This window comes from Microcebus murinus, chromosome 2, assembly GCF_040939455.1.
Source record: "Microcebus murinus isolate Inina chromosome 2, M.murinus_Inina_mat1.0, whole genome shotgun sequence".
Taxonomy (NCBI): domain Eukaryota; kingdom Metazoa; phylum Chordata; class Mammalia; order Primates; family Cheirogaleidae; genus Microcebus; species Microcebus murinus.
The window spans coordinates 16,085,512-16,225,943 of NC_134105.1; the positions used below are offsets into that span (position 1 = coordinate 16,085,512).

A 140,432-nucleotide genomic window follows, 5' to 3' on the forward strand; every position below is an offset into this window, starting at 1 on the left:
TGTCCTTTCATCAGCTGGCAGTGGTCCAACGTAAAACTGTCACCGTCTCTCTGGGTAGCCATCTGGTCAACGGCATTTCCTATGTGGGCAGGGCCCACATCAAGTTTGTCATCGCCAATGCCTAGCCTGTTCCTGGAGTGACATAAGTACTCATTGACTAAGTTCTGACCTGTATCCCTAAAGGGAAGGTCAGGGCACCCTCACTGGCCTCTATTCTTGCCATGGAGCTAGTCTGTTGAATGGCCTATGTGAACTTTTGACTTAGTAATTCCCCTTCTAGAATGTATCCTAACAAATTTTTCAGAAAGATAATAGGCACAGATTTATATGCAAGGATGTTCATCCAAGCTTTATTTATAAGTGAAAAATTGGAAACTATTCCTAGCAATATGGAAATGATACATAATTATAAGATAGACAAACACTAATATGGGGTTTTGGAATGCTTTTTTGGTGATGTGAAAAAATTCTTATGATGCAATGACATATGAAAAACTCAGAATGTAAAGTTATATGTAGGGTTTCTCAACTCTATTAAGACTAGCAGGAAATACACCAAGCATGTTAGCAAGTGGTGTGTGAATTGGGAATGCTCTTAGCTCCAAGGAACAGAAAACCTGGCTTACAGTGGCTTCAGCGTAGAGGGGTTTATTTTTCTGTCCTGTGTAGTCTGGAGGTGGGAGGCTGAGGGCCTGGTGGCAGCAGCATGGTGGCATCAGGGCTGGTATCTGTGTGATTCTCTTTTCTTTAAGGTCATGAGATGGCTGTCCCAGCTCCAGGAAGCATGTCTACACTTGGGTCAGGAAGAAGGACGGGAAGTCGCATGGTACCTGCAGTGTCTGTCCTTTTGATCAGAGCACCAAGAGCCTATCAAGGTGCCCAGCAGGTGTCTGCTTGTTTCTCTTTGACCAGAACTGTGTCCTGTGGCTACCCCCAGCTGCAAGGGAGCCTGGGAAAGTGAGTATTTAACTTCTGAGTGTCTGGACTGGAGGCAGCGATGGGGAACAAACAGGCGGTAATATCTGTTAGTTAGTTAATAACAGCGACTTCCACTGTGCTGCTTTCTGGTTGGTGGACTTAGGGTTTTTTTGTTTTGAGACAGAGTCTCGATTTGTTGCCCAGGCTAGAGTGAGTGCCATGGTGTCAGCCTAGCTCACAGCAACCTCAAACTCCTGGGCTCAAACAATCCTCCTGCCTCAGCCTCCCAAGTAGCTGGGACTACAGGCATGCGCCACCATGCCCGGCTAATTTTTTCTATATATTTTTAGTTGTCCAACTAATTTCTTTCTAATTTTAGTAGAGACGGCGTCTTACTCTTGCTCAGGCTGGTTTCAAACTCCTGACCTTGAGCGATCCTCCCACCTTGGCCTTCCAGAGTGCTAGGATTACAGGTGTGAGCCACCACGCCCCGAGATTTATGGGTGTGTTTTATTTTGCTTCTTTATTCTTTTCTGGTCTTGTCAAATTTTTTTACAGCAAACATTTGTAATTTCTATCATGGAAAAAATGCAACAGCTACAGCTTTAAAAATCCCTGTGAGGTTGTGGGCTCCCATTTCTGGAAGTGTTCATATTATTATCAGTCAAAATTGTGCAGAAGGAAGGAATTGTTGAATTCTGTAGGAGTTAGATTGACACCTCTATGTTCCCCAGGTAAACTGTGACAGCCCCAGGGAATGGGTTGGTGAGGGAAATCTATCATTTGTTTAGCTGCTGTCAGGCACCGTGTTAGTTACTTGGGAAGCATTGTCTCATCTAATTCCCCACAGACTTCCTTTATGGGTGAGAGGCAGATAGGTTAAATAACTTAGTCAGTCATACATCTCGCTTGGGTAAAGCAAAGCTGATCTCAGAATATGGCACCAGGCTTTAATTTTGCGTGTTCCTGTCACATAGTAAGCTTAGAAAGATTGTGTGGAATGAATGAGGAGTTGATGAATCATTTGAATGTTTTTTAAAAAATTGCAGCCATTACTTGATAATTATTTCTTATAGAGCATCCATTCATTTTAATTAGCGCAATTGAAAAATAACAGGCTCTATAAATTGCCTGCAGGAGGGGAACTCCGTGCTCAGTCTCCTGTATGTAATTTCCGTGACTAATTAGCCGGATAAGAAGAAATAATATGACTCTGGATGAAAAGACGGCTGAGGATTTGTCTCCCACGGGGTCTTTAAAAATTTTCACTGTGCAAAAACTTCAAGCATATACAAAAGTAGAGAAAATGGTAGTAGGAACCCCCAGGTAACCATCACCCAGCTTCAAGAATCATAACTATTTTGCCAACTTTTCCACTTATCTCCCCTTCTCCCATTTTGTTAGACTATTTTAAAGCAAACTCAAAGGCTCATTTCACCATGAACATTTCTATAATTGGAACGAAATGGCTTTTGTGTGGCCCTGCGTTTTCTTTCTTTAGATCTGCTAGAGCAGGAAGTGATGGTATAAAAATCAGCCTAGGGTGTGTGGATTTCTGGGAGGCCCAGGGGAGGAGGGGCACATTCCTCACACCCCATGCAACTTGTTTTGCTCTTAACCTCACTTTTTCACAGACGCTGCTCTGGTCTCAGCAGCTATACTTTTCTCCAGTGCTGAAAATCAAACATCTGGCTTCCCCTAGCTAGAGACATCCTGGGGAGTGTTGCTTCTGAAACTATTTGTGGCATGAAAATGTCACTCAAGTTGCTAGAAGCTATTTGGAATTTTTCAAGTATTGAAAACATCTGACTAGCGCCCGGGCTGAGGCTGAGTGGGCAGACTTGATTATTGCACCGGCCAGTCACTTCCCAGCAGAGTTCTTGCTCCCCGCGCCCTTCCTGTTTAATGTTTTTAATGCATTAGGCCAAAGGTTTCGTCCCAGTTGGGCTGGGAGAGGTGGCACAGCAGGTGTGGGGGAGGAGTGGCCATGCTGGGAGATCCATGGAGGTTCCCCCAGGGCATTCTGGGACTGTGTGTGTCTTGGTCTGTGTTGTGCTGCTATCAGGGGAATACCACAGATGCCATCATTTATAAAGAGGAGAAGTTTACTTCTTACAGTTCTGGGGGCTGGGAAGTCCAAGGTCAAGGGGCCCACATGCGGTGGGAGCCTTCTTGCTGCATCATAACGTGGTAGAGGACACCACATGGCAAGACAGCGTGTGAGGAAATGAGAGGAAAAGGGCACTGCATTCATCTTTTTATCAGGAACCCACAATAACTCACCCACTTCCCAGATAATGACATTGATCCAGAGCCCTCGTGACCTCATCACCTCCAGACACTGTTGCATCAGGGATTAAGCTGGGCGCTCAGTGTGGACAAGTCTGAGACATGAAAACTCCAGGGGACCCCGTCAGCAACCCCCCCCCCCAGCTTCTATGTGTTTTATCTCCAGAAGCTGGAGCAAGTTCTCACAGTGAAGGTCAGAGGAAAACCCTCTCTGGCTTCTAGCAGGGGGAGGATAAAAAAAATCATTATGAAATACACCAGGGCATTCTATTCTTCTTAACAAAGCCTGACCTCAGGAGAAACTATTTTGTCAGAGCCTAATCTGATGGGGTTAGACCAAAGTCTAACCTACCCTGGGGAAGGAAAATGGCCCAACTCCAGGGTCCTAGTCATCCTGTCCCACCTAAAGGGGTGAAAAAAGGAAAAAACCTGAGAAGCACTTGTGAAGTTCAGAGTCTGGGGCACAGGCTCATATAAGACGGAGACCTAATCACAGACTATAGAACATTCCCTTCCCCCAACACTCACCACCACACCCGTAAAGGCCTATTTGCTGCAGTTCCCTTACCTGGTATGCTATGTCTGCCTTTTTTTTTTTTTTTTTTTGAGACAGAATCTCACTCTGTTGCCCAGGCTAGAGTGCCATGGCGTCAGCCTAGCTCACAGCAACCTCAAACTCCTGGGCTCCTGCCTTAGCCTCCCAAGTAGCTGGGGCTACAGGCATGTGCCACCATGTCCGGATAATTTTTTCTCTCTCTATATATTTTTTTAGTTGGTCAATTAATTTCTATTTTTAGTAGAGACGAGGTCTCGCTCTTGCTCAGGCTGGTTTCAAACTCCTGACCTTGAGCGATCCTCCCACCTCGGCCTTCCAGAGTGCTAGGATTACAGGCGTGAGCCACCACGCCTGGCCTTATGTCTGCCTTTTAACAGTAAATTACAAGGCACACTAAAAGGAAAAACACAGTTTGAAGAGATAGAGCAAGCATCAGATCCAGACTCAGATATGCGAGGATATTGGAATTATCAGACCATGAACTAAAGACACACCTAGGAATAATGTGCTGAGGACTCTAATCCAGCAGAGCTCCTGCTCCTGCTCCCAAACTGGTTGCCACCAGTCACAAAGATCACAGCATCCCCAGCCCCAAGATGTGCTGCTTGTAGCTTCTTCTTAGAGCGTAAGTGCAATCTTCACCAACAGGGGGCGCCCACACCACGTTCCCTCAGAGCCAACAGGCTTTTCCGTTTTCACTGAAAGTTGTTACATTTTCATTGACACATGAAACCAGCCAAGACTTTCTTCTGAGACTGGCAGTATGAGAGTGGGAGAGTGGGCTAGGATGGATTCTTTTTATTTACTGCATATCCATGGGAAGAGAAAAGCAAGGGAGAATGGAGTTCTGGGAAGTCATAAAAAAACTTAAGTTTTACCTGTGCATGCCTCACCAAAAAAACAAACAACAACAACAAAAAAACAATTAAAAAAAAAATCTTCGGCGTCAGCTGGAAGGGCCCTCAAAATGATCTTTCAGCTTTCTGGTTTTACAGATGGGAAACTGAGGCCCAGAGAAAGGGGAAGTATTGTGTAAGATCACACAGAGAGCGGGTGGCAGACAGGGACATTCACCTCCAAGACCTGCACGGTTGCCCAAACTCTAGTCGGGAGTCGTACTGACCCCCTGGCCTGGCTGCACCACGCAGCCTGGGACACGAGCAACCCGGGGCAGCACGCCTGGCTGCAGGCGGAGGTGGTAGATGCAGGAGTGACTCATATTATCCTTCCGGTCAGCAGTCATTTTAGAAATCAGAGGCAGTTATTACCTGGTGTTGGGAGTATAGATGACTTTTATTTTCTCCTTTATAATTGCCAGGGTTTTCCAAAATTTTACAATAAGCATCTAAAATTTTATAATCCCTTCCCATTGTATTTTTAAAAAGAAGGTAACTGGAGGGCAGAGACATGTCCAGCTCTGTACTGAGATCCATCGGGCCAGGCCAACCAGTAGCTGTCACGCCAGGCGGAGGCCTGGGCTGAAGAAGCCCTGCAGCTAATCAACTCCAAGCCTGGCGGCCCCCACGGCTACCCAGGCAGCCTCGCCCTCCTCCCTGCCTTTGCCACCATCTACTCTGCTCCTGGAATGTCCTCCTCCCACGACACTGCCAAATCCCACTCACTCCTCAGGGCCCAGCAGCAGTTCTGCCAGTTGCGTGAAGGTGTCTCAAAGCCCTGCTTCTCCCTATTGGGACCACTCTCTGTCTCCCTCCTCTGACCCCTGGTGGCACTTCACTTGACCTGTTGCACAATCTTTATCGTCTGCTGCCTTGTCCTGGAGCCACTTGCACCCAGGGCTGTCTCTCCCGCTGCACTGAGACCTCCGCGTGGGCAGGGCCTGCGTGCTATTCACCGTTGTGTTCCCAGTGCCGGCCTCGGCCTGGCCCATGCTAGACTTCGAATGAATGTCTGCTGAGCTTATGTGAACTGAAACTGTAGCACCCTAAAAGAGGGGTGCTCTGTATCAGTTTACGGCAGGGCTCATCAACCTCAGCACCGCGGACATCTGGGACCAGGTAATCCCACGTGGAGGGGAGTGACAGTGTTTAGCAGCTTACGTGGCCCCTACCCCACCAGGTGCCTGCAGACACCCCAGCACATCTAGGTCCCCTATTCCAAATCCAATGCTTATCCTGCTCTCCTGGAGGCCTCTCAGGACCCCATCAAGACCTTTCTTCTCCACTTTGGTGTGTCCACCCCACCCGCACCCTCACATCCTGGGTTGCCCCTGTCCCCTCCCTCTGCCCTGCCCCCGTGGCCTGTGCCAGGCTGTGGCCCACTGGGTGGCCCCGCCGGTCCACGGAGACCAGCCCTCGGGCCGCGCCTGGACACACGCCGTTACATCGCCTTCAGCTCCTTCGGCTCGTCCCCGTGCTTGAACACGCTGATGGTGACCTGGCCCGTCTCGGAGCCATACTTGTTCTTGACGAAGACGCCGTAGCGCCCGCTGTCCTCGCTGCTGACCCTCTGAATAGTGATGGTGACCTCCGTCCCCCTCACCTCCATGTGGTAGCGGTCGAGGAAGGTGACAGGCTGGTCATTCTTCAGCCAAGAGATTTCAGGGGTGGGGTCTCCCGAGATGACGCAGGTGAGGCACAGGGTCTGTTTCAACGGACAGGAAGGGAACAGTCTCACCTCCTTGTCACCTGAACTTGGCATTCACCTCCACACCCCCAGGGGGCTCCCAGCACAGGTTGTTCCTTGTGATAAATTACTATGTGTGTTTAGTTATAACCCATAAAGGGGAGAGACATTTCACCTTAACCCCACGTCCTTCTTCCTCAGCCTGTCGACAGGAATACTTAGGAGTTAGACTTTTGCGTCATTATTACTCTAGCGATTATCTGCCCCAGAACGGCCTGCACTCCGCTTTATTGCCTTTTGTGGTGTGTATCATTATGATTTTACCATGCAAGTAAGATTATGTTGCTTTAATACAAACATTGAAGAATTGAGTTTGCAAATTCTAGGATGAGCTCTAACACGAAACAGTATAGTGTGATGATTAGACACGTGGGCCCTGGAGTTGGGCTGCCTGGCAGGGAATCAATCTCAGCTCTGCCCCTTCAAGTGGTGTGACCTTAGGTGAGTCCCTGACCCACTCTGGACCTCGGTTTCCTCAGCTATAAAGTGTAACTGGTAATAAATAATACCTTATTCCATGTGGTTGCCTTACTGGTCAAATAAGCTAAACTATGGAACAGCGCCTGGCACAAAGTAGGCACCATGAAAATGTAAGCTGTCATTTTGGAGAATGTCAGACTTGCATAATTTCAGCCCTAGATGGGCTTTTAGGGATCATCTGATAGAACTCCTTACGGAAACTGAAATTCAGAGACAGAAGTCCGTGACACCCAGGCCTGTCTAGACAGGTGGGGTAGAGCTGAGGGGCTGAGCACCCGGACCTGACACCAGGTGCAGCACGTGCGATCAGGTAGGTGGGTCACTTGGCCAAACCCTGGCAGATCCCGTCCCTTTGGCCAAGCAGCCATTCTGTGGCTCTGGAATCCACAGTGCTACGTTGTTTCATGATCTGTGATGGATGCTGTGACGGATGGGGGACACAGCGTGGGGCTGCCGGCCATGGGCCAGGGGGTCCGTACCTTGTCCTCCATGATCGTGGCCACATCCGGCAGACCCCTCACCACTTTGGCACGATCTGGAAGGGAAATAGGAAACCCCAGCAGTCAATGTTTTCCTGCCAGCTGCCTCCCAGAAACAGGTTTTTGCAGAATTGAGATTTATTTTTGAGCAAGGCTTTTTTTTTTCCCTATTTTCATCATTTTGGATAGAAATCTTTAAGATCATATTGCACGCTTCCCTGTACTCAGCAATAGGAGATATAGGACTAATGTGTTTCTGCCACTGATTTGAGGTCACTGTTATGATTGGCGGGACCTGGAGGTGGCTGTGAGAGGCCCCTGCCCTCCAGAACCCGGAAAGCAGGTAAGTGCGTTGCTCTGAGACTTAAACTGGCAAAATCCACACAACAGGTGGGACCAACCACTAAGGGCATGAAGCAAGAGGTGGTCAGGAAAAATGGGACCGAAACTCCTGGAACTCTTTGACTCTGGTCAAGCGAGGGACTTGGTGGCCATTGGGGGTGGGTGGCAAGAGAGTGAGGTTGTAAACCCTTGAGCAGAAATCCCGTGAGTCCTTGATGCTGCGGTGAGGCTGTGGGAATGGAAGGGGTGGCCTAGACCTTGGACCTTGGACCAGAGAAGAGCATACAGCCTGACATCGTGGCATCTGCCCAGTGCGTGAAAGGGGAGTGGGACCCCAAACTGGGCAGGGAAGCCCCACAGATGGATACTGTTGTGGGCAGGAATTTTCACCACCCTCCAGGACGGGAGGGAATGTTCTTGTTGGGCAGATGATTTGAGGGGTGGCATGAGAGCCTCTTCCTGGCCCGAGCAGACCGAGGCTGGTCTCAGGCTGTGCTCTCTCTGCCAGGTCCCCCCTTCCACCCCCCAGCAAGGGCTTCTCACTGCGCGGCCACTGAGACCTCCTGATTGCCCCTTCCAGACTACAGTTATGAACTCGAGTCCCGCACTTCTTGTCAAGTGGGGATATTCGGGGACATTGATGCCATGCAGGGCGAATTATGCCCTCCCACAAATGGCCCCAAGCTGGCGGCGTGTTGGTTCTCTCGTCGGTCTCTCAGAGTTGTCCAGTCTCCTGGTGGCCAGGCTGGCAGGGGCTACGGGGCTCCGCTGCATGTCTTCCCCTCACTGAAACCCCCACTTCTCATCTGCTGGGCCAGAGAGGCTGGACAGCCAGGCCTCCATCCCTGCGCCCTTTAGACCTGGGCGGGGGCCTGGCGACTGGGACAAACCTGGGCTGTTGGCTGGTTCTGGCTCCCCAGGCAGCCCAGGGGCCAGCTATGTCCCTCTGGGTTTGGGCTTCGTCCCGGATTCGATGTGGCCCCAATACCCTGATGGCCTCAGCTTTAGCCACCCCCTGCCCACAGCTCGCTCGGGAAGGCCGCCCAGCCTCGTTCCTCTCTGTCCCCTGTCTTTCGGGTCCCACCGATGGTGCCCGTGTGCCCCTGCTGGGCACCTCCACACCCTCGATCCCAGGTACCCTCACACTCCTCATCTGTCCTGCCCAGGTCTCCCCGGCAGCCGTGAGAGCCCAGAGCCCCACAGCGCCCCGGGAACGGGGGTTCAGCAGCCTGCCCGGAGGCTGGAGCTCCGGGAAGTCCACCCCACACTCGGAAACAAACAGCGGAAATGGCAGCGGACTCACTCTTCTCGATGATGGCCAGGGCTCTGAAAAACAGAGATGGGAACAAGGTGTGACGCTTCATGTGTTAAAGGACAGTCCTGCCGGGTGAGGGGAGGGGGTGTGGAGGGAAACGTGGAGCCGGCCGGGGCTCCGGGCAAGGGGCACAATTCGTGCTACACCCCAGAGGGGCCTGTGGTTCACAGGGAGAAACGCAGAGGAAACTTACTTCAGTCTCTGGTGTTCAGCCAGGGCGTCGTCAAAAGCTGCAAGAAGGACAAAGGGGGAGGGAACATCAGGTCTCTGCCACATGACCCCAGGGGCAGGGTGGCCCCAGAGGCAGGGTGACCCCAGGGGCAGGGTGACCCCAGGGGCAGGGTGACCCCAGAGGCAGGGTGACCCCAGGGGCGGGACTTACCCCTGACTGTCTTCCACTCTCCTCCTCATTCTGTTGTCCACCTGGGGCAGTGCCAGGTTTGGTGGGGAGACAGGAGCCCCCCCAAAAGACCATGGGACTCTGCAAACAGGCCATCAGCTCACCTTGCCCTGAGAGATCTGTAGAGAGCTGCCGGACTTCCTTCCCGGCAGCAATTTCCAGAGTGTATTTGCCCTTGTCCGAGTCTTTGGGGTCCAGGATGTGAAGCCAGATGTCATCCAGGGTGGTGCCTGCCCTTATGCGGTCACCGCTCTCTAGGCGCTTGTCTCTGAGCACAGGGCGGAGAAGTGGTTAAGCCCGGCTGTGTGCCGTGGACAGACACCCCTGTCCCAGACTCCCCTCCTGGGGTTTTGTTTCCAGCTCTGTGGGCTGAGGGTGGTGGCCACCCACGAGACCCTCGATGAATACCTGTCACTCCCATTCGTCATTCAATCCTCCATTCATTCACTTGTTCAGCAAATCTTGTGGCGCAACAGCTATGTGCTGGCGCTGAGCCTGCGTTGGTGACATGTCCTGCAGGCTGGGATCCCGAGGAAACGGTGCTCCAGGGTCAGTGACCGCCACATCCCCCACCCTCAGGAGCCACTCCCTCACCTCTTCATTCTTCTCGTCTTATTTATTTATTTTTTTTGGAGACAGAGTCTCACTCTGTTGCCCAGGCTAGAGTGAGTGCCGTGGCATCACCCTAGCTCACAGCAACCTCAGATTCCTGGGCTCAAGCCATCCTCCTGCCTCAGCCTCCCGAGTAGCTGGGACTACAGGCACGCGCCACTGCGCCCGGCTAAGTTTTTCTATATATTTTTAGTAGACCAGCTAATTTCTTTCTATTTTTAGTAGAGACGGGGTCTTGCTCTTGCTCAGGCTGGTCTTGAACTCCTGAGCTCAAACGATCCTCCAGCCTCGGCCTCCCAGAGTGCTAGGATTACAGGCGTGAGCCACTGCGTCCGGCACATTCTTCTCATCTTAACCCCCCCCCCAGGGTTTCCTCCTGTAATCACGCTCCCCTATCCTTTAGAAACCACAGTCAGTTGCCAGGTCCCTCTGCCTGCCCCTTTCCCCTGGGCCCGGCTGCCTGGGTTAGCTAGGGCTGCAGAGGCCCACAAGGGCACTGTGGGCAAGCGGACTGTCTGCTTCTTCACTCCCGCGGCCCTCCCGCCACCCGTTCCCAGGTGCTGCTCTGAGACTACGATGCTGCTGTGGCCATAGAGATTCTGGAAAAACAGTCCTCCCACCAAGGTTCCCACCTTCCCCGGGAGATCTCGGCAAAGCCCTCCTACTCCTCCAAGGGCTGATCCCTCTCCCGACTCTCGTGGACAGAGGGACAGTGGAGACTCTCGTCTCTGCCACCCCTCGCCCTGGACTGGGCTCTGCTGGGGGGACAGGGTGGGGGAGGAGGGGAGCCCCGTGGGCAGGCGCCGGACGCCCTCCAGCCTGGCTGGGCTCCGGGCAAGGTGGACCTACTTGTGGAACCAGGTGGTTTTCATGTACTCCACGTTGTAGTACTTGACCTTGCTGAAGATCCGGATGCCTTCCTCGGTGCCCTGGATTTTCAGCGGGGTCGCAGAGAGGGCTGGGGAGACAGAGGAGGAGGGTGGGTCTTTCCCGAAAACCACGGGGGCGGGGGCGCCGTGCTGTGGGGAAGCAGGAGCTTCTCTCCAGTCTCTGAGGTTGGACACTAAACCCACCCCTGGTACCAAGGCCAGTGGGAGGCCCCTTGGCGGCTCTCTGGCAGGAGGGCAGGGCTGGCTTACCCCCAATCCTGCCCAGCTCGGCGAAGACGGCATCCAGGGCTGGAGGAGACAAAGAGAATGGTCAGCAGGTGTGGGGCTTCCCCAGGGATGCCCAGGATGGGGGCGGCCTTGGAAAGGGCTGGGCACAGGGAGCTCTGCAGGATGACCCCCACGGCTCAGGCAATCAGCGATGGGTGGAGGACAGGTGGGCCAACCTGCCAGTTCTCTTGCGGGTTGAGCCAAGCAGCCCCCTGCAGTGCCTGGGCCCACCGTGGGCAGAGAGGTGAACTCAGGCTTTGGGGCTCCAAGCGTGGGCTCACTGTGGCAGACTGCAGTTGACACGGTGTCAAGGGTCACACAGACCAGGCCCCTGTCACTAACTAGCTGTGCAGCTGTGGGCAAGTCACTTAACCTCTCTGTGCCTCTATTTCCCCAAGTGACATGGGGATCTCGTAAATCTTACCCTGCAGGTCGCATCTATAGCCCTCCTGGCCCATCTCACCACCGCCAGCTCCTACCTTCACCCGTAAGGTCCAGTATGGTGTCGTCCTCCCCGCGATCGTCAGAAACCACAGCTCTATAAACCCCCTTGTCCTCTTTGGACAGCTGCAAGGAAGGATGAGAGGGGGCAGTGTCAGCATGCGTTCCGGGGAGTGGTGGGCAGCCGATTAGGAGGCCCCGGCCCAGGCCTGCCCCCAACTCTCTGAATGACCTCAGGCAAGGCCCTTCTCCTCCCTGGGCCTGGTTTACTGCTCTGGGCTGGGGGACGTCTAAGGCTCCTTCCAGCGCCAGAGCCCTTTGATTCCTAGCTCGGGGCCTGTCTGGGCTGGGCAAGGGGTGGGGTGGGGGAATTGAGGGCAGAAACAAGCAGCCGTCCCCCTGACTTGGATTCATGACAGCTGCTCTGAGCACGACACAGAGTCCTCCTTGCAGAGCTCGTCTGAGCCTGGCACACCCTTCACTCCCCCGGGGGCCCTGGATGGAGGGGCACTCCTGCCTGGCACACGCCCCCAGGACAAGAGGGTCCTTCCTGACACACATTTGTCAGTCCCTGATTAAACCTGAACTAATACTCAACAAAGCAAGAACGTGGGCTATGCTTTTAAAGCAAGGCCCGGAGATGGACAGTGACCTCTCATTACCCGGCCCCTCCTTCAGGCCTGGGAGTAACACTGATACCTGCCTTCTCCACAGAGCGGGTTTGGGGTAGGATCCAAGGCAGAGGCAGCTCTTAACTGGGGATTGGAACAGTCCTCTCCTATGTCCCCCTCCCCCCATACGATGAAGCTCCAAAGTCCCAGCCGAACCCAGGGCAGGTGATCACAGTGGCTTCTGACCCCACTTGCCAGGCTTGTGTCTTTGCACTGAAACCCGCTGAGCCTCAGTATACTCATCTGTAAAACAGCGGCGCAACCCTTGCCCTGCCCACGTGCTACAGCTGCTGTGAGGTTCAAGAGAGGTAACCCCCTTGGAAGCCAGAAAGTTTGCACCGATGGTATGGATGATTAGAATATGATAAAACCCCATAAGTATTTTTGTTAAAATTTTTTTTTTTACCCTTTCCACATTTTCCATGCTTCAGTTAAGGCCAGAAACCCCACAACTATTAAGCACCTACTTATTGCTACGCCCTGTTCATGGAGCTTGCAGCATGGTGACAAAGGCCGACTTGGCATCATCCTGGCCAGGACTTGGGAGAAGACCCGTGTTTGCTGCCGTCTCCCTGACACCCAGCGAGGCCACAGACACCAGCAGTGGGGCAGGGAAATACTCGCTCTATGAGCAAGCCTTGTGTTTCTCTCTTAACCAGGCCACGTTGCTCTGAAGGCCGTAGGGGGACTTGGGTGGCAGAACTGAGCTTCAGGCCTGCTTCGTTCTGCCCAGACCTGCCTCACACAGACGCATCCCTCCCGTCCTAAATCCCAGACTGTCGGGGCAGGAAGGAGGCGTGGGGAAAACTTCTCTTCCCACCCACCCAGGCTACGGATGAAAGCTGAGGTCCGAGAGGGACAGTGACTAGCCCAAGCCTGCCCAGTCATTGGTAGGGCCAGGACTGCAGCCCAAGCAACAAGAAAAATCAATAACACTGATTTCATTTCTATTGAAAATCTTGCTATTTTTTTCAGGGTCTTTTTTTGCATTAATTTTGATTTTTTAAAATATTGCATAAATATTATTAATTCGATGACTGAGTTTTTTGGTGCCCCTTCCATGTTGGGCCCTGGGGCTGGGCCACACTCTAGTCTTGGCCCTGCTCCCGACTCCCGGCCCAGTGCTCTTGGCCCAGCCGGCTTGCAGCTGGCGGAGAGTGGGAGCCTGGAGCTGGGGCTGCACTTGCCTCTTCGATGCAGAGAAGTCCTTGTCCCGTCTGCGGGTCGTACTGAGCTTCCGGCACCTCCATCCTCTGGAAGAACCACTGAAAGCGAGTCTCGTTCTTGGTGTTGGTCACCTGAGGAAGGTGGGGCATGAGGAGACTGTCTTAGGCTTTCTTTCTTTCTAAGTAAGAACATACACAAATGTGCACCCTCCTTCCTCACTTCGTATGTCCCCTCTGCTGGCTTCTGGACCCTGAACGTTTGCTAATAGTGTTTCCACTGCCTCTTGTTCCCTGCCCTACCCGATTTTCCTTGTAAATGCCTACACTTCTTAACCACTCGGTTAAATGTCACCGCCTCCAGGAAGCCTTCCTTGCAGCACCCCAGTGTGCTCCCCTATCCTGATTAATCAATTTCCTGCATGTATCTGGATCAAGCATGAAGCAGGCTATTTTTAGTGATCCTGCCTTGGACCACCGGCTCTCAGAGGCCCATGAGACCACTTTGCTTCTGTATGCCTGGTGCCTCACAGAGAGTCTGGTGCATAGTAGTTGCTTTGTGTTTGCTGAAGGAACGTGCTTCTGGGGGAGCACCCCCCATCCCTCCCCAGTTATCTAAAGGGGCTGGAGGGTGCGAGAAGGACCTTGGGCTTTGAGGCTGGACAGGTGTGGTTAATACCTGGTAGTCCCTCCTGCTGTGGGGTCTTGAGCTCTTTCTCCCACTTGTTTTCTCACCCACAAAGTGGGGATAATAGTGCCTGTCTCACAGATGAGTGTGAGGCAGATGAATAAAATAATGCGCAGTGTCAGGCATGGCTAATGATAAATATAGGGACACCCCCCAAGATATAGACCCTCGGTAGCTCCCAGACCCTCCAGACCCTCGGAGCCCCTTCTGGGGCCACTGGGATCTAGCTCAAGGCTGATCCAACTCACACTAATCCTGGCCTGGCACCTGGGCTCTGCGAGGGTGCGCTTGCTTTTCAGATTAAACATAGTCTCCCTGGGGCCACTTTGCACTTGTGGGGTCATCCAAGCGCAGGGGATGGAATTTGGGGGGGTGAGTGGGTAGGGACAGCCACTGGTCTTGGGGACAAGCCACAGGCCCCACACCCCTGGGCCTGGAGCAGGGTGGAGGCAGGGCAGGGACTTGCCTTGCATGTTAGCAGCACTTGGCAGTCCTCGGTGACCCTCCACTGCAAAGGCTCCTCGAAATAGGGACCTGCAAGTGCAAACCCGCGCACCATCGGGCCTGGCCAGGGCGCCCCCTGGTGGCCAGACTGGGGAGCCAGGCAGGCAGGTGGCAGCCAACTGCCACTGGCACCTCCTACTCTGTCCCCCCCCAGGGCAGGGACTGGGCGAGGCAAGGGAGGGGCTCCGGGTGCGACATTTAAGGAGCCTGTCGCTCTCAGGGTCTGGCACGTGCTGCTTTGTTCTGGTGCTGGGACAGAACTGCACCCAAGTGCAGCGGACCTCCCTCTGGGGCCCAGGAGGGCAGGGGTCCCCTGAACCCCCCGCCCAGCCGTTCTCCAGCACTGGCCGGTGGCCCAGGCTCTGGACTGAACTTCACCTCACAGCCCTTACCCTGCTTTCTCTTCCAGTCTCTTCTCTTAGCGTCCGCCTTCCTCAGAAGTTTGTCAAAATCTGTGAGCACAGAGGGAGGAAGAGGGGTGAGCTGGGGGGCGCAAGCCCAGAGGGGGGACATTGGACAACAGGGGACAAGCGGGGTGCTCGGCAGGCCGCGGAGCTGACAGCTGGGCCAGGCGGGGCAGATGGGCGCACTGGGTGGCGGGGCGGGCTGACCGTCATCCACGAGAGTCAGGGTGATCTGGTTTTTGGCTTTTCCGTCTTGCAGCTGAGCTGTGTACGACCCTTTGTCATCCTCTGTCAAGTTCTCGATGATCACTTCCACCAGGCCCTTCTCCCGGTCAAAGTTGATTTTGCGGTTCTGAGGAGAACAAGCCCACAGAGTCCTTTTCGCACTTTCCCTGTTGTGGGAGCTTTGTTTCCGGACACACGTCAGGGTGTAGGTTGACTTAGGGGTGTGTGAGCAGGGTTATGAGCCTTCTGAGGCTGGGGTGCCCTGACGCCCAGTCCCTGGGGACACACCCCTTGGAGTCTTACATTGGTTACAATTTAATAAGTGTGCAATAATAACTGTGCCACAGTTTTTGCTATTTTCTACTTCTTTTAAAATTTAATAGGGAAAACCCCCATAAACACATATAAAGGATAATATTAAAAATACCTGTGTACTTGTTACCCAGAATTCACACTCATTTGCATTTGCCCCATTCTAACTGCTTTAAGAGTTTTATTTTCCACATTTAGATCCTTACTCCCTCTGGCTTTATTTGTGCATATGATTTGAGGGAGGAGTCTAATTTTATTATTGTACAGGGACAACTGCTTGTTCCACTGCTGTACAGACTTTGTAACACTTCCTCTACCACGTGGCAAGGTCACTGTGTAATCTTTATGCAGAACTTTCAAATCTGTTTTCTCATTTGCTCCTCTTGTTCCTGAGATGACAAGCCCATTGTACAGTCGCAGAAACTGAGGCACAGACGGGTGAAGAGACCTGCTCGAGGTCATAACGCTCTTCCTGCCGAGCTATTTCCGCTGCGTTAGGTATTTTCTTTCTTTCTTTCTTTCTTTCTTTCTTTCTTTCTTTCTTTCTTTCTTTCTTTCTTTCTTTCTTTCTTTCTTTCTTTCTTTCTTTCTTCTTTCTTTCTTTCTTTCTTTCGTCATAGGACCTTCGGTATATGTAACACATATTTTCTGATGGCTGCTTTGCCATATGGTGACGAAACTCACAGATAACATGAGATTGAATTATGACTTTGTCTCTCATGAGCTTGAAATTGCCATGTTTGCAGGTAAAAAAAAACAGTTGAATATCAACAAATCATATGGTTCAATCTAATACAACCTGTCTATATATATGATTAAAAAATGTAATACTCGAATTGTAATATAAAGAAGAAATAAAAGTCACTAAAATAAAATAATATGCATTTCAATAGGTAGATGCTTGGATATAACCTTGATTATGTTGCAGTGACTTATAATGAATTGGTTTGAATTTAAGAGAAGAAAAGTGAAAAGATCAGAAGCTATTCTGTACAAAAACAGGAGAATGAATGAATGAACATAGGTAAAGTAGCTGACGGAATAGAAACTCTCCATTCAGTGCATATTGAGATTGCCCCAAAATATTTTGTATTTAGATCCAAAACAGAGTTAGGGTCTAGATACAATTAAAAGCATGAATGTAGGTTTTTTTATCTTAAGAATGTCTGGTAGGACAATCAAAAGTTGTGGGGGTGCAGGAAAGTCTTTGTATGTGGGAGTGTCCCTTGCATTGGCCAGCATCTAGTGTCCCTGCCACCTCCCCCACTATGTACCAAAAGCCAGGTGCCCCACCCCCCATCACTGGACCCCCAAAGTGCACAGTCATTCCTGAAATGCCAACTAGGGGGAGGTGCCTTCGGGGAACCCCTGCCTGGTGAGGCCGCCTCCTGGGCAGGGGAGCCTGAGTTGGGGACCGTGAGCGCCCAATTACCGGCGAGCTGAAGATCTCCTTCTGGTTGAAGATTAGATGCAGCTCAGCGGCCGGGGATAACTTTTCCACTTCCAGCCAAAGCCGCACCTCGCCTCGATCGAGGACGTCAACATTCCAGCCGGAGATCAGTTTGATCACTGGGAGGCACAGGACAGGAAGGGGGTGGGTGGCCCCTTCTCCCTTCCCCGTGCCCGGCCAGCCCACCTTGAGTGTGCAGTTGGCATTTGACACGCAGGACGCTTGGAGAGCCTGCAGGAATTGCGTCTAGGGTAGGGGCTCTCCGCACGCTCATTCTAGATTTAATTAGTCTCAGGGAAGCATTTCCTCTTGTAAGAGCCCTGAGGCTGTGGTTCTCAGCCTGGTTGGGCATCAGATCCCCAAGGGCTTCCAAAAACACCAGCATCTGGGAGACTCGGATTGTCTGGGGTATCATCTGGGCATCAGGATTTTGAAAAGCTCTCAGGATGACTCTAATGAGTAGCCAAGCCAAGTTTGTGACTCTCTGCTCCAGGCAGTGCAGATGCCACCCCAGCCAAGGGAGGGAAGCAGAGGTTATATGATCCCAAATCCAAATGACTCGAGAGCCAGTCACGATTATTATCAGAAGAAGAAACCACCCGTATTTCCCTCCCTCGCAGCCCCTCTGCTCCCTGCCGGCTGCAATTCTGCTTTCATGAGCTCCTGTGGTTCCTGGCCTCCCAGCCCTATGACTCCCCCGTCCTCTACCCCCCAGGTTATTTTCTGGCTCTTGGTGTGACTTGGCTTTGCTCAGGACACGCCGGTGGCCCCAGCGGGAGCTGCACAGCACTGGCAGCTGGGACTGCTCACCTGGGTTCCTGATCTCATGACTCAGCTTCTTCAGCTTCTCCAGCTCTGCGACAGGGAGGAGCAAGAAGAAACCAGAGAGAATGAGCCGTCCAGGCAAGCGGGCCCACGGGAGCCATCCTAGGGGCCCGTGCTGGGTGAAAGTCCCAGGAGACACCCACCCAACTTGGGTCACTTGGCTCTGTAGAGGTTGATGGTGTGCACTGTGGGCCTATGTCCTGGGGCACCAAGGGAGGTGCTGGGGCCACTGCTGGCCACCCTGAGATTGTGTCTTCTCCCTGTCCCCCAGGCCTAGGTCAAGTCTCACCCCAGAGAAGCACCTACTATGTGCCAAGCCCAGCATTTCTGTCAGTGCTCACATGATGCTGTGGGCTGAGTGTCACTGTCCACCTCCAGGCCACTCCAGGCCCACTGCTAACCCACTGTAATGTGCTGTCCTAGTGTCTGAGGGTCTGTGCCACACACTAGGCACTTCAGTCCAGAAGTTTCCAGGGCTGTTTTACAGAGTGCTGCCTCATCTGCTGACTGCTTCTTTGTGTTAGGTTTCTCTCTCCTGCTAAGGTGAGCTCTGAACCTACATGAGTGTCTGGCACACAGTAGGTGCTCAATAAATTATATCCTGTGGGTGAATTGGCAGGAGCAGAGCCCATGCCTCATTTTCCCTTGTGAGCCCCAGAGTCCTTAGTGTGGTGAGTACAGACTCATGGTGAGCACATGGACAAAAAACAAAAAGACCGCATCACTTTTGTGGATGGCTTTAGTTTATATAGAATCATCTAACTATATCTGCATAACAACATTATTTTCAACGGAGGCAGCCAGGGATTATAATCTCCCTTTGCAGTTGAGGAAACTGAGGCCTGTTTGTCCGAGGTCAAACAGCCAACAATTATGGAACTGGACTTAGAACCCAGGTCTCTCTGGCTTCTGCTTCTTAACAAAATCAAAGGGCCTCATGTGTAAAGAACAGGGAAGACATGGGAAGGGGCTGTCCCAGTTGCTATGGAGACAGAAGAGGGTATGTCTCATCAGTCACGAGCCCGGGTTTGGGTTTAGTTTGATTTAGACTTGGTATTCACTCTCTGGTTGGCCATAGTCCCCACCACTCCCTACTGTCAGCTTCATTTCTCAGACCAACTGCTGCTTGCAATTTATCATCACATTTGCATTATTGTTTTTCTTAAGCTATAGAAGGAAGCAAAATAATTCTTATATCTTTGCCATTACCAAAAGTAAGAAAATGAAAGAAAGACAAGAAGGATGTGAATTCCATCCTGCAGGGATTGTTGCCTGTCAAGTTCACTGATGTAACCCAGGGCATAGGACCCTTGGTCTGGGACTGTCCCTCTGGGAAGGTGGCTGGAGGTGGGGGCAGGGGCATTACCTTCCTCGGTCAGCGTGTGGCTTGCTGAGATGTCTTCGTCAGCATCTGCGACTACCACTGAGTAGGTGCCCAAATCCTCCAGGCCAGGCTCTTTCAGGATGACCTTGGACCTGGCAGAGAGAGGAGAGTAGAAGTTCTGGAGGGAGCTCCTCAGCCTTGTGTGTTAGGGACCTGGGGGCTGGGAGGTCTTTGCTGCCTCCGGTGGCCCTGTACCCCATGCTAGAACCTAGCTCCCCACAACGAAGGCTCCAAAGTCCAGAGTGGAGAAAGCCGAGTCCAGAGAACTTGCAAGAGCAAGTGGCCAGTACTCAGGCTAGAAACCAAGTCCTGAGTGTCTCCTTGGAGCTACACGCAATTCCTTGCAGAAAAGGAGTCCTCCAAGGAATGGTGCCATTTCAGACCCTTAGATGCACTGCTAAGTGGCATTGGCATCCTCCGCGAAGGAGCAGGCGGCGCCCCTCACCATTACCTATGAGTCCCGCCCTCTGGTCTTGCTCATGAGTTCTGCCAGCTCCTCTGGCAGTAGGTGCCCCGTGGCTATTTCTCCTCTTCCCCCTCACTTACTTGTTAGCTTTGTCCTCGATCTTGACCCTCTGGGGGTCTGGCGGACCCTTGTAGTCTTTGGACCACTGAAACTCTGAGGAGTCGGGGGCTTCAGGGGCTTCGAAAGCTAAGTAGATAAAGCCCTCTTCATCCACACCAACCTCGATCTCCCGGGCATCTAGGGGCAAGATCCGGCAGAGGGCACCAATGTTTATAAACAATAAGCCAGGCCATGCCCTCCCCTGCTTAAACCTCCTGGTGCCTGCCCACCACACTCGGATAAGATAATAAACTGGCCTTGCATGATCTGGCTCCTTCTCAGCTCAGGTGTCACCTCCTCTGAGAAGCCCTCCCTGACTGCCCTGGACAAGTAACCCCACCCCACGCTACAGCCTGTGTTATTTCCTTTACAACACTCCTCACTATCCTAACTCACCTTCCTCCTGCGATCATTCATTCGTTCACTGTCTATCTGCCCCCACCTGTCCCACGCACTAGAGTGGTGATCTTGCCTTCTCATTCACTCCTGTGTCCCACCAAGTATTTGTTGAATAATACGGAATGAAAAGAATGCAAAGGGAATGTGCTTTATAGCTAGGAGCGCTGAGCGGTTCTGTCACGTACTAGTTGCGTGCCCTGATCGTTTAACTTCTCTGAGCTATAACCAAATCAGCTGTAAAGTGGGGACCATGACCCTTCCCTCGGGGGCTTGTTGGAGGACCAGGAAGTGTGGGCACCCAGCACGGCATCGGGCTTCCCCCCGGCTCCCCTGGGGCTCCGCCTGTCCTGGATGTCACAGCTTGGCAGTGGTGCGATGACACCCTCCGGCCACACCTACCTGGCTTGTCCCCCAGGAGCACAGGGTCGGTGGGCATGGACGGTTGCCCCAGACCGGCTGAGTTCACAGCCTGCACCCGGAACATGTAGCTCTTTCCTGGCTGCAAGTCGGAAACCTGGGGGGGGGGGGTGGCGGGGAAGAGCCAGCAATGAGGACAGCAGCAACTTCGTCTTCCCAAAACCCTGGCCTCGGGGTGCAGGGAACCACTCAATGGTGGACCCCTGAGGAGGGCGATGGCCGTCTTGGGGGTGGGGGCAGGCAAGGAGCACATCCCTCTCTTGAGTTCCAGGCCTGGTTCCAAGTTTTTCACCGGCCTCTCCACTCGGATTGGCCCCCAGGCTCGTGGCACCCAGAACTCCACCCCCACCCCTGAAGTTGAATAATTCATTTGCCTCCCAATGAGAAAACTTCTCTCTTCCTGTGTCCCCATTTCTCCCTAGATATGGCCACCCACCTGACACCCCGAGAGGCCCGGGCTCATCTCTAACAACCTTTCCTCGAGCCCTCCCCATCGACCACCGGTTCCCCCCATTTTGTTTTCTTTGCGCTTCTTGAACGTCCCCTCCAGGTCCCAGCCACGACCTTGACCGAGGCTTTATTTCTCCCCACCCGAACCCGTCCAGCAGTTCCCCAAATGGCATCTCTGCCCCCGATGCTTCTTCAGGGTCAAGTTCCAGTTTCGAGGTTCAATACCTAAAGCCCCCTGGCCCGGCCTGGCCTGAGCCTGCCGTCCCCTCGCTGCCGCGTCAGCCCCTTTCTCCACGCTCCTTCAGGGTCCCCACGCTCCTCATGTCACTCCATGTCCCTGCCTTTTTTGACCTTGCTGAGCCTCTGCCCGGAGGGCCCTCCCTCGTCTAGCTGACTCCAACCTGCCCTTCACCGCCCCGCTAGCAGGTGCAAGGTTCCCGCCAGCCAGCGTCTCTGGCCTTCCTCCCTGAGCTCCCAGAATTCCTCGGACCCCCCTCAAGTGTGGCGTCTATCACACAGTATTGTGACTGCTGCCACCCAACCACTGTGGCTTATCCGCTTTTCATGTCTCGGACCTAGTTCTGCCCTGGCACCGAGTAGATGCCAGGAAGTGTTCAGTGAGCGGCCGAGTGAACGATGGCCAGCCACCTGCAGGCAGACGCCGGCGCCGCGTCACCCAGGCTGTCCTGCCCTGGCCTGGGTCACCCACGTGCCGAGGGGGGGACCTTCCAGGTAGCGGAAGGCTCTGCGGAATCTCAGAGGATTCGGTCTCGTCCTCCCTGGCTTAGGTGGCCGTAATTCCACTTTTACAAAATTAAAGCATTTTTATTTTTTTCTAGTTGTAAAAGAAACACAGGCTTGTTGTGAAAAATTTAAAGCAATCGAGAGGAATGTAAAACGAAGGATTAAAGCTCCCCTGGCAGTCCCACCCTCAGAAATGACCAGAATGAACTATTTGGAACAATCCTTTTAGGCTTTCAGATGCACACAAGCCACACAGAAGCACGGCGTGTGCCGTAGTCTAGCTGCTAGCATCTCCCTCTTTCCGCGTCGTGCTGAGCCTGCCTTCTTCCCTGGTGCTCACCGAGGGGATGGATGAGTGGCCTTGACCGCTGCATCCCCTCCTGCCCGCTGGGGAAAATGGGCTGCAGGAAAAGTCCCTCTCTCCCTAGAGCGGCAGAAAATGAACCTAATCCACGTCACAGAACTGTCCTTACGAACCTTCCTCAAATCAGAGGCCCGTGAGACACGCTCCAGGTGTGGAGGTGTGGCCTGCGAACGTGGTCTTCCGTGGCCTGGACGTCTGAAGTTCTGACGGATGGTGTGAGTTAGTAGTTTGTGTCTGCTAATAATGCTTCAAGTGGCGTCTTTGTTTTCTGACACATATAAGTATCTGTTACACTAGGAGCGGATTGTCTATGTTCTCCTTCCTCCTCCGTGTGTGGAAGTTCAACAGCCACCACTACAGGAGGATAAGATCAATGATTCTGCCAGATTTCTTAATTATCCTAAGACTTTAGAGTTTGTTTCTCGTGTAAATTCAGAAACGTGTATCTGCGTATAAGTATTTATATATATACAATAATGTAACATGATATATGTAATTGTACTATCTATCATAAAAATATCCTACTCTGTATCCTGCTTTGTTTTTATTTTTTTTTTTTTCTTCTTTCTTTCCATTTTGCAGATGAATATTTTTTTTTTTTGAGACAGAGTCTCACTCTGTTGCCCAGGTTACAGTGAGTGCCGTGGCATTGGCCTAGCTCACAGCAACCTCAATCTCCTGGGCTCAAGCAATCCTGCTGCCTCAGCCTCCCGAGTAGCTGGGACTTACAGGCATGCGCCACCATGCCCGGCTAATTGTTTTTATATATATTAGTTGGCCAATTAATTTCTTTCTATTTATAGTAGAGACGGGGTCTTGCTCTTGCTCAGGCTGGTTTCGAACTCCTGACCTCGAGCAATCCGCCCGCCTTGGCCTCCCAGAGTGCTAGGATTACAGGCGTGAGCCACTGCGCCTGGCCTTTGTTTTTCTTAGCCACGTATGATGGATACATTTTTATGTCAACATATACATATAGTTCCATCTTATTATTATTTTTTTGTTTTTAGAGCTAGGATCTTGCTCTGTTGCCCAGGCTGGAGTGCAGTGGTACGATCATAGCTCACTGCAGCCTTGAACTGGGCTCAAATGATCCTCCTGTCTCAGCCCCCTAAGTAGCTAAGACTATAGGCATGTGCACCACCATGCCCAGCTACTCTTTCTATTTTTTTGTAGAGTTAGGGCCTCACTATGTTGCTCAGGTTGGTCTTGAACTTCTGGCCTGATCCTCCTGCCTCGGCCTCCCAAAGTGCTGGGATGGCAGGCGTGAGCCACTCCACACCCGACCCTACCTCATTCTTCATACTGCTGCCACCCCTTACATTATGTCCCTCCTTTAACTGCCTTATTCTTTCTGCCACCTGACACAGGATTCCACTTGAAAGATAAACTATGATTACTTTAAGCAAACCTCCTACTGTTGGACATTTAGGTTGTTTCCGACTTTTGCCATTATGACCATTGCTACAATGAGCGTCATTGTCCTTAGGTCTTTGCATATTTGCCTGATTATTTATCTATAATCCAATTCTAGAACCCTGGGTTACAGGATATGCATATGCAAATGCTGACATACCTGGCTGACTACCAAGTGAGTTTTTAGGGAGGAGTCTGCCTGGCATGGAGCAGGTTAAGGCCACCAGCCAGCCAGACCTGTTGCCAACTCGCTGTGTGACCCTAGGTAAGTCACTCTCCCTCTCTGGTCCTCTGCTGCCATTACCTGAGGACTGTAATCTCTGGGGGTCACTCGAGCTCTGGTGTTCTGTGGCTCTGCTATGTTTCGTGGCAGGCAAGGCTCAGGGCCGGCCAGAAGACAATGGGGCAGGAACTCACCCTCAGGTGGGTGCCGGAGATGGGGTCCGGGGTGACCGGCTTCCACTGCTCAGAGCCTTCCTCCTGGAAACTGAGGTGGTAACCCGTGACCGGGCCCGCCCCCGTGTAGAGCGGGGGCTCCCACTGCAGCATCAGGGAGGTGGCCCGCACCTCGGTTGCCCGCATGTCGTACGGGGGGCCTGTGTGAGACGAGGGATGGGCACAGATGTGGCAGCCGGCAGCCAGGCAACCAAGCAGACCGCCAGCTGGCCAGCCGGACAGACGGCAGCCAGCCAGGTGGTCAGCTAGCAAGCTTGTCAACCTGTCTGTCATAGCCAGCCCTGGAAGTGCCTGCTCTGGGTGTAGTGGGGACCTGTCTGGCCTCGTCTTCGTGAAAACCTTGGCTCTTCTGGTTGGTTGGGTTTGGGGAGGGAGGGCAGCAGGCACCGGACTTCAGGCCACTAGGCCCCTCACCTGGCTGGGGCATCGTCCACTCCTTGCACTCAAACAGGCTGCTGGGCGCCGACAGCTCGCCAACACCTGCCCAGTTTACAGCCCGGGCACGGAACTCGTAGAAGTGGCCTTCTCGAAGGTCACTGACCTTGAAGAGCAGACACACGGACTGTGAGACCGAGGTGGGGAGCGAGGGGTGGGGCAGCAGTGGGGGGAGAATCCACTGGGGGTCTGGGGGGCTTCAGACAGGACTGTCCATGGTGGGGCTGCCCTGGAGGGCGAGCTGGAGGACCAAGGTGGGGACCTCGAGGTCCCTTGCAGACTCAGCCTCAAACAGTCCCGCAGGTCTCCCCGCGCAGGTCATGTCTGGGGGCGGGGGACGCAGGGCCCGTTCCAGCCTTGCCTTGCAGACTTGGGTGGGGACGGGCTGCTGGTTGACCGCGTGCCAGTCCAGCTCCTCGGAGTCGTGCTGGTCCAGGAAGTAGCCCAGGATCTTGCCACCTCCACGACGCTTGGGGGACTTCCACCCAATGACCATTTCATTCTTCCCGCAGTTCAGGAGGGCAAAACCGTACGGGGCGGACGGGGTAGCTATGGGGAGGCAGGGAGGTGAGGACAGCTGTCCCCTGGGGGTGCTGGATTGGGCAGTGGGGCCTGAGAAAGCCAACAAGCCTCTCCCAGTGGGTGCCCACCCTGCTCCAACTGGGGCTCCCTGAGCCAGCAGCATCTGCACCCCTGTTAGGCACTGGGCCCCCAGGTTTCTGGGCTAGAAGAAACCCCACCCCCAGAGCCAATCAGGCCCCACCCCATGGCCTTAAGCCATTGTTCCTTCTTCCCCAGAGGAAAGGGTGGTTGGCCCCAGCTCCAGTTTCCCTCCAAGGACTTATGTCCCATTGGCCGCTGGGATTGGACCCTCCGGAATGTGGTCATGAGCCCCCGGCTCCCCGCCCAGCCGGGCTGCCCCCAGAGGCCTGCAGGCCGGACCTGCGCCCCACTTACCCAGAGCCTGCTTCACCCGGATGGGTTCGGTGGGGGCTGAGCTCTCACCTACCCCGGCCTCGCTGACTGACCTGACACAAAACTCGTACTCCTTCCCCGTCCTCAGCCCAGGAACCGTAAACCTGGGAGAGAAATGTGCAGCCTTCAGGGATGGCCAAACTGCCCGGAGACATTGCTGAACTTGCTAGAACAACCTTGTGGGAAAGTGGCCACCAGTGTGGTAGGATTTGAGGGTTCTGGGCCAGTTCTTTTTTTTTTTTTTTTTTTTTTTTTTTTTGAGACAGTGTCTCGCTTTGTTGCCTAGGCTAGAGTGAGTGCCGTGGCGTCAGCCTAGCTCACAGCAACCTCAAACTCCTGGGCTCAAACAATCCTTCTGCCTCAGCCTCCCAAGTAGCTGGGACTACAGGCATGTGCCACCATGCCCGGCTAATTTTTTCTATATATATCAGTTGGCCAATTAATTTCTTTCTATTTATAGTAGAGACGGGGTCTCGCTCTTGCTCAGGCTGGTTTTGAACTCCTGACCTTGAGCAATCCGCCCGCCTCGGCCTCCCAGAGAGCTAGGATTACAGGCGTGAGCCACCGCGCCCGGCCCTCTGGGCCAGTTCTGACCTAAAAATATTGGCCCTGATCCCACAGGGATGCCTGAAACGGCACCAGTCGGGACGTGGTCCTTATGATTTTAAAGGTTTTGCTCTTCTGGGCCCACCATTACAATGGAAATATGCTGGGAAAAGTATGAATTTAAGGCAAAGGCAGCCAAGCCCCCAGTGCTACATGGGACATTCTCAGGACTTTGGGGTTTGTCCCTAAAAAAGAACAAATGGCTGTGATTCAAAAACACAAAGTCCTTTTAAAGGCCCCCAAAGAGAATTGTCATCCAGAGGAATACAAGGACGCTCTGACTTAGAGAAAATGTCCTTCTCATCCTGTCCTTTCTTTTTTTTTTTTTTTTTTTTGAGACAGAGTCTTACTTTGTTGCCCAGGCTAGAGTGAGTGCCGTGGCGTCAGCCTGGCTCACAGCAACCTCAATCTCCGGGGCTCAGCGATCCTACTGCCTCAGCCTCCCGAGTAGCTGGGACTACAGGCATGCGCCACCATGCCCGGCTAATTTTTTGTATATATATTTTTAGTTGGTCAATTAATTTATTTCTATTTTTTGGTAGAGACGGGGTCTCGCTCAGGCTGGTTTCGAACTCCTGACCTTGAGCAATCCGCCCGCCTCGGCCTCCCAAAGTGCTAGGATTACAGGCGTGAGCCACCACGCCCGGCCGGTCCTTTCTTGATAAAACCCAAGTTGCGGACCCTTTTCTCCCTTTTCGCTGATAGTATTTTCCTGTAGCAAATCTTGGCATGACTTAGGTCCTCGGGAGCTCCTTGTGACCTTGGCCCCTGAGGGGCTCCGAGGACTTAAATCACCCCAAGTGCTGAAGGCTGGCAGTGCCAAGCCCGCTGGGGACTCACGCATCTAAAGGGGAACATGGCTTTGTGAGGGCATAAAGGCCAGGCAGCACCTGACCAGGTGAGGCTGGGATGCCTCCCACACTGGACCCTGTTGACAGCAGATGGCGGCGATGACAATGACCATAGCAGCGCACTGTCGTCTAGCACTCACTGTTCATGTCAGCCAGGTACGCGTCACAACACCCTCGAAGGAAGGTACTGTTACCTATCCCTCCTCTGGGGATGAGGTCAGAGTCCTGAATGCTGGAGTACTGGAGGGCCCTTACGGATCAAACTTCATGTCACGGGCAGGGACAGGGGGAGAGGCCTGCCAGCAGCCCACAGCTGAGCAGGGGCACAGCCCTGCCCCAGCCAGGTCTCCTGAGCTCCAGGGCAGCCCTGCCCGCTAGCTATGGGAGCTTTGGCCAGTTACTTAACCTCTCTGTAAAATGATAATAAAAACACCAGTCCTAAGTGTGTAGGAGGTAGTTAGAACTAGACGACCTGACAGATGAAGGATGCTTAGACCAGCGCCTGGCCAGGACAAATGCTGTGACGTGCTGGGCTTCATCTTATCGGGGTACTTCCTTTGAGCATGCCCCGGTGCAGGAGGGGGCGTGCAGACTTACTTGTTGTCCTGGATGGGTTTGTTGTTAACTGTGTGCCACTCGGACGACCCTGCCTCTCGGGAGTAGATGTAGTAGCCCAGCAGCTCCGGGCCGCCATCCACAGGGTCCCAGGTCAGGGAGACAGAGGTCTGCGTGTCCCGGAGAGCCTGGACTTGAGCTGGCGGAGGGAGGGTGGCTGAAACACAGAATGGTGTGCTGAGTCAGGACGCTGGGTGACGTGGCTCTGGCAGGCCGGGGCAGGGGAGAACGTGAGGAGAGGCCGGAAGAGTCCCCACAGCCATCAGGGCAGGTACATGAACTTCACACATGCCGGGGCTGTGGGTATCTCCTTCCCAGGCCCACAGCGTGCCCTAGACTCCACTATCCTAAGCGTTCTCTCACCTCTGAGCATCTCTGCTTCCTTGCTAACGCGCCTCAACCCTCACTCACCCATCCTTACGTGCTCTCTCTCTCTCTCTCTCTTACTCAGAAGTCACCAAATCTGACAGATTTTCTTGGTCCTTCTCTTCAATCTCAAGAAAACTTGATTATCTTTCCTTGAAACTTCTCTATTGATTTTCATGGCTCCTTGAGACTAAAATCCTTGAGTTAGGGGCTACCATGATTTGTTAAATGGACAGATGAATAGTTGGTTGGGTGAATTCATGGAAGGATGGATGCATGGATGGATAGATGGATGATGGATAGACGCATGGATGGATAGATGCATAGATGGATAGATGCATGAGTAGATGGATGCATGGATGGATAGACAGATGGATGCATAGATGCATGGATGGATGGATGCATGGATGGACAGATGGATGGATGGATGGATAGATGCATGGGTGGATAGATGCATGGATGGATAGACAGATGGATGGATGGATGCCTGGATGGCTAGACGGATGGGTGGATGGATGCATGGAAGGATGGATGCATGGATGGATAGACGGATGGATGCATGGATGGATGGATAGACGGATGGATGGATGGATGGATGCATGAATGGATGGATGGATACAGGGGTAGGTGAACAGGTGAATGGACAGACGGATGGATGAATGGATGGATGAATGGAAGGTACATGATGTTCTTAGTTTCCTCTTTACTTTTCACACTCCTTACACATCCTTTGGTGTCTCCCCATCTTCCTTTTGCCTCAAATGTGGGGCTCCTCCAAGTTTCTCTTCCTTGACTTGCTCCATTTTTCTCCTCTCCTCTTACTCCTGAGGGTCCTGCCTATCTCAGGCCTTCAACCCTCATCTCTCTGCAGGCCTCACCTCTAGCACTGCCCTCTCTCCTGAATTCCAGAGCCTCATCTTCCATTTCTCCCTGCACACCTCTCCTTGTTCTCTGGTGGTGCCCCGAAGTCAACAGGAAAGTCTGACCTCAGCATCTACTCAACACAAATCCAGTATTTTTCGAGTGCCTACTCTGAACCAGGCACTACTCCAGCCTGGGGCAGGTACTGTGAAACAGGCCCTGGGCTCAGGAAGGTCTGGTCAGCAACTTCAGCTTCTGGGATTGAAGGGAGAATGGCAGGGGGTGCAGGCTGGTGGAGGGGTGAGGCTGGAAAGGGACCACTTAGGGACCCCATGTGCTGAAGAGCCCTGCTTCTACTCAAGGGCAGGAACTTGAACTGAGGGTATCATGGTATGGAGTTGTCCTCAGACACTAAAATCATGATTCCAAGGATTTCGTGACCTGAGAAAATGTTTGTGGTATAATGTTAATTTTAATTTTGAGACAGATTCTCACTCTGTCGCCCTGGGTAAAGTGCAGTGGTGTCATCGTAGCTCACTGCAGCCTCAAACTCTTGGGTTCAAAAGATCATCCTGGCTCAGCCTCTTGAGTAGCTGGGACTACAGGCACATGCCACCACGTCTGGCTAATTTTTATATTTTCTGTAGAGATGGGGTCTCCGTCTTGCCCAGGCTGGTCTTGAACTCCTGAGCTCAAGTGATTCTCCCACCTTGGCCTCCCAAAGTGGCAGGATTACAGGCATGAGTCACTATGCCTGGCCCAATGTTAATTTTTAGAAGTAGAATGCAAAGCTCTACCCACGGTCTGATCACACTTTCAAAGAGAAGCATCAATGTGCATGTTGTCAAGAGGCCAGACACTGGGACACCCAGATGCTCACAGTGGTTACCTCTGGGTGGTGGGATCATTGGGGGGAGGGAGGACCAGTCTTTTCCAGTTTCTTTCCCTCCTTCTTCCATTTTTCCCTCCCTCCTTTTCTCCCTTCCTCCCTATGTTTATCTTTTGCTTGTTTGATATTTTCTCATTTTTGTATAGTAAGTTTACTTTTATAATACAAGTAAATGCTTTTCCTACCCCCCACCCTCACCCCTTTTCTGAATTGGACCAGAGCCTTGCCTAAGTCTGGCTTACAGTCCAGAAACTATTCATATCTGATCACAAACCACTCACTGGCCAGGGCCCAAATCAAACCCAAATGTTAACCAGATCAGAGGTAAAGAAAAACATCTTTGCTCACCAACCCGTTCGTACTTGCCAGGAATGGGTGTGTGTATATACATGTATATATTTCCCCTAAACTACTGAAGCAGAGCTAATCTAGGACTAAGACTTCAAAATCTTCCCTAAATGGGACCTCCAGCAAACCAGGCATTTCTTGGACAGGTGGCACTGAGCTTGGCTCCTTAAAGGAATATTTGGTGATGGCAGCTGCAGGGGACCTTCTGATCTGATCTGATCTGATCAAAGAGCAAAGAACCCCAGAACTTGGAGGCCTCCGAGGATGGAGCTGTTGGGAGACTCAGGGGGAGTAACCAGGACCTTCAGAACGATGGGCTTGGCAGGTGAGGACAGCAAGGTGTGCAGCTTGGAAATGACTTGCCCAGGCTCTCGCTGTGCTGCAGGTGAGCCAGGGCTCAGGTGGGGCTGCTCAGCCCCGACCAGGGAGCAAGCAGGAGCCTGCTCAGGAAGTCACTCCTGGCTGCATGGGCAGGATCCAAGGAGCAGGCAGAGACTTTTAGAACCGGGGGGCCACTTGCTCACACTCGGCTCCTGTGCTGGACCTGGCTGGACTCTATAACCTGTGAATTGTTGATCAGGAAAAGACATCCATCCCTCCATGAGCCTCCTGCCCAGAGAAATGTGTTTTCTGATGTCTTAAAACTTTCCAGTCCAGAGACCACATTGCTTTTCAGTTTTGTGATAGGTGGAAGGGGTCAGGGAAGGGGACATGGGCAGGGCTGTGTCTCTGCAGCCTTGGTCCTGAGTCCTGAGGCTGGCGGCCTGGACTGCCGCCTGCCACCCCACCCCCTGCATCCTGCGGGCACCTGGCCTGCCCACCTGGCTTGCCCTTCAGGGCGATGGGCTCACTGGGCTCCGAGGGATCGCTCAGCCCATACTGGTTCATCGCTCGCACCCTGAAGACGTAAGACTTCCCTCTCTCCAGGTCCAGAAGGGCGAATCTCGGGGACTTCACAGGGCTTTCTGAGAGGATGGCCTCCCAGGTGCCACTGCCTATGACTGACTGGAGAGAAAGAGGAACTCGAGTTGGCTGAGTGGCCGCCAGGGCCTCTCATGAACTTCCGTTTCCAGCCCAGCTGCCCCCGAGCACCTGGACGCCTGCCGGGACGTCACACTCCCCAAGCCAGGACTCACTCCGCCACTTCTCCACCTGTGCCAACCGCCCACAGCTCCTCGGTGGTTCCCGCCCTCCAGGTGCTGGGCCCAAAGCCCTGGAGCCATCCTGCTCCCTCCCTCTCTCCCACACACCCCAGATGGGCACCCAGTTGGCTGTCCCTCCCAAGGGCACCCAGAACCCAGCCGTGCTTTCCCTCCTCGTGCTCCCGCCGAGACCTCGGCAGGCCACCGGCACCTCTTGCCTGAGTTGTCTGAATAGCTTTGACTGGTCTCCCCGTTTCTGCCTGCACCCCCTTCAGTCTCCCCTCTAATGGCCGTCGGAGGGCCCGGTACAGCACAGGTCAGGTCCCGTGTGCTCGAGCCCCGTCTCCTCAAGGCAAGAGCTTCCCACCACCCGAGCCCGCTCCTGTCTGGCCTCGAGCCCCTCCCCTCTGTGTCTCCGTCGTGCCTCTCTGCTGACCCACCGCAGCCCCAGTCCCACCCCTGGGCCTTTGCACTTGCTGCTCCCTCAGCCTGGAATGTTCCTTCCCCAGAAATCTCTTCGCTGGCTCCTCATTTCCTGTGGGCCTTTTTCAGGGACACCCTCCCCCGCCCCCACTCTATCTAAAATGCCCCCAACAGCCCCTCCCACGCCCCACATTCCCCTCCCTAGCTCACGCTAGCTGCTGTGGTAGCATTTCACTGATTTACCTTGTTTCTCATTGTTTAGCATTGGTATTCCCAGCCCCACCCCCACCCCCACTGCTGTGTTCCCAGGGCCAGGAATACTACTGGCACATAGGAGGTGCTCCGTCTGTTTCCAGGACAAATAAATGAATAAATGGGTGAATTCTCACAATAACGCTGTAAGGAAGGTGTTCATTTCCCCACCAATGAGGAAACTCAGGTTCAGAGAGGTTTGATAATTTGGCCAAAAGTCATGCATCTAATAACGGGGATGTGGCATTTGAACTTAGGTGTGTGTGGCCCCAAACTTGTTCACGCTCCACGCACCAGGGACTCACAAAGCAGCCATAAAGCCTGAGGCTCTGGGCAGAAGGGGTGATGCGGTGAGTGAGAGACCATTTCTGCTGAGTGTGGGCCTGGGAGTCACGACCCAGAGGTGCCAGGGGGACCCCAGCTCACTCCAGCCTTGGTGGCCTTTCCCCTCCTAAGGCCCACCTGGCTGTCAGTGGCCAAGAACCCAGCTAGGCCAAGAAATCGCCCCAAAAAACAGTGAATATTGCTGAACACCTACTGTGCGCCAGGCTCTAAGTCTGTGCATGTTTTAATTAATTAGACCTGCCCGTTAGCCCTGTAAGTTACATATGATCATTATCGCCATTTTATGGAAGGGGAAACTGAGGCACAAAGAGACTGAGTAACTCGCCGAAGGTCACACAGCTAGTAAGTAGCGGAGACAGAGTTGAGCCGCCTGACTCCAGGGCTATCACTGTGACACTCCAGGGCCTCACAAAACAGAGCCTCCGTTATCTGCAGCTTCCTATCTGGGAGAAATAGGATCACTTGCAAGTGTGAAGAGAGAGGCCCTTTCGGATACCCAGGGCCAGAGATTTCTCCCTGGAACATTTTCATTCATTTACCACCAAGCCTTTACTGTGTACCTACTATGTGCCAGGCACCGTGCTAGGCCAGCGGGTAAGGAGATAAACTTGGCCTCTGACCGCAGGTAGGCCGGAGTCCAGGCCACCTCCTTGGGAAGCGTTTACGGACCCTGGGCTGCGGCCCTGGCTGAGGGCTGTGTTTTCTTTCACCCTCACAGGGCGGGTTCTCTATGCTGGAGGAAACTGCGGCTCAGGGAAGTTAGGAGACTGACTCAGGATCACACAGCAGAAACCAGGATTTGAACCTATCTTAACGCCCTGCTGTCTTCTGCTCTGCCAGGCCGCCTCCCCTCCACGGTGACGTCTACTCCACAGGAGCTGGCCTGTCCCCAGTGTGGTCTCCCCTGCCCCCTACTCTGTCCCCAGTGAGAACCACTTCCTAGTGCTAGCCCCTCCCCAGGCCCTGCAGGCGCTGCTGGTCCATGCCTTTGGTTGGAGGTGCCAGCCTAGCTTGCCTCCCAAGGCGGCCCTGCCAAGAAGGGGTGCTCGGCCCCAACATATAACCCGATGCCAGCCGTGGGGACGGGGAGGTACCCAGGAAGTGGTGGCTCTTGCTGTTGTTTTTGTTGTCTGTGCCTCCTAATTTTGTGTATTTCTGTCAATGGCCTCAGGAATTGCCACCAGTGCCTGGCCTCTCAGGGCTGGGGGTGACCTGCCAAGGCTATGCAACCCTTCCCCTGCCTCTCTGTGGGGCTGGGCTCTGTGGCCCTTCCAGCCAGGGGATTCACTTCTGTTCTCTGAGGCCTCCCCAGGGGACACTGCCTGGGTCTCAGCAGTCCCTGCACGTTCCACACCCTGTCCCGCAGCATACCCACTTCTCAGACTGGCCTGGGCTGGGCCCTTGGGGTCTCGTACCTTCTCCAGGGAGTAAGTCAGCGGGGCTTTGCCCCGGGGTCTTGGCTCCTCCCAGGCCAGAACCGCGTAGGCCTCTCGGATCTCGCTGGCGTGGACGTTGGTTGGGGGTGAGGGAATGATCACAGTGTCTGGAATCAGAGTCATGGGGGCGGAGAGGGGTGGGCCCTCAGAGACCCCTCACCTCAGCCCCTCGTTCCCCAGAGGAGGGAGCTGGGGCCGAGAGGGGGCAGGGATTTGCTACAGGTCCACTGGCGAGGTTGGGCAGAGCCGGGGTCGGAACCCAGGTCCCCTGATGTCCTGCCCGGGACTTTCCCAACATGCCACCTCCTCCACCAGGCCATAGCCAGATGGGCCACGTGCCCTGAGCACCCGGCCTCCTCCAACCAGACCCGCCCAGCTTTGCACCCCCCGCCCGCACATGGACAGCTTCGGCCTCTTTGCCAGTTTGTGTCCCGGCATTTCCTGAGCTATGCGGGAGGCTGGCATCTGGAGGCCAAGTGTTCGGGAGGGTCCCAAGTACCTTCAAAATCGTCTGTGCTGACCGTGATCTTGTTTCCCATATCAAAGGGGATCTCTAGGATGAGAATGGAGCAAGGGATGGGGAGGAGGAGTCAGGCCGGGGCCCGCCCCACTCAGGGTCCTGGCCTTGCACACCTCAGCCCTCACTGTGTGACTTTGGGCAGGTGCAGCCCCTGGGCAGGGCTCCTGAGGGCAAGGCTATTTTCTCCTTGAGATTAAGGACATCTGAAAAAGGTGCTGTGGTCCTCCCTCAGATTAGTGTCTCCTCTATCGGATTCGCTGTATCTTCCACCTCAGGCTAGGGGTTCCTGAGGGCTATGCTGTGTCTCCTCCATCAGACTAGGGGTTCCTGAGGACTATGCTGTGTCTCCTCCATCAGACTAGGGGCTCCTGAGAGCTGGCTGTGTCTCCTCCATCAGACTAAGGGCTCCTGAGGACTATGCTGTGTCTCCTCCATCAGACTAGGGGTTCCTGAGGGCTGGCTGTGTCTCCTCCATCAGACTAGGGGTTCCTGAGGGCTGGCTGTGTCTCCTCCATCAGACTAGGGGCTCCTGAGGGCTGGCTGTGTCTCCTCCATCAGACTAGGGGTTCCTGAGGGCTGGCTGTGTCTCCTCCATCAGACTAGGGGCTCCTGAGGGCTGGCTGTGTCTCCTCCACCAGACTAGGGGCTCCTGAGGACTATGCCGTGTCTCCATCAGACTAGGGGTTCCTGAGGACTATGCTGTGTCTCCTCCATCAGACTAGGGGTTCCTGAGGGCTGGCTGTGTCTCCTCCATCAGACTAGGGGTTCCTGAGGGCTGGCTGTGTCTCCTCCATCAGACTAGGGGTTCCTGAGGGCTGGCTGTGTCTCCTCCATCAGACTAGGGGCTCCTGAGGGCTGGCTGTGTCTCCTCCACCAGACTAGGGGCTCCTGAGGACTATGCCGTGTCTCCATCAGACTAGGGGTTCCTGAGGACTATGCTGTGTCTCCTCCATCAGACTAGGGGTTCCTAAGGGCTGGCTGTGTCACCTCCATCAGACTAGGGGTTCCTTAGGGCTGGCTGTGTCTCCTCCATCAGACTAGGGGCTCCTGAGGGCTGGCTGTGTCTCCTCCATCAGACTAGGGGCTCCTGAGGACTATGCTGTGTCTCCTCCATCAGACTAGGGGTTCCTGAGGGCTGCCTGTGTCTCCTCCATCAGACTAGGGGCTCCTGAGGACTATGCTGTGTCTCCTCCATCAGACTAGGGGCTCCTGAGGGCTATGCTGTGTCTCCTCCATCAGACTAGGGGCTCCTGAGGGCTATGCTGTGTCTCCTCCATCAGACTAGGGGTTCCTGAGGACTATGCTGTGTCTCCTCCATCAGACTAGGGGTTCCTGAGGGCTATGCTGTGTCTCCTCCATCAGACTAGGGGTTCCTGAGGACTATGCTGTGTCTCCTCCATCAGACTAGGGGCTCCTGAGGACTATGCCGTGTCTCCTCCATCAGACTAGGGGCTCCTGAGGACTATGCTGTGTCTCCTCCATCAGACTAGGGGCTCCTGAGGGCTGGGCGGTCTCCTGTGTGAGGCAGTCCTGTGGGTGCCCTACTGATGCTCTAGAATGTGTCTTAGGGCCGCTGTTCCCACCTGTCTTCCTCCGGGGTGCATCACGGTCACTCATGACAACGGCTTCCGAGGCCTTGGAGGGGAGGCTGCTGCCCGCCTTGTTGATGGCTCTCACCCGGAACCGATAGCTCTGGCCTTCCACAAGGCCTTGGATTGGGCACCTACAGGTCCCCCCGGGGGCCACATGGCAGGGCACCCATTCCTTGGAGTCACCCTGGCACCTGTGGGAGACAGGCCCTGGCTTTCAGCCCCTGCCCACGACGTACGCCTTCCCAGTTAGAGCCTCTCCAAGGGCCACTCCCCGACTCGGGCTCAGCCCATCTCTGCCAGTTAAAGTCCTTCCCCCCACCCAGAGGGCTCCAGCCTCAGGCCCCCAGGAGGCCTTTTCTCCATCATCCACCCTGAGGCCGACGAGCACAGCCAGTGTCCTTCCTGGAGGGGGCCGTGCCGTGCCGTGCGCTCCACACCCAGGCCCGTCTCCGCTCCCTCAGCCCTAGGAGTCAGGTGTGGCCACCGACCTGCTACATGCGGGGGTCCACGGCTCAGAGAGGGAGAGGACGTGCCCAAGGTCACATGCCAAGGTAGAGCTGGGATGTCACCCGAGGGCTGCCCACTCCCTGTGTCTGTGCATTCCAGATTGACCCTCCACGCCTGGGCACTCTGTGCCCTCTGAGGGGTACCATGGCATGTGATACAGTTAGTGGCTGGATGGGGCAGTGGTCACGTGTGTGTCCAACTCCTGTCTCCACCACTAATGACAAATGTGACTTAGGGCAAAGTCACCACCCCCGTTATATAGGGTTGTCACAAGGATGAGAAGAGATGAGGCATGCCCTTAGCACAGCCCGGTGCACAAGGCGTGAGCCGGTTGCTGTGGGATTAGGTATTGTCTCTCGCTGGCTTCGGAGCCGCCAGAGTGGGATGGCAGCGGGAGGTTCTGGCCCCCTGCCCCTCTCTTCCTGGTGTGCCTCCTCTCCCCGGGTCAGGGCTGTTCCATCTCGGTCATTCAGCAAGGAAAACAGCCAACAAATGCACATGTGCTCAGGTTTCAAGCACTTAACCCCTCTGAGTCAGCTCGTACAGTAGGGGGTGCAGGGGCCGCGGCTGACTCCGGGCATCAGTGTGATTCGGAGCATGGACGCCCTTCTACTGTTCTTAAATTACACAGCACGGTCTCCCTCCTGCCCTGTTCCGAGTAGTGGTGTTGGGGGGCCATCCCGGAGGCCGGGCCTGGGCCCCCCTGCTGTGGCCACGCACCCAGGCAGAGTTCTGCCACTCTAGAGAGGACTCACCGCTCGATGGAGTAGGCCGTGATGGGGCTGCCCCGGGTGTCGCTGGGCGGGGCCCAAGCCAGGATGAGGCAGTCTCTGTTCACGTCCAGGCACTGGACATTCAGCGGGGCACCTGGGGCCCCCGGCTTCTCAGGTGCAGCGTCTGCAACCCGGGTGCGAGGAGGAGGCTCTGCCAGTCAGTGGCCATTTGGCAACAAGCTCCCTCCCACCCCTGCCCAACGCCTTCTTCTCCTTAACCCTCCAGGGCTCAGTTTTGCTCTTGGGGAGCAGGGTCTGCACACCAGCCCCCACAGTCCCTGGACAGCAGCAGGAGGGGGCTGCAGCAGGAGGACCATTTAGTAGGGACCCATTTTCCACCATGCATCTGAACAATTAATTGGCATAATTAATCTCCGAGCCCAGAGAAGCCCCCCACTTTATAGATGGGGAAGCTGAGTCTTGCAGAGGTAAGTGACTGACCTGCCCGAGGTCACCTCATTAGGGAAGTGACAAAGCCAGGATTCAAACCCAGATCGAGTGCAGAGACCAGGAGCCGGAGCTCAGCCAGTGGCCAGAGCCACCCAGCCTCACACCTCCCTCCCACGCTCCCAGCCAGTCTGACTCTCGGACCATGTCCTTTGGAGGGTCACACAATGCCACAGAGATTCTTAGAGAGACTAACCCAATGCCCTGGTTTTATGGCAGAGAAACTGAGGCCCCTAGAGAGGAGGGGCCTTGCCCGAGGTCGCGCAGCAAACCAAGCAGAGCCCTGGTCTCGGCTCCGCCGCCCCCGCCCCAGCCCTCACCTCTCACAAGCACATAGGCGCTCTGCTCCTGGGGCCCGAGGGGCGAGGACACCCGGATCGTGTAGAGCCCCTCATCCTCCTTGTAGGCGCAGGACACCTTCAGGGACGCCTGGCAGTCTGCGTAGAGGACCTGCCGGCGTCCTGAGGACCTCAGCAGCCTCCCTGCGGAGGGGAAGGAGGTGGAGGGTGAGTTCATGGGGGCCCCTGGCCTCAGCTGGGAGCCCAGAGAAGCTCTGGGGGTCCGCAGGCCCTGGCCAGGCAGAGGGCGGGGCTGGGGTGGCCACAGCCTGAGGCTCAGCTAGGGGCAGGGTTGGGACGGCAGCCGCCAGGGCTTTGCCAAGGTAGGTGGCAGCTGAACTCTGCTCTGCAGAAGGCTGGGTGGGGGCGGGGGGCAGGTCGGGGCCCAGTGGGTGGCTGGAGGTTCTGGGAGGAAGGGGGAGCAGGAGAGATGGGTCCTCTATGGGGCTGAGGGTCTCAAAGAAGGGGAGCTTGTCGAGGTGGGTGGGGGCTCCGAGAAGGGGCAGGGGTCTCATTGGGAGAGTGGGGTGAGGAGGGGGCTTGTTATCGGGGAGCTTAGTGAGGTGGAGGAACTTAAGAAGGGCCTCCGGGGCTCAGGGAGTGGGCCTGCGCCCAGGCCATGCCATTGGGCCATCTCTTCCATTTGTCCCCCACGAAGGCTCCTCCCTCCTGTCAGCACCTCTATTCTGAAAGACCTGGAAGAAGGTCTAGGAAAACATCTCAGCCTTGGGGAAACTGCAGCTGTTTCTCAGGGCTCCTCCAGCCCCCTGTACCCCCCAGGTGTGGCTCCCCTGGGCTCGGGGCGGGGGAGCTGGAGGGCGCTGTGCTCCTTGTCCCTTGGCTGCAGCAGGTCCAGCCGGCCTTCTCCCCTCTTCCTGCCTTAGCTGACCGGCCTTCTCCAGCCCGTCCCGTGACACCCCCAGAGTTCTCCCGGCCCAGGCCCATGAGCTGGCAGTTGTTTAACCTGCACCCCCATCCCCGACTCTGAAAAGCCCCATGCAACTGTCACAACCTGTCCTGAGCACTCATGGTGCCCTCCTGTCTCCTGGCCTTGGCCTCTGTTCCTGTGGCTTCAAATGCCACACTCACCCCTAGGGTGGCAGTGACGTGGCCCAAGGGCCTGGCCGGCGCTGACCCTCCTCCCTCCTGCCAGACAGACGGCTCCCTGCACTCACGTGTGTCTGCACCCACGCTGCGCCTCAGCCCCAGCACGGGACCTGGCACCCCACAGATGCATGGTGGCCATTTGTGGGGTGACGTGGCTGACCCCACATGGCTGTGTTCCCACTCTCCTCTGCCTGTTTAGCACCCTGTGGGGTGACAGAGGCGCACAGTCCCTGTCCACTGGGGGTCCTCAGGGTTGTGGATGGAACCAGGACTCTAGTCGTGCTCTGGCTTCTGGCCTCTCTGGCTCTGAGTTGAGCCGCAGAGGAGGCTGCCCCTGGAGGCCGGGGGCCAGGACTGGGGGTCCTCACCGTCTCGGAACCACTGGATGTTCTCAGCGTCTAACACATCTTCCGAAAATAAGCAGGACAGGGAGAAGGGTTCCTTCTCACGGGCGAAGATTGGCTTCAGCATTGATGTGAATTCCACTCTGGGGCCAAACATCGACCCTGGGGGGAGGGGGACAGAAATCTGGGGCAGAAGCTTTTTGAGACAGCCAGCCTGGCTGGGGGCTTAGATGGGAGGACCCTTCTGGGGTGTCCCCTCTCCTCTTGGCCTTGAATGGGAGAGGAGGGCCAGGCCCTTAGCGGGGAGGTGGAGGGGAAGAGACTTATCTAGGTGGGGCCCAGAGAAGCCGGAACAGCAAATATCTGAAGGCCAAGTGCATTTGGGATTTGCCCTTCTAACCCTGTTTTGGTCAGAGGACAGCTCAGCAGTCAGGGCTGCCCTGAGTAGCTTGGGACCCTGCGAAGCTGGCTTGCAGTTACTACCAGCTCCAACACAAACCCCAAGTGGGCATCCTTTTCATGGCTGCATTCTAAAACGGGACTGTGGGGGGGGGCAAAGCCTGAGCAAGGAGTCCCCAACAGCCCCCACTCCCGAAGGCCCATCCCCACACCAGCCTACTTACGTTTAAAGATCTCGGAGTCGAAGCCAGCCTCCTTCCCCAGGTAAGCTGAAAACCCAAGTCGAACGGAGTTGGAGAAGGTTCAGACCCCACATCCTACTATATTTGGGGGACATGGGCTTTGGGTGTGGGTTCGAGTCCTGGTCTATCAGTGGTTCCCTTGCAGCTTTGGGAAAGTTCCTTTATCTCTCCATGCCTCAGTTTCTTCATTGGTAAAATGGGGACAGTAATTCCCACCTGGTGGTGATGTGGTTATGAATGAATTAGGTCACAGTGGGCGGATAGTGTATGGCACGGGTGAGGCGGGAGCCCCCGGCCAGGGCCGGACATACAGTAGGTACTCAGTAAATGCTGGTTTCCTTCTACTCAAACTTGCAGCCAGGATCATGCACTGTCTTCATAGGGGTGGAGCCTGGTGGGAGACTCTGGATTTCTGGTGGGTGGGGGGCTGTCATGGGGGAGGGGCAGCACTGAGAGAGCAGCCTGGTGGGGCTGGGTGGAAGGATGACATCCAAGGTCACACTGACACAGATCATCTGAGAATAAGAATAGCTGCCACTCACAACGTGCTTACCACATGTCACACATGGACTCGTTTCATCCTCACAACAGCCCTGTCTGTTGGTACCGTCTCATACAGATGGGGAAACTGAGGCAGAGTCACCCAGCTAACGCCCCCTGGGAGTCTGAAGCCATGATGCTACAGTGGTCCCTGGGAAGCCCCTTCCTGAGTGGGGTCCAGAGAGGGGCAGGAGGCTGCCCAAGGTCACACAGAGAGTAAGTAGAAGACTCAGGATTGGAACCCAGGGCTCCTGCCTCCTGGCCCAGGGCCTTCCACCAAGACCACTGGCGTTGCTATGGAGGGAGAGCAGAGACAGTGGTGGTGGTGGTGAGTGGATACCCTCAGCAGGAAATTGCTGGAATCTGGAGGCAAGAACAAGCCCAGGGGGGCCCGGAGTTGCCGGGCTGGTGGAGGGAGGGCAGGGGTCTGGATGGTGTGGTGCGAAGGATGGGTGGATGGAGGGAGGCAGGGCTCCGATGCCTGACCTTGGGCTTGACTCTGGTCACAGCCTATGGGGACAGCTCAGGTTTCCACAGAGAGCCTGGCCTGGCGGAGGGGCCAGCTGCCTCCTGAGAGCTATTTGGGGAAGAGGGCAGAGGGTGGAGGGCTGTGCAGGGCAGTTTAACGGGGTCTGATGAGCGGGAGGAGGGTGGGCTGGACCCACCTGTCTGCAGCCCAGGACGGCAGCCTGGGAGCGTGTGCGGGTGCGAGCGTGTGTCGGGGGGAGGGCTCCCCTCTCCCAGGGGCCCTGGGTGCAGGCACGGCATTCTCCTGGGCCCACAGGTGTGGCCCCCTGGGCAGTGCTCTGCCCCGTCATGGCTGGGGTAAGTCACTGTTTCCCAGGAGCCTATCACATGCCAAGCTTTATCTGCAGCATCTGATCAACGCGAGCATGTGAGGAGGTGGCAGGGGTCCCCCCCTCACAGATGAGGAAACGGAGGCTCGGAGAAGTGAAGTGGCTTCCCAGGTTTGCACAATCAGTGAGTGGCAGAGCCAGGATGTGAACCTGGGTCCGGCTGACTCGTCAGTGTCTCCTCTGCTGCTGTGATTTCAAATGCCCACAGGGTGATCTCCAGGAGGGGCCTGAGCCCACTGGGAAATATGCACCAGAACCCAACTGGGGCAGGGAAGGTCAGATGGGGAGTTGCTGGGGCTTGGACTTTGACCCTGAGAACCCCAGCAGGGTGGACAGGGCCAGATCATCTTCCCAGAAGCTCTGAGCTGGATCCAGACCTAAGTCCAACCGGGTAGGACAAGCATGCTCTTTGGCATGGCAGGCAGGCAGGGCTGCCTTGAATAGTTGTATATAGGTTGTGCACTGCACAAAGGTGTCCTCTGAGAGGGTAAGTGGAGGCTGAAATCCAGTCTGTTTTCCACTTGCCAAGCCATGTGCCTGGGCTGCTCCTGCCTGGAGGAAGGGTGCTCCTTTTCCTGATTCATCCACCCAGTTCACACGAAGGTGCCATCCATGCAGACAGAGCTGAGTTTAGTCCCAGTCCTGTCACCAGCTAACTCAGGACAGAATCAGGTACTATTAAGTGTGCTTGGCATGTAATGAGAGCTCGGGAAAGGTCAGTTCCCTTCCCCTCTCCTCCTAATTGCTCTTGGCACCCCCCCATGGGGGCAAGATGATCCTGCCTCGCCCGTGCCCCACACCGTCCGCCCGCAGCGCTGGGACTGCCGCCCAGGCCACGGCTACCCCGTCACCAACGTCAGGCTAAACACCTGTGTTAGGGGGCCTTCCTCGGGTCTGACACAGACCCACGTCCTCATCCTCCACGTGGGTTGCTGTGGCCCAGCCTGCTGGGGATGGGGGACTTACTGCGGACGAGGACTTTGGCGAAGGAGGAGGCCTGGCCGTAGGCATTCTTCACCATCACGGTGTAGGTGGCCGAGTCCTCCATGGTACATCTGAAAGGGAGACAGGGAGAAGTTGCCCCCCGAGACTGCTGGGCTCCATGGCAACACAAGTCCCCATCCGTGGGTGGGAAAGGCTGGGGTTGGAGGGAAGCCTCGTGGTGCCAGGGGGAGACTTTGGGCGCCATCCCGGAGATGCTGTGTGTCTTTGGGCTGGCCATGGCACCTCTCCATGCTTTGCTGTCCTCTGAAAAACTGGGGACATAACACCACCTAAACCACCTCAGGGGAAGGTGCTTTGAAAATAATGATGTGCCACATTGCATTGCTATTGCTGACTCTGGAGGATCAGAGAGGTTAAGTGACTTGCCCGGAGTCACACGGCAACTGGAATTCAATCCAGCTTCAAACCAGAATCCTGGAGCGGGAGCCTCCTCCTTTCACACAGAGCGGCAGGCAGACTCGGCCAAGGCAGACTGCCAATCTGTGCAGACCTGGGCCAGATGCCCACATGTTCCCAGTCCAGGCCTGGGTCTCACCACCAGACAGGCCAAGCCATCATGTTCCCAGTGGAAGCTTGGGCCAGCTCCACTTCAGGGGCACCTTGGCAGCAGAGAGTAGGTGGTAGCAGCATGTGGCACCTCTGGCCCCATCAGCAAGCACAGAGGCCCCTTGCTGGCTCAGGGCGGGAATCCCTCTGGCTTCGGGGGCCAGTCTAGCCTGCTCACCTCGCCCAGGTTCCTCGCCCTGCACACCTTCCTGACTGTGCAGCCCATGGGCACCTCCCTGTTGCAAGCTCAGGCATTTACGTCCCTGCAGCCCCACTTTGCTGCTGCAGGGTGGGGGCAATGTCCTGCTCATCTTGGTGTCTTTGAAGCCCCAGTTGGTTGAGGCAGAGGGTTTGGTATTCGGAAAACAGCCCTGATGGAGAAAATTGGCTCAAACCCAGGCCCTGCCCTGTGCTAGCTGTGCAAGACCCTCAGCTTTTTGAGCCTGTCTCCTCGCCGTAACGTGGTGACACTCTTCCCTGGGAGGATGGCAGTGAGGGTCACCCATCACGTGTGTAGAGCACCGAGCACAGGGCTTGGCACCTGGGAGGAACCCAACACATGGCAGCTCACATGAATCGTATATACTTTTGGGGGGATTATGCTTTTATATTCCCACATACTCCCTCCTGGCAGCCTGCCTCTTCCTTCCAAATCATGCTTAAGACTCACCATCTCCTGAAAGGCCCAGCTCTCTCCCCTCTAACTGCTTTCCCTCGCGTGTGTGTGCACGCACATGCGTGTGTATGTGAGCATGTATGTATGCGCTTGTGCGCGTGTGTGTTTTCTGTCCCCTAGCAAGGAGCGTTCCCAGCCGAGCACGCAGTCCCGCAGGTCTAGGGTGCATTCCAAGGCACTGGCATTATGTAGGGCGAGTGCGTGATAAATGCTGATTCCTGGGCCCCCCCCTCCAGCCCGACTCAATCTGAATCTCGGAGGCGGGCAGGGGCCATCCCGGAATCCGTATTTTAACGAGCACCCCAGGTACTTCTGAAGGTGAGGTGAGCTGAGGACACAGCTCCCAGGAAGGGCTTGGGATCCCGCTCCAGCCTCGGTGGTGTGGAGTGTGGGGGTCGTAGGTCCCTCCGGGTTCACAGTCTCACCTCCTAATCTCCAGGGTCAGCAGCCCGTAGTTGTTGGTGATTCGGTATTTTCCGGCGGGAAAGAGGCGAGGATCGATTCGCATGTCATTTTTGTACCTGCGGGAGACAGCGGCAGGCAGCGTGGTTCTAAGTGGGAGGGGTTGGAGCCCTCAGCCGGGGACTCCAAGCTCAGTTGTGCGTGCTGCTCACTTGCCTAAGTGAGCCAGGGCGGCACTTTCACGGAACCGAACCTCCCGTGTCCTCCCCGTGGAACGGGAGCACGATAGCTCCGGGCTGCTATGACAATTAAATGGGCAAGGGCACCTGAAGTCTTTCTCTTGCGCCCCCTCCCCCACTGTAGATGTTCTGGGGTTCATTCCCCTTCTGGGGGCAGAGAACAGGGAGTCCGCAGCAGCCCCCACCCCAGGGGTACCCCAGGCCCCAGCTTTTTCCTCCTCTCTGAGGGAGCTTGCCAGGGACAGTCCCTCCGGTCCCTGCCTGCCTTGCCAACCGCCCTTGATGGCTGTTCTTTATTTTGGCTCCTGTTACAATCACCCTAGGAGCTTTAAAAAAATCTTTGTGCCCGGTTTCTGAACATAAGCCTTCAGGAATCTGCATCAGAAACTGCTAATTGTTCTCCAATAGCCATTTTTGGGGGCGAATAGAATTGTCCCCTGGGCCACCCAATATATGACTTGTTTTCTTGCCCCTCTTTCTGCTAGGTGTGGCCATATGAGTTAGGATTGTCAACAGCAAGTGAGGACGAGTGTCACGTGGCTGCTCCCCATGGCAGCCTTTGCCCTTTCACGTCGTCTTCCCCCGTCCTGCGGCAGGAACAGGGCGTGATGGCTGCTATGTCGTACCCCAAGCCCAGGGCCACCCCTTCTGCAGTGATCTGGAGGAATTGGAGTCCCTGCCCACTCCAGGGAGCAGAGTTGCACAGTGGCCTTATGCTGACATTAGGTGGAATGAAAATAACCTTCTGTCTTATCTAAGCCACTAAAAAAACCAAACAAAACTCCACGCCCTGGCTGCATCCCAAATCAGAATTTCTGGAGCAGGGACTCTGGTGACTCCCAAGAGTGGCCAAGTAGGTCACCCTGCCCTGCCCTGGGTACAGCCTTGTTTTCTGGGGTCTCGTTTTCCCTGCTGTGTGGCCTAGATGGCAGGGGGCCTGGGGGTCTGGAGGCCTAAGGAGTCGGGACTGGGGAGTGAGCGTCAGTGACAGGAGGCCTGGGTCCTTGATGCAGCTTGCTGTGTGACCTCAGGCAGCTCTGTCTCCCTCTCTGGGCCTCTGTGTCACCAAGGCTGCCAAATGGACAGTCTCACATGGTGAACGCCCCAGGGGTGGTGGCTGAGGTTGGAGACGAGGCCTTACCGAGAGAGGGTGCCCTAGCCTCAGTGTGCTGCCATCCTTGGACCTGGCCCCCCACACCCTGTTTGTCTCCATGGCAACCAAACAGAGCCCCACCCACGTCCCGTCCCACCATGCAGCCCTTAGCTGGGCCCAACTAAGCCTCCCTGGGGAGGGAGGGCGGTGCCTATCTTTCCAGCTGTCCCAGGTCTGGATGCCAGGGTCAGACCCCCACCCACACCTGCCGGGAACATTCCAGACACGTCAGCCTGGCCAGCTCTGCGTCTCCTGGGAAAAGTAGCTGCTGCTGCTCCGGCACGGCCTAGACGGCCGGAGACCTCAGCAGTCACCCTGCCCTGTCTCTGGGCCTCAGTCTCCGGCCTCACGGTCAGTGCAGTGAGGCTGTGTGTGAGAGTCTTCTCACTACCCCGGCATTCAGGGAGTGCTCAATAATTGCTGAGTGCATAGACTCCCCTGACAAGCCGGGTGACTTCCTCCCGACCCAGTGCTGAGCCTCCACCAGTGCCTGGACAGGACAGGTCCTTCCTGGGACAGTGTGTGGCCGTGCCCCAGGGCACCGATGAGGGAACACCAGACCTCCAAAGCCGGGAGCACCGGGGCCACCGAGTCGCTGGGGCAGGAGGTGGGCCTGGCCTTGGCTCCCGCCGTGTGTCAGGAATGCTCAGCTCCCTGTTGTGGCAACCTTGTTGGCAGGGAAGGAAACAAGTCCCGTCCCGAGGCCCCAAGAATGCCTCCCACGTGGGCCTCTGTGTCAGGGCCGGGCAGGGCTGGGCTTCGGGGCCAGGACAGCTGAGGCGCTGACCTCCACTTAGCCCAGCCAGTGCTGGCAGCATCCTCAGACTGCGACCGCCTCGGTCCCCTCAGTGTCCCAGTGCCCGGCAAGACGCTTGCCGTACTTCCGTGAATAAATGCCCCAGTGCCGATTCCCTCAAGACGCCTTTCTGGATTGCTCCTGGCCAGAGTGCTTTCTATTTCTCTGCCTTCTGGAGCATTGCGGTGCTTTATGGAAAACGGCAGCTGTAAAGATCACCTTCCTACTCTCTAGGCCAGTTGGAAGAGTTACGGGCTTGAGGCAGGAGACCTGAGTTTAAATCCTGCTTCACACTGGCTGTGTGATCTTAGGTAAGCCACACTACCTCTCTGAGCCTCGACAGCCCCACCTGTGCCATGGGGGAAATAACAGTCCCTGCCTCATGAGTGGCCTTGACGCTCAAATGAAAGCGAGGGGCTGGGTGGGCGGAAAGGCGGCTCGCTAAGATGCTGCTGTTTCCCCCTGGCGTCCTGGGCTGTGTCCCTTGTCAGCCCCAGGCCTGCTCGCCCTCCAGGCCTGGCCCGAGCACCACCTGTCTGAGCAACCCTCGCGGGTCCTCCAGGCCGAGGCAGCCACTTCCTCCTCTTCGCCCCCATTTTTTGATCTCAAACATCTCCCATAAATGCACGTCTGCGTGTGCTGCTGTTTCCCTCCTGGACTGAGAGTTCCCTGAGGGTGAGATTGTGTCTGGTCCATCTCTGCACCCAGTGGCCCGGTCAGGTCCTGGGACTGATGACGCTCTCGGAAAATATTTGTCGAAACCTTTTCCTCATCCCTCAAGGTGCCTGGCTGTGGGCCTTGGACCCGGGACAGTGGCTCAGCTGTGGGGGTGACACGCCTGCCTCCTCCTGCAGAGAAACTGAGACCGGGGCGTGGCAATGCTGTGCAGCGGCCCCCCCCCTCCCCCAGCGAGCCCAGCCTGGGGGGCTCTGCTGTGGCTGCCCCCAGGAATGGCATCTCCTGCTTTCTCGGCCCTTTCCAAGTTCTGGGGGCTTCCATGTTGTTGTGGCATTAAACCCACACCGCATGCAAACTGCACAGGAGGTCTCCAACCCATTCTACAGAACAGGAAACTGAGGCAGGACTAGAAAGGTTAAGAGATATGGCTTCGAGGGCACACTGAGTCCATAGAGGGAGGGAAAGCCAGGCCTGAGCACAGGCCCGAGCTCCTTCCTGCTGCAGGCCCTGCCCTCTCCACCTCCTCTCCTGCTCCTGGCCCCCCCTGCCTCCCACCTTCATCCTGCAGCCCTGGAGACGCCCAGCTGGGAGCAGCTGCCTTCTCATGCGGCCACAGTCTTACTTTTACGAGGGCTGGCTCCTGGGGGGGGAAAGGGTGGGCCCAGACTTTCGGCCCCAGCATGGCTGGCGGGCGGCTAAGAATAACCGGGCAGAGTCCCCACAGCTGCTGCCCTATTTGAGGGGTGGGCAGAGCCTGGGCCGTGGCGCTGCGGCTTCGCTAAGGCAGCAAGAACTCCGGGCGCAGGTGCTGGGCCTTAAGGAACTCGCACCCGCGTGACCCAGAGGCCCCGAGCACGGAGGTGGGGCGAGGACCCCCTCCCGCCCCAGTGGCTTACCAGGTGACCTGGGGCGGTGGCGAGGCATGGACGGTGCAGGTGAGCAGGACGCTGGCGTGCTCCCAGACAGCGTGGGAGCGGAGGGGGATCCAGAACCAGGGCCCCCGGCCGGAGCACAGCTCCCGCAGCTCCTTGGCCTCCCGGACCTTCTCCTCCAACTGGAGCAGGAGAGCAGGTGACTCCCATGGGCCAGGGACCCCTCTCCTCCCACTCTGCCATCCCCTTCCCCGGACGCCCCGACCCTGGAGGCAGAGTCCTCAGCACCAGCTGGGGCAGGTGGCCCAGCGGGAAGGGCGTGGGCTTTGGGGCCAGCTGGCCTGGGGTCAAGGCCCGACCCTTCTGCTTTCTGGCTGTGGGGCCACAGGCAGGTCCTGTGTTCTTATCTGTGAAATGGGGATGGTGATAGTATCTCCCCACCCTCTGTGGGCACTGAGAAAGCCCACGCAAGTGTCACCTGGGGAGGGGTGCAGAGAGGGGCTCAGGCCCCGGACTCGTGCCAGGGCTGGCATTTCCTGAGGCTCCCCTGCACCCTCAGCACTGGCAAAGTCACCTCACAAACCCAGCCTCACTTAAGTCCCGCTTCAGCACTCAGAGTGCCGCACGCAGAGCACTGAGGCTCAGGAAGGGCGACTCGCTCGCCCCTGGTCGCACAGCCGGCAGGTGGGGGCACAGGTTCAAACCCGGGGCGCAGAGTCTGTCCTGGGCCCAGGGGCTCCCCGGGGCCCCCTCACCCGCAGCCTCAGCGCCTTCCGGTCACGCCTGTGGCGCAGCAGCCGGTGTGTGTGCAGGAGGGCAGTCTCAGTCCTCTCCAAGTCGTTGCCGAAGCCCACGCGCTTCTGCCCGCGCTCCTCCAGCTCCACGGCGGAGGTCTGGCGCCTCAGCTGGGCTTCCCTGCGGGGACGGAGGCCACCGGGCTCAGGCAGGGCCCGAAGGGCCCGGGGCATCCTGGCCGGCTCCGTCCCTACGCCCAGCAGTGCCGGCTGCACGTGAAGCTTTCCGGGGCAAGTGTGGCTTTGCACCCTCTCTTGCCTCCAAAACACCCTGAAGGGGCCCTGCTTACAGTCGGTGCTTAATAAACACCCGACTGTTGTTACAGTTTGTGGGGCTCTTTCTAAAACCTTGGTGCCTCCCGTTTTCACTATAGCCGAGTGGGCGGGCATTGGTCCCCCTGTTCTGCCTCACGGACTGGCTTCCAACCGGCCAGGACCGCAACCCAGCCCAGGGCCCTCGCCGCTGCCACGCTCAGGGCCTTCCCTGCCTCTGGGCTCACGTGCGAAACTGGGGCTGGTTCGCTTGCTCCTTCCCTCCCATGCCCAGCTCCTCCCCAACCACCTGAAGCTCGGGGGTGAAGTGGCTCCCCCGCCCTCTCCTTTGGGGACGGTCCCTCACTGCGGTGCAGACCCTCTGGAGGGCGGTGAGTGGGCTCTGCGGGCACAGCCCGCGGTTACGCTCCTGTCCAGAGCCCTATTCCAGATGTGAAAGTCTGGGCCGGTTCTCTAAGCTCAGGGTGCGAGCCCGGCGGGGAGGCGGGGGACTGGACAGGACGGCCCCTCCTCAGCCAGGGCTCCCCAGGGAGGTCGCCGGACTTACCAAGACAACTCGGAGGAGGCCGTCAGAGCCAGCGCAGCTGCGAGGGCGTAGTCTGCGGCGCTGAACTGGTAGTCTTCCTCACTGCTCGGGGAGGAAGGGGTCAGTGGCTCCTGCAGGGTGGGCTGGGGTCTGGCCGGGCTCCCTGAGACGAGGGCTGCACCCACCCCACGCCCCCCCCAGCACGCAGGGCTGTGCCTCCCCTCCCACATGGGGCCCTCCAGTGGGCAGGGCCGTGTCCCCCTCAGACTGGGGCCCTGGGGGCAGGGCGGTGGCGGGCGGGGACGGGGCTCCCACCTGCTGCGGAAGGTCCTCCTCCGCACCGAGGAGCCCATGCGCAGGCTGTGCTGCCGCTGCTCCTTCTGCTCCTCCTCGTGCCGGCGCTCCAGCCTGTGGACCTCCACGGCCTGGCGGGGCCCGGGGTCCCCCGCGCTTTGGGGGTTATGGGGCAGAGTCATGGCTCCGAGAGCAACCACCTGTGAAGGCCAAGGTCCACCGTCACTCCGGCAGGCGTCTGCTCGTCCCTTCCCGCGCAGTCCCCCGGCCCCCTGGGAGGGAGGCTGGTGGGTGTGGGGTTCTGTCTTGAGCAGGCAGACAGGGGAGGGGAGGCACCTGCCCAGGGTGACAGGGGCAGGCTTCGGCTCTGAGCCTGGCTTCTCCCCACCCCACGTGCCCCCCAGCTGAGTGAGCAGAGCCCCGAGACGGCGAGCAGGGCCCTGGCTCCCGGGGCTTCAGCTGCAGCCCTGCCCTCGGCTGGCTGCGCGATCTGGGGTGAGCCTTTCCTTCCCTGGGCCTCGGCTGCCCAGACAGTGAGTGGTTGAAACTGTGACAGCCATGGCTGTATCTGTGACTCAGGAGGGGCAGGTGTCCTCACTGTCCCTGCACGGGCCACACTTGGTCCTGCATCTGAGCCTTTGTGAATTCTGGTTTCCTCTCCTGGAGTGCACCTCCCTTCCCCGCAACCGCTTAACTCTAGTGATGCTTCCACCGCCAAGCTGAGAACGCTCTAGGTGGCGCGGGGGCTACGCGTGCAGGCTCTGGGTCCAGCTTGCTGGGCGTGATCCCAGCTCTGCACTCCAGCTTGCGAGCATGTGACCTTGGGTAAGACTCTCTGACTTTGTTTCCTCGTCTGTAAAATGGGTCTACTGACCTCCCAGAGTAGTCGTAAAGGTTAGATGAGTGCCTGATGCTTAGCAAGCACTACAAAGGTGTCAGAAGTCAGCTTTATTTTTCTAAGAAGCCCTGCTGAAAAACTGTAGGCCATCTAGAACTTTCCCTTCCTAGTCCTTTTTGGACTTTTAATCTGTGCTACACAGTTTAGCTCTGATTCAGAAAATGCCTCCTCTCGCTATTTAGTTATTTTGTAACTGTGCACCTTGACTCTTCAACAAGATTGCAGGTGAATTAAAGGTAACAATAGTGAGCGCTGCCTGTGTGCCAGGCCCCACGTTAGGAGTTTCGCATGTATTGTCCCCAGTCCCTGCAATAACCCAAATGATGACGGCACCGTTACTGCCCCGTGTTACTGATGAGGCGGAGCACTTGCCCAGGGTCACCCGGCTAGTAGGTGGTGGGGCCATGGCTGGCAGCCAGGTCTGTCTGACTCCTGGACCTCCTGACCTCTGTGCCACATGTCTACTCCAGGCCTTGGCTGAGGCTGGGACACAGTGGACCACAGGCCAGATCCTCCTCTGTGTTCCTGAGGCTCAGGCCTAGGCCCCAGATGGCGCTCAGGAGGCTTGATCAAATCCATCTGGACGAGGCTCCGGGATCGGGGAGCCAGTCCATGGGTATGGAGAGGCACGTGAGGTGCTTTGGGGTTTTTGTACTAAGTTCTGTCTCAGATCTGGGCTCAAGTGTCTTTGCTGGGCCTCTGGGGCCCATCTGATGCTAAAGCCCTAGAACCCTCGGCCGAATCCCTGGAGTGGCTGTCACACCTCCAGGTGGTGATCCTGGTCGGCAGGTCTCTGACCTGGGAGGGTCCCTAGGAGGGAAACAGAGAGACCTCCACGTCCCTCAGCCCTCTCCTGTCAGCTCTGCCCACCCCACCTCTCCCGAGGGGCCTGCTGCAGGTGACAGAGTGTGTGTGTGTGCGCGAGCATGTGTGTGTGTGTGTGTGTGTGTGTGTGTGTGTGGTGTGTGTCTACAGACTGCCTTCTGCCCTGGGTGTGAACGCAGAGCCCGGGTGACCATTTCTCTAAGTCCGCGATGTGGGGGCTGAGCCCTCTGGCCCATCAGAGGTCCCCTGGCCTGGGAGGGACTGCTGGGGGAGTTGCAGGCTCAGGCTGCCGGGGGCCAGTCTTACAGCCATTTACTCTTTCTAGTTCCTAAAAGTTTGCTGCCTTTGTGTGTCCGCAGTTGTGGGCACCAGGAAAGGCTTACTGCAGTGTGAGCCGGGGCCAAGGGCTTCCCCTAAAGCTCCCTGGGTTCCTGCTGACAGTCCCAGCTGAACGTAACGGGACAGTCATCCCCTTCAGCTTCCTATATGGCCCCTCCCGATGGATGGTCTCTCTGCACCCAGAGAAGCGGCCAGCCCTGCCCAGCCTGCCCTTTGCCCAGGAGGACAGCTGCTGGGTACCACCCTGGGTGCAGCGAGGCTCCCCCACCCCCCAGCTTTCCTGGGACACTGTGGCCCTGGCCCCAGCAGCTGGGGGTTAACATTCCCTGGCGCCGGCCGCTGGCTCCCTTCCCCTGGATGCTCTGTCCCCGATTAGCACAGTGGCCAGGGCTGGCGCACATCCCTGACCTCGGGGCCTCCAGCAACCAGCCCCCTGGCCTTAGCGGGTGAGCCAACAATTCTTTTTAAAGCACTGACTGATGCGTGGGATTAAGCAGGGACAAGTTTGCAGCCTCCCCTGCCCTTTCCCCACGGGACCAGGGTGCCCTCGTCCTGGAGCACTCTGTGTGCCTGCCGGGCAGGGGTCGGCGGGGTGTGGCCCTGGAGGGGAAACTGCCACCTCTGCCCTTTTCTGGGGGTGCAAGAGCCTGGGCCAGCAGCCCCACCTCATCCTGTCCCAACCCCTCCACTTTGTACCCAAGCCTCAATCTGCTTCCCAGCCCTGCTACACAACACGACTAGGGCATCCCCAGGGGGCCCCTCCCCTTCCCAAGAGGGGAAGAGAAATGCACAGAGGTTGAGTGACTCGCCCACCCAGATCCCTGCGCAAACTGACAGCACAGGGGCTGCGTCGGGTGGTCTGTGCGGGCTCGGATGTGTCTTAGCCGGTGGCTCCACCAGCTTCCGAGAGGCTGAGTTCTGAGCTAGAGCTGGCTGCTGGTTTCCCTCTGGGGCTGGGTCCCCTGCCAGTCCACGGGGCGCCGGATGAGCTCCCTTCCGGCCCTAAGACTTGGGATCTGAGGGCTTGCTCTCTCTCCCTGCCTGCGGATGGCCGAGCGGAGCTCAGCCAGCGCTGCTCTAGTTTGGGGGACTTGCCAGCTCGCCCCAGCCCCTGCCGGTTGCTGCTCCATCGCAGGAAAGACTCTAGTTCCCCGGGTGGCCCCGTTGTGTGTGTGTGTGTGTGTGTGTGTTTATGTGCGTGTGTGCAGCTTTCGACATCACAGAAAACTCAGCTCTTGGGAGACCCAGGGCCACACAGAACAGCGGGATGGGGCAGGGGTTTCTGGGATCCCCCCACCAATTATTGACTTGGGGTGCTGCCTAAGCACAGGTCTCTCAGGCCCCTTTCCACACACACACACACACACACACACACACACACACACACACACACACGGGAACCACTGCCCAGTGGAAAGTAAGTGAGGTCTCACTTTCTAAAGGTGTGTCTGCCCACCCCAGTCCCTGGAGGTGACTCACAGAAGCAGCTTGCCCACTTAGGAGTCTCTGGGGAGAAGATTCCAGAGGGCGAGAAGGTCCTTGATCTCTTCCTGCCCTTGGCTCGGCGAGGACTGGGAGAAGAATGCGATCCTGGAGCCTGCACTGTCTTAAATATAGCAGCGCTGTGACAGTCCGATGACAATGGATGGGAACTATGGCGCGGGCTGGGGAGGAGGGACTGCCCAGTCCTGCCAGCGCTGGACGGCAGCAACAGGTGGAGCTGCCCCCCCAGCCCCCACCCCGCTCCTCCTCTCAGCGATGCTTTCGGCCCGACTCTGGCCCCTGCCACAGCGGAAAGGAGCTGATGGCTCAGGGCTGTCGTGTGGGAGGCAGAGCCCGTGTAGTTTTCCCAGCTGTCGGGAGTTCTGCTCTGAATTCTCCCTGTCTGGCTGGGCGCCTGGGGGAAAGCACTCGGTTCCTCTGATCTGCTTTCCCCTATGAAAAAGGGAGATGGTGAGACTGGGCACCTGGATTTCACAGACACGGTGGAAGGAAGGTGACCTAAAAATAAGTCTTCACTGCTCCTACGTTATCACTGGCTCAAACAGAAACGTGTGGCTGCTGGTGTCTATGGCCCCAGCGGTTGCTGACACGGCCCACGCCCTGCCCTCCGTCACGTGTGTTTGGGGGGCGAGGAGTTGGGGAGCCATCTACTGCTTCACTGTCCAAAGTCCCCAGGCTGCCAGAGTGGCCACTGCGGGTCCCTCTTCCCACCCTTTGCCCTGACCTCGCCTCCCCCAGTCTCGTTTCCTTCCTCATCACGTTCACTTGCACCCACCCGTGCCAGGACCAGTGGGCGCCGAGGATGTGGAAAGAGTCCCTAATCTGGAGGGGACGGTGGGCAGCCACGACAAGGGTGACCAGGAAGGTACACCAGGCCGACTCTTAGGATGGGCCAGCTTGGGGAAGGCTGTGCTGGAGAGCACAGCTTAACTGCCTGGCCTCTCTCTGGGACCACAGGTGGCCACCCACACTGTGCCTGCCACCCTTCCTGGTGCCTCGGGGACCACTCCCTGGGAGAGAGAGCATGTGCGCACACATGCTAGTGAGCTCTTCCAACAGGACCTTAACCTCCTGCCCCATTTGAAACCCCTCTCTAAGCCCTCCTGCTTCTCTCATCCTCCCTGGCCACAGTGTTAATCAAATCTTTTAGGGAAGGGCATTTGGCATTTCTCTCCCATCTTTTATTGACCCAACCTAAGGAAGAGCTTTTAAGAGTCAATATTCATGTACTGGCTGCGAGGGGTGAGGGTGCACCTGCACGTACAGCAAAGAGGGATTTGAGCGTCCAATCCCGCAGGATGCAGCCACTGAGACAGGTGCGCCAGCCCCTCCCCGCAAGGCAGGCTGGTGGGATGGGCACAGGTGCGCTGGAGAAGACAGGTGACCTGGGCCCCCAGCCCAGCCCCACTGCTTATGAGCTATATGGCCTTGGGCCAGCCGTGTAACCATTCTGGTTCTACTATTTGTACAGTGAGAGACAATAACGCCTGCTTTGCAGTCTGATGAAAAAGATTCAGTCGAGAACTGTGATGTTCGCTGAATGGGAGCTCTACCGATAATCCCGCAACTCTAGGAAGGCTCTTTCATGAGGGCATTATTCCCATTCTTGAGGGCAGACCTTCATGACCAAATCGCCTCCCAAAGGCCCCACCTCCTAATACTGTTGCATTAAGTTTCAACATAACTTGAAACCTCGACATTCAGACCCCAGCAAATACCTGCCTTGTATCGTAGCTGTGAGACGCAAATGAGGTTAAATGTGTAAGATGCCTGGCATAGTGCCTGGCTCCTATTTCCTTCTTTCTCCCCTTTCCTTCTCTTCTTTTCTCTTTCATTCTCTTCCCTGGTCTTATTACCACTAAGGACAAACTGACAGTCATTTGAACCGTGTGTCACGTACCAACTACTCTGAACATCCAGATAGCAACAGAACTGTCCTTGGCTGATGGCTCCACCTGGTGGTCAAGTGGAGAACTGTCTGGCCCCACACGCTCTCCCCTTTACCTCCCTTCTTCCTGGCCCCCCACTCCCTCACCCCGAGACACTGAGTGTGCTGCAGCCTCCCTGCCCTCCCTCTGTCGCTCTCCAACTCCAGCTAATTCCAGCTACTGTTCTTCTCATACATACTGGTCAAAACTGATCTCCTTACAGTGGGAAGGGAAGATGGGCCCAAAGCGCTGAGGGGTCTTGGAGTCATGTCCCAACAGCACCAGCACCACGGGGGAGGCAGGGGGCTGTCTGCTGTGGCCATGCCCACCTCAGCTTTTGTTTCTGTCCCACTGTCTGGAAGGCAGCGTGGGGACAGCAACAGGGCACGAGCTTTGGTGGAGACATCAGGCCATGGCTGCCTGGTCCAGGCTGGCACTCAGGCTTGGGAGGGACACAGAGGATCTGGCCCTGGGGGAGCTCCAGTCCCACCGGCCCCGTCCTCTGGGTGGAAAGTCAGACAACCCCTGCATGTCCCTGGGGTGGGGGGCTTGGGAGGTCGGGGGTTTGCAGGGGAAACTGCTGGTGTAGGGGCACTGTTCTCTCCACTTGCCTCACAAGGAATCACCAAAGGAGTTTAATAAAAATACAGACGTCCCAGGAGCTATGGATTTAGCAGGTCTGGGATGGGAGTAGGGAAGCTGCATTTGAGGAATAAGTCAGCTTCCCTACCCCAGGAGATTTTCGTGATGAGCCAAGCCTAGGACACTGACCAGGGCAAGAACCTCTCGGAGCCATGTTTTCCTCCTTTGCAAAATACCGACACTACGACCTATCTCGGAAGGAAGCTGAACGAGAGGACGAGTGATCAGGTGCGTACGCTGCCACGCAACACAGCTGAATTCCGCCCTGCCTTTCTTCCTGCTACGGCTATGGCTGCTGCCACCACCTCCGTTTATACCGGGCCTTGGCCCTGCCGCCTTGCAGGCAGGTGACAGACACCTTGCAGACTCACCTTTCACCAGCTGGGTGGGGCTGTGGAGATTCCTGGTAATAGGGTCAGTGCCTTGGGCTCTCAGGAATGCCAAGGCCCCCACCGGCTCCGGGGGGCTCGGACACTGCCTCTAGCTGGTTCCAGCTCTGTCTGTCTGCAGGCCTGGGCTGCCAGGGCCGCAGGGGACCTCAGGGGCGGTGCAGCCTGGTGCCTGCCCCTCAGCGGGGGGACAGGGCCAGCCTGAGGGGTGTCACAGACTCTGAGCCATCCACCTTTCTCCATAGACACTCAGACCCCACCTTCCAAGAGTCATTTTTGGAACGTTTGCCACCCCCAGGGTAGAGAGCTTCGTGGTCCTGTGCATTGGAAGAGATGTTTATGGCTCTTAATAAAAAACGGCCGTAGCTCCTCAGTCCTGCTTACCTGGTGAGAAGAGTTCACCTGTTAGCTTGTTTTTCACTAAGAATCAAGGTGAAGACAGTTAGCCTTTGGCCAAGTGTGCTCCAGGTGACAGGAAGTAGACCTGTTTGCAGTGGGGGGATGGGGCGGGGGAGGGGCGCCATCTCTGGCTGACTTGGCTGCTGCCGGGAGGAGAATGGGCCTGGGGTGCTTGGGAGGGTGACTCACCCCTGGGCCCTGGAGATACTGGGTCTAAACCAGTTGACACTGGAGGGATGTTAAATATTAATTACAAACAGATAGATAAGAACACCACCACCTGTGGCTGTGTCCCAGGGAGGGGGAGACGCGGGGAAGAGAAGGAGAGACACGGCTGGGTTCAGAGAAAGGACGCTGTACACCCTGGGAAGGGCCACACGGAGGCCTCTGGTGTTTGATCTTGTTTTTCAGAAATGTTCAGAAAGGGCTTTGGAACAAGAGGGTGACCAGGGGCACCTGTCTCTTGGGGACCCCCTTAGGGGCTCTGCCCTCCTTATGCCCCATTGTTCTCATCCTCTGAGAATCCCAACAGGTGCGGAAAGTTCTTTCTCTTGATGAGGACAAAAAGCCCTAGATCTTAGCTCCAGCTCTGCCCCTCCGTAGGGGGACCTTGGTGAGTCCCTGCCCCTCCCTGGGCCTCGGATTCCTCATGGGGGCATCTGAGAGGCAAAGCACACAAAGGTGTCCCAGCATTCTGAAAGCACCAAGCGAGGGGCACTTTCCCACCTGGGCAGGACCATACAGCGCTGTCCCCATGGGGTGCGAGGGGACAGGCCCTCTGAGGTCGCTACTGCCACCCACGACGGCTCCTGCCTCCTGCCTCAGGGAGAAGATTCTAAGTCGTTTGTCTCTGGACCCTGTTTCCAGAAGGCCCTGCAATCCCTCCCCTGTCCCACCCTAGACAATCCAGCTCCTCTGGCTTTGCCTGAGCAATCCTGAGAAAGTTCAGACCCTTGAAGCCCACGAGAAAATTCCCAGGTGTCTGAAGCCAACCTGAATTGAGGGAAAGGGTTACTCCTTATGCCACCTGATCTTAAAATAATCACAACAGGAAATAGCTATTTATTTCTTGGGTACCGCCCGTGTACCAAGCACTATTCAGCCCTTTCCACACACTATGTAATGTCATCCTCACCACGACACCGTGAGGTAGGTGTTACTATCCCCATTTTACGGATGAGGAAACTGAGGTTTTGAGCAATGGTTCATTTGCATGAAGTCACACAGCTTGTAAGTGCTGAGGCTGGAATTTAAATCCAGAGGGGCTGAACCCATGGCTGAGAGTGTCCCTGTCACGAAGTATCATAAATACAGTTTGTTGTTGTGTCTCCTTCAGAGGCCACCTGGCCCCATGCTCCTTTCAAACCTCACTCTCAGGGTAAGGTCTGAAACTCCTGCCTGCAGAAAAGGTGTGTGCGTCTCCCTCCCTGGTGGACCCGCATTTCCCTGGGGGTGCAGCCTCCCGCAGAGGAGCGCAGTGGAAGTGGTGCAATGTGGCCGGTGGCCCTGGCTGGGAGTGAGCCCCAGGCCGCACCCCTCCCTGAAGCCTGGCCGTCTGGCCTTGGCAGAAGTGCAGGTTGTTCTGGTTCTGCCTGGCCTCCCAGGAGGTGTCCTTTTCCAGGCTCTTTTCTCACCTTTGGGCAATCACAGAGGAGGCAGGGGCCTCCCCCGTCACACTAAATAGTGAAGCTGGCCCGGAATGGGGTGCAGACAGGCAGGTTCTCCGAGAACTTTGAGTCCAGGGTACTAGGAGGTGGGACGCTGGGTCTCCTCTGGGGTTTCCTGCATTACCTGCCTGCACTGTGACCGTCCAGTCCTGCTCTGCAGGGCTCGGTGCTCCCAGAGCTCCTCCGACTGCGGTCTTCCTTGTGCTTTTCTGCTCCGACGGGGAGCTCACTCTCGGCGGGGCCCCGTGTCCTCCATCCTCTGGTTCTCTTGGGGCAGTGGGCCGCACGTTTGGCATAGGATTCACAGCCAAGGATGTGATGCCAGAGGAGGACAGGGAGGAAGCCCAGGTCTGTCCCGTTCTCCCCTCAGGGCTCCCACTGCACGGTCAGGGCCAGGCCACTGAAAAGAGAGTCCAGCTCTGTGGGCTGCTCCAGGTCCGGGGCGCCAGGGCCTGGGCTCTTGTCCTCGTCCTTGGGACACACCAGGGACTCCAGCAGGCCCCACGGACTTGGACCCTGGTCCGAGGGGGGGGAACATGGGAGGGAAGGAGTGTGCAAAGGGAGGGACACAGGGTGGCCCTCGATCTGGACAGAGGAGAGGAGGGGGAGCTGGCACTTGAGGTACTGCGGTGTCCCTGGCTCCCCGCTGTGCAGCACGCTGGGGTCGGGGGCTCTGTCCGTGCAGACCCCCCGAGGCTGGGGAAAAGTTCTTGCTTCTTGGGATCCCTCTGTAGGCAAGGAGGTCACCTCCTGCAGAGAAAGGCCACGTGGGATGCACCTTCCAGCTGGTGCCTCTTCCTGGAGCTGGCCTTTAGGCCCAAGGTGTTTGGGACTGGAGAGTGTCGCAGGCGGGGAGTCTTTGCCGGAGCCTTCCACGCACACCCCGTAGGAAGGAGGCCAGCCGCCTGCAGTGGCCTGAGGGTTGTAGGAGGGAGGCTGGACCTTAGGGACGGTCTGTGGAGCGTAGAATGCGGGTTTGGCTCTGTGGGTCGTCTGGGGTGCGTAGGATGAGGGCCCGACCTCAGGGGCTGCCTTCGGGGCATAGGACAGTGGGGACAGTGTCTGGGGAGGTGGCATGGGGCGGGCCTGGAGGATGATGTCCGGCTGCCCTACGTAGGTGACCTCAGACAGGCTGTGCCTCCGTGGAGCTCCCGGGGGCTCCCTGGGCCCCGAGACCTTGACCTGGGAGTACTGGACGGGCTGGGCCAGACTGCCGGGGCCGCCAACGTCAAAGACGGGGATGAGGACGTGCTCCTGGATGAACCGCAGCGGCTGGAACGTCAGCACCCGCTGGACATTCTGCGCAGGGACGATAAGAGTCCACCGTTAGGGCCTGTTCTAAGCTCCCTGCTGGGGACGTGGGTGGGTGGGGTCCTCCCGGGGAGGCTGAGGGGACAGGGAGGCATCTGGGGGTGTTTTTAAGATGCGGATGCCCTACACTCCCTCTGCTTCCCAGAGATTCTTCTAGATGCAAGCGCCTCCGCCCGGGCCAGGGCTGGCAGCTTCTGGCGAGAGCACGGCTGAAGTCCGGTCATCTCAGGGACAGAGCGCCAGGCTCTGGCTTCTCCAGGAGGCGGATAGTCCGGGGAGTAATCCACCCAGATTTGGGGCTGCCTCGGGCACACTCTGGGCGTGGGGGTGGCCCACGCTGCTGCTTGGCAGTGGGAGGGGCTGGGAACCAGGGAAGGCAGGAGAGTTTTACGAAAATGGTTCACCTGGACTCTGACTTTGAGCAAAATGCCCCAGAGCTCCTCTGTCCCTTGGACGGGCGAGAGCTGGCTCTGGCCACCACAGAGGGCTCCGCTGGGGGCCCTGCAGGGGACCTTGCCACTGCGGCAGAGGCAGCACCCACAGTCAGGTGGGGCTGCGGATGTGATCTGTGCAGCTTGCATGGGGGTTTTCATTTAAAGAATTAGTTGGAGCTATTTGAAAACGGGGAGATTTCACATTACAATGCGAAATTCTGACTTCTTTCAGAAAACGTGACGATTGGGTGACACCAGGCCATGTGGCCGTGACGGTGGCCCGTTGAGACTGGCGTTGAGTCCCACGGCTCCCTGGCACCTGCGTGTCCTCACTCCCTCGCTGCTCACCCGAGTCCTACGTTACCCAGCGGCCTGGCTTTTCTCTTCCACCCAGCCTTCCCCATCACCTGCCCCTCTTAGCGCACTCCGAGACCTGCCGGCCACCTGGCTGGGGACTCTGGGCTGGACTGTGAGCGCCACGGAGGAGAGAGCAGGTCTCAGCTGCTCCGTGTGCGGGTCCCATCCCTGCGCTTCAGGGAGAGCCAGGGGCCTCCGGGCCTGTGCCCCTGCGGCTCGGGGGCCTCCCCTGGACTCTCCCTCCCGGCCTGGGGCGTGGGGCGGCTCACCAGGGAGTTGGGGGGCACAGGCGGCTTGGTGACGTATCTGTAGCTCAGGTAGCAGAGCACCGCCACGAGGAAGCCCATGGAGAACAGGAAGGCTCCGGAGAAGGAGTAGGTCCACGTCCGATCTGGTGGGCGAAGGGACCCGAGAGGGCAGCGTGGGGCTGGGAGCTGGCCCGGGCCGGTCCCCAGTGTGGACGCTGCAGCCCCGGGCAGGCCGGGCGTGGGGCCTCGCCCACCCTCCACGCGCACAGGGCTGGGGCAAGAGCACGACTGGACGTATAGACTGTGCTTCTGAACGGCCAGAGCTTACAAGTCATGTTTTTACACTGTTAAATGAAATACGTCCTGTGCTGCCACCCTGACAAACATACTTTTCACAGTCACCTGGAATGCCACCTTTGAATTCAGAATTCATGACTCCTCTGGGTTTGGGGCTGAAATGGGGAGGCACAGGGAAAATGTGTCACCTGCCGCAGGCCCCCAGCTCGGCACGGCTCCGCCCCACATGCCAGGGCCCTCATGGGCACGCCTGTGGCTGTCCTAGCCCACACGGCCAAGTTCATGTGTACACCACACAAGTAGCCACCTGCTGGTCACCCTGTGGGCCAAGGGTCAAGAGGAAGGCCCTGAAGAAGAGGTCTGCCCAGACGGAACGCAGACTCGGGCCAGATGTACGGGGAATTTCACGGTCCCGGCTGCTGCGAGCGGGGTCTGGAAAGGAAGCCACAGGCCCCAGATGGACCTGTCCACTTTGCTGCATGGGCTTTTCACCTTGTGGGGGCGGCATGGCCAGGGGAGGGCCAGAGGGGCTTTCTGGGGTGCAGGTTCAGGGAAGAGCCTCTCTCGTCTGGGTCTGGGACAGCCCTGCCTCCCTGGCAGGGGAAGGGGCAGAGGCGAGAGAGTGGGGCAGTGACAAAGGGATGGCTGTCCCCTCTGCTTCCCTACCAAGACAAGGGGCTGGGGACCAGGCAGGACCCCGGGAAGGCATTTCTGGATCCTTCTGTGCTCCAGCATCTTTGGGATGAGCACAGCCGGTTCTGGGCAAGACACACTCCCTGTCAGCAGGCCAAGGGGGGTGTGTGGGGGTTTGGGGAGGAACAGGTTGCTGCAGTTCTGGGTAAAACCGGCAGTTTGTGTTGTCTAGATGTTTCAATCCTCCAATCACGCTCTCTCTGTTGCTGGCTCCCACGTGGCCTCAGCTTGGGGAATTAATCACCAGCTCCCATGGCCTTGGCAACGGCCATGAACCTGAGAACTGCTGGAGGCTGCACTGCGAGCCCACTCCCCGCTCCTCCCCGGGGCCCAGGCCTCTCTGGGTCGGCTTCCCACTTCGAGATACCCTGTTCACTGTCACATGATGCCCCCGTCGCTGCTCCAGGGAGAAGCCACCACCTGAATGTCCCTACACAGCACGTCTAACTTTCCTAGAAAACCGCTGCTCCTCGTCCCAGGACAGGACAGGGACTTGGAACGTTCTCTGGCTTGATCCGTGTCCCATGTGCCATTTCACCCATGGGAGGCAGGATGGAATCCTAACACCAGCCTGGCAGCAAGGAATATGGAGTATGAGAGGTCTGGCTCAGCCACAGATATGCTGAGCATCTTCCTGCTGCACAACCCTCTCTGGTCTACTCTTTATTCATAATAGTAGCCAGTGATTGTTGAAGTCTTATTGGGGCCATGTACAGTGCCAGGTGCTCTGCCTATGTTATCCTAACAAATCATCAAAACAACAGAGAGGGATAGGCGTGCATCCTTACAGATAACAAAGCTGAGGCTCAGAGAGGTTAAGTTACTTGACCACAGTCACACAGCTACTCAGTGGAGAAGCCAGGATTGACACGTATAACTCCAAAACTCATCCTCCCAGCCGCTACACAATGCTGCCTGTCTCCTCATCTATAAAATGAGGATATGTGGTGAGATGACCCCTAGAGCCCTTTCCAGCATTAAGATTCAGGGACGATGCTCTGTGACCTTCTCAGTTTGCCTCCTGAGAGGTAGAGAAAGTGGAGATTCTGGGGATGAGGCCAACTTCAGGATGCACGTTCAAGGGCAGGGTGGTATCACTCTGAAGGGGAAGAGGAATAACTGTGCAATACGGGAGACTTGTAAGCAAAGTGGTGGTTACAGCCCAGGCTTCAGAATCAGATGAACCTAAGCAGGTTCCTTGACGAGCTGTGTGGTCATGGGCAAGTTGCTTAAACTCTCTGAGCCAGAATTCCTCCTGGGATGATGCTACCCAATTTGCAGGATTGTTTTAAAGACTAAATAATAGATGTAATATATATAATAATCAAGACCAAATACTGTATGTAATATATATAATAATACAGATTAAATAATATATGTAAAGCATTTGACACAACTATTTGCTTGGCAATATAATATACTCAATAAATGGTAGGAAGTGTTTTTAATATGCTATATTTCTGAGGACAAGGTGCTTTCTAAGGTGAAAGAAGTAGCCACCAAGAAGTATGATTTATATAAAAGCAGATACAGTCTCAGAAAAATGGCATCACCTCATGAGCATGACCGTGGCAGGATAAGCCAAGAGAAGGGTGTTGTGGATAAAGGTGGAGTGATCTGCAGGTGTCAAAAGCAGGGTGGGACAGGGTGGGTGGGACAGGTGAGGTTTGTCTAGTTCAGCCCAGAGAGAGAGAGGGTCATAAATCACACATCTGCCCCCGGCTTCATGCCCATGAAGTCAGTTCCTTTTTTTCTAGTTCTCCTCTAGCCAAGTTCTATTCTGGTCTCCCCGGCAGCCCTTGCCCCAGGAAGAGCATGTCCCGTGCGGGTGGCCAGCACCGGCTGCTCCGCGTGGCATAGCTCCCTACAAATGAATGCCCTGGCATTCAGCTGGGGAAACCAGTCTCTTGAGGGCTCCCGGGGAAGCTGATGAGTTGAGTTTTGAACAAAGCTGAGCACCAGTTGGTCACCTCCCGGGGCCCAGCCTCCAGTGAGCTGAGGTCTGGCCAACGGTGCCTTCTCACTCCTCGTGTGGCACTTCCCCTGCCACCGTGCCATGCACTGTGTCCAGCTCTCAAATTAAACTCCTTTCTGAGTGTTGGCATGGTTGGAACCGAAATCACCTACTGACATCATTAATCTGAACATGATGACTAATCATCTAATCCATAGCTATCATTTTCATTCTCTAAACTTGCAGCTCTGGGCATTACAACATTTCTATCTGTCTATGAAAATGAACACTAATAAAAACATCATGATGTCTGTGAGAGTCGAGTTTCAGTGTGCTAAAGGAAGGGACCATATCCCTGAGCAGATGACTCAAAACTATTTCTATAGCAGTGTGGTGGTGAGAACATTGTTTCCAGAATTAGTCCTCGTTCCATCCCTCACCACCTGTGTGACCTCAGGCAAGTTACTTAACCACTCTGAACCTCAGGTTCCTCATCTGTAAAATGAGGATGATCATAGCTCCTGCCTCATAGACTGCTTATGAATATTGCACTTAGTAGTGCCTAGTCTCTGGTTAGTACTGCAGAAATGCTAGTTATCTTTTAAAATTATTTTTAAAATTATTAAAAATATTTTTAATGTAATTTATTAAAAAAAATTTTTTGAGGCAGGGTGTCACTCTGTCACCTGGACTAGAGTGTAGTAGTATGGCCATAGCTCACTGCAACCTTGGACTCCTGGCCTCAAGTGATCCTTCCATCTCAGACTCCCAAGTAACTGGGACTATAATCATGCCTTGCTAATTTTTAAAGTTTTTTGTAGAGATGGGGGTCTCACTATGTTGTCTGGGCTGGTCTAGAACTCCTGGACTCAAGCAGCCCTCCTGCACTTGGCCTCCCACAGTGCTGGGATTAGAGGACGGAACCCCCACTCCCGCTGCTCTTATCGTTATCAACATTATTATTATTTGACTGGGGGTGATATTGCGGGATCTTTTTATCTTCTCTGCTTCCCCCCTGCAGATTCCCCCCCCCATTGGGTTAATATTAAGGGGAGCTTGCTTTGCCAGCGTACACACAAAGCCTGTCAGAGAGGAAACCCAGACATAGGCTGGAGGGTGAGAATTAAACATTTGCTGTGATAACCCATCAGCTAACTCTGCTATGGATAAACAAACATTGGCCTTAATAATACACTAATAACCCTTCCGTGGTGTTTTCAGAGCACCGCCAAGCCTTGCCTTGGTTACAGAGAGGAGAGCGTGCAGTTAAGACTTGAATCCAGTGGACAGGAGGGTGATCTGCCTGGGACATCTGTCACCCCATCGATCGCCAGGGTTGATCCGGCTGATCTGGCTGGCTAGGTGGCTGTCCCCTCCCTGCCTCCCTCACTGCTCCCTGCGGGTCCCTCCCGAAGCTGTCCACTTGGTCGAAAAGGACGGCCTTCCCCATAGAGGAGGACCGTTCTTCCGTCAAGGGTCAAGGGTATACCAGTGGCTGCACTCCCCTGCGAGTCTCCAAACAGGCTCTCAGGACTTGAATTCCGGAGTCCCACCTCCCTCCCGCTTCAGCCCAACTTACCTGGCAGCGTCTTCACTCGGCACACATAGGGGGCGCTCTCCTTGGACCAGGTTGGAATAAAAATCGTGATGGTCCCGAGGAACTCCGTGTCGGGGGTCAGGCCAAAGAACTCATATTCTCTCTGCTTCCCTTCAAGGTGCTGGATTTGACAGAGAACCCAAAGGGACTGCTCTTACACGCCGATCTCCGCCCGGAGCCCCGGCGAGTGGGCTCACTCCTCTCCCTGGGTAACTGCGCTTAGTAAAATGGTACCACCAGCTGCCGGAGCCAGAGACTGAGGAGCCAGCCTGCAGCCCTCCATCCCCTCCCTCTCCCTTTACCCCCAATTCCAGTCTGTCGCCAAGCCAAGCTCCAGTACCTTCCACCGGGAGCAGAGCCTGGCACAGCAAGCAGTCTACACACTAGCTGCCGCTACACGACTACCACCACCCCTCCTTCTTCCAGCTCTCCTCTCCCTCTCTTTCCTCCTTCTTTTTCTTTATTAAACATCAAAAACTCTTTGAATATCCATCCCTTTCTTGTCTTCCTCATTGCTTCTGCCTTCACTGGGCCTCGACCCCTCAGCCTGGACTCCTGCAGGAGCCTCCTTGCTGGTCACTTGGCTTTGGGTTTGCCTGTGTCTGTCTGCGTGCTCAGCCTGGTGCCACAGGGACCTTTCTAGACAATGACCTGAGCACAATGCTCCCCTATTCAAAATCCTTTGATGGCCTCGCCCATATTTACAGAATAAGGCCCCGGCCCCTGCCTCCCTGTCCCCACTCATCTGTCTCTGCTGCCCACCTGCCAGGTACCTGTCGCTCTGGGAAACATCCGGCTGGCTTAAGCAAGCCCTGTGTCTTTGCATCTGCCGGTCATTCCGCTGGAACTGTTTTTCAGTTCTGGCCCTCCTCCGTGTCTCTAACCTCCTTGACCTTGACTCCTCTGTGCTCTGCCTTGGCTGCCCCAGCCATCACCTAGTTCTCTTCTTACCTCTCTGGCTGCTGTTTCACTGGTTTTAGCCCCTCATCGTTGACTTCTGAAAGATCCCCTCTTCATCCATTTTTTTCTCCTTTCTCACATACTCCCCAGGTATGTAGTGATCTGATTTGAACCCATGGCTCCTGTGATCACCAATATGTGAATAACTCCCAAGCTTATCTCTCTGGGACCTGTCCCATCCCAAAGCCCAAACCCACACACACTTCTGATTCTCTCATTCTGTTAATAGTATCCTTCTCTTTCTAATCTCCAACACCCAAACCTCAAAGCCATTTTGGGCAAATCCTGTCTCATATCCTTTGTACCTAATGGTCCTCAAATGAGCCATAAATCTTCTTTTAAAGGGCCAGGACCTGTCTTCTTGGGAGTTCAAAAGGAACCAAGAATTTTCTTTTTTGGCTCTTTGTATTTTAGCTCTGCTTTCCCTTTTCCAGACACATAAGGCCAAGACCTAGGGTAATTTGTTGTTTTTTGCAGGAGGATGAAGGGAATGAAAGTGGGTGAAGAAATACATAAATGCATTTTTAACTTATTGTTTTGTGGAACTCATATGATTGAAATTGCACACATTAAATTTCATGGAATACAGCTCCAGAAGAGTTGCCAAGGCCCCAAGCTTCCTCCTTCCCCAGATTTTTCACTGCCTCTGTCCCGGTTTAGGCCTTTATTTTCAGCCTATTCCATTGCAGCGGTCCCCTGCAGTGGTCCCAGCCTGATCTCTCTTTCATTTCCACATTCGACCTTTCTTTCCTTCTGATTCTAGTAATTTATAGTTTCTATTGAACTAACCCCCACCAATAACAGTGATAAATTCTGATCAAAATGAAAATCAACTATCTAAATGCATTAGAGAGTAAACAAAAGCCAGCATGTATTAGAGAGAGGAGGAAGGGAATGGCAATGGGATAATTTCCCATTTTTAAATGGGAAATTAGAATGAAGGAAGACTCCCATCTATACCTTACAGGGTGGCTAAAACCTAGATAGAATCCCTGTATTCTCACTGGCTTGAATAGCCAGAAGGCAGAGTTTGGAGTAATCACAGCAACTGGAAAATGAAAGAAGGAACCACAGGAGAGATAATAAAGAGAGAGGCCCAAATTCTGGCTAGCTCCTAAAGTATGCATGAATGGGGTAGATTCCAAGTCGCCCAGGTAAAGTTAAAGAAAAAAAACTCAACTGATATTTTAGAGTTTGGAGTTTAGCCTAATTAACTACCTGCTAAAATAAAACAAAACAAAAATTAATACTCTTTGGAGGAATATAACAAAATCCAGAACCACTTCAACCAATCATTCATAATGTCCAGGATACATTCCAAAATTGTTAGACATACAAAGAAAGAGAATGTGTGATCCACATTCAGGAGAAAAGACAATCAATTGTGACTGACCTCAAGATGATCAAAATGTTGGAATTAGCAAACAATGATTTTAAAGTAGCTGTATAACTATGATCAAGGATGTGAAGGAAAATATGCTCATACTGAATGAATGAGTGAAGAGAAACTAAATACTGGAAACTTTAGAACTGAAAAGTACAATATCTGAAATAAAAAACCACTGAGTGATCTTAATGACATATTGAAAATGACAGAAGAAATAGAGAACTTGAAGACAGAGCACTAAGATAGAGAGAATTAGATAGTGGTGCTGGTTCCACAACTTTGTGAATATACAAAAAAGCCTCCAGGCCAGGCGCGGTGGCTCAAGCCTGTAATCCTAGCACTCTGGGAGGCCGAGGCGGGCGGATTGCTCGAGGTCAGGAGTTCGAAACCAGCCTGAGCAAGAGCAAGACCCCGTCTCTACTATAAATAGAAAGAAATTAATTGGCCAACTAATATATATATAAAATTAATTAATTAATATATATAAAATTAGCCGGGCGTGGTGGCGAATGCCTGTAGTCCCAGCTACTCGGGAGGCTGAGGCAGAAGGATTGCTTGAGCCCAGGAGTTTGAGGTTGCTGTGAGCTAGGCTGACGCCACGGCACTCACTCTAGCCTGTGCAACAAAGCGAGACTCTGTCTCAAAAAAAAAAAAAAAAAAAGCCTCTGAATTCTACGCTTTAAAAGGATGAATTTTATGGTGTGTGAATTTATCTCAATAAAAAAAGGTAAAGGTTGTCATAAGCTCTCTGTAGGAGGTGCATTTTAAATATAAAGATATGGATAGATTGAAAATAAATGAATGTAAAAAGATATACTATAAAAACATAATATAAGGAGGCTGAATTGCCTGTGTTAATATCAGATAAAGTGGACTCCAATACAAAGAATATTACTACAGATAAAAAGGGACATTTCATATGATAAAATGGTCAATTTATCAGGAAGATATAACAATTATAAGCATGTATGTCTCTAATAACAGAGTTTCAACATGCATGAAGCAAAAATGCACAGAATTAAAGGGGAAAATAGGCAAATCCACAATCATAGTCGGAGAGTTTAATATTCTCGGCAATTAAAATAACAACTGACTCCCCTGCCCAATACCAGGAAAGATAGGATAACACTATTAACCGCCTTTACCTAAGATAGGTTAATAGAATAATACTATTAACCACATTTACCTGACCGATATTTATAGAGCACTCCACTAAGCTGTGAAATATATATTCTTCGTAAGTACACATGCGACATTCATCAAGAGAGGCCATATGCTAGGCCATAAAACAAGTCTCAATAAATGTAACAGAGCTGAAATCATACAGAGTATATTCTCTGACCACAAATGAATTAAATTAGAAATCGATAACAATAATATATTTAGTAAAATCCCACACATTTACCAAAGGATAGCTGTGATAAGGACTGTCTGTGGTCAGTAATCTCTAATTGCTCCCCATGACTACTTAAATAAGTAAAAATTCCTCCATCTACCACCCTAGACCCCTCCGGGGTGGTCCCAGCCAGTTGTCTCGGGTCTGTCCCCCATGGTTCTTCTACACAGAGGTAATCAACCTTGAGGATAGAGAGGAAGTACTTTGGTTGCTCACTAAAATTCAGGTCCCAGGGAGGCAACTGTAAAAATTTGATTAAGTAGGTTTGAAAGGGGCCCCAACATCTGCATTTTAAACAAGTGCTGCAAGAGATTCTGACGCTGCTGGTTTGGGGCCATATTTCGAGAATCTGTTTCACATGTCTCTGTGCTCCGGTCAAATTGGGCAGTTTTGTGCTTTTCAAAAATGTCTTCAGTTTTCCTGCTTTTCTCTGTGATCACGGTGGGGCAGTATAGGCCAGCGGGGGAGGGGGAAGAAAAGTGGGCTGTGAACAGAACTGGGTTTGAATCCCATCTACACTATTATTTGCTGAACAATCTTGAGCAAGTGACTTAACCTCTCTGAGCCTCATCTGTAAAATGGAGATAGTAGCACCTGCCTCATAGGGCTGTGGTGAAGATTAAGTGACATAAAATGCATATATTACCTGGTATACCTCAGAAATCGATACTGGCACCAATAAGTTTTCTGGAAGTCATCCAGATCTTGCTGAACTAACATCCTGCCCCACCTCCCAACACCCTTATTTTCCTCTACTTATAGCTATTTGAAAACTTAAGTCCCTCCCTACCCACTAGATTATAAGCTCCTTGAGTGCAGGAACCACAGAGTAAGAAATAAATATTTATTCAACTGAATTACAGATTAATGCTAGGCGGGAAATACAAAAAGAAGAAATACTTTGTATGCCATTTGATAATTTATGCCCTTGCTTTCTACCTTTCATTATTACTGATCAGAAGACATTGTTTGTATACAGTTCCTGCAAATAGTGAAAATCAGCAAATGGAACTGAAGTAATAGAAATTGATTAGAGCATTTTCTTTTCTTTCTTTCTTTTTTTTTATTTTTTATTTTTTTTGAGAGAGAGTCTCGCTTTATTGCCCAGGCTAGAGTGAGTACCATGGCGTCAGCCTAGCTCACAGCAACCTCAAACTCCTGGTCTCAAGTAATCCTACCTACTGTCTCAGCCTCCCAAATAGCTGGGACTTCAGGCATGCGCCACCATGCCCTGATAATTTTTTTTTTCTACATATATTAGTTGGCCAATTAATTTCTTTCTATTTATAGTAGAGACGGGGGTCTTGCTTTTGCTCAGGCTGGTTTTGAACTCCTGACCTCGAGCAATCGGCCCGCTTTGGCCTCCCAGAGTGCTAGGATTACAGGCGTGATCCACCGCGCCCAGCCTGATTCTAGCATTTTCTACAGTAAACACCTGAGGATGTTAATAGATGTTGTTCTTCAGGATGTGAGAAGGTATTAAACAAAAAAATTAAGTCTAAATTATGCAAAAAAGTAGTTTCTCTGGTCATATAAATTTGAGAAAAGTTGTATTAAGCAAATTGAAACTGGAGTCTTGGCTCTGCAGGACTTATCAGAGCCTTTAGTATGCTACTGCGTATGTGACTCTACAAGAGGGAGGTTGTGGTTTGTGATGTTTGCCAGGCTTCAGGATCCTCCCATGGGCTATGTTTTGGGAAATGTTAACTTATATAGCATGTCCCCTTTCTACTTAAAGCAATGCAGATCCAGTTGAGAGGGAAGTTGTGTCCCAGGCGGGGAAGTACCAGGGTGCAACATGCACTCACCATTTGGTAGGTGTGGTTGATGTGGAGCTCCAAGCGGTAGAACAGGTCATGGAAGATATCCTCCAGGGTTAGCTGGTGTCCATCCCCCGCATGGACGGGTATGGGGGTAGGATGGACAATCATCTGAATGGATCTCACTTTGGGAATACAGGTCACGTCAGGTGGTTTGATGGTAGCTGGAAAAGGGGGAAGGGAAAAGAGCAAAGTTCTGCATGCGGCTGGTGTTCAGGTTTCAGGCTGGCAGAGCGATGACCAGCCCCCCTAGGGCCTTGCCCCAGTCCCCACCCATGCCAGCCCCTGCATCTCCCCCCTGAGTCTGCCCAGAGCACCCTTCCTCCCTTGTCTATTGGCAACAACAGCTTTGGAGACGTCAGTGAGTGAGGATTCAACTACATATCCTAAATAGCGTCTGGGGAGGGGCGGCCTAATACTATTGCCGCAGCCTCAAAGGCTGGGCCTGAGACTTCAGTCTCTCTCAAGATGGAATTTTCCAAAAAAACCAAATGACCTTTACTGGTTTACAGACCCCTTGGAGAATGTGATGAATGCTGTGGATATTCCCTCCCCCGAAATGCACATATGCAAAAACCTCGCATTCAATTTCAGGGATTCCTGGACTCCACTTGCCCTGAACCTAATTTACAAAGAATCCCTCAAGGATCTGTTGATCTCTAAGATTTAAAATATCTGAGCCAGAACAATGTTCACTTCCATGCTGCTTATAAAATTGAAAAACTGACTAAATGTCCTCAAAAAGGAGATTCGGTAACTAAATTAGAGTAACTCCCTAGAATGGATCCTTTTGTAGCTTTGAAATATCATGTTATGGAAAAATATTTAATGACCCAGGCAAATGCTCATGATATCATTATATGGGGGGAAAAAACCCAAAGCAAAAAAACACCACCAGATTACAAAACAGTAGATACAGTTGCCAGTAACTACAGTTATGTTTGAATGTTTGAGCTATTTTGGGTGACTTTTGTTTTTCTTGGTGTATTTCTGTATTTTCCAAATTTTTCTACAATGGATATAGATTAGTTAAACAAGCCAGGGGAAAAACACAAGAATTAATTTAATTTAATTTTTTACTTTCTTAACAAATCATGTGTAGCTATAAAGTCAATTGGTGAACATCACCATGTGCTTGTGGGGGCGGTTCGGCAACTGAAATCTGTTCATCGAGTCATCAGTCATGCATTGAACATCGTCTACGTGCCAGGGGCCCTGCTGAGGGCTGAGAGAGCAGTCGGTTCCACAGCCCGCTCGCCGCCACCCAGCTCACGTTTGGAGGGAGAGGCAGACGGTGCAGGTGTAGGCAAACACAGCAACTGCAGATTGCGATCTGAGCTATGAACGCGATGAACAGGGTGTTGTGACAGAGAATCACAGGCGGTGGCCTGCTGAAATCAGGTAGTCAGGGCTGGAGCTGGGGATGCCCACTTAGGAGGGGATGTTGGAACTGAGCCCCAAGGATTGGGAGAGCCAGTCGTGGAAGAGCTGTGAAGAGCCCCTGATAGTGTGAGCCACCAGGGTCCGGGGTGGGGACTGTCGGGGGCAGGGACTGTCAGGGTCAGGGACTGTCAGGGTCAGGGACTGTCAGGGGCGGGGACTGTCAGGGTCAGGGACTGTCAGGGGCAGGGACTTTTGGAGGCGCATTGGGGAGAGAGGTGCAAGATGAGGCCCGGGACAGGCAGGGCCTTGCAGGCCACAGCAAAGAGTTGGATCTGATTTTAAGAGTGACGAGAAGCTGCCAGAAGATTTTAAGGGCAATGTGGGGGAAACGACTTAGGCGTCAGGAGATGAGGGTGGCTGGAACGAGGGAGGTTGGGGTGGAGGTGGAGAAAAATGAACAAACCCACTGAGCATGCGCTATGGTGGGTGGCGGGGCAGTTTCCCTAGAAACCACATCCCCAACCTTCCCGCACCAAGAGCCCCTTCCGGGCCCCCCACCCCGTGCAGAGGGGAAGAGCCTCCCCTGCCCCCGCCGCCGCCAGTCTCCTACTCACTGTGCTGCAGCGAGCTGAACCTGTCGGTCATCTTGGTGGCTGACCGGCCTCCCGAGCTGACGGCGGTGACCCTGGCGTAGTAGAACTCGGTGATGTTGCCCGTCTCCACCGTCAGGTTGCAGGACCTGCGGGGGATGCGCTGGCAGCCCTCCTTCGCCAGCCACTCTCTCTCTCCGTACCTGCAGGCGAGGGAGGGGCAGGCACCGGTGGTGACACCGGCCAGCGCCGGGCCTGCGGTTTGTGGATGATGACAGGGAGACGTGATATTTACTCGGCACGGTCAGTGACCCAGGCCCTTTAAGTGAATGATCTCATTGAGTTCTCACGAGGACCCTGTGAGGCGTGGGCGTTATTTTACCCCTTTTGCAAATAAGGAAGATGAGGCTTAAAGAAGTTAAATGTGTCCGGGGGGTGTGACACACGCATGTGAGGAGCCGGGACTCGAGCCCGGCCACTCTGAGTCCACATTCTGGGCTTGCTGTCACCGTGCCCCTTTGTGGCAGGCCCTGCCACTCCCATTTTGCAGATGAGGGAGCTGAGGCTCGGAGACAGGGAAGTGGCTTGCCACAGGACAAAGTGGCAGGACCAGGCGTGGAAGCCACGTCTGTGGGCTCTGGAGCCCGTGCCGTCCATCCTGCCTGCAAGGAGGGGGACGCAAGGTGGGGTTGACCTAATCTCACCAATAATGATAAAACAATTATTGGTAGCATATTATTTTCCAGGCACAAGTGCTAATGACTTTCACTACCTTGTTTAATCCACCTAAGAACGACAGGATGAAGGTGCTGTTGTTGTTCCCCCCGTTATGGATGGAGAAACTGAGGCTTGGCAAGGTTACCTGACTGCCCAAGGTTACGCAGGTGAGAGCTGGTGCTCATGCCTGGGTAGTCTCCCTCCAGACTTTTACCCGTTAGTTCTTCCTCCCTCCGCAAAAGAAACACAAAGGAACGAAGCTTTATCTGGGAGGGGCTGTGTGACCCCAGTCCTGGCGGGTGGCATGGGGACATATGGAATGCGGGGGGTGGGCGGACTTTCTTGGAGGGGGTATTGACTCTTCAGAGCAGAGTCAAAGGAGGAGGGTAGGGAGGGAAGCCTACGTCTTGTACTCGACGCTGTAGACCGTGTCTGGGGTGCTCTCCGTCCCGCCGTCCCACGTTAGGATGTTCTCAAAGTTGCTGGACTGGAATTTCACGTGCTGAAGAAGATCCGAGGTGTCCTGAGCAAGGTGAGCTGCAGGAGGGCGGGCGCAGGGTGAGCAGAGGGGCTCGGAGGCCCTGGCCAGCGAGAGGGGCCACACTCCCCAGACTGTGCTAACCGGCCACCCACTCCTCCCTGCCGTTCATTTTCTTTGTATTGAGTTAAAATTCACATTCCACAAAATTCACCATTTTAAAGTGTTCAGTTCAATGGTTTCTTAGTATATTCACAATGTTGTGTAGCCATCCTACTATCTAATTCTAGAGTATTTTCATCGTCCCCAAAAGAAGCTATAAACCCGTTAGCGGTTACTCCCCCTGCCCCAGTCTCTCGAAGTCTACTTCCTGTCTCTGGATTTGCCTATTTTGTACTTTTCATATAAATAGAGTCTTGGTTTTTTCTGCGTGCAGCTTCTTTCACTCAGCATAATGTTTTCGGTAAGGTCCATCCACATGGTAGCCTGAATCTGTACTCACTTCCTTTTCATGCCTGGGTACTAGTCCGTTGCATGGCTTCACCACGTGGTTTATGCACCCATCAGTCCCTGGATATTTGGGATGTTCCCACCTTTTGGCTGTTATGAATAATGTTGCTGTTAATACTGTGTACAATGTTTTTAAGTACACAATATTTACTTTTTTAAGTGGATGTATATTTTCAGTTATTTTGGCCACATACCTAGGAGTGGAATTGCTGGGTCATATAGTAACTCCATGTTTAACTTTTTGAAGAACTGTCAAACTATTTTCCAAAGTGGCTGCACCATCTTAAATTCCTACCAGCATGTTCCAAGGATTCCATTTCTCTACATCCTTGTCCATGCTTGTTACGGTCTCTCATGCACTTTTAAACACAATCTACAGTTGGTTGCCTTACCCTTATTTTGGAAACATTTAGTGACAGTGTCTAAGAAGTGACTTGCCCAAAGTCCACCATCTCCAACAGTGGTGGAAGAGATGTTTTTGGAGTCTGGCCTCCCGGTGGCCGGGCCAATCCGTGTCCCTGCACCAGGCTGGCTTCTTAGACAACAAAGGCACCTCACTCACGCTTTGTAGGGGAACAGGACTCGGACCGAGGCCACACACAGGCAGGGTGACCTTGGGGAAGCTGTTTAAGCAGTTAGAATTTCAGTTTTCTCATCTCTAAAATGGGAACAATTCGACTTGCCTAAGACAAACAAAATTAACAAGGTGCATAGCCTCTTGCCGGCGAAGCCTTTACTTCATTAAATTCTCGTGACAACCGGATGAGATGGCTACTGTCGTTATCCCCATTTCATGGATGAGAAAATCCTAGGCTCAGAGAGGGTTGTTGCCCAGAGTGACAGCATGTGACAGAGCCTGCAATATTTGCCTCAGAGCTAGACTGTTTCTGGGGCAGGTACCATGGGGCAATGTCTGTGAACAGATCCAGCACATAGTAGGTCCTCGTGCATATGTGTCGAGTCTGAGGGGGGGCACCTGGGAAAGCAAGACATTCCCTGTGGAGGGAGGGGGCTGTCCTGTTGACCCTTTTTCATGGGGGTAGGACCCGAGCCCCTGGCAAAGGGGCCTGTTTAGGGAGGATGGAGAGAGGAGGGAGGAGCTGGCCCCTAGAGTCCTCGGGCCTTTGCTGGGCCGACTGGGGCTCATGGGAAGGAAAGGGCAGCAAAGGCCTGCACCCCTCCCCGGGAGGGGTCGGGCAGGGGCTGCTGCCTCCCAAGCCCTCTGCACTGCGATGAAGAGCTCTGGACTCGCAAAACCCTTCCCTGCGGGGCAGGAACACGGCAGCACACGCAGAGGGCCCGGCTGGCTGGGGCGGGAAACACACAGGCTGTGCTGGGTCACGGCTGTGAGGCCTTGTGCGCATACGTGTCTTTGACATGGACCTGCCTCTCCTCCCCTGGACACAACCACGGCCACCAGCAGGCCCAGGGTGTGAGGGGGTGGACTTCTACTCCTCCTCTCCAAGTCTACACACAGGATCTCTGCAGGAGGGAGGCACCTGTGGGGGCAGGGAAGGACAGTCCAGCCCTGCTGCCCATACACAGGCTAAACCAAGGTCTCTCTCCTCTCTGAATCTGGACTGCCCGATGCTCTGGCCACGCGGCTGCAAACGCTGTCTTCAGGCTTCCTGGAGTCCCCAGAAGGGGGCCTTGGAGACGGCATGGGGCTTGTCTACTTACTGCCTCTACCTGGTGTGGCGGCTCTGCCACTGAACCCCGAGACGTGGCTGACAGCTTATTTGGATGCGAGTCTGGGTGGGACTGGGGTCAACTCTGGAGGGGACAGTCCTGGACACAGGACTGGGCCTGAAGTTGAGGAAGGGAGTCCAGGTGAGGTCAGTCTGAATGGTGGCTTGTGGTGGGGCCGAGGGCAGGAGAGAGAGGGTGGGGCTGGGAGTAGGCCAGGGCCTGTCTGGGGTGGGCTGCAGTCTGCAGTGGGAACGCTTGCTGGCTGGGGTCCGTGTCCTGGGCAGGGAGTGGGGAGGCCAGCTGGGTGGGGGGGAGGCTGGTGGCTGAGGTGGGGGCACCCTGGCCAGGCACAGGGCCCTGGGTTTGGGGTGGAATTGGCACCACTGTTCAAGAGGTAACTGAAGTGGGCTTCCTGAAGTAGGGTGAGTGGACCTTGCCCCGCCCTCTCCTTTAGGGGTGCCGGGGCTAACAAGGTCTCCCTTCTTCTCCCGCCCTCCTCGCTCCTTTTCCTCCTCAAATCCACCACCTGTCCCTCAGCCTGTGGCATTTCTGCACTTCCCGGGTGAAAGTCTACATTGTGAAACCCTGGGAGACGCGCCGTGAGGGGCCCGGCTGTCTGGTAGATTGATAAAAGACAAGTTGATTTTTCGTACTTGTGCGGAAAAACAACGTCTGTCAACCAGCTGGGAAGCTAAGGAAAAGCACACAAACCAAAAACAATTCACCATGCCCCGGAAGCAGCCTCGGATTGCTGGGCGTGGGGACCTGGGTCTGCAGAGTGGGGTCAGTGACCCTCAGCTCTGTCCTGGGGGCCGTTTCCCGTGGGCCCCATCTTTGGGGGCCGGGAGCCTGTAGGATGTCAACCGGGGTGGCTGGGCTCTAAAGGAACGTGTCTTGAGGCCTCCTGGGGGTGCCTCAAATCTCCCCGGCCCATCGTGGGCCCAGCGTGTTGGGAATGCCCAGCCTGGAGGGGCTGGGGCTGCGCTGGGGACACCGGGGTCCAGTCAGCCCTCACCGCAGGGACAGTAGCGCAGGGGCGGGAGGCTCTGCCCCTTCCTGGGCCTCGTCCTGCACTTGAGCTAGAAGGGCCTTGCTGAGTCCTGCCCGCCCCGCCTTCGGCCAGGACCACACTCCGACTTTCTGGGACAGGTCCCTGAATTTCACTCAACGTCTCGGGAGAGAAGACGCACAGTCTAGGGTCTCTTGTCATGTTCTCCATAATGATGAATTCAAGACCCCACTGTATGGGATTTGGAAACCATGCCCTTTAGTCCTGCTTTCAAGAGGCGCTGATGTCCTTAGACTTATTCTCGTAGCAGACCTGGCCACTCGAGGAGAAAACGGTCTTTCAGATCTAGCAGGAGAGCCCCCGGGGGCACGGAGAGAGGCGATGGCTGTGCTGCAGCCCTGTCCGCCCTGCGCCTCCTCATCTCCCTCGTCAGGCCAGTGCCAGGCGGAGGAGAGGAGGGGCTGGCACAACGTCTGCCAGAGCGATTTGCAGGGGTCAAAGGATGCCTGCCTCCCCCAGAGCCAATTCTCCATCCACTGGGGTGCAGGGATCCAGCACCCCCAGGCCAGACAGCGGATGACATCTCCCCAGACCTGAGGGCCAGGTGGGTCCCTGGAAGAACCCAGGGTCTGGGGCGCCCTCCCAGTCTCCCCAGCAACCTGAGCTGGGCACCTGCATTTCCAGGAGAACTCGTACCCTGTTCAGCCCTAGCACAGCAGAAACCGAAACTGGCTGTGCTGGGGCTGGGCAGGGTGTGGGGGAGATGACCCTGCTCGTGGGTCCTGGGCTTGGGGGAGGTTCGACCACAGGGCGGATGGGCACTCACCAGCCAGGGATCCCACAGCCAGGATGGTCAGTAGTGTCCTCATCGGGGCGGCACAGGGCTCTCTTTTGGCCTCCACTCTGGGCTGTGCACAGAGGGAGGGCTGGGAAGCCGCGCCGCGCCGCCCTGGCAGCTGGCTCCACCCGGGCATGGGGCGGGGAGAGAAGGGGTGGGTAGAGCCCGAGCCGTGGGGAGCAGGGGTACAAAGGTGCCCGGCCCCGTGTCCTCTGGAATTCCAGGTTCTGGGCGGGATCCAAGGGGAGTTCCCTTCCGAGTTGCATGAAACAGCAACAGTGACAGGCTGGCTCGTTTATCTGGTCTGGTGGCTGATTCATCCCAAGACTCTGCAGTGGTTTATCAGGGAACTGAGAGAAAGAAAGGCAAGAACAACCCAGGATACACAGCCTTATCAAACAGCAGCTTGGCACCCTGGGTCAAAAGCCTGCACCACCTGCCTATCTTTTGCCCCAATAATTCTATTCCCAGGGGATTTACCTGAGGAAGAGAACTGCACAAGGGAGCAAAAAAAATATGTTCCAGAACATTCCTTGCAGCAAAGGAAAAGCTATGATTCTTTGGCTTTGTCAGGCCCAGGGAGATAAAGGGTGTCCGATGCCCCTCCTTGCATCCCATATCAATGCAAGCCCTCAGGCTCGACAGTGGGCTTGGGGACATCTTTCCTCCTAGAGCGGCCACTGGGCCGGGGAGGCCTGGGCACCCTCGTCTTGAGCCTCTGGGTCTGGGATCTGCAGACAGTTAGAAAGAAACAGATCTCACACTTCAGCGATTCTTTCTGCTGTGCTAGAGACGGGGGCAAAATTCATGACTGGTCCTTGGGTTTGGGACGATGAAGTTCAAAGTGCTGCCCAAGCTGTCATTCCATGTTAATGAAGGGATGGTGTTTAGGCAATGGTTTCCTCCTTCTTGCTGGCCCCAGGAAAAGCTGAAGAGGCCTGGACCCTGGTGAGGGTGGACACGATTAAAGGGCCTTGTCCCTGGGGACAGTGTGGCCGGCCCCAGTGGCACGAGGGCAGGCTGAGGCCTACAGAGGAGGGCTGGCCCAGGAGGGGTTGTGAGGAGGGTTTGATTCTGGATGCAGTGGGCTGTGATATCCAGAGATCCATGTTTAAGTTCTTTTCTCTGTCTTGAGTGTTTGCTCTCAGCCCCGCGCCTTTGCTAAAGTTTGTTTGACAAAACATCCAGATCTAAGCTGTTCTTTGGGGGAATTAAGGTACGGCCTGTGCTAGTCATTTCCTGTAGTTGCAGGAAACATTTCCCAGATTCCCATGTCAACTGCTTCCTGCTGGGGTGAGGCATTGGAGGAAGATGAGGAGCTGGAGGAGAGAGGTCAGGGCCCTGCTCCCCTTTCTCTGCTTTGGATGGCTTCCCCGGCAACAGCTATGTCTCCTCCTGGGCTCCTGCTCCCGCTGGACAGCACCCCCACCCTGCCCCCAGCTGGGCAGGCCCATCTTCCTAGCTCCTGTGTCCAGTGGCTGGCTCCTGGCTCTGGCAACTCCCTCTCCTCCCTCCTTTCCCTTCAGCTCCAAGGATGGAGCAGGTCCCTGCTGTGGCCACTCTCTGGACTGCTCCTCCATCATCCGGGAACCAACTCCTTCGCATGAAAGTCTCTTGGTTTGAAAGACTTGGGAGGTTTCTGTGCTGCTGAATGGACCATGATGGATACAGGGTCTTTGATGGCATTAGGCACAGGCAGTGTGGGGAGACTACAGCCAGGGGTGCAGGTTACCAGGAAGGGATCCCCCCAGGGGACAGGAGCAAGCTCTGGGCCAGTGTGACTGGCTGGCAGGACACGCTGTGGCCCCTTCAGCTATGTGGAAAATGAAAGCCGCCCTTGGGGACTCACAGATGCACTGAAGAAATGAACTTGATGGAAGAACCGGATGCCCTACGGCTATGAGGGTCTATAGTTACGGGAATTAATGGGAAGGAAGACCTCTGGGTTGTTAAAGAACTTGGGAACACCCAGACTTCATTTCTAATGGTTTAAAGAAAAAAAATGAGAACAAGCTTCATGTCTGAAAACAAGAGTTTTGTTAAATGAATACTGGCATGTCCACCCAGAACAAGACAAATGCAGCCTCTGAAACGATGCTGGAGACCAATGATTTGTGGCCTGGTGAAGAGTCGCCATGGATCGTCAAAGAAGCATGACACAAGCTGTGGACAAGACAAGCCTGGTTAAAACATACACCTACACATGCAGAGAAAGAGGTTTTAAAGAATATGCAGCTGACCCTTGAGCATGTGGGTTTGAACCATGTGGGTCCTTGTATACATGGACTTTCTTCTGCCTCTGCCACCCCTGAGACAGCAAGACTGACTCCTCCTCCTCCTCCTCCTCGGCCTACCCAACATGAAGATGATGAGGATGAAGACCTTTGTGATGATCCACTCTTGTAACCAAGGGAATGGCCTGAAAAATTCTAAAATGTTTTATGAGCTGCCTCTTTAACCCATCCCCACCCCTGCCCCACTCTTTTGAGAATTAAAACCTGCATCCCTGCCTGAGGCCAATGTTCAGAAGGGCAGGGGAGTGTTTTTTGTTTTTTGTATCATAGGAGATGGCTCTCGGGGCTGCCTGGGCAGAGGTGGGGAGGTTGTCTTTGCTGGAGAGGGGGTCGATCAGAGCCATCAACTATAATTGAACAGCAACCCCCTCAAGCTGAAAACCCCTCTATAAAAACTCTGTATTTCTGCTTGTAGTTAGAGCAATGAGCCTCCCATCCTCCTCACTTGCCAGCATATTAATAAACATCTCTTTTCTTCTCCTCAACCCACTTGTCCTCTTTCTGATGTGGCCTCCGGGACAAGCGCTGAATTTTTTTTTTTTTTTTTTTTTTTGAGACAGAGTCTCGCTTTGTTGCCCAGGCTAGAGTGAGTGCCATGGCGTTAGCCTAGCTCACAGCAACCTCAAACTCCTGGGCTCAAGCAATCCTCCTGCCTTAGCCTCCTGAGTAGCTGGGACTACAGGCATGCACCACCATGCCTGGCTAATTTTTTCTGTGTATATTAGTTGGCCAATTAATTTCTTTCTATTTATAGTAGAGACGGGGTCTTGCTCTTGCTCAGGCTGGTTTCGAACTCCTGACCTGGAGCAATCCATCCGTCTTGGCCTCCCAGAGTGCTAGGATTATAGGCTTGAGCCACCACGCCCGTCCTAAACTTTTGGTAACAGAATTTGGCATTCTTGGGTGGGCCCATTGGCACCCTGGTGGAAGAGCACCCCGTGACTGCTGGAAGGGGTGGGGGGCAGCCCCAGGTCCAGCACAGGTAGGAGCCCTTTTGGGTAAGAGAGTGAGGGCTCATCCCAGCCGCTTCCAGAGCCTGATTAGCTCCGGGGAAGTCCCATGTCTCTTCTCTGAAATCACACACAGCTCCTACTTGCTTTGACTTAGTTGAGGAAAAGGAAATAGATTTGGAAAGTGTCTGGATGCCTTGGCCATTTGTTTGAGTAAGTTCCCCAGTGTGCACACTGAGACCCTTGATTCCACGCGTTGCATTTTGTTCGGGTTTGTTTGGAAGCGCTGTGTGGGGGCGGAGTCAGGGTGGAGTGGAACTAGGGCACAAGGTTTGGATTTGGAGCTTGTCTGTATGGTTCCCAGGGAAGCTGGGGAATTCTCTCCTCTTTGGATTAGGAGATGTTGGTTCTCATTTGAGAATCTGGTTCTCGTCTGTCCGGCTCCCATTCATTTGGTAAGGCCTTGGCATTAAGGTGATTTGCATTGGGAATTCCCTGCATTGTCCACTTGTCATGTTGTGTTTGTTGTTGTTTTTCAACATGGGAAGCTCCATTTCTATTCCATTTGAAAGGTCCTTGGGGTGGATCTTGCCTGAATGGCCAACTTATAGCTATAAGTCTATGTCTAAAAGAAAATGGTTTTTAATTTTAATCCAATGTGTGTGCTGGAGTGTGAGGAGAAGTGGCTATTGAATTAAATCCTAAATAATTATATTATCTTACAATTGGAATTATTTTGTCAAAGGTCAGGTAAATGGGACAAGACCCCATATGTACAATTGTTTTTTTTCTTGTTTGTTTGTTTTTTGAGACAGAGTCTCACTCTGTTGCCCAGGCTAGAGTGAGTGCCATGGTGTTAGCCTAGCTTACAGCAACCTCAAACTCCTGGGCTCAAGCAATCCTTCTGCCTCAGCCTCCCGAGTAGCTGGGACTACAGGCATGCGCCACCATGCCCGGCTAATTTTTTTCTATATATTTATAGTTGGCCAATTAATTTCTTTCTATTTTTAGTAGAGACAGGGTCTCGCTCTTGCTCAGGCTGGTTTTGAACTCCTGACTTTGAGTGATCCTCCTGCCTCAGCCTCCCTGAGCGCTAGGATTACAGGCACGAGCCACCTCGCCCGGCCCCCATATGTACAATCTTTCACGCAATTGCATAATAAGAAGGCTGAAAGGCTGCATGATAGAACTGGGGAGGGATTAACTGGGTTGGATCTCATGAGCCCGCTCCCCTGCTACCAGCTCCTCACCCACTGGGGAGGTGCCTCAGGCTTGGTCACGCTTGAGCTCACATTGCAACCAGCAGAATCCGACCACCTTAGCGATGGGCCTTAGCAGTGCCTTATTTTAGTTGGACAGTCGGATTCCGCTGGTCCACACCAGTTCTGGGTTGGTTTCGGGGTGCCGGCTGAGGCAAGGTGACACTCGGGGCTGCAGCACCAGGGGCAGACCCAGTGGGTGGGGGGAATGGTGCATGTAGCCTGCCACCCATCAGTGTGCAGTGGAGGGAATGCCTGCTGCCTGACCAGCCCTGGTGCTCATATGTGTGTGACATGGCAAGGAGGTGTCAGCGCCCACTGGGCTCCCCAGAGGTGGCTATGATACCTGCCGAAGCTGGGGCAATTCGTGGGGAGGCATGATGGGCTCCATCACATCTGAGCTTGTGCTGATGGGACCCCTGCCAGAGGCCTGCAGGAAGCTGAGGAAGTGGGCCTCACGTGGAGCCCAGCCTGGGGTAACTGCTACCCGCCACCACCATGGCCATCCTGGCACCATGAGAGGGGCCAGGGAGGGTGTAACTGGAAGAAATTCTTCAGTCCCACTCCCACTAGGGTATGACTCAGAATTTGGAATGTTCTCTCCTTCTAAGAACTGGCAGGGAACTCAATTTGGCCAGAGGGCACCCAGAGCCAGGGCAGGGCAATTTCCATTACAGCAGTATTGGATAGGGGGCTTCAATGCACAAGGACAGCTGGCAGGGTCCTTTGTGACAGTCAAAAGGAAAGGGTGGACAATGTCACCCCAAATTGATGTAAAATCAGTGTGTTTTTTGTAAAAAGGAAGGACATTGGAAAGAGCACTGCGACAAATTGCAAAGGGCTCCAGGTAACAAGAAATCCCCAGGAGAGCAAATGGCTTTTTATTCAAGTCCAGGACCCGGATGACAAAGGAGGGGGCCTGGGACACTCTGCCTTGCTAGTAGCTCCCATCCAAATATTCCCCACAGAAGCCCCAGGTGAAATTGACAGTGGGGACTCAATTGGTGCCAAGCTGCATGGGCAGAAGCTGTCTGGGTCCCTCTCCCTTGGTGCCACCCTGGCCCCCGGCACCAGCCACACACGGCGGCCCGTGAGCTAGGCAGTGGTGAGGCAGCTGTAGGCAAGTGGTGGGAGCAGCAGGAGCTGTTCCAGAAGTGGCAGAAGCTCACCCCTGGGGATCTGCCAAGCTCCTGCTGGGCGAATGCCAGGGAAGCATCCTGGTGAAGTATCTAGGAGGCTGCCATTGCAGAGCAGTGGGCTTTGAAGTCTGGGCCTCAGCAGACCTGCACATCTTTGTAGCATTTGCAAGAAGAAAGCTACCAACAGTGAGAAAGGCTGTAGAGGCCAACGGGACCCTGGGGCATGCCGAAAGAATTTAAATTCCCCAGACCAGTGAGTGTGGATTCATGCAGGATCTACCTGCCATTAATGGTATTGTGCAAGTGACTATGAATGATACTCAGTCGCATTTGAATGGCAGGATCCTGGGACTGGGGTGGCCTCATGGCTGCTGGACTGTATTACCTCATGGGTTTAAAGGGGGCTCCTCTGCTCTGTTTGATGGGAGCAGAGTGGGGGACTTGTAGAACCCCCAGTTGGACAGATTTGCAAACAGCAGGTTACTTACCTGGGATTCCAAATTAGCAGGTTCCTAGGAATGACAGGGTTCCATTGCTTCTGGATCCCAAACTTTGGACTAATAGCAAGGCCCTTAAAGGGACAGATGTGGAGCCCCTGATCTGAACCGCAGACTGCCAAAGTGCCTTTGAAAAACTTTGCTTCCAATCCTGCCACCCTGTTACCAGACGAAGAGAATGAGCCTTTGCGGCATGACTCTTTAGCGGTTCTGGGGGCCGTCTTTTCTAGCAGGATGGATCTGTCAGATCCATCAGGATCTTTTGCCGACGGGAGCAGCATTATAGACAAGGGACAACCAAGGGCTGCATAGGTGGCGTTCATGGACTGAGCTGATTGCTTTGACCAGAGCTCTTCAGTTATGCAGAGGACAAAGGCAAACATTTACACAGACTGTAAATATGCTTTTATGGTCGTGCGTGCTCATGGTGCCATGGGGAAGGAAAGGGGCTCCTGACTGCAGAGAATAAGCATATTAAGTACGTCATTGAAATAATGGCCCTGATACAGGCCGTGGCTGAGCCCAAGCAGGTGGCCATCCTGCACTGTCCTCATCACAAACAAGGGAGACACTTATGTTGCACAAAGAAATCAGGCCACTGAAGGTGATCTTGGGGCCTTGACACCCCGGCTAGATTTAGATCCCTTTAAAGCTAAAGACTGGGGCCCTGGCATTTGGGATGGCACAGATAAACAGAGACAGAATTCTCGTGGACTCGTTCTCCCACCCGAAATCTTGGTTCCGCCTCTTATGAGGCGCCTACGTGAATGTGCACAGTCGGGGCGTGATGCCTTTGGTGGGACCTCATTTAAGAGGACCCCGTTTGCAACAAACTCCTTATGTGCTTGAAACAATCCAAAGACAGAAAATCGACCTGCTGCACAGGGACCCCAACATGTGGGGCCCCACCTTTTGATGATTGGCAATGTCACTCGGACGCCTAAACTTGTATTAGCAGATACCTTTCAGGCTGGGTAGAAGCTTATCCTACCTGAACAGAGAGAGCATCTGAAGTTACCAGAATCCTCCCGAAGGAACTCGCAACGAGATGGGCTCCGACCAGGAGCTGCCGGCCCAGGACGGGGCCTTCGCCGAGTTCCTGAGCCATACGCCAGCGCAGAGCGGGACCGGGCCTTGGAGGACGACGGGATGATGGCATCAGCTGGCCAGGGAAGAGGCCGCGTGGATGGAGAACGCAGCTGGCGATGGACGCCGTGGGCAGGACGCTTGGCGGCAGGGACGTCACAGGCCCTGCAGCAGCACGGCCGAGCTGCAGGAAGCCGGGGCCAGGAAGGAAGAGACTTGGACGCTGATGGAGGCAAAGCTCAGACAGGGGAGGTCAAGCTGTCCATGTCCCGGGACTACATGAAGGCCACTGGACTGTGCCTCTCCTTCCTGAGCATCTTCCTCCTCTGTGTAACCACGTTGCTGCCCTGGCTTCTGACTGTTGGCTCCGTCTCTGGACTGACGGCCCCATTGCCAACCGGATTTAGTAGCACACTGCGGGGTTCTGGGCTGTAACCCACTCCTGGAATGCCATTTCCACTCCCCTTTCTTCAAAGCTTGCCGGGATGGGCTTCTCCTCCTGCAATGTGTGTGCTCATGACAACTCAGCCCATAACCGTCTCACTTTAAAAATCCTTCCAGAGATTGTGGTCTGCCCTGCACTCTGCCATTGTCCATTATAATTCTCCAGTTGTATTACACACTCAAGACTGGAAGGGAGAGATTCAGATTGGAGTGGAGGTGAGACATGAGCACCGTCTTCAAATACCTGAGGGGCTGCACATGGAGAAGGGTCTAGATCCTTTTGTATGACTCCCTCTAAAAGAACAACCAAGGATGCCATGGGGGGACACATTAGGGAGGCAGTATTTTTGATTTAAGGAAGTAGCTGTCGCTACGAAGGGGTGGCTGGCCTTAGACAGGGCTGCCTTGTGAGGCAGAAAGCTCTTGGTTGCTGGAGGCTGAAGGAGAGGCTGCATCCAATGGTAGAGGTTCCCTAGATAACCTCGTTCTCTGGTCTCTAGAATTCGAAGGTGCTTATCTCCCAAGTGAGGGAGACAATGTGCTGAGTGCAAAGAGCACTTGCGTTTCTTTGGGCCCCCACGTGGCTGCATGTAGAGCAGGCACCCCACATCGACTAACAGGGCTGCCCTTGATGGCTGCAGATGCACCTTGCTAACTCCCTCCAGAGCAGACTTCCGGGATAAGGGCTTGCTTTCTGTCTGCCAAATTTCTCCAACACGCTGAGCATGGTCTTGCCTCTGAGCCTTTGCATAAACTGTTCCCACTGCCTGGAACACCCTTTCCACCCCACTTTCCTGTCTAACTCCTGTTCATTCTTCAGAACTCCTCTCAAGTTCACTTCCTCCAGGAAGCCTTCCCTGTGCGAGAAGCTCATCTGGTTACATTAGGAGCCCCAGCTCTGCGATCCCGCCTCCTAGTGTGTATTGCACAATATTTTCCATTTCCCACGTTGCTGACCACAGGGACAAGGCTTGTAATTCACTCTCCTTGGTATCTCAGCACATAGCAGGAGCCAGCACAGAGCAGTACTTAGGAATATTTGCTGAATGAACAAGTGTGCCAGGGGCAGTTGGCCAGGGCTTTAAGACTGTAGGGAACATCCCCACGCTATAGAAAAGGCACACCCTACAATGACAAATACGTGGGATTGTGACCAGCTCTTACTCCTTCTCTCAATACCCACGAATGCCAGATCCTTTCCGCAGAAGCAAGAACATCAAAAGGCAGTGGGCTGTTTACTGGAACTCTTCAGGGCCTTGGGGAGTGCTGGCTCCATGGCTGTCAGCTCAGCATCAAGGGAGGCTGGAGGGGTCCCCAATTGTCCTGGACAGGATGGGCAAGGAATGAAGTCTGAGGATCAGACTCCAAGACATGGGCTAGATGTCCCGGGTCAGGAGCCTGGGACTGCACCCAACTCTGCACCTGACTCCAGGTGACCATGAGTAGGTCTTGTCCCCTCTCTAGGCCTCAGTTTCCCTGTCTGTAAAAGAGGCTTGGCCTAGAAGACCCCTAAGGGCCCTTGGAGCTTGAACGGCCTCTGCTCCTATGTCACTTTGGGGTTGAAACCTCCCCTGACATCCCAGAATTCCCTTCATGACTATTGTCACTGACACGGCATCAATTTATCTTAGCATTTTATTGACTCTGCTTAGAGTTTCCGCTCTTGCTCGGGAGTTTGAAGTTCCAGAAACTTATTGCATGCCTATAAGTTATGTATAAAGCCATGCTTCTTCATAAAAACATTAAGAGGATCTTGTGGCTCAGGCCAGGATTGTGGGGACAGTTTCATACACTCCCTGGGAGCTAGGGGAAGTGGAAGGAGCATGGGCTCCAGGCAGACAGGCTCTGCCACTTCCTGCTGTGTGTAGGGTGCTTAACCTTTCACCTTCAGCTACAAACCGGAAATATTAGTAACAGTCTCTACTCCTGGGTGTTGCTGGGCTGCTGTCTGCACAGTTTCTGAGAAGGAGGCCTCATGCCGCAAGCATCCTCTGTTGTACAACGAGGAACCAGGGACCATGTTTGCACCAAACATGTGCAAAAACCTGGCGTCCTGGTGTGCAGGTGTGGGGACGGAGGGAGTGGCAATGAGGACAATGATAAAGGTTCACTTAGCAGTTTGAGTTGGCAGTTGTTTCCGAGGCCAAATTCTAGGGTTGGGGAAGTTAATGGCATTGCATCCTACAGAGTAGGCCTCCAGGCTGGGTTAGAGTTAGTTCGAGGCAGGGATTCCATGAACGGGCTGTTGCTCAGCGATGGGAGCGTGCCGGCTCCAAGCCTCTGTTGGAATTTGGCTCCCCAGATGGCCCACTCAGTGCCCAGAGAAACTGAGGCTTAGAGTGGGCCTCTCTTGGAGGCACTGACTCCCAGAGAGGGGCCTCCCACCACCTGCTGATGGTTTGCCCACCAGGACAGGGTACTCCAGGGGACCCCGTCTTCCTCTCTTAATTCACTTAAAGAGGCAGTTAGAAAAAAAAAAAACAAACGAAGACTCTTGACAAGTTATAAAAAGCTGTCACGCCTCCATATCTTGTCTCATCATTGCCAAGGGTGGGGCTCCCTGGGCTGGAATGGGTCCAGCACCAACCAGAATCTCTTGAGGAACTGACTCATGGAACTGACTCACTCATTTAGATACAGCTACAACTTCCAGTCTGCTTTTTTATTTTTTCTAGAAAAAGCACTCTGAACCCTTACCCCTTTAGCCCTACTTTGAGCCTACAAGAATGAGCTCAAGGAAGGTGCAGGCCAGCAGCCATGATATCAGGTCCTAAATCATGTGGGAAACACTGAGCTACAGAATAAAGAGTCACGGAGGGTTAAGGTCCTGTTTTTTCTCCTGCTTACCCGCCTTCCTGCTGTGTCGCTCACTGGGCAGCACCGGCCCTCCCCCCCAGAGGGAGGACAGTCACCATGTGCAACAGGAATTTCGCATCTGGGATGATATCATTGAATGTAAGATTTCCAGCCACAGCCGGCCACTTATTGACTCCCATTCATGTGTCAATTCAGTCACTTATTATTTCATTCATTTATTCAAGTCCAAGCTTCCACCCTGTGCCAGGTGCTGGTGCCAGGAGGAAAAACAGTCCCTTTCCAGAAGGAGTTCTCAGAATGTGACATCCATCGCCCCAGCCATCCCCTCTCCAGGTAGGAAGGCGCCCAGCGGCCCTGCCGTCCCACCACTGCCCAGAAGGTGGCAGCAGACAGGTAAAAGAGAAGCTCGTAGGTGATCCGGCCCAGCAGGTCGGGTAGGGAGGTGGCCGCCGGTCACCTGGACAGGAAGTTCTGCCCTGTTTTCTGGAAAGGGCCTACCACACATCCATTCAAGTGGACAGATACCTGAACCTGGCCACGATCTTCAATGCCCACTGTCCCTTTGTGAACTGGCAAGGGCATTTGGTTGCAAGTACTGGAAGGCCCTGGTGTCAGGGAGGAAACATAATTTCTCCTCGACCCTCATGAATTCGGAGTTAGGACAGGCCTCTGGAACAAAAGAGAGATTAACAAGAGGAAAACAGGCAAGTGCATCGATGTGTGCGGTGGCGTCACACGGGAGGGCCCACAGTGAAGGGTAACTCAGGTGGTGGGTTAGAACTCTGGCGTTCAGAGCACCTCAGCAAAGAACAGCGCATTTTAGGGACGTGACAGGACAAAGGAAACCAGGTTTAGGCTTCCAAAGGCCAGAAACTCTGGGAAGATAAATATATGGAAGTTAACAGAGGAAGGTTGGTTCGTAGGTGCCTCTGGTGCCGTCTCTGAGCTAAGAGTTGTCTCCAGTAAAGAATAATTTACATCCTGTCTCTAGGCAGAGAGCAGGGAGTTTATAGAAAGTGCTCTTCCTTCCTCTGTTTGCTGCTGCTTAATTGCCTTAGCTGAAAAATATGTATATCCAAGAGGCATCATTTGGGGTGAAATATTCTGGTTTCCTTCGCTGGTAAAGCCAGGACGCAGGGAAGCCGAGGCCGGGAGTGCTGCAGGACCAGGGAAGGGGCCGAACCAGGTTTGTCGCTTCTCATCTCAGCGTCTCACGTGGCAGCCCCTTTCTTGTCTCTCTGCAGACTGGGCTTTCCTGTTGCTCAGGGTGGGAAATGTGGCTGTCGCAGTGTGGGACGTACCTGTTCCCAGCCCAGCCAGCCAGGAAGACTTCTGAAGTCCAGGGAAAGGGACCTATTGGATCAGCTCTGCTGGGGTCTAGCTCCTACCTTGGGACCAGTAACTGGTAACAACTGCAGACACAGTGCTAGATAGTCACCACGGCGTCCTAGAACAGTTGCTGGAAGCTGGGAGACCCTCCCATACAGAGAGCTACTGGAATGGGTTTGGGTTTGCAAGGCCAGGCATACAGGTGCTGTTTGGTATCCTCCCACGGACCACAGCTGCCACTGGCTATGCTGCCAGGGCGGTGAGCACTCAGCTCCGGCTCCGCTGTGACAGGCAATGCTGGTTGGAGACCCTACCCTAGCCCCATGGACTCACCTCTCGTGTGCACTCAGCTTGATGGTTTCCACCTGCAAGTACCTGCGACTCCACCGCAGGGAGCAGCCTCTACGCAGGACCGACTGGAGGTCGTGGCTAGACTGCCCGGCTCCTGCCCCCGGCAGGGGGAACAGATCTGCAGTGTGTCCGGCACAGATTTCCAAGGCTCCTCCAGCAGGGACCTGTTTCATCACGCACCTTCCCCTCCCTGTCTTGCTGCCCCACTCCCCACTAGGATGCCTGGAATCACTGTACCGCTTTAGACCCCCACACCGCCAGGTCTGCTTCTGCGGACCCCCCCAACACCCCTGTGGTCTTAACAGCTGGGTTTCCCAAACACGTGGCAAGCAGCTTTTGAAAGGCAAGAGCATACACTTTTCCATTCAGTTATCCTTTTTTCTCCAAAAATAGAGCTCTTTATTTAAACAGTTTAGGGTAAACGCCAACAAGCATGAGGATAGTATTCAAACATGATATAAACATAGAACAAAAATTAGAAATAAATACAAATATATAAGAACAATATACAATCTTCTCAGTACGATAAAGCATTTACATGTTGTTTTAACCTGAGACACGACTCACTTTTTACCGAATGTCCTTCCAGTGTGGGCCCAGCCCGCACTATGCGGTTCCCACCCGCTGGGTGCGTGAAAGGGCTTTGTAAACAGTGAAGTGCTGAGCACAGGAGACAAATTGTTATATTGATTATCAGGCCCTTTCCCAATGCTTCCCTAATGTTTCATTGTTCGTTAAACTTTGAAAAAAATATTCAAAGCCGACAAAAATAACAAAGTTTAAGATTAGAAATAAAGTGGTGATTTCACACAAGCCTAAGGCAACGGTGACGATAGCTTTTACTGTTTTGAAATTACTTCCAGGAAGCAGCTCAGCTGCGTGCCAGAAAGAACATCAGCCTTGGCCTGGCCCTAAGCCACAGCCTTCCCCAGCTCCACGGTTTCAGTTTGTTCTTTCTCTTCTGGGCTCAAGGGTGTGGACAAGCATTGCAGGGAAACCCCCTGGGGAGAGGTGCCCGTCTGTGTGTGTGTGTGTGTGTGTGTGCGCACGCGTGAGCTCGTGCACACACGCCTCAGCAGGGCTGAAGGCCTCCTGCCAGCGTAGTGACCCTTGGAAACCCTGGCTGAGATCTTCATACTTTGTTGACATGGCCAAGAGGTCAGGGGTTGGCCTGGCTGGGCAGAGACCAAAGACCTCACCCTTGAGGACATACACATAAGTCATCTGGGCATTGCCGGGTGACCTAGGGCAAGCGCCTTTGCCACTCTGGACCTCAGCTGCTTCATTTGAAACTAGACCGGTGTTCAATTAAAAAAGTGGTTTCTAACTTTCTCTTTAGGAATGGAACCCCCTAAATGACCTCCGTGCAAGGCCACTGTATGTAGCCAGGGCACAGTGAGGCTGCTCTGGTTGGAGCGGGGTTCACACAGCCCCGCAGCTCCCCCTGCAGCCGAAACCCACGGCCTTTTAGGCACATGCTTTGAGAACCCCTGGATCAGATGCCTTAAGACACTTTTCCAGATCTGTCATTTAATGTTATGCCTTCACGGTGTCCTCAAAACAACACAGCTCTGTGGGTAAAATGGCTGAGAAGATCCTTTCTTCACAGATGGAGAAACGTAAGCCCTGGCAGGTCAAATGGCCACAGAACAGACAAACATCTCAGTCCTATGGGTGAGAACTCCGCTATGCTCATCCCTATGCAGGTGGGTGTAGGTTAACTGAGGACGCATCACTGCCCGGAGGTAAGGACAGTCACCTGTTTCCAGAAGACACTGGTTTCTCGTAACTAGAAGGGGGAGTGAGACTTCTTCCCAACTACAGTGGTCAACTGCAGAGGGTAAAGTGCTGTCCAAAATACGACTACAGGCCCAGAAGTCCACTCCCTGCCCACCCCAACAAATCAGGCCCCCGGAAGGTGGACCGGTTGGCTCCTTCCTTGGGAAGCACGTTCCCATGGCTGGGTAAAGGGAGAGGGACCCTGGCCCCCCTCAGCTGGAGCTCAGGCTTCTGAGAGCTCAGTCTCCTGACCAGGAAGAGGGCAGGGAGTGGGGGAGACCACAGGTGAGACGAGCTGAAAGGCAACTGCTTTCAGTCGCTCTGGGTTTAGGGGTCACAGGTGGGAGATGCCCGGGGTCTCCTTGGAGGCTGGATGGATGGAGAATTCTACCAGCCACCACGTGGAGAGCACCAGTGACCTGGCAGGCCCATGCTGCACATACCTGGGATCTCCCTGAACCCTCACTACACCCCGGGCAATAGCTGCAGATGAGGAAACTGAGGTACAGAGAAGGAAGGCGGCTTGCCCAAGATCACACAGCTGGTAAATGGCAGAGCTGGGATTTGAACCCAGGTCTGTCTGATGTTAAATACTGTGCAATGCTGTGACTCCAAAGACCAGAATTTGAATGACAACTGCCCCTTCCCTTCCCCTCCAGCACCCTTGGCCAACTGGACTTTTCTTTATCAGGGCCCACCCTAGGGGGCCTATCAACTAGGAGGCTGGGACCTGGGGCAGAGGGAGCCCAGCCGTGCTGGGGACGGCATGGGGAAGGCTCCGACACACCAGATGTGCTTGAAGCTGGACCAGCCCTCCCCAAATTCCAGAAGGTGCCTTGGTGGTGTCAGCCCCTGATGTCCACAGTGACCTGACCTACCTGTTTCACATTGGGATGATTTTCCACTTGGCCTGTCACCCCTGGGACAGTGGGGTGATATGACCTATTATGACCCAATCAACCTCTGACCTCAACCCACCCGTCTCTGCCCCTCTTAGAGTTCAGCCTAAAGCAGGTGGGTCATAGGAAGGGGTGGCATCTTGCTGCCAGACCCAACTGACAAACAGCCTCTAGGTGAGGGACCTTGAAGTGCCACAATGACCCTCCGCTGCCTCGGGAAGGTGCGCACGCCCACGAGTTTCAGTGGTGTCTTCCCTGGTCCTTGGGAAGCCCAGTAGCTGTGACAGTAGCACCAGATTCGGTGGGAAGCTGGGGACAGCTCACCTGGCCATGTAGTGGCCCAGCATCCTTTCCTTGGTCCTCAGAGTGCTCTCAGTCCCCCAGCTGCCAGCACCGCTGTCATCAATCTCTGATTCACTCCTGCCCTCATCTTCCTCCTCCTCCTCCTCCTCCTCTTCTTCCTCCTCCTCCTCCTCCTCCTCCTTCTCCTCAGGGCTGCTGTCCCAGCAGAAGGTCAGTGTCTGCAGAGAAACTAGGGGCTCCCCAGGGACCAGATCCAGCTCTGGCAATGAGGAGCCCCAGGCGGCCCAAGGGAAGAGAGCATCTTCTGGGAGTTCTTCCAGGAAACCTGAGTCCCCGGAGAATTCAGGTGGTGGTAGAGGCTCTCCATGCCCGTCTTGCCCTGGCCCTTGGTCTGGCCCCTCCTTGGCCAGGCAGCCGGAGGACCCAGTCTCGTCCCAGGGGGAGGAGTCCACAGTACTGGCCCAGCTTCGGTCTGAAGAGTCCTCAGTATAGGAGCCTTCACCTGGGACCAGAGGAGCCCAGGGCCTCCCTGAGTCCAGCCTGTCTGCCTCCTCGGGGTACCCTGGCAATGGGCACCCTTGCCCCAGGAAAGGGGGAGGCTGGATGTAGGGCTGGAGACTGACGCCATCCTCTGAGTCCTCCGCGTCCTCCTCCTCCTCGTCCTCAGCACCGTCCTTCTCTGATCCTGCCCATAGGGTGGCTGGGGCCCTGACTCTAGGGGTCAGCCTGGCCCTTCCAGCCAGTTCCTTTTGGGGACAGAGGACCAAGTCATCCAGAGACTCTGGTCCCCTAGGCTGAAAGGCTGCCATGGAGTGTCTGAGTCCAGAGAAGTCCTGATTTGGGGTAGGGAGAGAAGAGCCGACAACTCAGGCTTCCTGAGCACAGTTGTTACTGTTCCCCGAGAAACAGACCTGGGACGAGGACTCGGGTGTAAGCAGTTTCTTTAGGGGTGAGCCCAGGACGCACCAGGAAGGGGTGTGGGGGCAGCCAGGGAGGCGGTATCGGGCACCCAGCGCGAGGGCAGCTGCCACTGAATCCTGCTGGGGACTCAGGTGCCACCGGAGCCTGCACACCCCAGAGCCATCCCACGAGGGGCGCGGCGCCAGGCATCTGTCCACAGCTCCCACCACCATCGCCAGGGGAGGAAGGAGCTGGTGGCGGCGCTAATTCCCTGTGCCCAGGCAGGGCAGGCTCCAGAGGCCCGAGAGCGCCCCTAGGGTTTGGGCGCTGCATGGGGGACCTCGGCTGGGGTGTGCCTCAATGGGACGGCCGAGGGGACAGAGCAGGGCACAGACATGTCTACCCAAGGTCATCGTCTGACGATTAGTGAGGTTCCCTCACAGGTCTTGGAGCGGGAACTTTGAAAATGCTCCCCTGCCACCCTGCCGTGATACGGGGACACTCACAACCATTCTCAGAGGCCTGGCGGGGGTCCGCCGAACCCGCCTATGGGAGCTCCACTGGCCTGCCGCATCTGAACAAGGAGGCCACCCACTGCCCTCCCCCACCCCTCAGCACCTGAGGGGTCCTTCCCAGAGGGGAAGTTAAGGCTCCCCTTCCTCCCAAGCATATTTGCTTTTTATTTGGTGCTAAACAAATGCACAGGGAAGCTCAGGAGGCATTCCACAGTCTGGACCATCCTGACACCTAAGTGAACCACTCCTTACCCCAGCCCACTCCCTTCTCCACGCTCCCCTCCCCCCTGGCAGGACACCCCAGATTTGCCATACCAGAGCCTGTGGCATCTTTGCCTGCTGGAACCAGGGGTCCCCTGTGAGGCTCTTCCAGATGACACCCCCTGTGGCAATTACTAGCAGCAGGGGCAGAAGTGACGGCAGGACCAGGAATGCCCAGCTGGCTCCTGAGGAGGGAAAAATAGAAAAATAGCAATAACTACACAGAAACAGCGGTGGCTCCTGTCTACCAAGCGAGCACTTGCTAAGCGCTTCACGTACACTGCCCGGCTAATCCTCCTAAGAATGAACTCATCCTACAGATTGTGGGGACCAAGGTTCAGAGAGGTTATGTAAGCTGCCCGGAGACGCACAGTGAGCTGCGGTTTAAATCCAGGAGAGTCTGTCTCTAGACTCGTGCTCTTCACCACCCCGGCAGCTGCTGAGGCCCGGGGGAAAGTCCCCACTTCTGCACCCCTCTGCACCCACCTGGGGGCTCCAGGAAGAAGCAGGTGGGCTTAGAGAACTCGCTGTATTTGGGGACAGTGAGGGTGTAGATGGTTCTGGCACTGAGGCAGTGGTGTTCGCTGGTGGCCGGCTGGAGGGGGATCTGGACCGGCTGGCCGTGCGGGGTGGCTGGGAATAGAGTCTGTTTGGAGAGACAAGCAGAGGTGAGAGAGCCGTGGTCGGGGCTGGTTCCGCGCAGCCAGGACAGGGCAGGGGCGGCGGGCTGGGTAGGTTTGTGATTCCGGAACCTTCTTTTCCTACATTCAAATTCCAGTGTTGAGGGAGCGCTGTCCAATACCACCTGATTTGTTTTCAGCTGAGTCTCAAAGTAGGCATGGCCAGGGCTCAAAGCAGCCCAACACTCAGGGTCGGTCACTCCTGCGTGTGCCCCACCGTAACCTGCAGGTCCCCACGCTGAGGAACAGATTCCTCAGGCTTCCCAGTCTACTGGGGATGGGGTCATTCAGCCACCAGAGGCACAGAAGCCCTGCGGCTGCACAGTCCATTTCAGGACGCACGGGCCACACGCGGCCCTGAGCACATGGCTGGTCCAAACTGAGATGTGCTCTAAGTATAAAACACATATCAGATTTCAGAGATGCAATGACAAAATGTAAAGTATCTCAATAACTTTTACCTTAATTATATGTTGAAATGATAACATTATATTCGATGAAATAAAATCTGTTATTAAAATTAAATTCTACAGCATTTAAAATGGCATATGGGTTGGGTGCAGTGGTTCATGCCTGTCATCGTAGCACTTGGGGAGGTCGAGGAGGGAGGATCACTTGAGGCCAGGAGTTCCAGACCAGCCTGGGCAATAAGGGAGACCCCCATTTCTACAAAACAGAAAAATTAAAAAATTAGCTGATCGTGGTGGCACACGCCTGTGGCCACAGCTACTGGGACCTCCTGAGGCAGGAGGATCACTTGAGCCCAGGTGTTCAAGGTTGCAGTGAGTTTGATCACACCACTGCACTCCAGCCTGGGTGAGAGAGACTCTCTCAAAAAAAAATAAAAAAAAATAAAATGTGCCTTGCATTATATTTCTATCGGACAGTGCTGGTCTAGAATATTTGTGAGTTTCTTAAAGGCAGGCATCACACTGGATTCGGATCTATACCTCGGGGATCCAGAGTACCCAGCAACCTGGGAGCATGAATGTTGGTTTAGTCACGTGGAACTGAGAATGAGTAAGAGCTGGAGTCAGTAACTTGCAGCCTGCGGGCCAAATCTGACCTGCTTTCACAAACAGCTTTACTGGCACTCGGGGATGCACATCCATAAACGTATTGGCTACGGCTCCTTTTGTGCTACAATTGCAGAGCTGAGTTGTCCTGAGTGACTGGAAGCCCATTGCACAAAGCCAGAAATAGCTACTCTCTGGCCCTTTACAGAAAAAGTTTGCCAAGCCTCGCCATAGATAGATAAATACAGATACACACACACGCATACGTAGGAAACGAGTGTGAAAGTGGAGCACGCCAGGGCCATTCGTGGTCGTCTCTGGGCACCTTTGGTCTGCTGCTTAGAGCTTATCTATATGTCCTGGCTTTTCTGTGCTGAATCTGGTGACTAGCTTGGCAAGTAGGGCTCTTGGAGCTCATCATACTTCAATCAGATCTTCTTAGGAAAAAAAGAGGAGTTCATAATTTTTAAAAAAAGATCATGTAGAAAACCGCTGTGCTGTTGGCCCCTGCACTGTGCAGAGGCAGGATGCGCTCCCTGTACTTGGTCTCTTTGGTGGACAAGGGCAGGGAGGGCCACAGGCCGGGGGCTGACTGCCAGAGTCGGGGCTGCATGGGGAAGGCTTCCAGGAGGGGACATGCAGGAGCAGGCTACGGGGCGGTGGGGGTGGGGGTTAAGGGCACCAAGGTTTGGGGGGCGTGAGGGGCTTGATCCTGGGGCAGTAAAGGATCTTCCCACCTTGTTTCTGGACCCCTCCTTCCAGAATGCCACCTCGTAGTTCAGGTCTGGTTGGGGCATGCAGGAGGGCAGCTGGTACGTGGCATTGGCACTCAGGATGTCCTCTGTCAGGTTGAGCACCAGGACGGGCGGGGCAGGCTCCACTGCAGAAACAGAGACAGAGCAGGACCTGTCAGGGCCCTCTGCCTCCATCCGGGCCACAGAGCTTCCCTGGAAAGGGAAGAGGGACACTAGCACGGGTCCAACACCCCCTGGACATCAAGCGTTTACAGCCACATAAGCCTCGCACTGACCCTGGGAGGGAGGAATCGAGATTCCCAGTTTACAGAAGGGAAAACTGAGGCTTAGAAAGGTGAAACGACCTGGCTCAGTTCACAGCTGACCTGCCTTTACTCTTGCGGTCTCTTCCACCTGGGTGCCCTCCACACGCCTCTGGCCTGGCAGGATCCTACCCGTCCGGGATAGTTTCCTATTGCTGCCACAGCACGTCACCCCAAATGTAGTGGGCTCCAAACAACACAAACTCATCCTCTCACTGTTCAGTACAGCAGAAGTCCGGGTGGGCTCAACTGGCTCCACTGCTCTGGGTCTCACATCTGGGGTACTGGGGGTGGGGTGGGAGACACTTCCAAGCTCCTTCCTGTTGGAAGCAGCAGAACTCAGTCTTGTGGTTGTGGGGCTGGGGGCCGTCTCCTGCTGCTGGTTTGTGGGAGACTCTCCCAGCCCCCGAAGGCCTCTGCATTTCTCATCACGTTGCTCTTCCATCTTCAAACCAGAAATGGCACAAATCTTTACATGTCAGATCGCTCTGACTTCTTCCACTATGTCTCTTCTGCCTCCAGCTGGAGAAAGTTCTCTGCTTGTAAGGGCTCACGGGATTAGACTGCAGCCATCCGGGCAATACAGGATAATCTCGCTATTTTCAGGCCTGTGTCTCAGTCTGTTTTCTGCTGCTGTAACACAGTGCCACAGACTGGGTGATTTACAACAAGAAATTTACTTCGCTCACGGTTCTGGAGCCCAGAAGTCCAAGAGCATGGTGCCCGCATCTGCCGAGGCCTTCCTGCCGTGTCACCCCATGGCAGAAAGCAGACGGGTAAGGACGGTTGAACCTGTGTTTATGACAGCCCGCTCTCATGATAACAAACCCGCTTCCAAGATAATGACATTAATGCAACACAAGGGCAGAGCCCTTATGGCCTAATCACCTCTTATTAATAACAATCCCACCTCTTAATATCATCACAAGGGCAATTAAATTTCAACATGAATTTTGGAGGAGACATTCAAACCATAGCAATCCATAACCTTAATTAAAATCCCTTTTGCCATGTAATACGAACATCTAACATCTTCAGAGGTTCCAGGGATTAGGGCAGAACATCTTTGGAGAGTCATTCTGCCTACCATGGTCCTCCCTCTGGCTCCCCCAAATTCATATCCTTTTCAAATGCAAAATACATTCACCCCATCCCAAGAACTCATCTCATTACAGCATCAACTCAAATTCCAAAATCTTATCATCAGCAATATCTAAATCAGAATCAGATGAGACTCTGGCTATAGTCCAATCAGTACAACTCCTGGGGCACAATTTCTCTCCATCTGTGGGCCAGTGCAACAAAAGAACAAGTTATCACTTCCCAACGTATTATTTGATGGCAGGACAGGCACAGACAGGATCATAGTTACAGACAATCTGGTTCAAACATTGGGAAACAGAAGGTAAAATGGAGTAATGATCCACAGCAGTTTCAAAATCCAGCCAAGAAAACTCCATGAGGTTTTAAGACGTGGGAGTAATTCTTCTTGGCTCTCAGCATTGCCCTTTGAGCCCCTGATTCCACCCTCTGAGTCATCCTTCCCCTTTCACTAAAGGCAGCAGGTGTTAGCAGCTAAGTAGCTGTGGCAGCTGCATCTCACCAGTAGAAAGTGGGGAATACAAAGCCTTCTTTGATTTCACACTCTCTGTTCCTTTTAGTGCAAGCTGGCAGCGTTTCTGCAGATACCAAGTTCTCAAGAACTTCAGGGGTTGCCTGTGGATGTCATGGGACCCACTCCATTAGACAAAGGCCAGGTCCACAAATCCTTTTTGAGATAAGTCCTTTCCAATTTGTGGCTTCAGCTGAGACAGCTGAGGGATGATGCCCTTCAGCTTCCTAGAAGGGCATCCTAGAGGTCCCCTGTGAGTCACACTTTTAACCTCTTTAAAGAGCCTTTTGAATACTTTAATCTTTTGATCCTTCTGGGGTTTCCATAAAAGATGGTACAGTCACACACTCGGCTGTGTCTCTGTCACACTTTTGGAAGCAATTTCTTCATTTTAATGTCTTCTGCCATCTGGATAGGTTGAGTTTTCCCCAAGTCATCAAGTTCTGGTTCCTTTTTATTTAAGTTCTTCTCTCAGTTTCTCTCTGTCCCTTGCATTTTACCATGAGCCCCAGCAAGAAACCAGGCCACACCTTCAACTTCCAACTTCACTTGGAAATCTCAGATAAATAGTCAAGTTCGTTATTTACAAGTTCTTCTTCCTACACGCCTGCAGGACACAATTCTGCTAACACTTTCTGCCAGTGGGTTGGGTAACAAGGAAACTCCTTTCTCCAGTTTCTCCAGTTTTCAATAACACGTTGCTCACCTTGTGAAGCAGGGCCTTTGACCTGCAGATTTCCTCTAATAGTCTCTTCACAATGACTGAGGTATTCTTGAAGGGGATTTAGGTTTCCTCTCTAATGTTCCTTGTTTCCTTCTGAGCTCTCACTAGCAGAGTCTTTAATGTCCACATGTCTACTGACAGTCTGTTGAAGGCCATCTAGGCTTGCCCGACAGTTTGAAGATGGAGGGGCAATGTGACAAGGAATATGGCAGCCAGAGAAAACTAAGACCCCATCTTTCAAGTTCTGGCTGCAATACCACTTCTTTCATGCAGCCTTCCTGGGCTCCCAGCCAGCAAGGGTCTCTGCCTGCAGTGGCAATCTCTGCCCTGTGTTTGTGCTCAGGGTGAACATGTGGCTGCTCCGTGATGCCACTACGTACATGTTTAGGGAACACCTGGTGGGTGTTGACTATGTGACAAGCCTGGGAAGAGAGCCGAGGACAATGGGAACACAAGGCCTCCGTGGATCCTGACGCCCAGGAGCTGCGAGCTTAGAAAGAAGTGAAATGAGCAAACGACCAAAACTCAAGAAAGAAAGTGACCAGGCCCACTGATGAGAGCAGGAAAAATGTGGAGGGAGTGTAGAGATGGGAAGGGCCATTCTGGCTTGGGTTGTGCTGCCAGAGAATCAGGAGAAATTAAAAATTTTTAAAAATTTAATGTCCCTCTTTTGTCTTTCCAGTTATTCTTCTAATCTTTTACTCCTGTCCATCCAACCATTGTAGTGGTTCACCCATCATTCTTCTAGCCAGACAGCCTTCCTTCCTTCCCATCTTTCCTTCCCATCCTTCCTTCCTTTCTTCCCAATCATTCCATCTTTTGTTCTAATTAATCTATACTTCCTTCCTTTTATCTAGCCAGTCAGCCTTTTATACTCATGCATCCTTCCCATCCATCCATTCTTCTTTTCTTTCCTGTCCTCCTACATACCCTTCCTTCTTTGCTTCTCCTTCACTCCTACCCTTCCTTCCTTCCTAGATGTCCAGATTTTCTTCTATACTGTCTTCCCACTGATCACCCACCTGCCTTTTCTTCTGTGGTGGTGAATTTGATGTGTCAACTTGACTGGGCTAAGGGCTGCCCAGATAGCTGTTAAGATATTATTTTTGGGTGGTCTGTGAAGGTGTTTCCAGAAGAAACTGGCATTTGAATCAGTAGATTGAGTAGAGAAGATCTTCCCTCACCAATGTAGGGGGCATGATGTAATCTGCTGAGAGCCCAAATAGAACAAAAAGACAAAGGAATGCAAATTTGCTGCTTCTCTTCTTAAGCTGGGACATCATCTTCTCCTGCCCTGGACATTGGAATTTCTTGTTCTTGGGTGTTTGGACTCTGGGACTTATACCAGTGACCCTTCTGGTCAGTGACCCCTCAAAGGTTCTCAGGCCTTTGGCCTCAGCCTGGGAGTGACATTATTGGCTCCCCTGGCTCTCAGGCCTATGGACGTGGACTGAACTACACCACCAGCTTTCCTGGTTCTCCAGTTTGCCAATCACATGCTGTAGAACTTTTTAGCTTTTACAATTGCATGTGCCAATTCCTATAATAAATATGCTCTTAATAATATTATATCTGTATATATCTTGTTGGTTCTGTTTCTCGGGAGAACCTTGACGAATGCACCTTCCTATCCTCCATCTCTAATTGTTTCTTTCCTCACAGCCTTCCATCACCTCCTCCCTCCTCTTCATACTTCCTCTCTTCTTACCCTCCATCCTTTTCCTCCTTCTATCCATCCACCCAGCCAGGTCCTTCCCATCCGAGTCATCTCTTCTTCCTTATCTACCATCCTGTCCCACATTCTTCATTGTCCCACATTCTTCACATGCTCCCTCTCCTCTCTTCAAGCCCGAGTTTTGCCCTCAAACATTTTGAGAAGCCCGGGCAGCAGCACTGTGCCCTGTGAGGACAGTCTGGGTACTTATCCTCCCCATGTCACCACTGTCCCTCACTCTTGAGTCTGGCCCAGGGCCTTGGCCAAGGTCAGAAAGATCCAAATTCACCTCCGATATCCAGCACTTGCAGTGTATCCCGGCAAGCTACTCAGCTTCCACGAGTCTTGCTTTAGTTTTTAAAATGGATTGATGAAAATGAATTTCACAAGTTTGCTGTGGGGATTAGAAATAAAATATATTGACAAAAAAAGTGCTGTCCTTACCCAATATCAACACTTGTGATTTTGGTGCTAAGCACGGGGTGATTTTTTCCCTCTTTTTCTTCCTTTTCCGCAACATTTCTACCGTGTACAGGAAATACTTTTGCAACCAGAGTATTCTTTTTTATAAATGTTTCTTAGAGAAGTTAAACATAAAAAAAATAAGTATAAAATGTGCCTTGTGTAGTCCATGACCTAAGCAGTGCTCAAAAGAGGATAATGGGCATGGTTAGCAGGAGGTACAAGCCGAGCTGCCGGCGCTGGCTGGACCTCCCCCAGCTCGCTGGCAGGCTGTCGCAGGTCCCTGCCCCATCTCACCAGGGCTGGCCTCAGGGCTGGGGCCAGCGGGACCGAGAGCTGCCCTCTGCTTTGGGGAAGTGGGAGATGGAGATCAACACAGCAGCGCCAATGGGCGGGATGGAGAGCCCAGCCCCCCACTCAGTCCCTCACCCACAATCCTACCTTCAAAAAGGTAATCCAGGTACTCGGACTCCACCCAGGGGGACCTGGCGTGGGGAGACACTGCCCGCACGCGGCCCTTGAACTTGTTGTACAGGTCCTGCTTCTTCAGGCACATCATGGGGCACACCAGCTCCTTGGTTCCGGCACACTTTTCCACTTTTCGCCACCGTTGGGGGGTGGGAGAGCTGGGGGAGGAGACGAGAGAGCTTGGGCCGTGGGCTCAGCCTCTCGGGGTTGGGGGATTTGGAGAACAGTGATTGCTCGTCCCTCCGTTCAGCCTGACAGCCTGGCGGTCGGTCCATCCAGACAGGCAGCCACCGGCTGAGACAGAATAGGAACAGCCTGCTCAGGAGCTCAGGTGCTGGAGACAGGTGGGGAGGGAAACCTGTCCCTGCCCCTCACTGGCTCTGGGACCACAGGCAGGCCCCTGCCCCACACCTCCACCCCTCATCTGTCGTGCCTCCCTCATGGGGCTGCTCTGGTGGCCACTACTGCTAGCAGCTCTGCATGCCAAGCCCATGCTGGGTGCTGTGTGGAGGTCAGAGGGGGACATGCAGGTCCCTGTATCCATCCTGCTGAGAACTCCAAGGTCAGAGGAGAGACGAGCACACCGGGCATTATCCCCGGGCACCGGCGAAGTGACAATGTGTGACAGAGGAGGTCCTGCCCCTCAGGAACTTATATCTGATGGGAGGGGGACAAGAGACGCTAATCACATCAACAAGGTGACCCCAGGAGCTGGTAGTGCGGTGATAAAATAGGGTAACATGGGGGTGACTGCTTTCAGAGGGCCCTTCCACCATGCGAGGAGGCGCGGCGGGCAGGAGGCGCCATCTTGGAAGCCCAGCGCAGCCCTCACACCGCAGACTTGGGCAAAGGACCTGTGTCCAAAGCAGACAGAGGACTCTCACAGCACAATAAGAAGAAAACAAACCACCCAATAAAAAATGGGGAAAATATCTGAATAGTCACAAAAGAAGATATAGGAATGGCCAATAAGCCCAGGCAAAGATGTTGAACTTCATTAGTCATTAGGGAAAGGTAAAGTGAAGCCATAATGAATTGCTACTACACACTCACTGGAATGGTTAGAACAAAAACGCCTGACCAGACCAGACCTGACCAGACTGCAACTGGAACTCTCATATACCATGGGAGGAAATGAACCTTGGTACACTTTGGAATACAGCGGGACAGTTTTTTGTAATGTTACACATTCAGTTATCAAATCTCCTAGATTCTACTCCTAAATCTTTATCCAAGAGAAATGAAAACACATGTCTACACGAAGGCTTGTACATGAATGTTCATAGTACCTTAATTCATATGAGCTGTTATAGACTGAACTGAGTTTCTCCCAAAATTCATGTGTTGAAATCCTAACCCTCAATATGATTATATTTGAAGATTAAGGACTTTAAAGAGGAAATTAAGGTTAAATGAAGTCACAAGGCTGGGGCCCTAATCCAGCAGTACTGGTGTCCTTATCAGAAGGGGAAGAGGCACTAGGAGTGGACACACACAGAGAAAAGGCCACATGGGGACACAGCAAGAAGGTGACCATTTGCAGGCCAGGGAGAGAGGCTCAGGAGAAACTAAACCTGCCCACACCTTGACCTTGGACTTTCAACCTCCAGAACTATGGGACGTGGTCTAAGCCACCCAGTCTGCGGTACTTTGTATTGGTAGCTCTATGAAACTAATGCAGATTTTGGTACCAGAAGTGAGGTGCTAATGTCACAGATACCTAAGAATGTGGAAGTGGCTTTGGAACTGGGTACTGGGCAGAGGTGGGAAGGGTTCTGAGATGCATGTTAGAAAAAGCCTCAATTGCCTTAAAGAGATTTTTGATAGGAATATAGACATTAAAGGTGACGCTGGTGACATCTCAGATGGGAAGGAGGAACATGTTATCAGACACTGGAGGGAAGAGCATCCTCGTTATAAAGGGGCAAAGAACTTGGCTGAGTTGTGTTCTAGTGTTTTGTGGAAAGTAGAGGTTAAAAGAGATGAACTTGAATTTTTAGCCAAAAAGATTTCTAAGCAAAGTGTTGAAGGTGAAGCCTGGTTTCTCTGTATCGCTTATAATAAAATGTGAGAGGAGAGGTATAGTACAGGATTTGTGAAGCAACAAGGAACCAGAACTTGAAGGTTTAGAAAATTCTCAGCCTAACCATATTGCCAAAAAAGGGAGAAAGCATGTTCTGGAGCGAACATCAAGGTTGTGGAAAACCATGTGATAAAGAGATCATGGGTGCAACTCGTGGATTTAATCAGCCACCTAAGCAGAAATCAGACATGGAGAAGGGACTATTCCAGCAGAGACACTGCCAGCTTTGACCCCAGAGGACAGAGACAGGACAAAATGAAGGAAGACTGTCAGACCTGTGGGATTCTGTGAACATGCCTTATCCTTCAAGAAAAGGGAAGGATGCCCCTGAGGGTGATTCAGAGATCGGCAGGACCTGGGGCCACCAAGGCCTGGGGACAAGGCTGTCTCTCCTGACTTGCTGCCGGCTGCAAGCTGCTACCCAGTGTCTCAGGGGTGGGGTCCAGCGGGCAGAGCATTGAGCCAAAGAGGATTATTCCTGAGCCTTAAAGTCGAATGGATTGGCCCTGCCAGGTTTTGGGGCCTGTCACTCTTTCCTAATTTTCCCTTTCAGAATGAAAAAGTCTATCCTACACCTGTTCCACCTCTTGACTTTGGAAGCACCTAACTTGTGTGTTTCGCAGATTCACAGGTGGAGAGCAATTATGCCTCAGGATGAATCATGCCTCAAGTCACACCCATCCCTGATGTAGATAATATGTAGATGAAACATCGAACTTAGAGGAGATGCTGGAATGGGTTAAGACTTTGGGGGCTGTTTGGAATGTATTTTGCGTATGAGGAAGACATGAATTTGGGTGGTCTATAGGGCAGAGGGTATGGCAGCCCTAGCAAGCTAATATATTCCCTGGGCTGGAAACGACCCCAATATCCATTGATGGGAAATGGATAAACAAATGGTGGTATAATCATAGCGGAATACAGCAGTAGGAGGAAATTAACTACTAATACATATAACAATGTGGATGACTTTCAGAAACGTTTTGCTGAGTAAAGGAAGACAGGCACAAAAGGGCACAGGCCATACAAATGCATGCATGTGAAATTCTGGAACATGCCAAGGTGACCTACGGTGTCAGAAAGGAGATCTGGACCTAGGGGGCACTGAATGCAAAGTGACATCAGGGCACCCGTGAGGTGATGGAGACGTCTTGTATCTTGACTGTGGCTGTAGTCACGTGAGTGTATGCATTTGCCAAATCTCATCGAACTGTAAACTTTAAAATGGGAGCATTTCATTCTATGTGAAATTTTAACTCAATAATGTTGATTTTTAAAAGAAAAATGGAATTAGTTCAATGAGGCTGTAATAAGAAATGTGCATCCTCAGTTACGGACATGTCAGCTAAAAACGGACTTTTTAGGAAAAAGTTTTAGGAAAATAAATGTAATCAAGATAAAAGACATCAAGGAGATGTTGAATAATCTCAAACATAAAAGCACACCATTAAAAAAAAAATCAAGAGTGAAATCTATTCCATTTAGAGAATAGCTTAAATAAATAAATAAATGGGATATGACAGAAAAAGACGAATATCGGAAGATGGAAAAAGAAGACGCAATATAAAAATGATATGAGTCCCTAGAGAAGGAACAGAATGAGCACTAAAAACTATAATTTAAGAAAACTGTCCTGAAATAAAGACTTCGAACTATGTTTTAAGAGAGAATATTGAGTACTTAAAAATACCAAGCGAGAATGCCTGTATCAAAACATAGTCTAGTAAAATTACAAGGTTTTAAAGAAAAACAAATAATCCTTAGAGTAAAGAGAGCAAGTAACTTATAAAAGACTATAATGTATATTTGAGGATAAAAACAATGAGTAATTATGGGTTGTTCTAATTCTATCATCTCCTGTGTCCTTGAGATTCTCAGTGTGAAAGAAAGAAAATACAGATATAATATAGAAGAGATTAAGTAAAAATCCCAAGGAACTGAATCTACATTGGAAGCATCAGTACGAACTCATTAGGTATTTGATCTTAAGAATTATGTACATATGTCAATGTGGTGTATATCTCAACTCTGTTCACTGAAAAGATCTAAAGGCAGTGGCTGAGTAGTGATCAGCACAGCCAGCACATAAACTGTGGTCTGTAAAACCATTTCCTACTAAATGGAGCAATGGCTGGTGGCAGGTTTGGGGTCAGGACTTGTACAACAGGAGCCTTGAACATCTTGTCATTACAGGCGGCAAGAAAGACCACTAGAGACAACTTAAAAGGACTCAGGAACCAACTTGAAAAGACTCACTAGCCGAGGATGGGGCAATTCAAGCTTCAATGAGCAGAGTAAGTTGCAACGGCTTGAAACCACCAGGTGTGTTTAAATACTGGAGTTTATAATGATAGTGAAAAAAAAAAAACAAAACTAATCAGTCACCTTTGGAAGGTGACAGGGAACCAATTCATTATCTTGAAAACTGGTAAATAAAAGGAAAAAAAATCCCAAGCATTTTCTCCTGTCTTGCCTATTTGAATAGCACCACTGGATATCAAATCCTAGATGAGAGGATTATAAAATAATTCCAACTAACAAATGAAAATAATAATATAATTGGAATAGCTGCCATTCTCACAGGAGTTTAAACAGTATAAAAGAGAAGAAAAGTATTTAATATCACAAAAGACCAGTCCTGGACACGTCCCGGCACCTCTCTGAGCTCAATCTCTCCACCTCCAAAGCGGGGGAAACACGGTGCCTGCCTGGTGACATCGGGAGGAGGAAGTGAAATATTCACGCCAGCCCCGCAGCACCTGGCACAAAGCACCTGCCACGGGGTGGGCGCCAGCGGGGGAGGGTCCTGAGGACATGGTAGTTCCTTCCCCTCCTCACCAGTCCCAGGTTAGCCCTCCAGAGGACCTGCTTCTATCCCCACTGTCCTACGAAAGAACTTCCAAGGATTCCATCCACGTTCAAAGACGGTGCACCGGCTTCCAATGTCAGACTCCTCCGCGTCAGCAGCGGCCACCTGGGCTTCCATGCTGAGGACCCCAAGGTCGTGTCCCGGCTCCACGGGGAAAAGTGTGACCATCGAGCAACGCCTAATCCCCCAGTCTTGGCAGGAGCCGGCGACAGCTCCTCTGCCACGCACCTGCCCTCACCGTTGGGCTGGGACAGCTCCTAGCACCTCTGGCAGCCACTCACGCATTCCATCGTGTGGCCTTCACAGCGCCACCGTGCCCCGCGCCAGCCCTTCTCAAAGATGCAGCCCGTCCCTGGCAGGCCAGTCACCTGTGCCCTCCATTCAACAACGTTCCCACCTCCAGGCCTTACTCAAAGCCCCTCTCTGAATGCGGGCCACATGCCTCCGGCTCCCACCCAAGCCTCCTCACCCCCCAGCCTGGAGTCCCCTTACCTCTGGTAGGCCACAAAATAGGTCACATCCTCGGGGCTGCCAGGCCCCGGGAGCCACGTCAGGTACACGCTGAAGTTCTGGGAGAACAGCGTCACATTCCGGGGAGGGGCCAGACGGGGCCTCCCTGCGGGTGAGAAAGAGGTCATGAAGCCTGGGGCTCCCGGCTGGTCTCGACAGGGGACATTCTGAGCTGAGAGGTGGCACACAGGGCAGCCAGGTGCTCGAGAGTTTGAGGGACCAGGAGCCCCTTGCCACTCCCATCTGTGCCCTGAGAAGAAGCTCCCGCACCCCAGGGTCCCAGCAGAACACCGTGGAACAGTAACCTTCTAACAGGCTCGCTCCCCTCCTGGTCACCAGGAGGGAGCAGGGGTTGTGTCTCGTTCTCAGCCACGTCCCCAGAGCCTGCCAGCTAGGGCCCCAGGCACACCATGGGTGCCCTATACACATCTGTGGAGTGCATGGATGAATATTACGATAACTTGAATTACTCCCCAGCCTTCTTAACGGGCCTCGCTGCTTCCAACCTGTGTCACGGGATGACACAGCAAAGACTGCCGCCCACCTGGGCGTTAGAAGCAGAACACCACACCCGAATGGCTGGCGCAGGGGACCAGAGATAAGAACTTAAGGACATCTCTCCTGCCTCTTTCTTGCTGCTTCCTCTAAAGGGACCATTCAGGCATTTGCCTGGAACTTAAGGTGACCCAAGCCCTAGTCCCTTACAAATACCGCCAGCTGTCACGCTCTGGCTTTCTCTCTGCCGGACTCTTCATTCCTGCCTCGTGTGACCCAGGGTGGCGGGCCGCTCTCTGACTCACCTCACCCTCTCTGCCCAGGATCTATAAGTAATAAATCTTTGAGCTTGTTTCCTACTGTGGTGGTGAAACGAATTTGTGCCTTCTATCTGAAGAACCAGGGGCTACCACAGGCTGGGATCCCAGCGCCACAGCGATGGTCAGGCAGGCGTAATGGGACACAGGTCAGACGAGAGCCATAAGAGCAACTGCCAGCATAAACAAGTTCCCCGTGTGAGGGACCCCGGTCACAGGTCAGGCATTAGGCCGTCTGCCGGGTGAAAGTAGCATCCCATGAAAGGCACATGCAAACACCCCTACCCAGCTCCCCTGCGTCTCCCGTTAGCCAGGGGAGCTGGCCGCTCCGCTACTGGGGTCTCTCCAAACACCCTGTCCCAGTGTGGACAGCCACCGCATCCACATTTGCGGCATGTTTCTATGGAATTTCAGGTGACATCTATAGTCTTTATTTCTTTTACAATTTCATTTTGTATCCCTTTCAGATTTGTATTTTTTCTTAAAATGCATTTTCACTTGAAAGTATGTTTTCAATTCCCCCATTAATTAATGTGTTGTGTGCCAACATATATGGGGATATGCGCAACTGTGAACAATGTACTCTTGAGAATTTCACATGGGACTCAAGAGTGGTTAAAAAACAAATATGACATCTGCCATATACATTCTGTTGGTTTGAGAGGAGATATTTGACAGCTTTACCTACTTTCTGCAGATTCAGCTAAACCCAGGTATTGCTGAGAAGAGTGTATTGACGTGGCACGTGTGCGCGCACATGTGTGAGCGTGTGGGTGCGTGTGTTTGCATGTGTGTGTTTTAGCAAGGCCCATCACTTCAGGAAAGGAAGTCCTTGTCATTGGTATCTGGCGCCATTTTAATTTACCTTCATGGCCCCTGGAGGGGTGTAGGCCAACTACTCTAAGCTCTATCTACATATGAGTAAATAAGAACTAACAAATTATGTGACTTAACCAAAGTTCTGTTGCTAGGAGTTGGAGAAGCCTAGTTTATAGCCTTAATTCTTCTTTTAAAAAAAATTTTTTGTGGGTAGGGTTGGGTGGGTGGTCTTGAACTCTTGGCCTCAAGTGATACTCACATCTCAGAGCACCTAAAGTGCTGGGACTGCGGGCATGAGCCACCTCACCAGGCTCTTGTTTTCAGTTCTGCTCTAGATCGTAACTGTTTAGAAACTATTATGTCATACTTTGTTACACTAAAATTGTCAGCCAAATGTTGGATGAAACGTCTGCACTACTGTAGTCTCAGATCACTGCCCCATTTCTAATTGCTTTTTCATTTTGATTTGCAGAAGAGCTTGGCAGCAGAAGCACCAGTAAACAACTTTAATACTATTTAAAGGCTTTTTTCCCTTCTTAAAAAAAACAAACACACAAATAAAACATCTTGTCCCTGCAGTCCCTGATTCCCGTGGCTGCAAGGGTCAAAGTGAAAGTCAGATGCGCTCCCTCTTCTGCTTCTCATCTCACTCCAGGTAAACTCCACAGTCTTCACAACCCCCTCAGGGCCCTGCTCAGTCAGCCCACGCTCTGCCCTCTGCCATTGCTCCCTCCCCTCCAGCCACACGGCCTGGCCTCTTTGCTCTTCCCGGAGTGTCCCAGCCGGGCCCCCACCTCCAGCATTTGCGCACGCTGTTCCCCCTCCCTGTTCTTTTCACCACTCCTTTGAAGTTGCTGTCTCTGGGACACTTTCCCTGACCACCTTTAACTGACCTCTACTTCCCCTCCCTGACACACGCCCTCTCACCTCCTGAAACAGGTATCTGATTCCACCACTCCCCAGTTCCATGCCCTTCCCTCGCCCTCAGAATAAAGTCCACGCTCCTTATCCAGGTGTGTGAGGCCCCGTGTGACATGGCCTGGCCGGGCTATCTCGCCGTTCTCTCCCTGACGACACCCCCACAGGCTCCCCAGGCTGCGAACAATTTTCCTTCTTGCTGTTCCAAACCACTGCATTCTTTCGCATGTCTTTGAACCCAGGTGTCTCTGACTGTCACCATCTAATCTTTGAAAGACCTGATTCAAACGTCCCTTCCTCCAGGGAGTCTTCCCTGACATCTTTAAGAGGTGGTGATGATGGTAATATTAATCCTGGCAGCTCATGTGTACTGTATTCTAACTATGAGCCAGGCTGCGTGCTAAACACTTTACCTGCATTTTCTTGTTTAGTCCTTACGGCATCCGTAGGAGGTGGGTTTTCATTATGATGGTCACATTACAGATGGGAAAACAGAGGCCCTCTCAGCTAATGAGTTGTAGAATCAGATTGAAATCCAGACCTTGCCAACTCCAAAGTCTGAGCTGTTGACCATACTTTGTCCTCTAGGTTCTCATGTGGCCTGTCCAGTTTATTATTTCAACATCTATCGACCACTGTTAGTCAACGACATCTGCCGACCACTCTGTGCCAGGAGTTTCAAAGAGGAATACAGCTTCATTCCTACCCTAGGACCTCATGGCCCCATGGAGAAGTCAGTGACCTGAAGTGTCACATGAGCCACGAGGGAAATCCATACAGGCTGTAGAATGGCATCAGGGAGGGGGAACCAAGTCCTACTGATGGCTCTTAACAGCCTGGGCTGCCTATCCCTGACCTTTTACACCCAAATGTGGGTGCCCACTTGTGCAAACCCCCCGCCCCCCATCCTATGTCCTCTAGCTGGGACTGGATCACTGAGATGCTGGTGCAGTCATTGTTCCAGCTTCTGGATTTCCTAGCAGGAGACTGGCAGGAGGCCAGCATGTCTGCAAGCAGCTTCTAAGGTGTCTTATGGGCAGGCCAGTCCCCAAGTTTGAGCTTGGTCACATGGCAAAAACAGCAGCTACAGTAGCTACCCTCTATTGTTCCTTTCAAAGATGCCAGGCACTGGTTTGGCTCTTCATATGCAAAACCTCAGGCAATCCTCAGGACAAACCACCCTATGGGGTAGGTGTCGTTCTTTCCCCTTCCAGGGGAGGGAACACTAGGCTCAGAGACAGAGTGATTAGCCTGAGGCTACACAGCCATTTTGTGTGGGAGCCAGGATTTGAACCTGGACCTGGCTGCACTTCACCCTAAACCATCAGTACACCATAGTTTGTCATGTACATTAAACACTTCTCACATGAAAGTACAGCCAGGGCCAGACAGGAAAATTATTGGGTTTGACAGTGAAACAGGGGACAGAGGACCTATTCCTACACCCTCTCCAGTCCCACAAGTACACTGTCCCTCCTCATCAGCTGCAAAAACACTCACTGCACTGGGGGCTGGGGCGTCTCTGGGCTGGCCTAGTGACAGCCCACCCCAGAGGCCAGAGCTGGCCAGGCTCGCTGACCTCAGCCTCCTGTGCTCTGTGTGTCTCACCTTTGCTGTCCTTCTCCTTCATTGCTCTGAGCCCCAGGTCCCACATCTGAATACTGTCTACCTCATAGGACGGTCTGGGAGTGAGGCTTTAAATAAGACAGTGCAGTGCCCAGCACAAAGAACTTGCTCAATAAATGTTGGCTTTTATGATTATCAGGCGATGTCCAAGGACCTTTCCAGCTCTTTAAATTGTTCATCTAAGACTAGGAAGACACCCTGGGGGCAATGTCGGGGTCTCCTCTCTGGATTGGCTGGAGCGGTGGAAGCTGGGGTTTGGTGACTGGGTCCTACCGGGAGGTATTTGGTACCCTGCCACCTTGTTTGCCAGAAGGGGCCCAGAAAAAGACCCCGTCTTGCTGGAATGCCACCGCAGGGCACAGTCGGAGCCAGACTCCATCCCCCAGGAGAAGGGGAGGGTGCCTAGGGGAGCGCGAGGCCATCGCCCACTAGCCCTACTGGCCACCCTGGAGGGCAGCGCTTTAGGAAACCTTAGGAAGCACTTTACAGAGAAATGCAGCTGCTTTCTAAACTGCTGCCGTCTTTTTCCAGTTTCACCTGAAGCCTGACCTGAATTAGGAAACTGGATTAGTTTCCTGCCGGGACACGAATTTCAAAGACGCGGGCCTGTTTACTCCGGGACGCAGCCCTCTGGCTGCAGGTGGCCCACGTTGCCCTCCCAGGAGCCCCGGGCGCGGTGGGAGCGGCCCGGCCGGGCGCCCGCGCGCCCCTCGCCCTCCCGCGGCCCGCGCTTACCTGGAGCGGCCTGCAGCAGGCACAGGAGCAGCGGGGCCCAGCGCCCGGGCCCTGCCATGTCGCCCCGGGGCGGCGGCCACCGCCCCTGGCCACAGCCGCGGTCCGGGGCCCTGGGCCCGCCTCCGTCCCACCGGCGGCAGGTGACGCGCCCGGCAGCCAATGGGGAGCCGAGCCGCGGGCCCGCCCCCGCTGTCACCTACTCTCGGGGCGTCCCCTGGGGCCGCCCCGAGCCGGGCGAGGCTCCCGGTTGCCTCCGCTCTGTCTTGTTTCACCCGCAGTTCCGGGAAAAAGGAAATCGGTAAATCCGTGGATGAGAGGACAGGGAGGAAAGCTGTTTATTCTCAACAACCGCAGCCAGGCGTTCCGCCACGGGACTTCCGAGCAGGGCTGGGGGAGTCGAGGCCGGTTCGGCAGTCTCGCATGCGTCCGCGCGGAGTCGGCCCCGCGGGACCGTGGGGCGCGCCGCCACCTCCGCACCCGTCCCCCGGGGTGGCAGGCTCCGCAGCTTAGTGCGCTTGCCCCCCTCCCCCAGCCTGTGGTGCTCGCCAGAACAGTGAGAGCTAAGGCACGAGCCCGCCAGAATATTCTGCAGTCACTTAAAAGGATGTTGCTCAAGGGTAGTGTTGGCACAGATGCCTGCGGTGCGCTCAGAAGCAGAAAGGCGAGTACTAAAATATGGACCCATTTAAAAAGTGTGCGCGCATGTCTCTGTGCACAGACAGATTTGGAAGGATACCTACCAATAGATACGATATTAATATAAATGGTTTTTTATCTCCGAGTGAGAAGTTCTTCCTCCTTCCCTCCCTTGCTTCCTTCCTTCCTTTTGAGGCAGGGTCTTGCTTTGTAGCCCAGCTGGAGTGTAGTGGTGAGATCATAACTCACTGCCCCACCTGGAACTCCTGGGCTCAGCCTCTAGAATAGCTAAGGACTACGGGCACATACCACCATGCCCGGCTGGTTTAAAATTTTTTTTTTTTTGTAGAGATGTTGCCCTGGCTGGTCTCAAACTCTTGGCCTCAAGTGACCCTCCCTGCCTTGACCTCCCAAAGTGCTGGGATTATGGGTGTGAAAATCCGAGCCTGGCTGGATTCCTTTTTTTTTTTTGAGACAGAGTCTTGCTATGTCGCCTGGGCTAGAGTGCAGTAGCATCAGCCTAGCTCACAGAAACCTCAAACTCCTGGGCTCGAGCAATCCTCCTGCCTCAGCCTCCCAAGTAGCTGGGACTATAGGCGCAGCCTACCACACCCAGCTAATTTCTCTCTATTTTCAGTAGAGACGGGGTCTCTGCTCTTGCTAAGGCTGGTCTCAAACTGACCTCAAGTGATCCTCCTGCCTCAGCCTCCCAGAGTACTAGGATTACAGGTGTGAGCCACCATGCCCGGCCTGGATTCCTTTTAAAGTTTCTTCTTTCTGATCATGTTTAGGTTCCAAGTTTTTCAATAATTAATTGAAATTGGGATCAGCTTGGATCCCACTGTTTCTCAGGAGAGAAAATGCATTTCACAGAGTTTGGTGGATCCCCAAGTTGCTCTAAGTTTGTCCATGGAGGAAGATATTTGGGAATTTCAGAATTGCTCTGGGATTTGCATCATGACTTCAGCCCAATTAGCACTTCTTAACAAAGCCATGCTCACAGGTCCCTGTCTGGACTTCAACGGCATGCAGATAGAGCACTCTTCAGTATCTTGGGATCTCCTCTGAAATGCTGACTTCATCTCCATGGAGCAACTACAGCTCTTTCAGACCCAGAATCCCACTGGATTTGGAACAGGTTCGACAGTGGGGACAAAAATCTCTTCATTTGCCACCTGTTCCACCCATTGGCTGTGCGTCTGAATCTGGCACCTGCTCTTTTTGACAAAACCTGCCACCACGTGTGTTCTCCCCTGCTCCCTCCTTTCCCCATCCTATAATTTCAAGTTAGGAAGTGGTGTGTTCAGATACTTTGCTTCTTGAAAGGACATTTTTGTAACCACAAGCTCAGGCAAGTTGGATCTCTCAAAACCTTTTTAAAAAGTCATCTATATTGCGGGATGGACACACTTGAAGCTCTTACTTGAGGGGGGCATGAGCAATATATGTAACCTTAACACTTGTACCCCCATAATACAGTAAAATAAAAATAAATAAATAAATAAGTCATCTATAGATGCAGGTCAGAACATCTTAGCCAGTTACCATGACCTAGCCTCTACCTAGATCCTCATATAGCTTTCATATATCTCAAATAGAGATAATAAAGCCATTCTGGAATAAAATAAATATATCTCTATTGATACTTCTTTATTGAAAGCAGCCAATAGCAATAATATTTATTGAGTCCTTGTCAGACAGTGGCACTGCAGCTTACGTACATGACAGTGTTTGATCTTCACAACAGCCCCATGAGGCGGATATCATTAATATCCTCTTTTAACAGATGAAACTCAAGAGGGATTACATTGTTTGCTTAGGTCACACAGCTAATTATAGTGACAACATGGGGATTTGGACCGCAGTCTGTCCTCAGACTCGTGGTTTTAAAACTTCTGCCTCCAGATGCTTAAGGGCAAATGAAAATAAACTTCCCCAGTCTCAGTCACTTCCTGATTTGCAAAGATCACAGCACTAAACTTTCCTGAGTGGAACGGTGGGTGCTGGAGAACCAGCCTCCTCTTTGGGTTGGAATATTAGGTAGAAGCAGTGGTGCTGATAAATGTTTAACAACCTCTGGGGCTTGGCTGTGGGTGGCGAAAGCCCTGCTTTGTTGGGTTTGCCAACCTCCATGGTGTGAGTACCCCACCGTGGGTCACTTTAACTTAGCAACGTGAGGTCACCGAACACAGTTGGGAAGACATGTGCACAATCGGCTCCGAGCCTGTCCGAGCTGGCCCCAGCTCACCACGGGGTGGAGGAAGCCCATCTCCCCTCACCGTTAGAGGAGCCCACATCTGTGGCACCATAAATGAGCGTTTCCATGTTTAGAACAACCCACATCCCAAGCCCCAGAAGCCTATGATGCTCACGTTAAAAGTGTCTGGTCCACAGTATGAAGTGCATGGTCTTCTATGAGCAGTCAAAGGCTTTTACAACCTTTTGAAGCTCCCCTCCAGTTCTCTGTGCCCAGCCACACAGAGTCCTGCAGGTCACCTTCTTTCTCTCACTCTCTGGCCTTTGCAAACACCGGTCCCTGTGCAGGGAATTCCCCTCCCAGACTTATCTTCCCCGGGTCTTCTAGCAGCTTCTCTTCTTGCTTCCATTCTCAGTTTGTATCACTTCCTCAGGGAGCCTTTCTTAACTCCAGACTTTGTTCACTCCCACTCCCCATGCATATCTCTGACTTAGTCTGTTTTGTGCTATTATAGCAGAATATCACAGACTGGATAATTTATAAAGAACAGAAATTTCTTTCTCACAGTTCTGGAAGCTGTAAAACTCAAGATCAGGGTGCTAGCAAGTTAGGGCCCAGTCTTTCTGCTTCTAAGATGACACGCTGTTCCTCTGAAGGGAGGAAAGTCATATTCTTGCATGACAGAGGGGTAGAAGAGAGCTCATTCCTGAAAGCCCTTTTATAACGGCATTGATCCACTCATTAGGGCAGAACCCTTGTGACCCAGACACCTCCCATTGGACCGCACCTCCCAACAAGTTTCCAACATGTGGCTTTGGGGGGACATATTCAAACCATAGCAGTCTGTTTGGGAGTACTTAATCACAATTTCATAGAAATAATTTTTGTGCATTTAATCTTTCTTCTTGGATGCATCCACAAAGATTCACTTAGGGACTGGCACATAGTAGGGGCTCAATGAAAAGTGGGTGAGCAAACCTTCACTGTCCAGGGCTCAGAAAATTCCACATGCCCCAGACAACTCAGCCCCACTCCTGGCTCTTAGCTGCCTCATGGTAGCCACTCACCAAATCTCTACTGAGTTGAACTTGGCATGTGACTCGTACTTAAAAGACCTCAATATCTCTTCTGAAAGTATGACCTCACAGTCACACTTCCCTCCATATCTGGCATTTTAGTCCTCCACTGACCTCAAGAATAATGTTTAAGAATATTAATGTGTAGCAGGGTAAACAAAACCACATCACGTTACTCGCGTGCGTGAGTCACCGAAGGCCTTGAAGAGCAAAGAGGGTGAAGGCTGGTGCACTCACCCGCCCAGGTGGGAAGAGGGCGCACCCTGGCCGGGAAGATGGAACATGAGCACACGTGCTGGGTCCCGAAAGATGGTGAACTATGCCCAGACAGGGCAAAGCCAGAGGAAATTCCAGTGGAGGTCCGTAGTGGTCCTGATGTGCAAATGGTAGTCCGACCTGCATACAGCGGCGAAAGCCTAATGGAACCATCTAGTAGCTGGTTCCCTCCAAAGTGACCCTCAGGGCAGCTAGCTCTCTCGAATATGACCCACCCCCACCCAGTTCTACCTGGTAGAGAGAATGGTTAACTGTTTCGGGGCTGAAACGATCTCAACCTAGTCTCAAACTTTATTATTATTATTTTTTAGACAGAGTCTCACTTTGTTGCCCAGGCTAGAGTGAGTGCCATGGCATCAGCCTAGCTCACAGCAACCTCAAACTCCTGGGCTCAAGTGATCTTCCTGCCTCAGCCTCCTGAGTAGCTGGGACTACAGGCATGCGCCACCATGCCCAGCTGGGGTTTTTTCTTCTTTTTGGTAGAAACGGGGGTCTCACTCTTGCTCAGGCTGGTCTCGAACTAGCTGAGCTCAAGTGATCCTCCTGCCTCGTTCTCCCAGAGTGCTCGGATTACAGGCGTGAGCTACCGCGCCAGGCCAAGACTGTATCAGTTGTAAGAGCAGAGATGCCAAGTGGCTTCAGCATAAAAGGAATTCTGTAAACTCCCCAGATTGGTAAATTTAAAGGTGGATGTGGCTGTGGGAGGGCTCTAGCAGAAAAAGATTCTGATTGGCCTGGCTTGGGTCACATGCCATTCCCTGAACCAAGCGGTGCGGTCAGAAGGATGGGCTACTCTGGTTGGCCAGTCTGGGGAGTATGCCCGCCTCCTGGGGAGCTGGGTGAGAAAGCAGCATGATTGACAGCCCTTCCAACCACAGGGAATGGAGCAAGGGTGGTTCCCCCCAAAGGAATACATGCTGTGGACACAAACAGCATGTGTCACCTACCAGGTTACGTTTGAGGAGACCTCAGAAATCATCCACACCTGAAAGTCTCCCTTCCTCAACACTCTGCAAAGACAGGCATGCAGATGCTGCGTGGACTCTTCCGCTGGCGAGATCTCAGTACCTTTTGGGGTTGCCGATTCTGGTTTGGAACAATTCTGGTTAGGAACGCCACCCCGACCCTGACCTACCTCCCTGTAACTTCCCCTGGTCTTCCAGCTCTCTCTCTGGAGTCCTTCTCTGCACGCCGCCTTTGCGATGTCAAGAGCCTCAGGATCCTCCATCGTAGAGACGGTGCAGGGGTGACCGCCTGGAGGAAGAGCACCAGCCTGGGAGCCAGGAGGCCCGCGCGCCAGCCTCCACGCTGCCTCCCGTGGAGTGGAGTGGCCTCCCTGGGAGGGAGGCGTGCACTGTTCCCATTTTACAGATGAAGATGCTGAAGTGAAGGAGGTTAAGGGTCATGTCCAACGTCACACAGTTGGAAGTAGGGAAGCCGGAATGTGCATCCAGGACCACACGATTCCAGAGATCCCATTCTTTATCACTCTGGGGCCTTGAGCAAGTTAGATCCTTTCTCTGGGCCTCGGTTTTCTCATCTGTCATTTGGGTGCTTTAGTGTGCATTAGAATCGCTTGGAGGGCTTGTTAAGACACAGGTTGCTAGGGCTCATCTCCAGCGTCCCTGATTCCATTTGTTCTGGGGTGGGGCCTGAGGATTTGCATTTTAACCGGTTCCCAGGTGATGCTGGTGATGATGGTGCTGCCAGTCTGGGTTCCCCACTTTGAGAACCACTGTAGTATTCGATTCCAGCTCTAACATACCATGCATGATGAGGGTGGAGGATAGTTTTACCTTTCCATTTAGCTCGAGCTTACTTAGGTCCCTATTAAATGGTGTGTGTGTGTGTGTGTGTGTGTGTGTGTGTGTGTGTGTGTGCACGCGTGTGCCCACATGTGTAGGTGGCAGGAATTTTGCTCCAGAGTAATCTCAATTGAAACAATCACCTAGGGAAATTCAAGAAGTAGGTAAACAAGTGGGGAGAATGAAGAATAGGTGCTCATTCAGATTCAAAGGGAACTGAAAAGAACAGGTTCATAATGTTATAGATTCTCTAATTATAATCATCACTTCCATTTATTGAGCACCTACTATGTGCTAACTGCTTTCCTGATTTTATCTCATCTAATTCTTGTAGCCAGTCTATAAGGTAAATATCAATATTGATGCTTTGCCAATGGGAAGATGAGGTTCAGAGGGCTTAAGAAACATACCTAATGGGAACGTAAGATGGTGCATCTGCTGTAGAAAACAACTTCGCAGTTTCTCAAAATGTTAAATGTAGAATTATCATATGACCCAGCAATTCCATTCCTAGGTATATAATAAAGAGAATTAAAAATATATGTTCAACTCAAAAACTATATTTGAATGTTCTTAGCAACATTATTCATATAGCTGAGAAGTGGAAGCAACTCAACTTTCCATTGACTGATGAGTAGATAAACAAATTGTTGTATATCCATGCAATGGAATACTATTCAGCAATGAAAAGGAATGGAGTGCTGATGTACACTACATTCTGTATGAACTTTAAAAAAACATTATGCCAAGTCAAAGAAGCCAGACACAAAAGGCCACATATTGTATGATTTTATTTATACAAAATTCCAGAATAGGCAAATCTATGGAGATACTACTAAGTACAGTTGACTCTTGAACCACACAGGGGTTAGGGGTAATGACTCCTCTGGGCAGTTGAAAATTCACATATAACTTTGACTTCCCCCAAGCTTAGCTACTAATAGCCTACTGTTGACTGGAAGCCTTAATGATTACATACACAGGCGATTACATACACAGGCGATTAAGGCATATTTGGTATGTTATATGTATTACACACTGTATTTTGACAATAAAGTAAGCTAGAGAAGAGAAAATGTAATTAAGAAAATCATAAGAAAGAGAAAATATATTATACTTACCATTCATTAAGTAGAAGTGGATCATCATAAAGGTCATTATCCTCCTGTCTTCATGTTGATTAGGTGGAGGAAGAGAAGGGGTTGGTCTTGCTATCTCAGGGTGGAAGAGGCGAAAGAAAATCTGCACCTAAGTAGACCCTCCAAGTTCACAAACTGTGTTGTTCAAGAGTCAACTGTGATTGGAAGGGGAATGCTAGTGAGCATGGAGTTTCTTTTCCAGGCGATAAAAATGTTCTCAAATTAGTAGTGATGGTTGCATGCCTTTGTGAATATATTAAAAACTGTACACTTAAAATGGTGAATTTTATATGAGGGATGTGAATTATACTTTGCCTAAAGGGGAGGCTCCTAAGGGCACAGAGTTTGAGGGAGGTGGAACTGGGATGTGAGCCCACCAGCATATGACAGCCTGGGAAAGAGCCCTTGATTTCAGAACTTGGTTCAGCCCTTGACCTTGGGCAAGGCCCCTTCCTTCTTAGCTTCTGGCCTCCGTCTCCCCTGCAGTGCAGTGCGGTGGGTGGGGTGGGACACTCCCTCCAGGCCCTGGGGTGGAGGACTCCCGAGCATCGCGCTGCCTGTGGGATCAGGCAGGGATGCAGAGGGAGTGGGAGAGGAGGGGAAGGGCTGGCCGTCCTTCTCCGAAAGCCTCCCCTCCCTTTCCTGTAAGGCAGCCAGGCTCTTTCGAAACCTGCCTTTATCTGCTTCTTCCACGCCTGGGGAAGTCCCAGGACAGCGGGTCCCAGGCATACCAAGCCTGCTGGGACAGACACCGCTGTGTGCCGAGACCCTGCCCCAGCCCAGCGGCCCACTCGGTCCTTCTGGGAAAACAGAGGCAGTGCCTGCAGCCCGGAGCCCAGAGTCACAGCTGGAAGCTTCTGCATGTCAGTGGGGTCTCTGCTCCTGTCCGCCACTAGTCCTCTGTGGGCTACATCCTCCTGGGAGCCTCCTCTCTTTTGTAAATTTGTTCTTTCTCTTCCTTTTATCTTTATCTTTCTAATAATGAATTTTTAATAACACAAGCAATAGGCAAATACATTTTCCTTATAACACAGTAAAACAGCACTGATTCACCATTCCCCAATTCTTTCTCCTCACCCTGCCCAAAGTTACCTGTGTGAGGCAGATTTTTCCAAATCTTTGTCTATGGGTCCCTAGAAAATATATGCTATTGTAGGTCTCCATGTGTGGTTTTTATATGAATTGAGTCATGCTCTATCAGTCTGGAACCTGCTTCTGGCTTCAATTAAACTTTCCACATCAGTACATGGAGACTGCTTATTTCGCTGTGTAAGGTATTCTGTGGTTCGTGTGTGTGACATATTTTATTTAACTATTCTCCAGTTGATGGATATTTAGAATGTTTTCAGTTTTTTATGATGACAAAACATCCCAATAATTGCCTTTGTATTCAGCCTATGTGAACTTGAGCATGTGTATCTCTGGGGCAGATAATATATCTTCTGGGTCGCAGGGTGTGTGCATTTTAAAATTTAATGAATATTGCAAATTGCTCTCCAGGATGGCTGAACCAATTTAATTCCTACCAGTAGAACACATGAGAATATTCTTTTCACAACATCCTTGTCAACTCTTTCTTTCTTTTCTTTTCTTTTTTTCTTTTTTTTTTTTTTTTTTTTTTGAGACAGGGTCTCTCTCTGTCACCCTGGCTAGAGTGCAGTGGTGTCATCATAGTTCACTGCAAACTCCAACTCCTGGCCTCAAGTGATCCTCCTGCCTAGGCCTCCTGAGTAGCTGGGACTGCGGGTGCACACCACCATGCCTGGTTAATTTTTCTGTTTTTTGTAGAGACGGGGTTTCACTCTTTCTCTGGCTGGTCTCGAACTCCTAAGGCCAAGCAATTCTCCTGCCTCCTCAGCCTCCCAAAGTGCTAGGATTACAGTTGTGAGCCACCCACCATACCAGGCCCCATCCTTGTCAACTTTTGATCTCTTCAAATTTAAAATGTTTTGCCAATGGAGGTTTCTTGCTGTTGTGCTAATTTGCACTTCCAAGGGAGTTTTCTGGAACTACCAGCTTGCTGGAGTAGGGGAAGAACTCAGGAACTGGCGTCAGGTGACCTGAACACCATCACCCCATCTGCTGCGTGACCTTGGGCACAACCAGTCACCTCAGTGGTCCTGGGCATGCTCACATACATGATCTCTCTGCACCCCGTATTACCCTCTCTGCCCAAGCATCTTGGTCCTGTGCTTTCTTTTGGGTCCCCTGTTCCCTGTCTCTGAGAGCAAAGGTTTCCCCTTCGCCAAGGAATCTGTTAATCTCCTCCACTCCCTTCCTGGACTCTGAAATGCATGCAGGGGTAAAATGCCCACATGTTCCCACCAAATCTTTAACTCAACCCTTGCTCACGAAACAGTGCTCCAGAGAGGACAATCTGAGCAGCAGACACAGGCAACAAGGACAAGAAAACAGACGGAAAGGGTCATATTCTTACTTTTGCCTTTACCAAACTTTACTTTAGAAAAGTGAAACATGCACAGTGCAGAAAATTTGGAAAACATAGAAAATTATAAAGGATAAAAACATACTCCCTCTCCACAGAGAGACTCGTTGCTGCCACCTGTGGGCATATTTTCTAAGTAGATAGTATTTTATTTTATTTTTTGAGACAGAGTCTCGCTTTGTTGCCCAGGCTAGAGTGAGTGCTGTGGCGTCAGCCTAGGTCACAGCAACCTCAAACTCCTGGGCTCAAGCAATCCTCCTGCCTCAGCCTCCCGAGTAGCTGGGACTACAGGCATGCTCCACCATGCCCGGCTAATTTTTTCTGTACATATTAGTTGGCCAATTAATTTCTTTCTATTTATAGTAGAGAAGGGGTCTCACTCTTGCTCAAGCTGGTTTGAACTCCTGACCTCGAGCAATACACCCGCCTCGGCCTCCCAGAGTGCTAGGATTACAGGCGTGAGCCACCGCGCCCGGCCAGGTAGTATTTTATATGCATATTTAGTACTAATTTGTCATTTTGCATTATATCATGAACATGTCATTTGAATTTTTTTTTTTGAAATTTTGATTTTTTTAAGATGACTGCTGCACCAATTGGGTTACCATTAGCAGGTGTGGATTGGTAAACCTCTGAAAGGAGCAATGTGGACCTCATCGACCTGGTCTCTAAGGTACGAAAGAGCCCTGCTGGGAGGGAACTCCTTTGAGATGTCGGTCAGAAGAGCCCCCAGGCACCTCCTGTGCAGTGAAAGCCCCGCCCCTCTCTCCAAAAGCCCCGCCCCTCTCCTCAAAAGCCCCGCCCTCTCTCCATACCTTGCTTAGACACTCAGCTGTATTTTCTAAGAGTGAACACCAGGGGGCACCACATGCCAAAGGACAGTGACCCAGACTGCTAGAGTATGCATGGGCCCAAGACATTCATTTTTCCACCCTTGGAATGGAGCCCTCCAAAGCATACAGAAGACTCTTTCCAGCTTCCTTGACATTCTCTGTACCTGACCTCCTGCAGCCTCTCAGGCAGCCCTCAGAGGTGCCCATAGGAAGCTCTTGGAGTCAGAGGGGCATGTCCAAGATAGCAAAGGGTCTCGGTAAGACCCTGGGACTGACTGCAGCTTCACCGTCGTGTGTCATTGGGCCAATTGCATCACAATTCTGACTCTCAATTTTTCTCATCTGTCAAATGGGAGTGACAGTTTCCTGCTCTGCTTTACTCTGTGTGTGTGTGTGTGTGTGTGTGTATAACCCATGCAAAAGGGCTTTGAAAAACTGAGAAGACTAAGGATGTCCGCTGTGTTGAGACTGCAGGGGGCAAGGGAACAGGGAGTAAGACTGGTTTGGTGGCTGTTACATTAGTCCAGGGAGGACAAAGGTAAGAAGCGGTTGGATTCTGGATATATTTCAGAGGTAGGACCCATGAGATTCATTGAAAGATTGGAGGAAAAGAGGGTCAAGGATGATACGAAGGTTTTGTCTTGAGCCAATGGAGACCAGTGATACCATTTATGTAGTGGGGAAGATGGCGGGAGGATGGGTTTGGATGTGCAACCCAGGAGCTCACAAATGTGAGATGCCTTTTAGGTCACTGAGTGAATGTGTGAAAATGGAAGTCAGAGGACTGAGCCATGATCCTTTTTCAGGATCCCATAAACATCACAATAGACAATAAATTGGACTAGATCAGAGATGAAAATGTAGCTGACAGACATATGGCCACATCCATTCCAGGACCCTTGGCAGACATCACCAGTTCATCACAGCACTCAAGATCCTCTCAACTCAGACCTCTAGGCAGCCTCTATCAATCAAGTAAAACAATACAAAGAGGAAAGCTCTCCTTCACCTCGGATGTGATGGGAAGCCCAAGAACGTACTTAACATCGTGGGCTTCCAAGTCAGAGAAACCTGGTCTGGAAAGCTTGTCATGCTACCAACCAATCCTCCCTCCCTCCGTTTCCTCAACTAAAAAATGTGATTAATAATAGTTCCTATCTCATAGGGCTGTTGTGAAGATTAAATGAGATCACCCAAGAAGATATAATACTTAGCACATTGCCCAGGACACAGTAAACACTTAATCAATAAAAGCAGCAGCAGCAGTAGCAGTTGTTGTTGTTTCTGAACTGTGTTATTCCAGCTTGAACATTCTAGAATCTATCCCTCTTGCTGTTTCTGGCCTGACAGACACTGTAACGTCAGGGCTGTCCAGCAGGAGGCGCTATTGACATTTATTCTGTCTTGCCGGCAGAGGTCCAGGAAGCGGGGAGCAGTTTTCCCTGCAGCAATGTCCCCTGCTGATTGTCCTGGCTGCAGCCCGACCCTTCTTCCTGGTACAGTCAACTGAGCTCCTGACTCCTCCCAAATAAGTGTCTCAGCGTCCTTCACTGGGTCTGGTCCTCTCGTCCCCGATCCGGTTCCTGGCCTCCTCCTGCTTGCAGACTCACGCCAAGCCACTGAATCAGGCAGCCCCAGGCCCCCGGCCAACCTCTCCTTCCTGTCCAGCCTCCCAGCTGCTGCTGCTTTCCCCAAAGCAACGAGGCACGTGGGACAGCCTTCCCCTTGCAGGCCGTGCCCTTTGGAGTAGGTGTCCTGCGTCCCCTCTCTTCCCCTCAGCTCTGCAGAGGCCCTTGCTGCAGTCCTCCTCTTCGGAGACGCAGGTGGGCACCACTAGCCCTGCTGTGCGGACGGAACCAAAGGCAGGCACCTGCTCCACGCTGTGCCAAGTGGGTCACGGGCGGGCTGGAGGGGAACCTGGAGGTGGGTCTCCTGAGCCGCAGGCACAGGTGAGTCAGTCGCCACTCAGACCACACTCATCATCGTCTGGCACGCACCGGGCGCCGTCTTTCCCAGCACAGGCTGGGCCAAGATGGACGAGCACGGGACAACGTTCAGTTGGGTGAGGGCAGTACCGTCTGTCACAGGATACCTATCCTCTGCGATCGAGGCTAGGCGACAAGGGTGCTGGTCAGGGGACAGATTTCTGGATGCCTGTGGAGACCCAGGAAGCCACAGCCTCACACAAGCGTATGACTTTTCGGAAGGGTCCATCTTGGATCCATCTTTCCCCACACCCACCGTTCCACGTGGGCTCCCCAGCCCTCTACGGCCCCAATCCCCCTTTCTTGGCCAAATATCATCTCTGTCCTGCCTCCTCTGTCACCTCCAGTGCACAGGTGCCCACACACACACCTGTTAGGATGAGGCGACCTCATGGGAAGGCCCTGGAAGGGGGCCAGTCGGCGGAGGGAGCAGCCTCTGAGCCACCTCCTCCCCTTCCCCATGCCCTCCTGCCCGGCCCACCCCGCCTGCCAGGTGCCCCGTCCCTTCATTCTCCCTCTCGGTTTGGCGTCCAAAGCCTAGGGACTGTCTGTCCCCAAGCTTTCTCTCTCTCCACTCCCAGCCCAGGTTTTGTATAAAAGAGAGGCCGGGACTTACTGCTCGGTGACCCCCAGCATGCTTTTGCCACCCCCTCCCCCATATATGAAATCTGCAATCTCTGGCATGTGTTTGTTATACAGAATGCCACCAGCAGGTCATCAGCTGTCACTGTGAACAAACAAGAAGAAGAAAATGAAAAGCAGGCTGCTTCTCGGTGTTCTGGGGCCCCAAACCGCAATGACACACCTGGTGGTTTTCGGTGGGAGGCGGCGTGGGGCCAGCCCACGCACTGGCCTAGGGACGTCGCATGAGTCAGCCCAGGTGGGTGGGAGTTCTTATTTATGTTGATAAAAATATCTCTTTTTTTCCTTCATGTAAAAGCAATACACACGAGCCGTAGAATAGTTCGAACTAGAAACTGTAGCCTTAACGAACAAAAAGCGCAGGCGTACCTGCAGCCCCACCACCTGGAAACAATCACTGCGAACTCCTCTCTCGGTGCACGGGCCACACGCCTTCTAGTTTCCTCTACAAAACGAGCTCGTACCGTACGGGTTGTTTTATAACCTGCCTTTTTAGCTGAACGGTGTATCGTGAGAAAACCCAGCTAGCATTTATTTAGACTCACTCTGTGCCAGGCACTGTGCTAGGCGCTTGGCACGCAGGATCCCATTCAGGCAACCCCACGAGGTCAGCTGTCCCCATTTTACAGATGAGAACGCCACAGAGTCAAATACTCTCTCGACCCCCAGAGGCAGGAAGAGATGGAAGAGCCCTGCCTGGGAGGCAAAAGCTCCAGCCCATTTTCTCAGCAACTGGACAAGTCACTTCCGGTTTCAGGGCCTTACTCTTCTCGTCTGCAAAACCAGGGGTGGGGGGCGGGGCCAGAACAGCCTTATTCCCCGGGGAGGGGGCTGCAGACTCCTGCCCCACGCACAGAGGCCACCTCCTCTGAGGTCTTGTGGTGACACTCGCTGAGCCTTGTGCTGGATACTGTTCTAGGCACTTGGTTTAATCCTCCCAACAGCCCTAATGAGTGAGGTAGGTGTTATATCTATCAGGGGAAACTGAGGCACAGAAAGCTAAAGTATCTTGCCCGATGTCACTCCATTAGTAAGGGGCAGAGTCAGGTTCTCCGACTCCAAACTCATCTGATCCCAGAGCTTGTGTTCTTAGCTGTCCCCCTCACAGTCAGAAATGTGTTTTGCATCATGACTTAGGAAACACACATATGTCAAGATTTAACTAGAATAAAAACTGTATGAAGTAAAAACATGTCCTTACTGTGTGCAATGCTCTCTGCTATTGTTTTCTCTAGTTGATTAAAAAAAATTCTGGCTTCATGTGGCTTTCAAGACTCACACGGGTAGTGACCTGTAGTTTGAAAATCAGTGCTGTGCCTGTCCCTCTCTGCCCCAGGGGAGCTCTTTTTAATGGGTGCAAAGTCTTTGTCATCTGATCCTAGGAAGTGGCTAGCACAGCACTGGTACCCCAATTCAGTGGGGAGGGAACTGAGGCCCAGAGATGGGCAGGTCATCCAGAGGTCTAGAAACAGGCCGAGGGCAGACCCGGGCACAGCAGCCTTCTGCGACGGGAGCTTTGTTCCGCACAGCACCTGTCATCTCTGTAATCACCCTTACCGAGTGCCTACTCTTTGCAGGGTGTCGCACACCTTACAGAGCAGGCTTAGGCCAGTTAATCCTCGGAGCAACCCAGCCAGCGGAGAGTCAGGGGCCCTCATTACAGACGAGGCAGCTGAGGCTCCGGGAGGTGGAGAGACTTGGCCGAGGCCACACAGCCTGCAAGAAGCCACCTCTGGTTTGGGTCCCCAGGGTATTTCTAGAACGAAGCTCAGGGCCCAAAACAGCAGATACTCAGTAAACAGACCCCAGACCCATTGCTTTGTGCCTTCCCCATCAGCCCCTTTCTGGGAGGCACAGCCCTGGGGCGGAGCAGGCTCCAGGGCAGCTGGAGGCCTGCAGGGTGAGGGTCCCTGGGGTGCGCACTCTTTGCCGAGTTTCGGTTCCAGGTCCCTGCACGCTCGCCTGGCCCTGCCCTGTCAGCTGAGAGGGAGGGAGGCATCCAGACCGCTCCCTGGCTGGGGTGGAGGAGCCCGCCCGGCGCCTGGGCTCACCGGGCCTCCCCACCCCCTGCTGCTCCTGGCTCACCTCTCAGTCCCCCACCTGGCTCCTGGGCATCCTGTGGGTCCTACCTGCAGCCTGAGTCTGCTTGGTCCCCACTCCTGGAGCAACCTCCCTCAGCCCCGTGCACCTTATGGGGAAGTGGCTGTGGGTGCGAGGGCTGGGTCTCAGGGTCAACCCCAGGGCTGGGCAAACAGAGACTCGTCCTCACACTCTGTTCCTTTTGGCCTGTGCATTGGCAGTGAGTCCCAGTCCTTGCCCCAGACAAAGGCAGGAGGGGACCCCAGAGTCCCAAAGCTGGCCTGCCTTTACCTGAGCAGGAAGGGGTCTGACCCTCCAGCAGGAAGCCCAGAGCCGACTCAGGAGATGGTTCTAGAGCTGGGGGGGGGGGGGGCGGGGAAGGAAGGAGAAGGAGAGCTGGAGGCCAGGGCGGAAAGCCAACAGCTGGCTTTGACAGGGCATGGCATGTTTGGAAGGTGCCAAGTGTCCCAGGGGTGTGGCATTTTCACCTCCACCCTCCTTTCTGCCCACCCGGGCCCCACCCCTGCTCTTTAGCTGGCTCCACACTCCCTCCCTGCAGGAAGCCTTCTCGGTGGACTCCACCCGCACTGCCTGGCTTCATCGAGTCCCCTGTGAGGGGAGGAGGTGGTAACTCACACACGTGAGCTGACACACGACAGCTGAGTCCCTCTTTGGAAATGGCCCTCAGAACCAGTTTGCAGATGAAACACACACACACACACACACACGCGCGCGCGCGCGTGCACCCATGCACCCATTACTTACTTGATACTCCTATTTTGGTTTGGGCTAGGAACAGGTGTTTCCAAAGTGAACTGTGGAGGATGCCTACTAATGTTTGCCCGTCCTCCTATCTGTCCTACCAGGACAAGAGAGTCCTGTGGTCAGATAGATTGGGGACCACAGCATTTAGAGATTAAATGATGCTCATCCGATGTCTTCACTGAAGCTCTTCTCAGATCCTTTAATAGTTAATGCACGTTGACATCTCCAAGCATCTGCAGTTCCCCAAATTCACCTGACCTCAAAACATTTTTATAGTGGAGCATCTCTCGGCTCTAGTGTGTTACTGAGCACCTTTTGAGACATGCTGGGATACAGAATATTCCAGAAAGGGCAGACCTACCTTAGCAATGACTTAGAATAACACAACACACTTCCGTGGACTGAGGGCTTACTCTAAGTCAGACTTTATGTGCTAGATATCGGCAAATTCTCAAAACAACTGGTTTTGATGAGTATTTCTCTAGAAGGAAGGAAGACTATCTAGTCATTTGGGTGGGTTAATTTACCATAACCTGCCAAGCTGTAGATCCTGAATTATGTAGAGTGATATTCAAAATATTTATTAGCCCACATGGCACAGACACTGACCAATGTATTAGAGACTAATGGGCTGGGCAGTAGCCCTTTTCTCGCTGGATTGTGGGGAGGGTAGAGGACAGTATTGCTGGAGAATTAAGGAGGGTGTTGAGAGACAGCAACCGTGTGCCAGCCGTTTGGAAGTGTTCCAGTGTCTGCCACTTTGTGGCTGCACCGGGGCTGAGTGCTGGCCCTGACTGGACCACAGTAAACACCCCTCCTGCCTTCTGGTCACTGCAGACTGAGGATCAGCTCCAAGTAAAGATCAGAATGTGGATTTTAAAATCAGGCAGATCTGAATGCAAATCCCAACTCAGATTCTCCCTAGCCAAGTGCCTGTGGGCAAGCTTCGGGCCTTCCCAGGTTTGCAGGATTAAATGAGATAATGCATGTGACACAGCCCCTGGCATGTGGTAATAGCCCTACAAATGGGAGCTCTTATCAGAAAGGACAGTTTGGTTAATTATCAACAAAATTGTGGGCTATTTCTTTGAGGAAGACAATATAGATTTGGGACTTTCCACCTGCTACATCCATCTTTCTAGACCTTGTTAGATATTAATTAGGGCAACAAAACTGGCACATGTCATAAGAAATATAACCATGAGCAGCTTGAAGTTGCTGTTAGATTGGTTTCTGCAATATGCCATCATGCACGGATACCTCAGGAACTGATACTGCGATACCTGGACACAAGTACATTTAGCCAATCAGAATTTAGCAGTGGACTGTTCCTGTATGGGTCATCCAATTAAAGCTCGGCAATGTCCTGGTCTCTACTTATCAGCCAATCAGAACCCAACAATTTCCTAATCCTTAGCTGTTACCCAATCAGAATGTGTCAATATTCAGATCCCCAGCTGTTTGTCCAGTTAGAACTCAGCAGTGTTCTGATCCTGTGCGGGCTGCCCAGTAAGAACGTGGATGTGCCTTGCACTAGCCAGTCACACGTACAGAGCTCCTGGTTTGGTCTCCACCAGAGCTGAGTCATTATAGTGAACTAAGAGAGCTCTTTAAAAGACTCATAGACCATCTGAAAGAGTGAATCATAATCAAGTTAAAAGTAAATTAATAGTAATAATTAATCATAAAATTATTTGTGTTGTTTATAACAAATATTATTTGTTTTGTGATTTCATTGACAAAAACAATTTTTTAAATGGCCTATGCCCATTGTGAGAAGGACTCTGGAAAGAACGTGCACTGGACAGAAAATTAGGAATAGCTTATTCCAAATGACAAAAGCAGGCAACAGTCCTTGTGGATGGCTTTTGCAATGGGTGGCCATGGGTCCTCTTTCCAGGGTAGCACCTGTCTCAAGACCAGTCACCTGGGGAGGGGGCCAGGCTGTCCAGACTTGCTGCACACTCTCTGGAGCAAACATTTTGGGTGATCCCCGGAGAAGTTATGTGTGCATAGCATGCTCCCAGCTAATGGCCCCAGTATGTTTATTGCTGACTCGGTTAATTACTGACCAGGGAATGGAGGCAACTGAATCCTTGGCATAAACTCCTGCCTTCCCCTGGTCCAGCGGGGGTCCTTGCAGCCTGGAGGCCTGTTTCTTTGCCCACCTTGCAAAGAGGTGCATTCATTATTAACTGCAGCAAGAGAGATTTGGTTTCCATTTAAGGAATATTTACAATTCTCTGGGGCTGTTCAGACCCTGGGATGGGCCTGTGGGACCAACAGGTTTCTTCTGCATGGAGAGAAGCATGCCTGCCCCTCTCACCTTGCTCAGAGGCAGAGGGCTAGGTGGACTCGGTGCTCGGTCGGTGAACAAGGGGCAGCACGTGTGGCTGGCTCCCTGGGCAAGTCACTTTCCCTGCCGGGCCTCGGCGTTCCCATGTGTCAGAGGGGCGTGCTGGAGGACATGATTGCCGGGGTCCCTGCTTTTAGGACTCGCCCCCATTATCTGTCCCTGCCCATTTCCTCCCTCTCTCCTCAACCAACACCCTCTCTCTTAACCAGACAAGTGTCTACCCCACCCCTGCTCCCTCCACCCCCTCCACAAAGCAGTCTCCACTTTCCTTTTCCTTGCAAGTGCTGCCTGAGCTGCAAGGTCTGGCCAGATTCCCTTCTCCTGCATGACTTCCGAAGCCCCTCTGGCTACACCAGCCCTTACGGTACTCCCTCTCTTTGGATGGTTTCCCCCTGCAAAGCCAGAACTTCTGAAATTTTCCAGGTTTCTGGAAGAATAACAGCAGCTAACACTAGAAAGCACCGCCTATGTGCCTGGCACTGGAGTAAACACTGTGCACACGTTAGCTCATTTTAGCCTCCCAACAACTCTGCTCTCATTCCCAACTAAAGTTGAGTCCAGAGGGGTTAAGAAACTTGTCCACAGACACACAGCCAGCATGGTGGCCATCGAGCATTGGAAATGTCTTGAGATGTGCTGTAAGTGTGTCATTCACACCAGGTTTTGAACACTTGGTATGATGAGAACAATGTAAAATAGCACATTAGTATTTTTGTGTTAATTACATGGTAAAAATATTAGTGATATCTTGAGTTCAATGAAATATATTATTAAAATTAATTTCACTCCTGCCTTTTTACTTTTTGATGTGACTATAAGAAAATTTAAAATTATGTATGTGGCTCATATAGAATTTCTATTAGACAGTGTTGTTCTAAAATCTGTGCTCATAGGCACTCTGCTGTCCCGATTGTTGCTTGGGTGAAGGAGGTGGCGATGGTTATGGAGGAGGGGGTGGAAGGCTGGTGGGGTAGTGGTGGTAGCGGTTGGTTGATGGATGAAGCCATCTTGCCGTGGTCTGAATGCTCACGTCCCCCCAGAATTCATATGTGGAAACCCAGTTACCAAGGTGATGATATTAGGAGGTGAGGGGCATTTGAAGGCGATTAGGTCATGAGGGTTTAATCCTTATGAATGGGATTAGTGCCCTCATAAAAGAGGCCCCAGAGAACTCTCTTGTCCCTTCCACCACATGAGGACACAGGGAGAAGGCACCATCTATAAACCAGAAAGCCGGGTCCTCCCCAGACGCTGAACCTGCCGGCTCCTCGGTCTTGGACTTCCCAGCCTCCAGAACCGTCAGGTATAAATTTCTGTTGTTTATAAGCCGCCTGGTTTATGGCACTTTGTTGTAGCAGCCTAAACAGACTAAATCACATCTTAGTTATAGCATCTAATATTTTAAAAGAAATATCTGTTTTTCTGAAAAATACATGTCTACTGTAAAAAAAATAATTCAAACAATACAGAGAAAGTGGAAGTGTTTATGTATTCTTTTACTCCAGAGATTGCCACTGGTTATAGCAGGGTGCAGTCTTCCAGCCTTTTAATGTACACAGAAGCACAAGGAGGATGTATATTTTAAAAATATTAATAAATGGCTTGATAATGTTCATGCAGCTCTATAGTCTGTTTTCTCGCCAGGCAACGTGTCATGTCTGTTTTTCTCCCTCAGTGCACGTGAATTTAATTCATTGTTTTATCAGCTGCATAGTGTTCCACTGTGTGGTTCTGTCAAAGTCATTTAATAAGCCCCTCGTTAATGTACATTTTTTTTTTGCTCCTAATTTTTACTATTTTAAACAATGATACACGAACATCTTGTACACAGATCTTTGAGCTTTTGTCCAGCATTTCTGTAGGATTGATTCGTAGAAGCAGAGCCGCTCTATTGAGGTGTCTATACATTTGCCATTTTGCTACAGATTGCCAATCAGTCCCTCAGAAATCACCCTCTTGAACGTAGCGTGTGCAAGTTCTATCCCATTTCAGCATCACTGGCTTTTGCTAGGACGAGTGCAGTAGTCTCTGAGCTGTCTGCCCACATCCACCTTGCTGCCCTCCAGTCTTCTGTCCCCACAACAGCCAGAGTTGCCTTTTTCAAAATACAAATTGGGTTAGGTCATTACCTCCACCGTACCCCACAGAAGACCTTCGGGGGTCACACCCCCGTTAGGACAGAATCTTCCCCTGCCCTCTGAGGCCTGGCAGGATCTCGTCCCTGCAGACCTCGCCAGCTCCTCTGAGCTGTTCCCCCTCAACCTCTGCAGCCAAACCAGCTATCTTTGCCTCTCCGTGTTCCTTCCCATCTCAGGCCTTTGCATGAACCGTATCCGCCACCTGGAACACCCTTCCCAGCCCTCGTCTCCCTTCCCCTACTTAACTCCTGCTTCTTCCGCACCTTCTGTCCAGACGGCACTTCCCCAGGGACGCCCTCCCCCGACCCACCACGCAGGCGAGGCTCTCAGGGGACGCCAGACCTGCTCTGTGCACGCCTCCCTCCCTCTGGCCACCTGTCTGTGTGTTACCCTCCTCCTTGAAGGCCAAGGTCACTCCCCACGGCACCCTCAGGCCCCAGAGCTGTGTCTGGCCCCCAGACACTCGGTAAAGATTTGTCAAATGTTTTTGTTTGGTTGTTTTTACCGTATACTTGTTCGTAAACTCCTAACCCATTTAGTGTATCTTGTTTGATCCTCCCTGAAACCCTGCAAAGTAAGCAGGGCGTGGGCAACCATAGCTATTTACAGAAGAGGAAACTGAGGCTTCCAGAGGCCAATTCCTTTGTCTAAGATTGTTCAGCAGGTAGAGGGTTAGGGTACAGCACGTGGACTCCGCTCTCCCTATTCCAGCCTCCCTCCAACACTCACGCCCGAGTCACCTGGGGCTCAAACCCTTCCTCTACTATCTTCAGAAAAGTCTTTTTTGATCTTTTTTTTTGCATCTATTGCCAAATCTTTTATCTGGACTTCTACAATTCCAAACAATAAGAGACTTAGAGACAATGTCAGAGGTGGATGGGCCCACGCAGGTGAGGGGCCTCACTGTACACGCGAGAGCACTGGGGGCAGACAGTGCCCATGACTGGCTCACGGCGACCCCCACAAGCATATTCACGCACCTAAAGAACAAAACGTGCTGCGCGCCTGCTGTGTGCAGGCCACTGTCCTCAGCTCCGAGGTCACAGCAGTGAAAGAGAGATTAAATCCTTGATCTCAAGGAGTAGACATTCTACAGGAGAAAGACAACAGGTAAACTCAATAATCTCAGAATATAAAATGCAAAGAAAAGGCAAAAAGGGACAGGGAGTGATTGACCATAGTGGTCAGAGAGGGACTGTCTGAGGAGATGACATTTGAGATGAGACATGAATGATGGAAAGGAGGGGGCCATGGGAAGTTCTGGAGGGAGAGCGTTCCAGGGAGGGGAGACGATCAATGCAGAAGCACAGACAGAAGCCCGGATGCCTAGTGCGTAGTGAGCCAGGCTGGCAGTGGGGGCCGATGCGGAAGGGAAGCGGGCAGGGGCCAGAGCAGACAGCAGAGCCGTGGTGAGAAGAGTGGCCTTTATGCCTAGTGTGACGGGAAGCCGGTGGAAAGTTCTGAGCAGAGGAGTCATACAATCTGATTTGCATTCTTAAAATACCACTCTGGCCACTGTGTGCAGGACTGTATAGGGGCAAGGTGGACAGGGTGGCAGGTTAGAAGTGATTGGTGGCAAGGGGGGTCAGCTGCGGGATATATTTTGACGCTAGGCCCCTGGGAACTGCCGATGGACCGGTGTGGGGCTCGGGGGACAGAAGAGGAATCCAGGGCAATTCCTGGGGATTTGTCCTGGGCTCCTGGAGGGATGGAGCCGCCTTGTACTGGGGTAGGGGGATAAACAGGTATAAAGGAGTGACGGTCAGAGTCTGACTTGGGGACTTGTTAAGTTTGAGATGTTAAAGAGACATCCAAAAGGCCCCATAGAGTGGGCAGGTGGATATATAAATCCCACTGGGGGCAGGGGCAGAGGGCCCAGAGAGGCACGAATTTGGGAGTCATCCAGAGTCAGGCCAGGGAGTCACCTGCCTGCTGACTCCCAGCCCAGTGCTCTTTCTACCTTGCTTGCTCTCCCTGGAGCAGGCAGCGAGGTGGGCCCCTAGGGAGATGCCGGGGCCTCCACCGCCCCCTCCTGCCCTGGCTCTGTTCCCCTGGCAAACAGCCTCGGGCCCCCTGGGCTGCTGTATTTCAGAAAAGCGTTCCAGTTTGGCAAAGCAAATACAGTCGAGGAGAAAGGCTACACCTTGCAAAACAGCACCAGGCCCCCAAAAGAGTATTTTTTTGGTCTTTTCTTTAACTTTCACCACTGGCCTCAAGCCAAGAATGTGTCCTGTATTTTCTTCCTTGGTCCCTCCCCAGCGCCCTCCCTGTCCCTGGTGTCTCAGATCCTCAGTGCGCTAATCTCCCAGCGTGAGAGCAGAAGGGCTGTGCTGGGAACGGAGGGACGCAGGGGGTGGGCCCCCCTCCTCCCTGCCACGAAGCCCTGGCCTTCTAGCCGCTCAGAACGATGGCAAAGATGCGGCTGTCCGGCAGGACGGCCTAGGCCTGAGCCACCTCCTACACTTACTGCACCTCAGGCAAGTTACCTCCCTCTCTGTGCCTCAATCTTCTAACCTGTAAAATGGGGGTGATAACGGTCCTCCCTGACGGGTTTGTCATGGGGCATGAATGAGTTAATATATGCAAAGCTTAGAATAATGCCAGAAAATAGTAAGTGCTCAATAAATGAGAACAGTTCTGGTCCTTTCCCTGGACTTGGCCAAGATAAAGAATGCAGCCCCAGACGGGCACTGCCTGAGTTCGGGTGCCAGCTCCACCGATTGCCTCCTAATCCCTGAGTGCCCGGGGGTGCTCGGGTCCAGCAGAACCCCCTCACAGGTCTGTGGGTGTTGGCTGATGAAAAAACAGCAGCACTTCCTCACCTGGGTTTCCTGAATCCAGTCCCGGCCTCTGACCTCCTCAGCCCTGGCCGAGTGTGGCTGGCGCACTTCTCCCCCGAGACCTGTCATGATAGTGCCTGAAATTCCACCATTACTGCTTCATTTCTTTGGCTTAAGACTTTGCCCTGGTTAAAATAGAGAGAGGGCAGGGAAGGGTCACCAGTACACTCTTCTGTCATTTATCCCTCAGTAGAAGGGAGTTTAACAGCTGTTCTCCTGAAAGCAGGTGTGGTAGGGAAGCACGCACTCCCATCCTGCCCCGGCCCTTGGCTTAGACCCTCTGGACTCCTGTTGCCCGCAGAGGGCAGCAGCCCTGTTGGGATCTGGACTCCCCGCCCCCCAGCTCTCTCTGCACACTCCATAGGAGCACGTGCTCCCTTGGCCAGCCTGCAATTCTCCTCCCCATGTGTGGCTCCGGCTCTCTGGCCCCAGTGCCTTTGCACGTTCCCACACCCCCCTCCCCCGCCCCCCCACACTGTTCTTGGCCTCTCTTGGCCGACCTGTGCCAGGGTTTCTCAAACTTGTTACCCCTAACACTTGGGACAGGGTAACTCTTTCTCTTGGGGGACTGTCCTGAATGCTGCAGGATGTCTAGCGGCATCTCAGGCTTCACCCACTTGAAGCCAGCTGCCCCCCTCTAGTGTGACAACCAGAAATGTCCCCAGACATTGCCAAATGTCCCCAGAGAGCGGTGGTTCCCATGGCCCCTGGCTGATACTAAATACCACCTGCTGGTATTTAGAATATGGCAAGGGACTGGCCAGACCCGGGGGTCACGCCCCCCTGCTGCCCGCCATGGGACCACGCAGGAGCCACCCGAGCCTTGGTTTCCTTGGCTGTGAAGTGGGCATAAGTAAGCCTGTCTCACCGGTGACATTTCTAAGGGACAATTGTCATAAAGTGCCATGTCTCATTTATAATAGGTGCTTGATAAATTGAAGCTAAAGTTCAAATGACAAAAATGCGACCTGACGCAGGCTCAGTTCCTGCTCCCCGTCCTCCTCATCGCAGAAAATGGCACCCAGTCCAGTCAGCTCCACACCCCGCACCCCACACTGCCCATCAGCACATGCTTGGCTCTACCTCCAAACCACCCCCACCCAGCCATGCAGCCCAAGGCTTCCCCAGACATGGCAGCAGCCTCCTCCCTGGCCTCCTGACCCCACCCCAGCCCTCCCATCCTTCAGCGTAGCTCGAGTCCCGTGCACACCCCATGCTGGGGTCTCCACGGACCCTCCCCCCACCCCCGAACCTCCCTTCCCCTCTCCTGGCAGCGCCATCCTCACTGGCCTCAGTCTTCAGACAGAATTCCGACCACCGCCACCTCCCGGCCTTGGCACTCGGGGACCCTGCCTGGCGTGTGGGGCCTCGGCGCCCACCAGGCCGGTGTCTTCCCGCCGATCACACCCCTGCTCCCAGGCCCCTCCCTGGAGCCTCGCCTGGCTCCCCACCTGCACGCTTCCCCCGACCCCAGCTGCTCTTGTCCTTTGTCCCACTTCATTGCCTTCCCAGGCTTATCGCCATCGAAACCTCTGCTGTCTGTTTACCGACTTCCTTCCCCAACCAGAATGGTCAGTGCCCGGGACTCTGCTCTGGCCAAAGATGGTCCCTGGCACACAGTAGGCACCTAATAAATGCTCAGCGAATGCATGACTCCAGCTGTAAGTGATAGCCCTCTTTAAAATGCAGCTTAGACGCCACCTGCCCCGACCCTGTCCCCACATGGAAGCCTGCGAAGGCTCTGTCTCTCTCTCCCCATGTCTCTCTGTCCCTGGGCTAAGCCCCTTGGCCCTGTTTTTAGTTCTTTCTGGAACATGGCCCATTTTCTCAGACCGTCAGTGAGCGCCTGGCAGGCAGGAACCAAGTACTGCTTATTTCTGTACCCGCCACAGGGTGTGGCACTAAGAAGCCTCGGAATAAATGCAGATGGGGACGGTGGGTGCCCAGGACGAGAAGCGCCCTGGCATTTGCTGACTGTTCTAGGGGCGGACGTGCTGCAACTCGCACGCTGCAGCGACTAAAGATGGATACAGATTCTCTGACGCGCCTCCCACCAGCCCAACGACAGAACGCAGCAGAAGTGACGGCAGGCTGGGCCCTGGGACTGCGGCTCCAGTGCCCGTCATTTGGAGCCTGAGCGCAGGTGAGAAGGCTGGCTGCCTTGCCGATGAGACCACATGGAGACAAAGAAGGCTCAGGTGGCCCCAGCCTTGCCGTAGTCCCCACCAAGCTGTGAATAAAGCTGAGGGCCCTTCAGGGGAGCCTGGCTGAATGCCACCAGGTGACCTCAGTCAACACCACGTGAAGCCAAAGCATTGCCCAGACTACCCTGCCTGGATTCCCAGCCCACAGAATCATGAGATACAATAAAATGCTTGTTTTAGACCAGCTTTGTAAGAGGTTACTGGGACACATGTCACCTCTGATCCACTTGAGCTGGGTGCCTGGGACGCTGCCTTGAGCAGGCCCGCGAAGCTGTCAGTGGGTTTGGTTGGTGGGGAAGGGTTCTGTGATCTGTTAGTGATGTCTGCCATGAGCACAGGCTGGGAGGTGAACTTTCATACCCCTGGATAATCGTATGTTGAGTACAGTAGGACACGATTTCGTTCCATCTTCATGGGTAGGGCTTATCATCCCCATTTTATAAATGAGGAGACTGAGGAACAGAGAGATGATGTAGCATGTCCCAGGTACCCCAGCTGAGAGGGGACAGGGTAAGGTCTGTGGCCCCAAGGTCTCTACTTCCCACGAAACCAGGAGAGAATGCAGGTGTTCCTAGGGGCGAAGCACTCCTCCCCGGCAGGTTTACGCACCCCTCGGTCCTGATAACCACCGGCCCTCCCCCTGCCTTCCATCCTTGCCAGCCCTCAGTCCTCACGACCAGGCCCAGCTTTCCCTGGGACTAGGAACAGCTGGCACCAGGCCAGCGTCACCAGGGCCCCATAGCTGCTGGGTTTCCCCTCTGTCATGGGAGGCTGGAGCTTAGGTATCTCTCAAGGGTGGAACCATGCAAGTTTGCAAAGAGCTTAATGAAATACCCGTCTCGCAGCTCCCGAAGCCAGGCAGAGCCAAGTGCTCGATGCAAGGTTCTTAGAGAGCAGTTACGAAAACCTTTCTTGGGGGGGTTGGAAGCTCTGTAGTGGGGGTGGGGGTGGCAGGGAGTGGCAGGAGGGAGGGGCAGTGTCGAGAGCTCAGGCCCAGCTCCACCGCTTCCTGGAGGTGTGATCTTGAACAAGTGACTTCACCATTCTGACCCTCAGTCTTTTCATCTTTCAAGTGGGGATAATTAGACCTACCTTGCATTGTAATTTTGAAGATAGAGGATTTAATTAAGTGAAGTTCCTAGAACAATGCTTGTTGCACACTGGTGCTTATTAAATATTTCTTGAGGAATGAATGAATGGATTTTTGGATAACTGTTCACCATGCTGAGCTGTGTACTCAGCTCTGAATCCCATGCTGGTTGGGCTGCCCCTCTGCACCCATTGTGCCTGGCAGAGTAGTCACCTAATATGTATTTGCTGAAAAAATTCTTCTAAGTCCAACTTAAGGAAGTTTCCAGGGACAATTTATTAAAAAAAAAAAAATACATTCCAAAGCAGATAGAATTTATTCAGGTGATGATAATACCTCAATTCTTCAGACCCAATATCAGGCAGCCTCATCTATGAACCAGGAAGTAAGCAAAAAAGACCTCTGAACACACAAAACAGACAGTATCAAGTTCATGCGCCGATACCTGACTTTCTTCCTAGAAGTACCCTCTGACCCTCATTTTTAACCTAGTTACTCTTGGCTTAGAAGTAAGCCCAATGAGAGCGTGTGGTGGTTTGCAAGCCCACCCCAGACTGGAAGAAGCAGTGGAGACGAAGGCGGAAGAGAACTCAGCAGAAACAGTTCCAACTGGAAGTTGGGCTTCATACTCATAAAATGAGAATTTTAAAAATTCAGTAAAACCCCATGATAACACAAGTCCCAGTCAAGTGCAATCAGCAGTTGGCTCCTGGTGCCCTAGAGGTCCGGCTAGCGACACAGGCAGCTTGAATGGCAATAACTTAATCTTGCATTTGACACGATGGGGGCCAAATGCCCCCAAATGACACGATGGGGGCCCCACCTTCGGTGTTATGGTGGGCTTTTCCCTACAGCAATGTTTCTCATTTAGTGAGGACTTTGTAACAGCCAGATGTTTCATGAAGACTTCTTCATTTAATCCCACAAACAACCTCTGAGATGGGTGTTATTATTGTCCTCTTATGACAGAGCAGAGTTTCTCAACCTTGGCAACGGTGACCTGTCGTAGGGGCCGTCCCGTGCGTTATAGGAGCTCCAGTGACGTCCCTGGCCGCTACCCACTACCTGCCAGTGCCATTCCCCACCTCCCAGTCATGACCACCAGAAATGTCTCCAGATGTTGCAGATGCCGCCGGCCAGCACTGCCCCTGCTTGGGAGACTGTTAGAGGCGCAGAGACTGCGGCTCAGAGAGAGCGAAGTGTTGCCCA

General features: G+C 53.2%; 3 protein-coding genes across 3 annotated transcripts; all 3 read right to left on the bottom strand.

Annotated features, from left to right (window-relative positions):
• Positions 1–4,577: 4,577 nt before the first annotated feature.
• Positions 4,578–53,217, bottom strand: MYOM3 (myomesin 3). Its single transcript, XM_012750802.3, has 37 exons — positions 53,072–53,217; positions 49,552–49,730; positions 49,258–49,338; positions 48,399–48,558; positions 47,668–47,825; positions 43,929–44,024; positions 42,243–42,331; positions 39,862–39,906; positions 39,263–39,400; positions 37,770–37,931; positions 36,985–37,126; positions 35,714–35,913; positions 34,110–34,163; positions 33,590–33,717; positions 30,834–31,017; positions 27,531–27,705; positions 25,459–25,580; positions 24,863–25,050; positions 24,481–24,607; positions 24,028–24,206; positions 20,622–20,736; positions 19,805–19,961; positions 19,241–19,350; positions 17,860–17,904; positions 17,032–17,168; positions 15,270–15,414; positions 15,051–15,110; positions 14,621–14,688; positions 13,491–13,601; positions 11,671–11,758; positions 11,174–11,212; positions 10,884–10,992; positions 9,527–9,690; positions 9,216–9,252; positions 9,011–9,033; positions 7,366–7,421; positions 4,578–6,364 (listed from the first exon to the last, which is right to left on the bottom strand). Exons 2-37 carry the CDS (start codon positions 49,710–49,712, stop codon positions 6,101–6,103), a joined length of 4,317 nt encoding a protein of 1,438 aa, XP_012606256.2. The 5' UTR covers positions 49,713–49,730; positions 53,072–53,217; the 3' UTR covers positions 4,578–6,100.
• Positions 53,218–57,486: 4,269 nt separating this feature from the next.
• Positions 57,487–77,878, bottom strand: IL22RA1 (interleukin 22 receptor subunit alpha 1). Its single transcript, XM_012750864.2, has 7 exons — positions 77,777–77,878; positions 73,669–73,801; positions 72,572–72,750; positions 70,563–70,738; positions 64,994–65,132; positions 60,492–60,613; positions 57,487–59,419 (listed from the first exon to the last, which is right to left on the bottom strand). Exons 1-7 carry the CDS (start codon positions 77,817–77,819, stop codon positions 58,487–58,489), a joined length of 1,725 nt encoding a protein of 574 aa, XP_012606318.2. The 5' UTR covers positions 77,820–77,878; the 3' UTR covers positions 57,487–58,486.
• Positions 77,879–90,332: 12,454 nt separating this feature from the next.
• IFNLR1 (interferon lambda receptor 1) lies at positions 90,333–112,788 on the bottom strand. Its single transcript, XM_020280866.2, has 7 exons — positions 112,717–112,788; positions 107,789–107,912; positions 102,318–102,502; positions 97,045–97,187; positions 95,098–95,257; positions 94,666–94,796; positions 90,333–93,768 (listed from the first exon to the last, which is right to left on the bottom strand). The coding sequence occupies exons 1-7, from the start codon at positions 112,772–112,774 to the stop codon at positions 92,953–92,955; spliced, it is 1,617 nt and encodes a 538-aa protein (XP_020136455.2). The 5' UTR covers positions 112,775–112,788; the 3' UTR covers positions 90,333–92,952.
• Positions 112,789–140,432: the final 27,644 nt, after the last annotated feature.

Excerpts from the sequence above, each read along its gene's own strand:
- MYOM3 (XM_012750802.3), bottom strand. The coding sequence starts at position 49,712 with ATGACTCTGCCCCATAACCCCCAAAGCGCGGGGGACCCCGGGCCCCGC. Across the intron at positions 39,401-39,861 it reads CGACTCCGAGATCTTTAAAC|GGTCGATGTTTGGCCCCAGA; the intron begins GTAAGTAGGCTG and ends CCCTCCCCCCAG. Across the intron at positions 25,581-27,530 it reads AAACCCATCCAGGACAACAA|GTTTACGGTTCCTGGGCTGA; the intron begins GTAAGTCTGCAC and ends TTTCTCTCCCAG.
- IL22RA1 (XM_012750864.2), bottom strand. The coding sequence starts at position 77,819 with ATGAGGACACTACTGACCATCCTGGCTGTGGGATCCCTGGCTG. Across the intron at positions 73,802-77,776 it reads GGCTGTGGGATCCCTGGCTG|CTCACCTTGCTCAGGACACC; the intron begins GTGAGTGCCCAT and ends GCCCTCCTGCAG. Across the intron at positions 65,133-70,562 it reads TCAACCACACCTACCAAATG|CACCTTGAAGGGAAGCAGAG; the intron begins GTGAGTGCATGT and ends TGTCAAATCCAG.
- IFNLR1 (XM_020280866.2), bottom strand. The coding sequence starts at position 112,774 with ATGGCAGGGCCCGGGCGCTGGGCCCCGCTGCTCCTGTGCCTGCTGCAG. Across the intron at positions 102,503-107,788 it reads TATTTTGTGGCCTACCAGAG|CTCTCCCACCCCCCAACGGT; the intron begins GTAAGGGGACTC and ends CTCCTCCCCCAG. Across the intron at positions 97,188-102,317 it reads CCTGGATTACCTTTTTGAAG|TGGAGCCTGCCCCGCCCGTC; the intron begins GTAGGATTGTGG and ends CTGTTTCTGCAG.